This window comes from Eptesicus fuscus, chromosome 2 (genome assembly GCF_027574615.1).
Source record: "Eptesicus fuscus isolate TK198812 chromosome 2, DD_ASM_mEF_20220401, whole genome shotgun sequence".
Lineage (NCBI taxonomy): Eukaryota > Metazoa > Chordata > Mammalia > Chiroptera > Vespertilionidae > Eptesicus > Eptesicus fuscus.
Genome location: NC_072474.1, coordinates 59,368,958 through 59,513,136, shown reverse-complemented (window position 1 = coordinate 59,513,136; position 144,179 = coordinate 59,368,958). Strand labels below are relative to the sequence as shown.

Sequence of the window (144,179 nt, the reverse complement as noted above, 5' to 3'; positions counted from 1 at the left end):
CTCTCATTGATGTTTCTATCTCCCTCTCCCTCTTCCTTACTCTCTGAAATCAATAAAAATGTATTAAAAAAAAAAATCCAAGGCTTCAAGTTCTTTCGCTATATTCAGACACTTTTTACAGGAACACAGACCACAGATATTTTCACACAGACACTAACACACCAGCTTCCAGGACCATCCACTCTTCTCAGCGGGAAGGCCAGGAAATAAGGGGGAAGAAGTGAGGGGGCACAGTTGGCATCAGTAAGCATGGATTTGCAGGAAGCTTTTTGGGGTGATAGAAAGGTTCTAAAATTGGATTGGTAATGGTCACACAACTCTATGAATTTATTACAATTCACTAAATGGTACACTTAACATTTATGGTAAATGAATTTCAATAAAGCAGCTTTTTTAAAAGCCAATAAACATGTTCAATCTAAATATAGAGAAGCATTATTTATTTATTTATTTATTTATTTACTAGAGGCCCAGGGCACGAATTCGTGCATGGATCGGGTCTGGCCAGCCCAGCCCCAATCGGGGTGGATTGGGGCTGGGCCTGTAGGGAGGAGGAGATGGCGGGAGGTTGGCCAGCGGGCCCACCCCTATTGGGGCCCGATCAGGGCTGGGCAGGCTGGGAGAAGGGGCGTGGGCAATTGGTTGGCCAGCCCCACCCCAAAATGAGGTGGGGGGTGCTGATCGGGGGCCAGCAGCCTGGGGGAGGGGCCATGGGTGATTGACTATCCCGCCCTGCCCCTGATGGGGTGGGGGGGCCAATCTGGTGTGGGGCTGGGTGGGGGGAGGGGCTGCAGGAGGTTGACAGGCCAGCCCTGCCCCCATTGGGGTGGGGGGTTCGATCAGGGGTGAGGCAGCCAGGGGGAGTGCTGCAGGAGGTTGGCCAGCTGGCCCCACCCACTATTGGGATGAGGGGGGTGATCAGGGATGGGGCCAGCCAGGGAGAGGGGCTGCGGGCTGATCAGGGTGGTGGGGAAGGAGGCATTTGGTAGGCTGGCCTGCTCTTGATCAGGGTGGGAGAGTCTGATCAGGCGTGGGCCGGCAGGGGGGAGGGGCCACGAGGTTGGCCGGCCAGCCCCACCCCCTGATCAGCTGGTTCACTGGCCACAGTGGGCGTTATAGCGACTGGTCATTATGGTGGTTATGGCTGTTACAGTCACTGGCTTTTTATATATGTAGATAACATTTTAAAAAATATATTTTATTGATTTTTTTTACAGAGAGGAAGGGAGAGGGATAGAGAGTTAGAAACATCGATGAGAGAGAAACATCGATCAGCCGCCTCCTGCACACCTCCCACTGGAGATGTGCCCGAAACCAAGGTACATGCCCTTGACCGGAATCAAACCTGGGACCTTTCAGTCCACAAGCTGACGCTCTATCCACTGAGCCAAACCGGTTAGGGCTATATATAGATAACATTTAAGAAATTGTACAAAAACATATTCTGCCCTTTCATGTGCTATCTACCAAAGTTTGACATATTGGAAGCTTAAGTGTTCACTTGTGCTATTTTCATATGTATCTCAGAATGCATCATCTCTTGACATCTCTGTTTAATCAGGAAATTATAAAATTACCAGCTATACAAAACAGTACACAAACCTGAAACTATTTTCAACTACTTGTTTATGAATAAGATTTTTCTTGATACTCTACAACTAAAACAGATGTAGAGATAAATTTATTTCAGAGGCTTTTCACAACATTTTGTGCTCATTAAAAATACTCTATTTCTTATTGACTATGTTCCTAATAAGTAAATGCTGTAGCATATACATATGAATAAATATATTTTTGTGTATTGGAATTGTGCGTTTATTTTTAATTTTTAAAAAGGTCTCTGTTGCTAAAACAAAAGAAATTTAAACTCTCCTGGACCATAGGTACGTGGGGGGAAAGGTTCTATAGAAAAGTAACGTCACAGGCTGATCTGATCACAAATCCAAACTGGAGAAGGCATGGTGGGTAGTCACTGCCTTGGGGTATATAACTATTTTATTTGCCTTGCAAGCCCTGACCATTGTTTTTGTGCATCTAGGTTAACACACTTTTGAAAATAAGGATAAGCACCCTCAAGAGAGCACATAATCTTGTTAACTATCCTGTTACCTAACTCCCACATTGCTTTCCCCCACCTTCCTGTAATATTCCTATTTTTCTCCCTCCTTCATGTATTCCCTCCTTGATTTAAAATGCATAAAAAACTGCAAAACTGTCATTCTCTGAAGCATTTGAGATCCTGCTTCCTGACAATGGTTGAAAGGTTTGGCCCAGATAAACTCTTATTAAAATTCTCTACAGCTTTGAACATTTTTTAAAATTAAAAACCTAACATTGATTATCATCGTGATATTATAAACGAAGGAACATTTTAATAGCCCCCACCCCAAAGAGTGTAGGAAGAATATTATCTGAGAATAATGAACTCACAACGGTGTCCTTGTGTCTCTTATTTCACTCATTTCCAGCATTAGGAAAGGGGCACTCAGTCTAAACCTCGCTTTTCTTATCTGTAAAACGGAGTAATGCTACAGAAACACGGCACGTAGGCACTGATCTAGCTGATGTGCTTGGAGCAGAGTAGGGGCTGAGGGGCTGTTAGCCACCTCCCCTAGTCTTCCTGGTGAGCTGGTGTTCCCCTCACTCAATTCCTTGCTCTCCTCTGACTCTTCTGGGAGCTGAGAGAAAGCGGGAACAGAAAGAGCCAGGGCATCTAATCTCAAAGGATTTTAGGGGGAGTCGGGGCAGGGGGGTGGGGGCGGGGAATGTGCACAGGTTGTGGCCTAGGTCGGAATGACCAAAAGAGACAAAAATTCACTCCTTCTGGGGAAATGCCAGGACCCTGGGAAAGGAGCCGGTCTCCATCCTGGTCTTTGACAGCTTTGGGCCTTCCTACACGGACAGGTGGTACCAAAAGATCAAGCTCGACTACCTTTTACTAGAAGGGTCATTTGAAGCAAGCGCCCTTTAAAAGAACACCTTATTATTGTTCTCAAAGGCCTCCATGAAGACAAACGGGATTTTTATCCAGACAGCAAAGGTTTAGCTTCAAAAAACATTTAAAAAAAACCGAGGCTTCCGTTTCCTCCTTTGCCCAGCACTTCATAGAAACGGAGCGCTCTTTCCTGTTGGCTGCAATCCAAACGCGACGACCGGGGTTCCCGCCGCTGCGTGGACTGCGAGGGGCCTCATTGGAGAATGGAAGCCTCACAGGGCAAAGCAACAAGATGGAAGGACTGTGGGCTCTTGAAACCTTGGGCCTACCTTTGGATTTCTTGAATGTGAGAGATAATTGTTTACAGTGTAGATGCCACTGCCCTTCAGTGAAATTAAATCCTAATGAATATACCGAGGTCAGGGTGCTGCAGCTGGAGGGAGGGGTTGGCACAAAGGCTCTGAGACAGGAAGCTCTTAGCATCTTACCTGTGTCTGGGGTATGGTAATTGTTGTGGAGCGAAGGCGAGTGAAGGACCACTGGAGCCCAGACCAAATTAAAATTCAGGGAGCCTTTATTAGCCGGCCGGCCAGGCCGAGCGACTAGCCGGGCGACTGCTCTGCCATTCTCCGCGCAGGGAGACCAGAGAGCAGCAGCGACCCTTTGTGTAGGACCGCTTTTAAGCACATTAACCACATCCGGTTTTTGCAGAACAAGTAACCCAAGACAAAACAGTTTTTCCCAAGCAACGTCAGAGTCATCCCAATGACGACCATGCTATTCACAGGGTCATCCTGTTCTTCAGAAGGCTGACAGTGTTCTGTGAAAGAAGGCCTGCGTGCTGGGAAGGGGCCACGAGACCCTATCTCAAGGCCTGGCCTGGTGTCAGCACTGACAACTCTATCTGGGGCATAGTCCACGGCCTCAGTAGTGCTCAAAAATTCCCACTCTCCAACAGTAATGGGAGGGAGAATGGTAGTTGATGGGGTTGCTGGGATGAGGGCTAACAAGGAATGAGATGGTGTAGACAGCTGAGTGGCTCATTAGTACTTTGAGTTGTTATTTGTTTAATTAATTTATTTATTTTGGGATTAAATGAAAGTTCTTAGCACTGTGACTACCAAGGGACGTACACTCACCACTCGGTAACTATTGTTATTATCTAACTGGTAACACAATCTGTACCTTTCCCCCACCTTAATGGTACTTTTGATAGGGGCAGAAATAGAATACTGGGGACCAACTAATGGTAAGAAATATTAATCATGCTCTGTTAATCGTGCTTGTTTTATTCTGATTAAAGAAGGCACATTCTAACCTGGCTGGCAGCACAGCTGCACTCGGGACCTGGAAATGCAGCCCATCCTCCCCATCAGGGAGCCCTATTAGCATGGGAAGATTAACAACCTAGTTCCAGAAACCAGAGCCACCAGCCCTTTGAAGACCCCTAGCCCTTGCATACTCACAGGCTTTTGCAAACCTCCAAACCTGTGAACTGCCCATTTGGCATACCTTTTTGTCTACTTCCCCATGTAATCTTTGTTCTTCTACCCAATATAAGCAGCTGGTTTATGGTGAGGTGCAGAGCAGATTTTTGTAGACAACCTGCTGCTCTCATATAGTGCCGGCAGTACTGGGAATAAACACTCATATATGATTCAACCCTGTCTCTGCTTAATTGGCTCAAGTAGTGAGAGGCAGCACAGACCCACTGATTGTCCAGTTACACTTTGAACTTTTATTTAGATATAAGAAGCCATAGGAGGGTTTTGAGGAGGAAGTGACCTGATTTATATTTTATTTTTTCCAAATTATAAGAGAAAGTTTATTTAGATTGTTGCAGAGGTAGTAGAAGTGAGCCAGCTGGGCTGCGATGGCTCAGGAAACAAGTTGCAGAAGCCGAAGCTGGTGCATATTATATATATATATATATATATATATATATATATATATATATATATATATATATATATATTAGAGGCCCAATGCACAACATTCATGCACAGGCGGGGAGGTCGCTCAGCCAGGCCCAGGACCCCTCAGGAGATGTCTGCCTACCGGCTTAGGCCCACTCCCTGGCAGGCAGACAACCCCTGAAGGGTCCTTAGCGCTGCTGTGGAGGCAGGAGGCTCCTGCCACCACCGCTGCCCTCGCCAGCCATGAGTTCGGCTTCTGGCTGAGCAGCACTCCCCCTGTGGGAGTGCACTAACCATCAGGAGGCAGCTCCTGCATTGAGCGTCTGCCCCTTGGTGGTCAGTGCACATAATAGCAACCAGTCGTTCCACTGCTTGGTCAATTTGCATATTAGGGTTTTATTATATAGGATATATATATTTTTTAATTAGTATATTTTTATTGATTTCAGAGAGGAAACAAGAGTGGGAGAGGGAGATAGAAACATCAATAATGAGAGAGAAGCATTGATCACCTGCCTCCTGCATGCTTCCACTGAGTATTGAGCTCGAAACCCAGGCATGTACCCTGACTGGGAATCAAACCATGACCTCCTGGTTCATAGGTTGGCACTCAACCACTAAGCCACACCAGCAGGGCCCAGTTAAGAATTTATGATCAGATTCCAGAAGTGGCTTTCTGAGGAAGCCTGTGGCTTAGTGTGCTCTTTTTCAGCTTCCACCATGATATTCTGTGGCCAGGGCTGAAAGGTGCAGAAGGTGATGGTCCAGCTCATCAACCTCATCTTCAGATACTTGCAAATTAGACCTCAGGTTCAGGTGTGGCTTTATGAGCAAGTGAATATGTGGATAGAGAGCTGTATCATTAGTTTTGATGAGTATATGAACCTTATATTAGATGATACAGAAGAGACTCATTCTAAAACAAAGTCAAGAAAACAACTAGGTCCAATCATGCTAAAAGGAGATAATATGACTCTGTCTCCATCTAGAAATGACTTAATGAAATGAGAAATTATTGAGAATTTCTAATACAGCTTGTATTTTTTAGGTGTCCTTTGTTGGGAGAATAACTCTTAAACATCCTATATAATAAAAGCCTAATATGCTAAGTGTCTGGTCATCTGGTGGTCTGTTCAACCAATCAAAGCATAATATGCTAATGATATGCTAAGGCTGCTCAACCGCTCACTCCACTCACTCCACTCACTATGATGTGCACTGACCACCAGGGGGCAAATGCTCCAACCAGTAGGTTAGCTTGCTGCTGGGATCCGGCCAATCAGGACTGAGCGAGACAGGCTGGACATGCTCTGGAGTCCTCCTGCGGTCCCTCCCTGGCTGGCCAACTTCCTGCATCCTTCCCTGGCCCCAATCGTGCATCAGTGGGGGCCCTGGGCCTGGCCTGAATCCTCTCACAATCCAGAACCCCTTGGGGGATGTTGGAGATCTGGTTTCAGCCCGATCCCACAGGCCAGGCAGTGGGAACCCACTGGTGCATGAATTTGTGCACCAAGCCTCTAGTTAATTCATATTGGCTTACAATACCCTTATGTTACTACCAGATGACAATAAATGATGTTAAATTGTTTTTTGGTTGTTTTTTTTTTTTAATTTATGATCAGATAACCCCATGAGGTTACTTTTCTTAAACCCCCTTTTCATCCATAGTCACCTCTCTATCAAAACAACAAATGAGCAGTTGAACAAACTGAAAAAAACAAAAAATAATAGCTTCCCTTATAGCTGTCAAAAAAGTAAGGATTTGAGGCAACTGGCTTCCCCTAAAATTGGAGAGACAGTCAGACAGATACAGAATCACAACTTAATGTACCAATTCTATGGTAGAAAAACCTGAATTGTAATTGACAACTTGATAGAGACTCAGAGTGGACAAATCTGTGAGTTAAAAACTTCAAAGAGGTCCCCTCTCTTTGAGTTTTACCTCCTAGAGTTCTACCAGGAAAGATCAGAGAAAAATCCCTTTGGTCTTCCTTCAGGGAAAGTAACCATTTTGAAACAAACCAGAGCACTTTGTTCTTAACAAAGCCTGCCCTAGAAAAATTATTTACTAGATCCTAACCTAATTGAGGTTTTATCAGAGACCAAATGACCTAGGAAAAAGGAAATATCCAACTTCAGATAGCCATCTTGTCTTATCTAAGACTGGGGCGGGGGGAGGGGGGGCGGCAGGAGGGGGGAAGAGCTTGGCAGGGGATGAGAAGCACTTGTGAAGTTTTAACCTAGGAGCACAGGCTCACTAAAGAACTAATCATAGGAATACAGAATGTAGGAATACAAAATGCCACCCCTCTCCCCACACCACCATATAACTAATGACCTATTTACCAGAGTTCCTTTTATCAAGTACATGTCTGGCTTTCAACAAAAAATTAAAAGGTATACAAAAAGGCAAAAACACAGTTTAAAGAGACAGAACAAGCATTAGACAGAACAAGCATTAGAACTAGACACAGATATGGCAGGATTGTTGCAATTATCAACCATGAATTTAAAACAACTATGATTAATGTGCTCAGTGTTCTGGTAGAAAAAGGTGACAAGATGATGGGTAATGTAAATAAAGATGGAAATTCTAATAATCAAAAAGAAATGTTAGAGAATATAATGTTAGAGAAATAAAGAATGTTTTTCATGGGCTTATTAGTAGACTGAACACAAGTGAGAGAAAAAAATCTCTGAGCTTGTGAATAGGTCAATAGAAACTGAAAGAAGAAGAACAACAAACAACTGAAAAAAAGGGAATAATAGCCAAGAAAGATGGTGCAACTACAAAAAGGTATAGTAGATGCATAATGGGAATAGCAAAAGGAGAAGAAAGAAAGGTACAAGAGCAATATTTGAAGTAATAATAACTGAGAATTTCCTCCAAATCAAGGTCAGACACCAAACCACATGTCTTAGCCAGTTTAGACTGCTATAACAAACTACTATAGACTACGTGGCTTAAGAAACAAACATTTATATCTCACAGTTCTGGAGACAGAAAAGTACAAGATCAAGGTGCCAGCAAATTCAGTTCTGGTGAGGGCTTGTGTCCTGGTTTGTAGATGGCTGTCTTCTTGCTGTATCCTCACATGGCAGGGAGTATCCTCATATGGCAAGCTCTCATATCTATATAATAAAAGCCTAAGCAACTGTTACAGTGGAATGACCAGAATAACCAGTCGCTATGATGTGCACTGACCACCAGGGGGCAGATGCTCAATGCAGGATATGCTCCCTGGTGGTCAGTGTGCTCCCACAGGGGAGCGCTGCTCAGCCAGAAGTGGGCTCATGGCTGCTAAGGAGCAGCCAGCCGAGCGGTAAGGAGCAGCCAGCTGAGCGGTAAAGAGCGGCGAGCAGGCGGGCAGTAAGGAGCGAGGAGTCCTGGACTGCAAGAGGGCATAGGCTGGGCTGAGGGACCCCACCACTTCCAGTGCACAAATTTCGTGCACCAGGCCTCTAGTCTTTTTATAACCTAATTGCCTACCAATCTGTTAATACCTGTTAATACCATCACATATTCATTAGCATTTCAACATATAAATTTTGGGGGCACAATTATTCAGTCTATAAAACCATGGGAAACTCAAAAAACACCAAGCCGAGTAATTACCAAATAAACTATACCTAGGCATATATTCAAACTGTATAAAATCTAAAATAAAGAAGCCAGCACTCGTCTGTTTGGCTCAGTGGATAGAGTATAAACCCTCAGACTGAAGGATCCTGGATTTGATTCCAGTCAAGGGCACATATCTCAGTTGCAGGCTTGATCCCCCAACCCCATCAGGGCACATGTGGGAGGCAATCAATTGATGTGTCTCTCTCACATCAATGTTTCTCTCTCTGTCTCTCCTCCTATCTTCCATCCTCTCTAAAAATCAATGGAAAAAATATCCCAGGGTGAGGATTAACAACAACAACAACAAAAAATCATAAATAAATAAATAAATAAATAAATATCACATACACTAAAAAAAATAAAATAAAGAAGCCAAAGGAAAAATAGGATCTAATCTATAGAGGAACAAAGATAAGAATTATATCGAAGTTCCCTGCAGATAACATGCAAGCTGGAAGATACTGTAGTGAAACATTTTAAGTATTAAGAGAAAAAAACCACTAACCTTTAATTCTGTACTGTTCAAAATCACACTTCAAAAGTAAAGAAAAAATAAAGACTTTCTCAGATAAACATACATTAAGAAAATTTCTTGCCACCTTGCCTGCCTTGCAAGAAATGTCAAAGTAGTTTTCCAGAATGAAGGAAATTTTTATAGGTCAGAAATTTCAGTGTTGTGGCAGAATGCACGGGAGAACAATCAGCCAGCACTCTGAGGGAGGAAAGTTTAACCTTTATTTCCCAGATCTGCTAGTCCAGGGGAATTCTGGATCCAAAGCCTGAACTGAACTCCTGGGGAGGCTCTGACCTATATAGCTCCTCCTGTGGCCCCTGAGAGTCCCTGCAGCTCCGCCCAAGTCAGTCTTGGCAGGGCCTTGGGGGCATGCTCCACAGCTCCGCCCAAGTCAGCTGTGGTGGGGCCCTGGGGTTAGGCTCTGCAGCTCTGCCCAAGTCAGTCAGAGTGGGGAAGTGAGACTACAGTTTAACCAGATACTGAACTAGGTTGCAAGCCCCCCACTCCACGCCCGCCATTTTCCTTTTCATCAGGACAACCACTGAGAAAAGTTTTGTTTTTTTTAAAGATATCTTCTTGCTCAGCTGGTGTTGCTCAGTGGTGGAACATCAACCTATGAACCAGGAAGTCAAGGCATTTTCCTGGGTTGCAGGTTCAATCCCTGTAGGGGGCGTGCAGGAGACAGTCAATCAATGATTCTCTCATCATTGATGTTTCTTTCTCTCCCTCTCCCTTCCTCTCTGAAATCAATTAAAAAATGTATTTTTAAAAGAGGTCTTCTTTTTAAAATATAAATAATTTACATGATAGAAGAGAAAATGGGATCATATAAAATGCTCAATTAATCCATCAATGGCAAAAAAAAAAGAATGTAATACAAAAATAAGAACAAAAAATTAGCACAATCAATAGAAAACAATAACAAATATGGTAGATATTAGTTCAAACATATCAATAATCAGTTAAAACATCAATGGTCAGCCCTAACTGGTTTGGCTCAATGGATAGAGCGTCAGCCTGCAGACTGAAAGGTCCCAGGTTCGATTCTGGTCAAGGGCATGTACCTTGATTGTGGGCACATCCCCAGTAGGAGGTGTGCAGGAGGCAGCTGATGTTTCTCTTTCATCGATGTTTCTAACTTTCTATCCCTCTCCCTTCCTCTCTGTAAAAATCAATAAAATATTTTTTTTAAAAAGAAAGCTTTAAAAAAATAAATAAAACATCAATGTTCTAAAAACAATAATTAAAAATAATAGTCAAAGTGAATCAAAACACAAGACCCACTACATGTTCTCTAAAAATAATACCCACTTTAATTATAAAGACACATAGAAATAAAAATAAATAGATAAAGAAAGATATGTCATATAAACACTAATCAACAGAAAGATTGAGTACCTATATTAATTTCAGACAGAGAAGACATCAAAATAAAGAAAATTATCAGGGATAAAGAGGGACATTGCATAATTATTAAAAGGTCAATTATTTATTTATTTATTTATTTATTTATTTATTTATTTATTTATTTATTTATTTTGATTTCGGAGAGGAAGGGAGAGGGAGAGAGAGATAGAAACATCAATGATGAGAGCAAATCATTGATCCACTGCCTCCTGCATGCCCCCTACTGGAGATCGATCCCACAACCCAGGCATGTGCCCTTGACCAGAATCAAACCTGGGACCTTTCAAGTCCACAGGCCAATGCTCTATCCACTGAGCCAAACCGGCTAGGGCTAAGTTAATATTCCACGAAGACACAACAATCTTTAATGTGTATGTACCTAACAAGAGTGCATCAAGACCTAACCAGTTTGGCTCAGTGGCTACAGTGTCAGCCCACAGACTGAAGAGTCCCAAGTTCGATTCCAGTCAAGGGCATGTACCTTGGTTGCGGGCTCGATCCCAGTAAGGTGCATACAGGAGGCAGCTGATCAATGTTTCCCTCTCTCTCGTCGATGTTTCTAACTCTCGATGCCTTTCCCTTCCTCTCTGCAAAATCAATAAAAAAAATATTTTTAAAAAAGAGTGCATCAAAATACATATGACAAAATTTATAGAACTGTGAAAAGAAATAGATGAACCAACAAATAGAATTGAAAACTTTAACTCTCCTTTATCAGCAGTGGAAACATCCTCCAGGTAGAAAATATGTAAGAACATAGTTGAATGTAATAGCACCATCAATCAACTGCATATAATTGGTGTCTATAAACGATTTCTTCCAAAAACAGCAGATTGCACATTCTTCTCAAGCTCACATGGAACCTGCACCAAGATAGACCACATTCTGGGTCATAGAACACATTTAACAAATTTATTTATGCATTTATTTATTTGGGGGGGTTGTGAAGGAGAGCAGAAAAGCAGTCCCACACAACACACAAATTATGCAGTTGCGTTTCCCACACTTGAGAAACTGCAGGGGTCAGCACACCCAGAGTGCAATGGGTGAGCCTCGCCCTGGGAAAACCGCCTTTGTGATCATGGTATCTCCCCTGCCAGGTAAGTACTTTATTATTTTATTTTTCATCCTAACAAATTTAAAAGAATAGAAATCATACAATGTAAGCTCTCACACGATAGTGAATTTAAACTAGAAGTCAATAAAAGAAAGATAACAGGAAAATCCCAACATATTTGGAGACTAAACAACACACTTTTAAAATTTAATTTTTCAAACAGCACACTTTTAAAAAACTGATTTTTTAATTGATTTTAGACAGAGAGGAAGGGGGAGAGAAACATCGATTGACTGCCTCCCACATGCACCCCAACTGGGGATCAAGCCTGCAACCTGGGCAGTTCCCTGACTGGGAATCGAACCAGTGACATTTTAGTGCATGAGCTGACACTCAACCAACTGAACCACACTGGTCAGGGCTCAAACAGCATACTTTAATTTTATTTTTTAACATTCCAAAGTTTCTTTATTCTTCATAGTTTTCTAACAAACAAATGATTAGTTTTCCTGACTAAGATTATTAAAAAAGTTAATCCTTCAATAGTATAAAGACAAATAAAATGTAGCCTCCCAATACCTATTTTTTCACATAGCATTACAAATGCAGAAATATTGACTACTGCTCTTCACAATGATTGCCCAACCCCTTAGAAAGACTGCAGCAGAGGATTCCATTGTCTAAAATACTATGCAGTACAGTAATTAAATGCTTCAGCCCATAAACATACTCCTCATCTATTGTGTTGCTAAGGAAAATGAGCAAAATCTACCATTTGCACTTCTGCTTCAGCAATCTCTTGGCAACCAGTGGGAAGATAGAAAAATTTTTCTAGTTGGGAAAGTACATTTCCGTTTAAATGTTCCTGTGACAAACATTTCCCACCTACTGTCTTGCTCTACATTTTCACCTTTCAATGAAGTCTGACTGTGATGCTTTTTAAGAAATTTTCATTGATTGATTTCAGAGACATAGAGGAAAGGAGGGAGAGAGCGAAACATCAATTTGTTGTCCCACTTATTCATGCATTCATTTGTTGATTCTTTTATGTGCCCTGACCAGGTATGGAACCCACAATCTTAGCCTATTGGGATGACGCTTTAACCAACATAGCTACCTGATCAGGGCTAGAAGCCATTTTTTTTTATGGCATGATTAATTGTTTAAATCAGAAGTGGGGAACCTTTTTTCTGCCAAGCGCCATTTGGATATTTATAACATCACTAGAGGCCCGGTGCACAGATTTGTGCACCAGTGGGGTCCCTCACCCTGGCCTGCAAGGATCGGGCCAAAACCAGCAGTCCAACACCTCCTTCCAATTCTGCCTGCTGCTCCCGCTCATCCCTGCCATGCTGCACCTGCTGAGGGCTCATGCCCAGTCAGTCCTGATTGGGAGAGATTCGAGCCACTGCAGCGGCGCTCGCCAGCCATAAGCCCTGCATCTGGTGCCTGTTGGTCAGCTGAGCGGCGCTTCCACTGTGGGAGCACACTGACCACCAGGGGGCAGCTCCTGCATTGAGCGTCTGCCCCCTGGTGGTCAGTGTGCATCATAGCGACCAGTCGACAGGTCATTCTGTTGTTTGGTCGTTCAGTCGCTTAGGCTTTTATATATATAGATTCTCAGGCCATACAAATTTATCAGTTTAAAAATTAGCATGGTATATTTGGTCAACTCACCCCTAATGCCTTGGCAGGCCAGACTAAATGAATTCATGGGACTTGTGTAGCCCGAGGCCCGGACATTCCCCACCCCTGGTTTAAATAAAGGTTAGTAAGCTCTAATGCCTGTTTATAATTTTATATATTTTATAAAGTGGGTAGAAGTTTATACAGCTCTCTTTCCAGTGTCACAGGTTGACATATCAAAACAAAAATGATCAAGAGTTTGAGTGACAACAGAAAGAGTAAATGCTGTACTTTTCAAAGTATAATCCCTTATTCAACTGTGCAAACCAATACAGTTTCAATATCTACTAAAAATGAGTGTTCTGGACAGGTATAACTCATGAACACCAAAATCAAAGTAAAAGCTGAGAACAGTAACAGCACAATAAGAATATCTCTTCAGCTTGGCTGATGTGGCTCAGTTGTTGAGCATCGACCTATGAACCAGGAGGTTATGGTTTGATTTCCAGTGCCCTGGTTGTGGGCTCGATGCCCAGTATGGGGCAGCCAATCAATGATTCTCTCTCACCATGGATGTTTCTATCTCTCAGTCCCTCCCCCTGCCTCTCTGAAATTAATAAAAATATTTCTTCTTCTTCTTTTTTTATTTAAAGAGTATCTCTTCAGTGCCATCCTTATTTTATTTTTCTCTTTGGCTACCCTAGCATAAGAAGGGTACTCAAAAGCATTGCCTTTCTAACACCGGCTGTGTTGCAGTTAAATTCTTCCATAAAGAGATCACATAGTATGAAGAGCATGGAAGTTTCCGATGAGACTCACAATGCTGTCACCATCTCCAACTCTGAACGTCAGAGCAAGTCTTCCCGTTTTTATCCATTTGTCTCTTGAGAAGTTTTGTTGCTTTCAAACCTTAAGCAATCTAGAAACACTCTGAGGAGTTCATAGGATATACAGAATTGCAACCTAAGTTTTCTACCATCTGGTTTAAGTGGCAGTTTCATAAGCAATAGACTAATGGAATCATTTGAATTTGCTGGCTGGTTTCATTAATTGTAAAGCGACGTACCTGGAGAGGACTTATAAGAACTTTAATATTATAACTTGTGGCCCATTGTTTGGATTTTTTTCAGCTTGAATTCTGAAGCTGCTTATTGAGCTTAACTTTGCCCTTTGGGGATTCAAAACTGCCTGCAGCTTGAGTAGTCCCCCACCCCCACCCCATGCTGATTGTACTACTTGATAAATTGTACTTCTTGCATTGTTTTTTAATAATACTCCCTGCACTATAATTGTGTGATCAAAGACAGCCTTTTTGTTCTACAGGCAGAAACTAACACTAGGACTTGATGAATGCTTAATCATATATAACCCATTGTTCTCATCTCACAACTTCATTTGCTTACCACTGGGTCAGCTAACCCTGGAAAGTCCAGTTACCCCCACCAATCAGAAATGAATGATGTAAATTTATGATTATGTTTATCCTAGCAACCTGTGTCTTATCATCTCCTTGCTACATTTGCCTTAATAAACCCTGCTCTCCTGGCCACAAGGCACAGTGGTTGAGCATTGACCTTATGAACCAGGAGGTCATGGTTCGATTCCCAGTCAGGGCACATCCCCAGGTTGCGGACTCAATCCCCAGTGTGGGTTGTGCAGGAGGCAGTTGGTCAATGATTCTCTCTCATCATTGATGTTTCTATCTCTCTCTCCCTCTCCCTTCCTCTCTGAAATTGATAAATATATATTTTAAAAAATAAATAAACCCTGTTCTATCCCTTTCATTTGGAACATGTTTTCATTTCATAAAGAGGGCTTTTCCCTGATTTACAAATCATATATGAATATATCTCCCTTTTAATTTCCTTTGGAATTTTTGTTAACACTGGTATAAATTTCTAGAAGGGATGCTGCCCAATTCATGAATGACAATAAAAACACACACACATATATATATACATATATCGATTTCAGAGAGGAAGGGAGAGGAAAAGAGAGATAGAAATATCAATGATGAGAGAGAATCATCAATCAACTGCCTCCTACATGCCCCACCCAGGGGACCAAGCCCGCAGCCCAGGCATGTGCCCTGACCAGGAATCAAACACTCACCTTCTGGTCCATAGGTGGACGCTCAACCACTGAGCCACATGGCAGGCCAAACACTTTTTAAAAATGTGTGTAAAGAGTGATGCGAGGGCAACTCTCTTTGTGGAGCATGCCCATGCTTCCCCCACCCCTTCCCCCAGGTGTGTTTCCTTTGCCTCTCTCTTTCTCCTAAGCTCCAAAGGCCCTTCTTTTGCCTCGGTGACTTGCTTCCTGAGTCCACACCCAGCTTTTTCCACTTTCCTACCTCTGTGACTTTCTAAATAAACTTCCTCTTATAGTTTGGGGGAGAAAAAAGTGATGGAAGGTGTGAACGGAAGGAGCCACATGCTAACCTGACAAGCTCAGGGGAGGCCTGTGTGGCCGTCTTGCAAACTCAGAGACCTGAAATAACCACAAAGGATGGTTTGAAAATTAAATATTTAACTACAAACAGGTTATAGTGGGTAGTCATGTCCTAGTCCGATATCTTCCCTGACAAAGATCAACTTAGATCTTCTTTCCTGAGCCCATTTGCCTTTTTGCCTCTAAGATAACATATCTGTGAGATGTCTGTGAGATGTCTGGGTAACTTGTAACTTCCTTTTTACCCCGGACCCCTCAGGGCACAACAAATGGCACCGGGACATTCCTTCATTGTTATTGTTATCAAGTTAATTGTCAACTGTTAATTACGTTAAAGTATCCTGTATCTATCTCTGTAAGAGAAGCTCATGTCCATCATTTTACTTTTCACCCAATCCCAGAGGTTTCCCCGCTTTGCTTTGTCCCACCTCCCTAATCTGTCACCAATGGATTTCATGTAACTCACCTACGTCCCTTTTCTTTGATTTCAATGTATAAATATAGATGTAACCCTGCATTCTCCGGAGCATTATCTCAATTCATTGAGGTTCTGCTTCCCGGCATATGTCGACAATTTGGCTCAAATAAACTCACAAAATTCTTTACAGGTTTCAATGGTTTTTTTTGTTAACAAAGGCCAGGAGGTTCACCAGGATGGTAGCTGTGTTGGTAGGGTTCCGGGTTTTCTTTCTTTGGGGTCTTTATCCCGCTGAGAATATACGCAAACCTTTGAGGGTGAGGTGGGGACACTGATGATCTCCTGCAGTGTCTTGGGGAAGATGAGCTGTTGCAACTACTCAGGTTAGCTTGGCACACATTCCTATGGATTTAGATCTTGAATTAGTCTTAAATCCGAATTCTGTCTTTACCAAGAAATCCTCTCATCTCAATTTCATACTTTAGACTTCAGAGTCTAATATCACCAGTAAATGTCTGCATAACATTTTACTGTTTAAATGAGCAAATTGGTGCTCTAGTTTAATGATCTTTTTGTGAGGATGGTTAGTATGAATTAATTCCTCAGAGCCTAACAAAGCCTCTTGGATGCATTGCAAACAGAGTTTCAATATATCTTGACAATGAAATATCTTAATTAAATTACCAGCAAATTTTATAGAAATCTGGTTTATGGTTTTACATGAAGCCAGAGCAACAAATGTTCTACAGCATTTGTTATAGAACAACAAATGTAGCCTGCTGGACAAATCTGGCTCACAATCCTGTCTTGTATATCTACGAATCCTTTTTACATTTATCAAGCATGGTGGGGGGTTGTTTTGTTTTTTAAAAGGCAGACTGCGAAGTATTATTGAGTCCCATCACAGAAGTTTATTGACCACTGGTCTATAGGAACAAAACATTTCCCTCTGTCCTGCCTGCGCCCACCAAAACAAAATGTAAAAAAAAAAAAAAAATTACACAAAGCCAACAGAGAAGTGAAAGGCTGACCTTCCAACAAAAGGAAGAAGGTCCTCCTTGACTTTAGCAACTCTGAGACCAAATCTGCATAACAGGAAATTCAAAATATTTTGGTAATAATTCAAAATAAAAAAAACTTTAGGACCACACCAAGGCATGTAGTAGAAGTTGAAAAAAATATACTTGGACAGCAACTCTTCTTGAAATTAGTGGAAAATGAACAATTCAATATAAACAACCATGTAATCATAAAATCTTAAAGCTAAAAGAAAATCCTTGGTTTACACATGTAAGATAAAATTCAGAGAATGAAAGGATGTATGGAAACAAAACATAAAATGCAAATTAAGCCCTAGCTGGTTTGGCTCAGTGGATAGAGTGTCAGCCTGTGGATTGAAGGGTCCTGGGTTCGATTCTTGTCAAGGGCACATGCTGGGATTGCAGGCTCGATCCCCAGTAGGGGGCATGCAGGAGGCAGCCGGTCAATGATTCTTTCTTAACACTGACGTTTCTATTCCTCTCACCCTCTCCCTTTCTCTCTGAAACCAATACAAAGTTTTTTAAATGCAAACTAAATATTAATTACTTAAATCTTTATAATTTCTGAGGTAGGTAAAGCAATATTACCAGCATGATCTATAATTTATCACACCAGGACACTAAAAATAAGTTAGGGGCATACAAAATTCTACAACTTTTGAAAATATGTATTGATTACATATCCACTTTATTGTATTGGTGGGCCTATAAAATAGTTTTACTTGAAGCCTATTTCAAAAATAACTTTCCGAATGCAGTGCATGAAACCTGTTTGGATTATTTGTCTATGTGCACATAAAAATAGGTTTCAATGTGAATATAATATTTATTACCATGGATACCAGCCAAACATTTTAATACTACAACGACTTGGAAGAGCTCTCAAGCCAATGACCTTCTATAATCCCACTGCTGTATCGAAAATAAAAGTTCTTTTGACACAATACAGAAAGAGGCATTATAAAACAAACTAGTGGCCCAGTGCACGAAATTCATGCATGGGAGGGGGTGTCCCTCAGCCTGGCCTGCACCCTCTCTAATCTGGGATCCCTCGAAGGATGTCCTACTGCCAATTTACAGGGATTGGGCCTAAACTGGCAGTTGGACATCCTTCTTGCAATCCGGGACTGCTGGCTCCTAACCGCTCACCTGCCTGCCTGCCTGATTGCCCCTAACCACTCTGCATGCTGGCCTGTTCGCCCCCAACTGCCCCCCCACCAGCCTGATCACCCCCAACTGCCCCCCGTGCCAGCGTGCTTGCCCCCCAACTGGCCCCCTGCTGGCCTGCTCACCCAAACTGCCCCCCCCCACTGTCCGCTGTCCTGATCACCCCCAACTAATCCTCACTGATGGCCTGCTCACCCGCAACTGGCCCCCCTGATGGTCTGTTCACCCCCAACTGTCCCCCCACCCCCGCTGGCCTGATCACTCCCAATGGCCCCCCCCCACCACCAGCCTAATCACCCACAACTGCCATCCTATCCTGGCTTAATCACCCACAACTGCCCTCCGATCTTGGCCTCTAACTGCATCTACCTCAGCCCCGCCACCATGCCTTTGTCCAGAAGAATGTCCGGAAGGTCTCCTGGGAGGTCTCCCAGTATAATTAGCATATTACCCTTTTATTAGTATAGACTAGAGGCCCAGTGCGTGATTGAATCATGCACGTGTAGGGTCCCCTACACACTTTCGCTTTTGATCACGGGGGAGCTGGGTGCCTGTCCGCTGGTGCACCAGGCCTTTCAGAAGCCTCCGGCATGGCAGAGGCTTCTGAAAGGCCTGGTGCCTGAGTGGACAGGCACCCAGCTCCCCCACTTTTGCTTTCAACCGCAGGGGAGCTGGGTGCCTGTCCGCTGGTGCACCAGGCCTTTCAGAAGCCTCCAGCGCAGCAGAAGCTTCTGAAAGGCCTGGTGCCTGAGCGGACAGGCACCCAGCTCCCCCACTTTTGATGGTCCGCGGTGGGACATGAGCTCACTGCCCCAGAGGCCCCTTCTGTGCCGCAGCACAGCCATGGCACAGACGCTGAGCTCGAGCCACCGCTGGCGACACGAGCTCAGCGTCCAGCTGGCCCAATCGGCCACCCCGAGGCCCGTCCCCCCACGCCTCCTGGCCAGTCGCGGGCATAGCAAAGGTACGGTCAATTTGCATATTTGTCTATTATTAGGTAGGATAGAGGCCTGGTTCACGGGTGCAAGCCGGCTGGTTTGCCCTGAAGGGTGTCCCAGATCAGGGTGGGGGTTCCCTTGGGGCATGGGGCAGGCTGAGTGAGGGGCCTGTGGTGGTTTGCAGGCTGGCCATGCCCCCATGGGGAGAGGGTCCCCGCTGGGGGGGGGGGGGGGGGGCGTGGCCAGCCTGGGTGAGGGGCTGAGGGCTGTTTTCAAGCTGGCCACAACCCCCAGCAGGGACTCTTACTCCATTGGGGCATGGCCAGCCTGGGTAAGGGGCTGAGGGATGTTTCCAGGCTGGACACACACCCCAGTGGGGACGATCACCCTATAGGGGTGTGGCCAGCCTGGGTAAGGGGCTGAGGGATGTTTTCAGGCTGGCCACGCCCCCCAGTGACCCAGACCCCCAGCCCCTCCTTGAGCAGAGGCCAGGGGGGGTGGGAAGCTTGGCTTCCTCCATCGCCAGGGCAACCCAAGCCTCCCGCTTGCTCCAGCTCCATGGTCGCTGCCATCTTTGTTGGGTTAATTTTCATACTCACTCCTGATTGGCTGGCGGAGGGTTGGTCAATTTGCATGCTTCTCTTTTATTAGTGTAGATAGACAGTTCTGTCACAAAGGAATGCAAAATAAAACAGAAAGTATAGAACTTTTATAAAGTTAATGCCTCAGGTAGGACCCATAGCCCAAGACAGTGATTCTCACAGACTTCAGGGACAGCCATAAAGTTATCACATGTTACCAACTTGTCACCAAGTGGCTGGCTGGTCTCCTGAAGAATAGGGCCAAATAGAGAGCTCAGCACCAGCTCCTGCTGCTGACAGCTCAGACAGTGCCTGCCAGTGACCAGCAGCTGTGAGAGTCCATTTGTTGGATGATGAATACCCTCTATGAGAGGATATATTTAAATTCCTATTAATTTAAAAAGTAGCTACTATTAATATTATTGGCTACTTTGTTTCTTAAGTATATTTTGTATATGAAGTATAGATACCTATTGCTCTCTCTATAGATCATATGTATAATACATTCCTCCTGCATGAGGAACAGTACATACAAAAACATGTGCATAAGCCTGGCTGGCATGGCTCAGTGGTTGAGTGCTGACCTCTGAACCAGGAGGTCAAGGTTCAATTCCCAGTCAGGGAACATGCCCTCGTTTGATCCCCAGTAGGGGGCATGCAGGAGGCAGCCAATCAATGATTCTCTCTCTCATCATTGATGTTTCTGTTTCTCTCTTTCCCTCTCCCTTCCTCTCTGAAATCAACAAACAAACAAAAATAAAATATCAAAAAACTTGTGCGTAACAATGGTACTATGTGACCCTCCTGGCTTCAGAAAGGAAATTGTATGGAAAATGACTCTCAGCAGATTGACTGATGACTTACTAATGGTGGCATTGTAACCTGTTCTAATGGGAGATTTGTCAGCAGCATTTCAGATGGCTGACAACGTGGTGTTGTGGTATAGTTACAGCTCCTGGTTGGGTTGGTTGACAAATGCTTGCTATTTTTAAATAGATTATTTTGGAAGTACGTGAAAGATGGCTTTAAATTCCTTGAAAGAGTTTTCTCACTGCTTTTAGATATGATTTGAAACTGTCTTTTATTTATTGAGAGTTATGGACAAATAAATAAAAACCTGAGTGCTAAACTAAAAAAACAAACAAACAAACAAACAAACAAAACAACCTGTGGGTAAGCCTGGGTTGTGTAAAAAGAAAGAACTGTACCAAGAACAGAAAAAACTGATTAACCCTAATAGTTATATAATAATCGGGTAAAGAGAGAGTATGATAATATGTTACAACATAATGCATTAATCAAATGTCATTTAAAAAAGAAGAAAAATGTTCCTTAAAGTTCAAAGATGAAAATACAATGCTATGTCCCCAGGCAAATATTGCAACAACATGGCAGGGCTCCTGCTTGATGCTAAATGACACTCTAAAATGATTTCCTCTCTGAAATCAATAAAAAGACACTAAAATAATAATAATAATAACCCAGAGAGAAGTGGGAAAGTAGTGATTGGGACAGGGGCACGAGCGAGCGAGGCTTCCGGATGCTGATATGTCTACTCCTTGACCTGGATTGGTGGTTGCATGGCATGTTCCTTTTATGATAATTCACTAAAATGTACTTTTCCCTATATTACCCTTCAATAAAAAAGAAGTTAAAGAACCCTTCCCTGTTATTGGTAGAAGTTAGCATGAAGAGAGGATGTGTAAATAAGTGAGATGTACGTGAGGGAAGATGAAAGCCTGTATAGGGCCAGTTATAACAGTTAGTATATCATAAGTCTAAAATATTCAGGATCTTAGAAGTTACCAACTCCTGGTATGAACAGTTCTTTATGGAGGTGCCCTGGAGAGACTGACATGTCAGGGCTCACAGGGCCCAGGCACCCGTATTTGAGCAAAGTTCCCGGGTGATCTCATGCATGTAAGCACTGAACTGGCCTAGGAAGGCTCGGTCACCGGGGCCTGGCTCTCAGCACCTACAGCCTAAGGCCCAGCCACGATCCCTGAGATAATCTAATTCCACCTCAGAGAAACCTCAGTAAGTTCTACTAACCTTTCAAGGATTATCAAAGCTTTTCTCTTTATAATGGCTTTTTTATCCTATAAATAACACTGGGTTTTTCCAACATAGTTTAGATTTCATATTTCCACTACAGCATCAATACATTTGTTATTTCTTATTTGTTAAATAATGGCAGATCATAGACTCGTATTATATTGAAGCTGGAGGGCAATCAGCATACCCCTTCAGTTCAAAGATGAGGAAACTGCTAACAGATATTAGTGACTTGTCACGAGTCTCTACAGTTCAATTATTTTAGGTCAATTCATTAAACCAGATTTCTCCCACGTGGTTATTGTCTCACCAGATGAACTAATAAACAATATATAATATCATTAGTTTATGACCTGGGTTCTTTCATAATTCAGTTTATTATGATTTCTATGAAGGTTTTTATTGAAAAAAATTCTGGCTGAACAATAATATGATGGCAAATGAAAAGAAGACAACAAAATACGCCATTGAATACTTAAGTCAAGAGGCTCCCTTTTTGTTTTATTTTTTTATTGATTGGTTTGAGAAAGCATCAGTTTGTTGTCCCACATATTTATGCATGCATTGATTGCTTCTTGTATGTGCCCTGACCTTAGACTGAACCCACAGCCTTGGTATATCGGACCACATTCTAAACAACCGAGATACCCAGCCAGCGCTAGGGTGCTCCCTTTGTAGTATGTAGATAAATCATGTAAACTAAAGAGGAATTTAAGTATATTTTTTAAGAAAGAGCAATTTTAGGTAGGCAATTGTCAGGAAGATAACGATCATGCATGCCAAGGCTACGTGATTCTTCCACAGGCCCCAAGGTGAGAGATCGATGCCCTGGTTTACCAAGAATTCTTCTCCAGTACATCTGAAATTCAACAGAAAAGAATATGACTGCATTCTTATCTGTCCAATTTTACTCAACATATTTGCTGTTCCTTAGTTAAAAGAACCCTATATGTTCCTAAGTCTTAAATAAGTATCACTTCATATGTAATAGGTAACAGTCAATGAGTACTTACAACTCTGCTAGCTACCATGGTAAGCAACCTTCATATAACAGTTTAGTTAACCCCTAAAACAACTCAATGGGGTGGGTATTATACTCATTTAAAAGATGAAGAGACTAAGGTTTAAGGAACTTGGCCAAGTCCACAGGCTCACACTTTGAACCAAGCTGCTGTCCTCTCCAGATTCATTTGGCTCCCAATCTAGGAAGCTGCTCTCTTCAAAGGCAGAAATGTTTAAGTAAATTTTCACTTGCTCCTGAAAGGGAAATCCTCCGCTTTAACAGATGACATACAGGCCCTTACAAACACGATCAAGGCTCTTTATAGAACTCATTACCCACAAATCAGCCACACAAAGGAACGCAGGCTAAGAATCCCAAAACTAGGGAAAGAGGTGGGGAAGGGCTCCCTGGAGTAGATCACACTCCATCAGCTCTGGGACAGAGACGGGGGTGAGCCTGGCAGACGCTCAGCTACAGGACATCACCGCAGGCCCAGGTATCAGGTGAGGCCTCAGTGGAAGCTGGAGTAGAGCAGGAAGGAGGAGCCCTGCCAAGGGTTAGATCAGCACCTGGTACTAAAAATAACTGGCACAGCCACCATTCTTGTCTGGCACCATTGCTGTGTGACTCCTGGAATTGAGCAGTTCCGAAAAATGTCACACCCAGATCCAAAGAGGAGGTGGGCAGGATAAAGAAACTTTCTCTTCCTCCCTACAGGTTTCCTGGCAATAGAGTTGACCCCTGAACAACCCGGGGGTTAGGGGTCCTGACTCCCATTCACAGTCAAATATCTACATATAACTCTTGACTCCCCCCAAATTTAACTACCAATAGCCTACTGTTGACCAGAGAAAGCCTTACTGATGACATAACAGTCGATTAACACGTTTTGTATGCTATATGTATTAGATACTATAATCTTATCATACCATAAGCTAGAAAAGAGAAAATGTTAACAAAGAAATAGTACGAGAAAACACATTCACGGGTATTTACTTAAAAATAAAGTCCCCCTATAACTGGACCCACAGAGTTCTAACCTGTGTTATTCAAGAGCCAACTGTTCAAAATAGCAATTTGTGCTGTTATTCAGAATTATTTCTGATCTACTTTTTTTATTGATTGATTCATGATCATATTGAATGATCATGAAACTTAGAATACCAGTATCCTCTTCTTCTCCCATTAATTAATCGAAATCAAGTCCTTAGCAACAATCGAAGAGGAAAGTGTCACTTTCAAAAACATCCTCTAACTTTATTAAAATCTGTATTTCTGCTTTATTGACATTATCAAAAAAATGGTATTTTCTTCTCAGCTTAATGAAAGATGTACAGTCCTTCCATCAGCTGTATGCCAAGTCAGTTTAAAAAACAAACACAAAAACTGTGCAGACTGGGTTTATGATGTCTCCTAGATGCAGGAGGAGAAGACAAGGACCAGAGCGTGGCAGGAAAATGTCCACTCCTTTTCCAGGTCTGCTGCCCTTTCAGCTCTTACTCCTAGCCATGGGCTGGACTCACTAGAAGCCTTAACGTTATGGACCCATATAGGTTACATAATCCAGACAGGGCCGACCCTGTAAGGCCTTGCTAAAATATCAACACAGCTCATCTCAAAAGCAAATGTTCTGAAAATCAAATCTCACACCCACAAGCAAAACAGCAACAGGATCTTTTAAAAGACCCATAAGAAACATTTCTCCAACTTAAACACAATTTTGACCATAGTCGATTCTAGGAGCCGTACCATACTTTCTCATGCAATTGTGGACAGCAACTCACTTTACAGATAAGAAAGCTTAGTCCCAGAGAAGCCAGTGTCCCTGAAAGGACCCATACCAGCTCAGCCCAGTGGCCTTTCTCCATCACACCACACAGCAACAAATGCATCACTTACATTGCAAAGTTACAGGTATTGTTTGATGTTACATTGAGTCCCGGGCAGAAGTTTAGTCCCAAAAATTCATTATGCTGCAAAGCCTATAACACAAGAGGGAGTGGGCGAGGTAAATAGTTTTAAATTCAAAGTTTCCAAAGAATTATCACAAGATCATCCTCCTAGTTTAATATTTATTGTTATTTCTGAAAACAAATTAAGCCTCACATTCACAGTCTTTGTCACACCAGAGTAACTAAAATGATTGCTCCTGGTATTCAGGAGGAATGGGGTGGGATTTTTGGCTTCTAATAAAGAAAAGAAAGTATTCTGCCAGAGACGTCTGGCTGGCTATATTAGTGCATATTCCTTCTTTCCCCCCGCAATGTTGTAAGCCCATAAACACTGTAACAAAAATGATGTCTTGAGCCCTGACTGGTTTGGCTCAGTGGATAGAGCATCGGCCTGCGGACTGAAGGGTCCCAGGTTCGATTCCGGTCAAGGGCATGTATCTTAGTTGTGGGCACATCCCCAGTAGGAGGTATGCAGGAGGCAGCTGATCAATGTTTCTCTCTCATTGATATTTCTAACTTTCTATCCCTCTCCCTTCCTCTCTGTAAAAAATCAATAAAAAATATATTTAAAAAATGATGACTTGATACTCAATGACTGTTGTTAATTTATGGTAACATATTTTATATGGTTCTTGGTGTGTTTTTTTAATCAAAATCAGGTATAATTCTTGGTAATAACAAATTCAATTATATTAAGATACAGATAGTTTTCTTTAGAGTTAATTAGGTTTTAAAGCCAATAGTGGCTGTGAATATTATGTGGTTTTTTGTTTGTTTTTTTTTTCTAATTTCCCTCGTAATACAAAACATGATTCTAGACTCCCATCCTCTCATGTATTTCCTTATTGAACTGAAAACAAGCAACATTCCTTACATCATTTAGTCAGTCTTCCTGCTTCACTATGAGTTAGACCCCACCCTCCCCCTCCCTCACACCCCAGGGTGACTGAGGAAAGCCAGGTGATCATCAAGGTGGCCCAAGGCTTAACAGAAAAGGCTCCATCACTGCGTCTAAAAAGAAAATCCTCGGGAGACCTCCACAGCTCATGTCTGGGACATGAGGTGGTCAGGCTTCATTCTGCTTGTCCCCAGCGTGGGAACAATAGACTAGTCACAGGGACAGAAGAGAACTTACCGCATAGCCATACCGAGGAATGCTCAAGTACTGAAGCCATGAGAGCCAAGGCACAACGGTTCTGAGATTGACCAACAGCCCGGAAAACATCTACAAGAGAAAATCCCAGCAATCAGAACGGGTGGAGTGATGTCCTGAATTCTAAAGCTTACCTCTTTAACCCCCTACAGCCCTGGAGACATTTCTGCTAAGGCCAACGCTTTCTTGAAATTCTTTCCATTCCTCTAAAGACTTACCATGTCCCTCTTGCATGTGTATTTCCTCTCTTAGCTGAGGCTGTTTGTGGTTGTGAAGGAATGACAACGTATCTATGTTTCATTGAACTGGAAGATCCTTAATTGTCGAGGCTTTTACTCTCTCTGTAACAGCACACCACGGAAGGCCCATGGTCCTGACTGCTGTAATGATGCAACCACCATGTTCCCACCGATGGACACACCAGAACGTATCCTGAGCACCTGGCGGGCCTCTATACTTCCCTAACACATAAGCTCTCTGATTCCCAGGATTTGCATTCGATCTCCAAGTGACTTTAGGAATAATTTGGAGTTCAGAATGGATGCTTAAAATTACCCAAAGCCTAGGACTAGTACTGGGTAATGTGAAATGCAGCATAAAACAGAATCAATACCTTCACTTCAAGCTACCAAAACGCAGTATTGCCACGGAGACCCCAGGAAGGACTGCTCCAGCAAGAGATGGCTACATAAGAAGAGTTTTTCATAAGTTCATGAAAAACTTCTAATTGGCACTTCCCATGGGGGGATGGGCATAACGAGAACCATGATGCTGTTGGAAATACATATTCTTCAACTTGATCCAACAAAGTGCTTAATACATAACATTTCTCAGTAAAATACAGTTTTATATGAGGCTTTAAAACTCTATATATAAACCATTAAATACTAATAAACCATAGCATCTAATACTTAAAACAAAACATTTTTATATATTGAAAGATATTTTATTTATTGGATGACATTATAGAAAATTGACCCAAGGTTTATAACTTTCTCAATAATGTTTAGGTTGGTAGTTTTCAATGGCAAGAGTGTGCTGTTTATAAACTTTTAAAGACATCTACTCCTATGCTAGCAGAAAAGACGTGTAGTAAGTAAATAGGCTAAGCATTCCTGTTTACTTCACATATTATGGGTAAATGTGCTAACTGGTTCCCTTCACCTGTTCATTCATCTATGTGCATGCAAAATTAAGGGGCATGTAAGATTAGGATTAAGTCACCGTTTTAAAAAGGTAATCAGAAATATATTGATACAAACAAATGTCAGGAACCCAGAACGGCAGGAATGTAGGGCTGTGTGGACTTCGGAATATTTCATTTTTTTTTAATTCAGAAAATTGTATTTTTGTTAAGACAGGCTTACTCGGGATATTTTGCTATTTTTAAAATGTTCCTTTTCAAAATATAGAAGAAATCAAGATAGACTATCCATGCCACACACTGTTCTATTTCTCACGGAGCTTAGCTTTTCCCTTGGAAAGTATTTGATCCAAATAAACCCTTTCAGTTGCTGGGAAAATAAGCCAGCAGTTCTCTAACACCAGCACAGAAGTCAGGCAATGAACCTGCCATTTCTATGAGGGAATCTTCCAATCAAAATTTTTCTGTTTTGAAGTTCCCAGTCATTAAGGTTTCACTATATGTCACCAAGAAGCATTTTTTAAAAATCTCATTTGTATCAACATGCTAACTAAAGTTATAATAATTATCTTAGAACAGGAGCACACAAAAAAAGATTGTGGAAAAGCTGGTACATTCTCTAATATAAGTTATATTTTAATATATGGCTTCCTTAAAGCTAAGAGTCCCATTGACATAATCCTCTAAGCAGGTTTTCCATAACAGGTAAACTTTTGGGAAGAAATGAGGGGAAAGAAATAATTGCTTCTCAGAGAAGCACAGTTCCTACTCACCATCATAAACACAAAGGAGATGGTCATGAGGAGGGTTGCTATGGATACCACACTCTGACCTGCTGCTATGGCCAGTGCCATAGAACTGGCCGCATAAGCCACCATGATAAGGGAAAACATCATGATGAAGAAGGCCTCCGCCTTCGGTTTCAGTCCTTAGGAAGGAAAGAGGAGGTTAATCCAGCCGCCTAGGTCCCTGTGTGTTTGGGATTGTTTATTGTGTAAATATTTAGAGAAACGAATATCAGATTTTAAAAAATTCATCCTCTATCGAACCATCAATTTCATTGCCCCTCTCAAATATAACTGTATAAAAACATCATACGGTTTTCTTTTTTAATACTACTGCATAAGCACATTTTCATGTAACTCCTAATCTCCCTGTTGTGCAATTATTACCAATTTCTGAGTGCCTGAGGTGGGGGGCTGGAGGCTACACACCTGGCCAGAATCCTACTGCCTTCTCCTAAGAAGGAAACTTGTCAGGAGCACATGCTTTCCCCCCAGACATCACCACATTCCTCACTGTTTGCTGTAACAGTGACAGTGGAGAAACTGGGAGATCAGGACCCCATGACCTCCCAGGAGTGTCACTCTCTGAGGGAGTGCTGCCAGAACCCAGGTCTCTGAGACAAATACCACAGCGCTTGGGATTGAGGATGGGGTTAAATGAAGTTTCACAAAACTACTGCATAAGCTGTAATGGGACACTATTACGGGTCATACAGTCTGACGGTATTGGAGCAGCCATAAGAACACTAGTCAGGAGCTGAGGATCCAGGTTCTCTGCCTAACTGTTTAAGACACACCCCTATTTGTAAAATGAAAGTTTAAACTCTTTCAGTGGATCTTTTCCTTTAGTGTTTTGTAAAAAATACATACATTTCTGTTGTGCGTGTGTGTATACAGTGAAATATATGAAAATTCCAAGCCTGGGAGAAGCCTAAACACAATGCACAAGTGAATCTGTCTATATCTATTAAAAAAGTATTTTTGTTAAAGCAATACACCCCCAAGTCTCATTCTTTCACCATATAGATATAGATATAGATATAGATATAGATATAGATATAGATATAGATATAGATATATAGAGATAGATATATAGATATACTAGAGGCCTGGTGCATGAAATCGTGCAGGGGGGTGGGGGAGGGTAGTGTCCCTCAGCCCAGCCTGCACCCTCTCCAATCTGGAACCTCTCGAGGGATGTTCGACTGCCCGTTTACAGAGATTGGGCCATGGAGGTATGGCCAGCCTGGGTGAGGGGTTGAGGGCTGTTTTCAGGCTGGCCACACCCCCTGGTGCCCCAAGCTCCCAGCCACCATTTTTTTTTCCCAGCACCTCCTTGAGCAGAGGCTAGGGCCAGCTGGAAGCATGTATCTGGGATTTATTTATCTTCTATAACTAAAACTTTGTAGCCTTGAGTGGAGGCCAGGTCCAGCCAGGACAGGCGGGAAGCTTGGCTTACTCTATCACCAGGGGCAACCCAAGCCTCCTGCTTGCTCCAGCTCTGTGGCCACCGCCATCTTCATTGGGTTAATTTGCATATTTGCTCCTGATTGGCTGGTGGGTGTAGAGGAGTGATGGTCAATTTACATGTTTCTCTTTTATTAGTGTGTGTACACACACACACACACACACACACACACACACACACACATATATATATTACCCCAGCTCCAGCTCCTCCAGCACAGTCTCAAATCTTTTATGAATTGTTTCCATGTCTGTATATGACACATACCATCACTGAGTAAAATATAGTTTTATAAATAGGTGTACAAGTCAGTTTAGGAAAAGTCTTGACATATCCTCAGAAAAAAGTTACTTCAGAGGGTACAAAATAGATAGGTGCTTCCTTATATAATGGCGTGGTTTATAGTTTTGGGGAACAAAAACATGCTTGCAAAAAAAAAAAAAGTTAACTTCCTCTCACATCCAAGACTATAGATTCATACTTTCTGTCTTATTGCTTACCTAACAAGAAGTATATTGTACAAGTAAATATGATACTTGGTATCATCCTCATCGGCAGTAAATCAGATAGGAGTTTCCCAAAGAAATAAGATGACACTCTGTAGTATCCACTGATATATTCATGTCTAAAAACAAAAAAGCACACCATGCATCCCACTTTAGTTTAAGAAGGCACAGGCCGGATGATGAAACCATTTGCTGTCCTGATTTCTGCTGCCAGCAGGGGTCTAACAACTACAGCTTCTCACATCCTCCAGGCTAACCCACCACCTTCACCCAGTCAGCATCAGGCACCATCTCAGGGGCACGCCTCCCCCTGAGACATGGTTTCTAAGAGCTCTGTGCAGGGACCCCTCTTCAATTTACAATTCATCCCAGTACTTTCTCTCTACCAAGCCCCTCAGACTTATTGTGTGAAGGTCCTTGTGACTTCTTATTTGCTAAAACAAATGATCCTTTCAGCCTCCATTGCTTGCATTCTCTATACCGTTGTCTTTGTGGCTCTGCCCTAATCTTTAAACTCCCTTTTCCCTTGGTCTCAGGCCCCACATGCTCATGATTTCTCTCCCAGCCCCAGGCTTCTTTTTCTCAATGATCACTGGTAATCCCCAGGGACCAATCTGTGGCCAACTTCTGGACGTGACCAGTTTGACCAACAGCCCTGACAATGGACAGCGCCCTTCCCGGAACAGACACACTCACATGAAGATCTTTTTCTCCACCACGAAGAGCTCCACGGACGATATGCTGCTGAAACACTGGTTGGTGGTCAGGAAGAAGAAAACCCCAGCTCTGCAGGGAGAGAAGGGGAAGGAGCACTGCGTCAATTATGCGTCCTTAGATCATTCCTGCCTGCTGAACTGTTTCCTCGCATGATAAATGTTAAACAACTGCTCAGGTTAAAACACTGAGGGAGGGGAAGAGCGAGTCCCCTCAGGTCTCTCTCCATCCCAGTGTCTCCACAGTGGTGCCCCTGGGACCACATAGAGCACAGTTTGAAATGCATAGCCCTGGGTTGGCATGGACTGAATTGTGCCCTCCTTGTGTTGAACCCTACCCCTCAATGTGATATTTAGAGTTGGCATCTTTGGAAGGTAAGTACGTTTAGATGAGGTCATGAGGGTATGTCCCTCATGACAACATTAGTGCCCTTAGAAAAAAGGGAGATTTTTAGAGCTCTCTCTGTGCCATGCAAGGACGCAGCAGGAAGGCAGCAAGCCAGAAGAGCGTCTTCATCAGAACCCAAACATATTGGCATCCTACTCTCCAGAATTGTAAGAAATACATTTCTGTTGTTTAACCCATCCTGTCTGTGGTTTTTTGTTATGGCAGCCAAGGTGATGATGACCTAGGTCATAAAAATGCTACCACCACTCATTTTAACTAACAAAAATACAAGTATGAACAGAGAAATAGCCAAATAAAGAAAGCCTACAAAGGTTAAAACCTCCATTAACTACTTTGTCAAAGTTGAGTAAAGAAGAAACTAAGAATGAGGAGTCAAAATGAAAGAGTGGAGGGAAACCTCTAGCAATACCTCATTATACACCACACGATCATCAGGAAAATTTTCATATTATTCTGGATAACCCACTATCAACATGGTTTTCAATGTGCTCAAAATGAAAGCAAATCTTGCTTCTAAAGGAAAAATTAATTTGTACATGTATGAAAAATGAAGACTATCAATGCTTCTCTCTGAGTAAAATAATTAAGGTTCAAAAAGGAAAGTATTCATTTCATCTGCACTTTGATAGAACTATAAATTTTATGAAAATATGCCAGCATCTTCAAAACAGTGTTGCACTTCCTAGCACAATCAAATAATTTATTAATATTGAGAATGTGAATGGATACTAAAAGAGATGAAGTGTTGCATTATTGAAATGACACAAAATTAAGAGAGCATTTTTAAAAAATTTAAACCCAAGTGTGCAACCCTAAACACAAAGAGTCCATATACAAAGGAATTGTTTCTTTTTTAAAGGAATTTTTTAACACAAATAAGAATAAGAATCCTATATAATAAAAGCCTAATATGCAAATTGACTGAACAGTGAAATGACCGGTCACTATAATGCACACTGACCACCAGGGGGCAGACGCTCAATGCAGGAGCTGCCCCCAGCCCACAGGCCCCAGGCCAGCCAAGGTGGGTGCCAGTGGGGGCCCCCCGATCGTACTACCAGTCACCCCACAGATCAGCCCTGATCACTGGCCAGGCCTAGGGACCCTACCCTGCATGAATTTCATGCACCAGGCCTCTAGTAACAATAATAATAAACATCGTAGGCAACAAGCTATATTAAAAGTAAATGTTTAAAAAAAGAAAAGTTTTTAAAGAAAAATAAAGTAAATATTGATAAGAAATAAAAATAGTCAGTACATAAGCAGATATGCAACTTTCTAGACAGAAAAAGGCCTAATATCAAAGTATTAGCTAATATCCAAACACAGGATATGGCAACATTCAGCTCAATTTGTTGTCTTACATCTAACAGAACAGTAATGTTCATAAGAAATTGAAACTTGTAGATTAGATATTGAAATTTCTTTTAACTTATAAGGATTTATTTTATAATACTACCTGGTAAGTACTTCTTGTTAAAGAATTTAATGTATTCTAATTCTTTACAAGCTAGTACTCCATATTACAGTTAGAAAAAAACCTCTCTACACCAAACAAATAAAAAAAAACACACACACACACAGAAAGGTAATTAACTCACAGGCAACAAAAGAAAAAAAGATAGATAACTCAACTATGTATATCAAAGAAGACTTTTAACAGAGTGAAAAGACAACCCACAGAATGACAAAATAATATCTGTAAATTTGTATCTGGTAAGGGGTTAATATCCAGAATATATAAAGAACTCTTACTGCCCTAGCCAGTTTGGCTTAATGAATAGAACTTTGACCTGTCGACTGAAGGGTTCTGGGTTTGATTCCAGTCAAGGGCACGTGCCTTGTTTTGGGGCTTGATCCCCAATAGGGGGTGTGTAGAAGGCAGCCGATCAACGATTCTCTCTCATCATTGATGTTTCTATCTCGCTCTCCCTGTCCCTTCCTCTCTGAAATAAATAAAAATACTTTCTTTTTTTTTTTAAAGAACTCTTACAGCTCAACAATTTAAAAAATACAATTTAAAAAATTGGCAAAGAACTTGAGTAGACATTTCTCCAAAGAAAACATACAAAAGGCCAATAACTACATGAAGAGATGCTCAGCATCATTAATCACTAGGGAAATACAAATCCAAACCACAAAGAGATACCAACTCACACCCATTAGGGTGGCTATTATAAAGACAAACAGTAAGTGCTGCCCGTGTTGGGGAGAAACTGCACAGCATTGTGCGGTGCTGGTAGAAATGCAAAATGGTGCAGCTGCTGTAGGAAAACAGGAAGTTTCTAAAAAAAATTAATAGAATTACCAAATGATCCAGTAACTCCATTTCTGAGTTTATATCCAAAAGAACTTAAAGTGAGACTCAAACACATTTATGTGTACACCCATGTGCATAGCAGTATTACTCATAAGAGCTGAAACATGGAAGCAACCCAAGTGTCCATGAACAAATAAATGGGTAAACAAAACATGGGGCTTCCATACAATGGAATATTACTCAGCCTTTAAAAGGAAGAAATGCTACAATATGGATAGCCTTGAAGATATTATGCTTAGGAAAATAAGCCAGTCACAAAGGACAAATACTGTATGATACACTTATATGAGGTACCTACAGTAGTCAAATTCAGAGGCAGAAAGTATAATGGTGGTTTCCAGGGGCTGGGAAAAAGGGCGAGTATGGAGTTATTGTTCAATGAGTACAGAGATTCAGTTTGGAAATATGAAAAACATTCTGGAGTTTATGTTGGTGGTGACTGCACAACAATGTGATTGTAATTAATGCCACTGAACCGCACAGTTAAAACTGAATAGGAGGGTAAATTTTATGTTCTATATTTTTTACAGTATATATCTTACCTAATAATAGACAAACATGTAAATTGACTGTACCTCTGCTATGCCCACAGCCAATCAGGAATGAGTATGCAAATTAACCCAACAAAGATGGCAGGTTAATTTGCATGTGCAGGCATGGAGCAGCCGGGAGGGGCGGGACGCCTGCTATGAGGGGGAATGGGGCAGAGGGAGCTACAGGAGCAGTGCTCTGGCTGGGAGTGAGGACTTGCAGGCTCCTGGGCAGCTGGGAGCGAAGCCAGGGGAAGGAAGGCATATTCTTGCACAAATATTGTGCAACAGGCCTCTAGTATATATATATGAAAATTAATTCTTCCATTCTGCCTGCACTTCACTGACTTATCCTACTCCTCAGTTTGTTCCTATACTTGTCTGAAATTCAAATTTTTAATAAATTTTCATAATCTTAAATAAAGAAACAATGCTTCCTCAAAGTCAAGATCCAAAATTACTTACCTGTTCTGGATTCCAGCAGGGTTATGTTTCAGATCATAGAAAATGGCACCTATAACCAGTCCCAGGAAGATTGTTACAATTATCTTTTCAAAAAGAAAAAAGAGTTTTAATTAATGGTAAAAACTTAGCATACTGTTTATTATTATAATATATAGGATGTCCCAAAAAATGTATATATACACTGAATAATTATAAAGACAATGTTTATTAAAATACATTTCAATTTCAAAATTGAGCTACCAGCTGTTAAAGTGTGTATATATTTCTTTGGGATAGCTGGTATCCTATCTAATAAAGAGGGAATATGCAAATTGACCATCACACCATAACAAGATGGTTGTGCCCACAGCAGAGGCAGGGATTCTGTAACACAAGATGGCTGCACCCACAGCAGAGGCCAAGTTCTCTTAACAAGCTTTAACAAGCAATCAGCAGGGACCTGAGGCTGTGTGGCGCTGGGCCGGGGAAGGGGATCTGAGGCTGCACCCCCTGCCTGGTGGGGCTTGATAGGGGACCTCAGGCCACACTCCCTGCCCCAGCAGGGCTTGACAGGGGTGTGGCCGGCCGGGTCTGGATCTCGTGCGATTTTGAAGCACATATGGGTGGGCAGGAACTTGACTCTGGTTCCCGTGACACACCCCAGACAGGAGGAAGATTTTTCATATACATTTTACTAATTTTGTTTCATCTCTGACACTTCTATTATAAAGGGCAAATAGCAATATTGAAATATTTCCTCTAATTAATTCCCTTTTAATGTGCACGAATTTTGTGCACCGGGTCACTAGTATGGCTATAATCAAATCTCTTCATTTAAGTATTCAAAAACATCATTTAAGTGTTTGCCCAAAGTCCTTGGGAAAATATAAAACAGTGTATGCTATTAGACTGCCTTCTAAATTAAAATTGAAAACAATATATCTATTGTTGGAGAGACTGAAGGAGAAGGAAGGAGACTACTGGAGAAGCTAGATTCCTCTGGGGGCTCCCAGGCACTGCCAGTTCAGGCTGCTGGGCCCAGGAATGCCACAGAGAACAGAGAACAGTGCAAGCATCTAGCAAATTGTTGGGAAAGGAAAAGAAAATTCAAATGGCTCAGAGTTCTGGCCTGAACACTTAACCTTTGTGCTAATGAACATGCATTGTTTTAAGAGGTTTAAGTGAAAACAGAATATTAAGATTTTAATGTTACTTTTAATATTAAAAACAAATTTTAAAGCACACATAACATTTATAACACTGGAATTTTGCATGATAAGGAAATAGGGGGGACCTCACTTTGTTTGTAAGAATACTAAAATGTCTCTTAAAGCCACATCTATATGTGAAAGGTTAAGGATTGTATTATGATATAATTTATTTAAGGTTTAAAAAAATTCTACTTATTGTACTTTTAAATTGTATTAAATATAAAAGTGTAAGAAACGCTAATAGAAGAAAAATAGAATATCCCACCATGTACCTTGGAACCTTCAAAGTTAAAAAAAATATATCTCAGTCCGACAACCTTGCAATGGTATCAGACTTGAAGTAACTTGTCAAGCACACTCTAGACATGGAACAAACCAACTTGGAGAACAGGACCAGGATCTGTGAGGGCTTGTTTGTGAAGACCACAGTCTGGAAAGAATATGATTTGAGATGGCCTTTTAAAATTCCATTGTTGCCCAGCTGGTATGGCTCAGTGGTTGAGGGTCAACCTATGAACTAGAAGGTCATGGCTCCATTCCCAGTCAGGCCACATGCCCGGGTTGTGGGCTCGATCCCTGGTAGGATGTGTGCAGAAGGCAGCCAATCAATGATTCTCTATCGTCATTGATATTTCTACCTCCCTCTCCCTCTCCCTTCCTCTCTGAAATCAATAAAAACATGTGAAAAATTCCATTGTTAATAGGCAATAAGAAATTTGCAAAAAATATATATATTACCCTGGCATATTTTAATTGCCCTCAGAAAACCCTCTACTTCCTATCAACAGATCAACCTCCCAAATGAGTGATGACAACTCTACCAACATGTATGCATGAGCATGTACACAAGTCTATAGTTTCACACAGTACTACTTTAAGAATACGCTGACTTTTCAATTGGACACTCCACATGGTTTGTTTCTTTTACATTGAAACTTGGTATGCTATACTAACAGATTAACAGTATTTTCATTAGGATGTTTTCTAAAGACTTAAAAGTTCTGAAAGTATTTTCAAAGTCAGCTTTCAAACATGTTGACAAAATGATTAATCCTGTAATGCTGTTATGTTTTTACAAGGTGCATCTATGTTATTCTTTCTTGTATTTTAAAAAAACCCAGACAAACACTGTACAACAGAGTAGACAAAGAGACTCTGTCCGTGTATTTGTGTATCTGGCCTCTGGTCTGAACAGAAAAGAAAGCAAAGAATTCCCTAAATATGTGATTGTAGCTTTGTTCAAATGTTACCCATTTCTCAAGGTGAGTTCTAAGGGATGTTTATGGCCATCACTACAAAAATGGATGCATATTCAAATGTTTAATATGCTAACAGAAAAATGGATCTCCAAGGGATATGATAATGTTTTCCTAATTGATTTGATTGGGAAACCTGTAGCACATTCAATGAACATGAAATCTTATTCAGATAATCTATTCAATCAAAGACCTTCCAAATACAGCCTCTGGTTAATGCATTATCAGAGGCAAAGTCTGACTTATGTAAGTGACTACTTCAAACCTAAGTTCAGCTCTAAGACTATAGATACAAGATTTATCAGCAGGAAGCCATAAAACATTCAAACATTTAGAGAAGCAAATGACATACAGGCAAGTTTAAAAACCCAAACCAGCCCTGGCCAGTTTGGCTCAGTGGACAGAGCGTCAGCCTGCGGACTCAGGGGTCCCGGGTTCGAGTCCAGACAAGGGCATGTACCTTGGTTGTGGGCACATCCCCGGTGCGGGGTGTGCAGGAGGCAGCTGATTGATGTTTCTCTCTCATCAATGTTTCTGGATCTCTATCCCTCTCCCTTCCTCTCTGTAAAAATCTAATAAAATATATTTAAAAATAAAAAATAAAATAAAAATAAAAACCCACACCAGTGGTCAGAAAGCTATGGCCCACAGGACAAACAGGGCCCTTCACCTATTTCTTCAGTCCATGAGATAACAATGATTTTTACCTTTTACTTTTAATGGGGGAGAGGAAAGAGAAAGAAAGAGAGAGAGAGAGAAGAGAGAGAGAGAGAGAGAGAGAGAGAGAGAAATTTGTGATATTCAAATACTAATAGATTGTTTGAAATTTATATGAAATTCTTATTTCAGTGTCCATGAATAGTTTAATTGAAGTACAGCCATGATAATTTTCTTTTAAACTTTAAGTCAAATAGGTTTTTAAAAATGGATTTCAGAGAAAGGGAGGGAGAGGAATAGAGGGATAGAAACATCAATGATGAGAATCATTGATTGGCTGCCTCCTGCACACCCCACACTGGGGAACAAACCCAAAACCCGGACATGTACACTGACCAGGAATCAAACCATGACTCCTGGTTCATGGGTCGATGCTCAACCATTGAGTCACACCAGCCAGGCCATGCTCATATTTTTATGTATGATTATGGCTGCTTTCTCCCTAAAATGGTAGTTGACTGCATGACTCAAAGACCACATGGCCTGCAAAGCCTAAAACATTCACTATCTGGTCCTTATAAAAAAGGTTTGCCTACTCCTGCTCTAAGTTAATATTCCAGTATTCACAAATCTGAACAAGAGCTGTACCTCCCCCCCACCAGTCAGATGCTCAGAAATGCAAGGTTCTATGCTTATTTTATGAGATTGCCAGGGCTCTGAACATTGTTAGAATTTCTTTGGTGGAACTGAGTTCACTGAGGAGGCAAATAGGATGAGCATGTGACCTGGAGATAGTAGGCCTGGGGTTTGCAGCCGAAGGGAACCTAGCACCAGAAGATGTGGAATCGTGGTGTAGTAGAAATAGCTCCACACTCCAATCATGCCCTGCCCAGAGCTACCATATACTGGTACTAGAGGCCCAGTGCATGAAATTTGTGCCCGGAGGGGGGTGTCCCCTCAGCCCAGTCTGCACCCTCTCCAATTCGGGACATTCCTCTCACAATCCAGGACCACTGACTCCTAACTGCTCACCTGCCTGCCTACCTAATTGCCCCTAACTGCCCCCCTCTGCCAGCCTGATCACCCCTAACCACCTCTACCTGCCAGCCTGATCGCCCCTCACTGCCCCCCTCTGCTGGCCTGATCACCCCCAACTGCCCCCCCATTGGCCTGGTCGCCCCCAACTACCCCCCTGTTGACCCGGTTGCCCCCAACTGTCCCCCCCACTGTTGGCCTGGTTGCCCCACGCAGTCTGCTTGTTCAGTCATCTGGTTGTCCCTCACTAACCCCCCTGCTGGCCTGGTCACCCCACGTAGCCTGCTGTTCAGTCATTTGGTCGTCCCTCACTAACCCCCCTGCCGGCCTGGTCGCCCCCATGCAGCCTGCTGTTTGGTCGTCCATTCAGTTGTTTCAGTCATGACGGCCCCTGGCTTTTTATATGTTAGGATACTAGTATGACTTGAACAAGACACCTAAAAACCATTTTTAGAGGCAAGAGAAATTGAAATTATTTTCCAAGTTTAAAAAAAAAGTGATTTCTAAATCACAGTAAAGAGTGAACTCCAGGCTCCTGGCACCATCAGGAAGCATCCACCAGAGGTCATGCCCTGCCCCCAGCCCTGAGGGCACCACAAGCAGTAATTGCCTTTGAAATAGGTATGGAGTGAAGGCCAGCCACATGCTCGGTACCACTGGTCTGGTTGCAACCTGGGCCACCTGGGCCTGGCTTCCTCCCCGCAACTGCTGCCCACCCAGAGGCCACGCAGGCCGGCAGGGAAAGCTGCCTGGAAGTGCAGCATTGGAGACTCTGCTCCTGCAGAGCAGGCTGAGCAGCAGGCCTGGGTGGGCAAGCAGGGGCTTTGCCATGAACCCCTGGGGCCTGTTCCAGGACTCCAGAAAGTTCCTTGTCTACTGCTCCTCCACCTGGAGAGTCTCATCCAGTGGAGCTACGGAGCAGTCCTCACCCCTTTATGGCCATGGAACCTCCCTGTCATCACAGGCGCCTTCGTGGGTGCGGGAAGGCATTAGGGCCCAGAGCCATGTTGATCACAGTGGGCATCCACCTGCTGCTGCTCATGTTTGACATCCTGATCTTCATGTTCTGGCTGCGGGTCTTCATGCCACTCTTCTTCCTCTCCCCGGGGCCCTAGCTGCCAGCGAATGGGGCTTTCCACAGACAGGCCACTGGAGCTGAAGGTTCTGTGCTCTACCAACACCCCGCAGTTCATCTCCACCACCCTAAGGCTGGACAATGGGTGGTAGTGTTCATGCCCCTCTGGGTCCTCACGTGGTTCCTCTGCCTGGTCGTCCTCTATTACATCATCCAGTCCCTCTTGTTCCTTCGGTTCCTGGATGTGGTTGTCCTAAAGCAAAAAACCACGTGACCATGGCTATCCGGTGGATCACCATTGTGGTTCCCCTGCTCACTTTTGAGGTTCTGCTGGTTGGTAGATGTGATGGCCACAATGCATTCTCTTATATCGCAATATCCATCCCCTTTGGCTTTCTTTAATAGCTTTCATGGCACTCCATTTAGGCAAAAGGGAGGTAACCATTAGTGATTTGGTGTTCACAGAGATTTGCCAGTTTCTGCTTGAAGTTTTCCCGTTTTTAAGAGAATATGATCTACATCACGAAGATAGTGAAGATGCTGAAGAAATATCAGTTCCAGATGCTCCTAAAATTGCTCCATTGTTTGGGAAGAAGTCCAGGATAGTTATAACTCAAAGTCCTAGAAAATAAGTTCCCCTGCCTCCCAAGTTAAATAGATATGCCAGAGTAGACTCATCTTTGGGAGTGTCCATACGTAGAAGTCATACAGACATGCCCAAAATCCACCTTTCTTTTGCCTCTTTTTCATTCATCCCAATCCTAGAACTGAAAACAAACTCCAAACACGGTCATCTCATGCCTTGGAGATTGATGCCTCTCAGTGATTCATCAGTATGTGCCATAGATTAGGGGGTTATTTAAGTATATGGCAATGTGTGGTGTATGACATGTGAGAAGACTTGCTTTCCAGATTGGTGCTTAGGGAGCTATCTGGGAGCAGTAAGCTAAATTGTATTAGTAGGTCCTCAAATGGAATAATTATACAGCCAGGATTGTTGTTTTTGTTTGTTTGTTTGTTTTTAAGTGGTACTATACCTATCAAAAGTATTGTTACAAAAAATCCTATATAATAAAAGCTTACTATGCAAATTGTCCCCTCAACCAGAGTTTTTCCGGGAGTTCACCAGTCTTATTTCCCTTTTTGATAAAGAATTTTCTCTACAAAGATGACCTCTTATAGCTTGTCTAACTCAATAAAAATTCTGAATTAGGTAGTCCAAAAAAAGCACTTAAAAAATTTCCCTGTATGTAAAAACTTAATTGTGTTTTATTTGTTCTATTGACTGTTTCTATATCCCAAATAGAGAGGGGATAAATAAAAAGAAGGATGAGTAGAAAATAACCATAATCCTAAAAAAGACTGTATCAGAATCTAATGTCCCCAGATGAACATTTCACAACATAATTAGAATATCTGTGAGATTACCTGAGCTATGGAGGCCTGGGGATTACCCAGTAAGTTTTTGAAGGAACGCTTGGAAACCCATTTGACTTGATGACAGAAGGAAGTGGCATAGATTATCTTTGTGAAGGCCGTGCTCTTCTTCTTCTGTTTCTGATCCCCCATGAGTTGATCTAACTCAACTTTCGTTCCTCTGAAGAAGGCGGAATTGACATAAAACTCAGCTAGTTTTTCTATCAGTGGCTTATCTCTCTTGGAAGGCTCTTCAGTCTCTTGGGCTTTGGAATAAAAATGGACAGAGGGAAACATTAACAAAATAACCGAGTTAGCCCATTTTTATGAAACCCCTTTCTTAGATTCTTCCCTAACACCTTAATTCTAAAGCTTTAGCATGAGAATGATTAGACCTGTCGTTGCTTTACACACTAGAAAAATAAGTTAATGGCCTGACTACTTCCATATCCTTATGGATAGAGCAAACCCATGGACCTTCCCATAACTATAATATTTGTAGCCTGATTCTTTTAAAATAAACTTACCATAGGATTCCAGCCGGGTTGCTCAGCTGGTTGGAGCATCACCCCATGCACCAAAAAGGTCAGGGCACATACCTAGGTTTCAGGTTTGATCCCTAGTGGGAGGCAAGAGATTGGTGTTTCTCTCTCTCTCTCTCTCTCTCTCTCTCTCTCTCTCTCTCTCTCTGTCTTTCTCTCTCCTTTCCTCTCTCTGTGAAAATCAATAAACATATCCTCAGGTGAAAATCTAAAAATAAAATAAACATACCATAGGAACTTGTAATTTTTTAAAATTTTAATTAATTTATTTATTTTTATTATTTTTTAATCCTCCTGTACAACAAAATCTGTGCTGACTGGTACTACAGACTGGATGTTTATTTCCCCCCAAAAAATTCATATGCTGAAATCCATTCCCAATGGATGATATTTGAAGCAGGGGGAGCTTTGAGGAGTGATTAGGTCATGAGGGTAGAGCCCTTGTCAATGAGGTTAGTACCTTTATAAAAGGCCCCAAGAGCTCCCTCCCCACTTCCACCATGTGAGGGGGCAATGAGAAGATGATGGCCCACCAGGAAGTGGGGCCTCAACAGATACAACTGGTATCAGAGGGCAGCATTACTTATATAAATTCACAAAGCTACATTTTAATGAGCTACCACAGTGCTGAACTTCAGGCAATTCAATTAGGTAATAATCTGTGACTCTAGACAGATTCACATACCTTCATCATTTTCGACCTCTCTGTTTAATACCACAGCAGTGGAGTCTCCATTAATGACATCCAGGAAGAAGTCGGCAGGATTATTATAGGACTCACACTGGTAACCTACAGAAGAAGGGAACCCAGGTACACAAGCATGATGGTCTTAGGAAACAAAGACTCACTTTCAGGGGGTGAGGGAGGTGAGGCTGGGAGAGACAGAATGTAATGACTTCTCCCTCTCTTCTTTCTCTCTCCTGCCCTCGCTAATTTACTCTTTCTTTTTACATATTCAGTTATACAATATGTCAACAATTCTGTCTCCTGACAAAAATCATACCCCAAACCAACCTTGAAGAACTCTCAAAAAGCCTTACATAATTCATGAGATCTGAAACAGCTATCAATATGCTCTGGTGCTTATCAGTACATATTCAAAAAAATAAATATCAGTCCAAGAAAAATAAAAGTTGAAAAAGAAAAAAAGTTGTAGGTAGCACTAACGCTCCTCAAAGCAAGGTAACGAGCAAAGTCAGGCCAAGATTCTGATCTCTGGCTTCACCTAGGGACTGCCAAAATGCCAGTACCCACTTTAGCAATGGTTGCTTCTCCACCTACTAAATTCAGGTCCAAATTATCATCTCTTATGCTGCTGTAATTCCAGCATAGAGAACAAACCACTCTCAAGAGGATGTGAGCAGCATGGCACACCTGAATGCTTTATCTTCACTTCTTTACCTGATCATCTGAACTCAACTTGGCTTGTAGTCCTCTCTTAGATTCATCTGCCCTACACTCCTCTGATCCAGGTATGTTAAATGAGAGAGATTAAACAAAAAATAAAATTTCAAAGATAGCTACAAAATATTTAAAACTATATTTTGGGTCAAGGAGCATCATCTATAATAATAAAAGCATAATCTATAATAATAAAAGCATAATATGCTAATTAGACTGGACGTCCTTCCGGACAACTTTTTGGACGAAACCAGGGCTGAAAGGAAAGCCCAGGTCCCGGGTGCCTGCCGGGTCCTTGGGTGCCAAAGGGAAGCCAGTGCCAGCAGCTGGGGGAAGGAAGGCCTACTCTTGCACAGATTTCATGCATCGGGCCTCTAGACTATAATAGTACCCAAGTATCTCTAAAATGAAGCAGATGTATGAGTCATAAAAACTTACACATTTTCATCTGAAATAGATAGGGGCAGCCCAGAACTGTCAGAAATGCTGGCCCATTGAAGTCAGACACAGGAGTAGCCATTCCATTAACTGGTAAGTCACTCATATCCACTCAAGGACTAAATCTTGAATCTAAGGTTACTAGAAAATTAAGCAGCATCTCCATGAACCCTCATCAATATCCCAACCAAGGGAGAAAATTGATACAGGTTGATCTGTTATATGGTCAAGAAAACAAATGATTTCAGGGAAAGGAAAGTATTAGGCCTTTCAAAAAATATTCAATTAGACTAATAACTGATTATGAGATCAATATATTTCTTAAACTGTTAGGAAAAGGGCACTAGAACTTGGAAGCAGAGCAGTATAGGCCCAGTATAAATATCCTACACATATACAGGGTATGCGTGCCACTCAACCAGGTCAAGAAAGCAACCTAAATAGCAAGCCAGGGATGCAAAATGAAGACCAATTCTAGCACCAAACTGACCAAAGATGGTCTGGAGTGGTGGAATCCATGTTATCCCTACTCAAAGATCAAGCAGCACTCCGACCACCTCCTCCGCTCTCTTTCAGGATTCTATAATGAAGGGTCTCACTGCATGAAAAGGCAAACATACCAGCTGATGCAAAGTATCCCAAGGCCTCCTGAGCAGGCCCATGGAACATCAGTTTTCCTGAGGCCAATAAGGTGAGGCTGTCAAACAACTTGAAGATGCAATAACGAGGCTGATGAATGGAGAAGATGATGGTTCGGCCCTGTTTAGACATCCTAAGGTAAAAGTGAGAAAATAATAATGAGCCATTCAACATCTGAATCTCGGAGGGAAGGCTGGGGAGGGTGAGTGGGTGGGAGGTAATCAACCTAGGACCTTGTATGCATATATGTTTGGCCCATGGACAAAGACAATGGGGCAGTGAGGGCCTGGGGCAGTGGCGGGGGGGGGGGGGGGGGCGCGGGGGGGGGGGGGGGACTGACTGGGGAGAGGCCAATGTGGGAAAAGGGGGACAAATATAATACATTCAACAATAAAGAATTATTTTTAAAAAACTAAACATCTGAATCTTGTACTTCTTAGCAAAAAAAAAAAAAAAAAAAAAAAAACTTTATTCCTGCCTTTAGTTCATTTGTTCCTGATTCAACTTAATTTTTTCATACTAATTTTTCATCCTGTCTTATCTCTCAGAGACTAAGGGGACCTAGGTTCAATGCTCTTAGGAAAGACTAAGGTTTTTAAAATTGTGTCCCATGAACAATACACAGTGAATTCCAAGATTAATTAGAAATGCAGATTCCTGGACAGTCTTCCTAGACCTATTGGATCTACGGTATCCATATTCTAAAAAGGCACCAACTGCCTGGCTGGTGTAACTCAGTGGTTCACCGTCGACCCATGAACCAGGAGGTCATAGTTTGATTCCCCATCAGGGCACATGCTCAGGTTGTGGGCTTGATACCTAGTAGGGGGCATGCAGAAGGCAGCAGACCCATGATTCTCTCTCATTATTGATGTTTTTATCTCTCCCTTTTCCTCCCTCTCTGAAACCAATAAAGATATTTTTTTAAAATTTAAAGGCACCCAGGTAACTTGTAAGTACACTCAACTTTGAAAACTTATTATGGATTAAATATTAAAATAATGGTTGTAGTCCCATTCTCATTGACCACTGTAGTCTTCAAGTCTTTAGGAATTGGTGTTCATTTTTCTCTCCCAATAACACCATTAACATTACTGCATACTTACTATATCTTTGTTAAATATAAATACTTGTATCTGAATTTTCACAATATTTATACAAGGCAGTCATCAGGCAGTACTGATAGTACCAACAGTATTGTTACCTTCATTTTACAAATAAGGTCTCTAAAGGGTTAAACAACTGGCCCCAGGTGTCACAGTTGATAAGGGGCAGGGCTAGGGTTTGTTGGCCATTGCTAAACTATCTTTACACAGGATTTAATAGAAACAAAGGCTAAAATCACTGTTCTAAAACTGTTATTAGTAAATATATTTTATGAGAAGGATCACTTCAACTGAAGCACTTTATAAGCACCTACTCTATGCTAGCAATGTTGTGCAAGTTCTGCCTCAAGAGGACCAGGCCAGTAAATCGATCATTTGAATACAATGTGGAATAGAAGTAGCTGAGGATCCCTTGTGAGCAAAATAAGAGGCTATAACCCAGCCTGAAGATGACACAAGATAGTGTCAAGGGGGCCAACAGGAATAAACCATGAAGAAAGAAAGTATAGTTAAGGTGAAGGAACATGGAGAACAAGTGTGTGATGAAATGTCTATTTGGGAACCTGCAAGTAGTCTAGTGTCATTGCAGAGTTGAGTCGAGGGGTGAAGAGAAGCTAACAAAAGAGACTGCATTAAAATAAGCTTGTGATGAATCCCTTTACTCAGAAGCTGGAACTTCAATCAGTAGGCATTAAGGAGCCAGTAAAGGACCGGGGGCTCCTCCAAGTGTGGTCTGAGCACCAATGGCATCGGGATCAGTACCTCCCATTAGAAATGGAGACTCTTGGGCTGCACCTCAGAACTGCAGAAGAAGAACATGCATTTTAACAAGACCCCAGGTGGTCAGTGTGCACAGTGGAGCTTGAAAACGTTTGGGTTAGAGCTCCAGCATGGGGAACGATGCTTGTGTGCTCACTAGTCCAAAACATAGTGAAAATATTTACAGTATTATCAATTCTGCATTCCTCTAATGAACACTGTTAACATAGTTACAAATGATAAAAATACCATGGATTTATTCTCTAACTAAACTTGACCCCCAGATCCATTACTTGGCATCTTTACTTATATGTGCAATTGATATCTCACACTTAAGATGTCTAAAATCTCAGACATCTTCCCATCTTCATGTTTCTTCTCATGCTGGCATAGAGCCTTGATTACATGGGCATCAGAGAAAGCAAAGTAATAATAGGAAGGGAATGCCAACCGGTGTGGCTCAGTGGTTGAGCGTTGACCCAGGAACCAAGAGGTTGCTGGTTCAGTTCCAGGTCAAGGCATATGCCTGGGTTCTGGGCTCGATCCCCAGTAGCGGGGAGAGTGCAGGAGGCAGCCGATGGATGACGTTCCTCTCTCATCGATGTTTCTATCTCTCTATCCCTCTCTCTTTACCTCTCTCTTAAAAACATTTTTTTAATGGGCCAGGGAGAGGGAAGGTTTTGGGGGATGGTGGGCACAGTATACTGTGTCCTGAAGAGTTTATTATTTTTCATTTCAAAGAATTCACTGGTATGGAACAGGTAACGTGACATAAGGGAGTGTCTGACATATTCAGACTTGGTGCCTATGTCAGAACACAGCGATGGGTCATCACCACTGCTCATGACAGCGGGAGTGCGGGCACGTGTGTGAAGTGATGCTATGCTGGCATGTGATCTTTGAACCTTTACCAAATCAGTTTTTCTTTTTTAAAAAATAAATCTTTATTGTTCAGATTATTACATTTGTCCCTCTTTTTCCCCCTACAGCTCCCCTCCACCCAATTCCCACCACACCCTATGACCTTACCCCCACCCCCACCCCCGCAATGTCCTCATCCATAGGTGTAAGATTTTTGTCCAATCTCTTCCCGCACCCCCCACACTCCCTTACCCCTGAGAATTGTCAGTCCACTCCCTTTATATGCTCCTGATTCTATTATATTCACCAGTTTATTCTGTTCATCATAATTTTTGTTCACTTGATTTTTAGATTCACTTGTTGATAGATATGTATTGTTGTCACTTTGTTGTTCATAATTTTTATCTTTACCTTTTTCTTCTTCCTCTTCTTAAAGAATACCCTTCAGCATTTCATATAATACTCGTTTGGTGGTGATGAACTCTTTTAGCTTTTTCTTATCTGTGAAGCTCTTTATCTGACCTTCAATTCTAAATGATAGCTTTGCTGGGTAAGAACAATGTTCCCATAGCGCTTACCTCTTCAGGAGCAACAGGACAGCTTTTGCTGTGCTTGAGTCTAGGCCAGTTGTGGGCTCATCCAGAAACAAGATGGATGGATTGGTAATAAGCTCCATTCCAATACTAGTCCTTTTTCTTTCTCCTCCAGACACACCACGAATAAACTGAGTTCCAACCTAACACACAAAAGTTATCATTATTAACAAAAACAACCACAGGCACTGTTTCTCTCATCTCTATCCCTCCCCATATCGTAGGTTGAGCTTCCCACATGTGCCAACCCTATAAGAGGCACTTTGTCTCATATCCTCATTTATTCTGAACTGCAAGTAAGTGAGTATCTGAGAGAAGAGAACTGTTTCTCTTTAAACAAGTAAACTGAGGCTCAGGTCAGAGCTGGTATGTGGCTATGCCAGATATGAAACCCACGCTTTCAATAGTTCTATATATTCCTTTTCAAGGCAAATATTTAGTTTTAAGATCAAAAGTTAGAACTTAAAGACATGGCCCTGACATAGTAAAATCACAATCCAAAAAGGAAGATAAAAATAGGAGAGGAACAGGTGAAAGCATCTATAATTTATTAGTCTTCTTATGCCCCTTTCTTTCTCCCTTACTGAAAAAGTCCTCAAGTGGACTCAAAACTAGGCCTTGGCAGCTAAGAAAGCTCACTTTCTACCATCCACATTAGCACTTATAAAATCACCATAAGGCCTCCCAAATTGACCCTGTCTATACCCTAACACACCACATAATTCCTGACATCCTTTTAGGCAAATTCAGAAGGCAGAATATTCTACAAGTGACTGGCTTAGTCTTTTCAACCAATCAGTGTCACTGTGTGTGGTGGGGGAGCAGAAAGGTTTTGGGGGAGGCGGGAGGTAGGAAACAATTCTTGTAGTAAGAGTCTCCAAAGAAATAATAATCACATGCTACTCATGCCCTTGTTTAGATCCTATAGTGACTGAGCTATAAAAGACATTTTGGAAACAATTGGAAAGCTGTGAATATATATTGACTCTATATAGCTAATCATACCTAATAAAATGGTAATATGCTAATTACCATCACTCTGCTACACCCACGATTGGGCCGGCGGGAGGCGCGGGGGCGGGACTCAGGGTGGCCGATTGGCTGGCGGTAGGAGTGGGGGGCGGAGACTCGTGAGTCCCCGACCCCCGCTCCTCCCGCCGGCTTCAACGGCCAGCGCTGCTTAGGCCGGCACTGCTTAGGCCGAAGACGCTGGTGGCGGAACTCGGGGTGGCCGATTGCATGGCTGCTGGCACCAGTTTTCCGCCAGCAGCAGTTTTCCTCTGGCCACCTGCCTGATTGGAGCGCCTCCCGATCGGAGTTCCTCTCGGGGTGGCCGATCGTGCTGGCGGGAGGCGCTCTGATCAGTGGGTGGCCAGAGGAAAACTGCTGCTGGCGGATAACTGGTGCCAGCAGCCAGGTGAAGGAAAAGTCTATTGCACGAAACTTCGTGCAACGGGCTCCTAGTATTAAAATATTAATGTTGTTAGTTGGTAATGACATTGTAGTAATGTAGACAAGTTCCTTTTTTTAAATAAAAAATGTTTTAGAGGTGAAATGATATTTATAACTTTCTTTAAAATACTTTAGAAAGAAAAACCTGAAGCTATTATTGAATAGCATGTTAAACCTGAAGCTATTATTGAATAGCATGTTAACTAGGAAATCTAGGTGAATGTTACCACTGTATTAATTATGCTACAATCAGGTCATTACTATAGGAATCAGACCATTCTCTTACATTTCTCGTATGTTTAAAATTTTATAACAGGTATAACATTTTTAATGTATTGTTTCAGTCAATTACATAAACATGTTCTGGGAAGTCAACAACTGCCTTCAGCTTATTTTCCCTAGAAATCCATGCAAGGAACTCAGGTGATGATCACTAGAGGTAAAGGCAGGAAAGCACCTCAGTGGAGAGAATCACAGGAAGAGCCCCAACAAAGGGAGCCAAATCACTCATAAAATGAAAATAAGTGGTGCATGGTAGCAGCTCAGACTTAATTCTTCCAAAATACACTTGACCCAGAAGATTGAAAGCATCAGATGAAGCAGCAGCCAGCAGAACACCCCATCTTCCTGACCTCTAAGTAAGGGACAGTGCAGAGGGATGGAACTAGAGCCACAACAACTGAAAAGCTAATCTTCACCCAAAGCTTTGATGTCTTTCAGCAAATCTTCCACGTCTACTCAACTGTAAATCATTCCCTCACTCATCTCATTTCTCCTTCCTGATCCTGCACAACCCACACAGGGAGCTACTTTTGTCTCTCTTGCCCACAGCTGTTACCTATGAAACCCAAGGGAGCCCAGCACATGACAGTGTGTAAGTAACCCTGGCAGAAGGGAGGGACAGAGGAAGAGAGGGGGGAGGGATGGGAGATAACGTGTCCTACGAAAGGCTTTAGGAAAACAAGTTGGCTGCTACACCAATTAGAAATAAACACTAATTTGACTGAAAATAACTTTGGAGGCCCAATTATAGCAAAGTGAAACATATATGTCATTTATGAATTCCAAAAAAAATAGTTATGAATTCCAGAAATATTGCTGGGATTATAGTCATTTATCAATTTTTAGTCATTTATGAATTCCAGAAACATAGCTCCAAAGCAACCAACAAAGTCCCTAGAGGAAGAATAGCTAAAAAAGGAAAGAGAAAACAAAAAAAGAAAAGTTAGCAAAGAGATACCGAATGAGTCAGGACTTACACAGTTAGTGTGGGGGAGGAGCAAGCACTGTCATCAAGGGAAGGGACATGTAGTCTTTGCAAGAACACTTTTACATACCAGCCCACACAGCCATACTTCACCTCCAGGGTTCAATCATTTTTTAATTTTTTTCCTGGTTAAGTTTCACCTTCATATTATGTAACTAGTCATTTTTAGCATTGTTTTAGAAAGCAGACACTTTGACCAAACACATAGGATACTTCTGGGTAAGGGTCCTATTTGCTGGCAGTGACCCCATCGGTTGTTTCCACTTTACCTTGGAATCTGCCACCTTAGCCAGACCTAACTCTTGAATGACCATGTTTATCCGTTCATTCTTTTCATGACTCTTCATAGTTGATGGAAGGCGAAGAGCTGCTGAGAACTGTAAATTTTCTCTCACTGTCAGAGTTCCCATCACAACATCATCCTGAAGGCAAAATGGCATTTTAACAAGACAAATCATGTCTTTTCTAGTAAATTCAGTCTTCAGTATATTCAACTTAATCCACAAAAATAACATAGCCAAGGGAAAGTTCTAGCTAGTGATGAACTTTAATGATACAAATTATACCAATAACTCCATATTCAGATAGCTACAAACCCTGATGGAAGAATTCTCATTCCTCTCTGTACACCCAAAGCGAACACAGGTAATTATGATTACTACTAGCAGACATTTCCAGACTGCTTTATACAAGGCTTTGACAAAACATCTTTCTAAGCTAGGGCAGGGAGAGAGGGGAAGGAAGGGGAAAAAGTAAAACAGTAGCATCTTTTGGGACTATAACTGTATAACTGTTATCGTTTTGTTAGGAGGGTCATATTCTAGATACTCCCTGCCTTTTCATTTAACATTACTGTGCATCTTAAGGGAGATTATGGAAAGCTGGTATAAGGAAAGCTGGTTTTAAGCCCAAGTTATGTGATCAATGGGCAGCACACTGCACTATCAGCCACCGAACTTGCCCACATAAAACCAGAGATATCTAAAATGCAAACCAATGTATACTTACTTGTACCACATAACCTGAGATACATTTGAAATTGGCAGGTCGTGGTGCTCCATTTATCAGAACATCTCCAGATAATCCCAGTGGGTCTTTCCTTGCAGCTAAGATATCTAACAACCTATAAAAGGACATATATGGTATGATTTTTTCTCCAACTCAAGTTATATCTCTCAGCTACTCTGAATTCAAATTCTGTTCAAATTAAAAAATTAACTGATCAAGAAAATCTATGGTTCAACTATAATTACACATATATTTCTTAAATTCTCAGCTTCCTTTTTTTACTCTATGCTACAATAAGGTCTAAAAATGTGAAAACAAAGCACTGTTGGCTGATCCAGCACAGACCTCCCCAACAGCCCTCCAAGCTGCCTGACCTTTGGATTCCAACACAGACAATGTGCTCCTTTCGAGAGACTCACTCCACTTAATGATTTTGCTCCACCTCCCCACTTTCAATTTCATCCCCTTCCTTTTCCTCCCATTAGCTCCCATCATACCTGACACCTGTTTCCAATCACCTCTCAGTCCCTCAGTAAAGCGGACCTAATAAGACACAGCTGGCAAAACTGCGTGTGAGCCACAGGGCCTAGACCCAGACCAGACATGCAGCAAATATTCAATTAATACCTGCCCTCATAAAAGGGATCTGTAAAAGCACATTACAACTGCAAAGGGAAAGCTTCCTGATACTCTGTTATACTCACGAAGACTTGCCTCCACCTGTGGGTCCCAGAATGGCGTTGAGGCCAGGTCTCATGATCCCACTGCAAATGCAGAAACCAAAAAAAAAAAAAAAAATCAACCAGGGTGATTTACTGGTTCACTTTAAAACTAGTTCTACTGCCCTACCAGGTTTTGCTCAGTGGATAGAGCATCGACCGGTGGACTGAAGTGTCCTGGGTTCGATTCTGATCAAGGGCACTTACCTTGGTTGCAGGCTCAATCCCTGGTCCTGGTTGGGGCACGTGTAGGAAGCAACCAATTGATGTGTCTCTCTCACATTGATGTTTCTCCCTCTCTGTCTCTCCCACTCCCTGCCACTCTCTCTAAAAGTCAATGGGAAAATATCCTCAGATGAGGATTTAAAAAAACAAAACTATTTCTACTAATTTAGGGTCTGAATTTAATACACTCAATGAACATTGATGAAATTAGACAGAAAATAAGCACAAAACCACCTTTTCTTTGGGGGGGGGGGGAGGAAATGTCAAATAGAAGTCTAGTATACAAAGGACGTCATCCCTAGTCAGCACCTGAAGGAAAAATGGCTCAGGTGCCTCTAAATTCACTTCAGTTATTCTCTAAACCACTCATATTTTTGGGGAAGGGACACACAAACTTTCAAGGTTCCTTGGAGTAAAAGATTCTGGTAAAACATCTGTTAGCACTTACTTCTCTTAACACGATGTTAAGTACATCACAGGTCTTGAGTAGTGTTTCAGGGCAATTATTTCAAGTTAGCTCATTTGCTACCTAGTCAAGTTCTACACAATTAAGTAGTCAATGGCTTTCTACAATCACCAGTATTAGTGCTTTCGCTACTCAAATCTAATCAGGCGAAAAAAAAACAATATATCTTAAGTGAAATTTAATGGCTAGAAAAAAGCACCTCAGATGTTGAAAAGAAAACCTCACCAGTTCTAAATGCTGACAAAATTCTTAATCCAATTGTTAAAGTGAAACATGTCCTCCAATTACATACTTTTCTTTCTTGTAAAGTTTTAAACAAACAACCTGGAAAATTCTCAGTTTAGAAATGGGAGACTCGCCGGAACCGATTTGGCTCAGTGGATAGAGCCTCGGCCTGCGGACTGAAAGGTCCAAGGTTCGATTCCTGTCAAGGGCATGTACCTTGGTTGCGAGCACATCCCCAGTAGGGGGTGTGCAGGAGGCAGCTGATCGATGTTTCTCTTTCATCGATGTTTCTAACTCTCTATCCCTCTCCCTTCCTCTCTGTAAAAAATCAATAAAATATATTTTAAAAAAAGAAAAGAAATGGGAGACTCCACTTTTTATTGGGGGATGACCTTTAAGGGTATAACAGGTGGTACAGATACTGCATGTTCCAAACAAATTACATAGATGTTTGTGGGTAGAGAATATTCAGATAAAAAGCAGGAAGGTAGAAAAAAATTAAGGCCGAGTTGACTGTGCTGAGATTCAAGAATGCAAATATGCAATTTGAATTTAAGCCTGAAGGTCACCAGTAGAATGGTAAGGAGAATTCACTGGAGTAAGAAGGAAGGAAGGTCCACCACAGTTACACAGGCCTGATGAAATGGAGGTCCGAGGAAGGCCTTTCAAAACCCTGGTGACCAAGCCCAATCTCTGCAGAATTGGTAGGTAAATCAGAATTTACTCCCCAGCCCGGCCGGTGTGGCTCAGCAGTGGAGCATCAACCCAGGAACCAAGAGCTCACCAGTTCAATTCCCGGTCAGGACACATGCCCAGGTTGTGGGCTCAATTCCCAGTAGGGGTGTGTGCAGGAGGCAGCCGATCAAAGATGTTCCTCTTTCAACGATGTTTCTCTCTCTCTATCCCTCCCCATTCCTCTCAAATGAATTTAAAAAAAAACACAAAAACCCTCATGTCCACGCCCAATGTCTGTGGAATTGGTAGGTAAATCATAATTTACTCCCCAGAGAAGCCAGTATCTATCCCAGTGGAAGGTGCAAAGAGGAAGGCTATTTCATGCCCAGACGGTGACCTTCACAGGGCAAATACTACGATATTCAGCTGTTGTGAGTGATAGAAGGCACAGTGCAGCTGTGCTCAGGGCTCCAGTCCGGGAGGACCTCAGCACGGCCTGCCTATAGTGCGGGGACTGTCACGAGGGTAAAATGCCTGGTGGGTGCTAGGGTGAAATTTACCTCCTACTTTGCTCATTAACTGAGGTGCCTCTCACTGAAACATTGGACAGATGCAGTGCGTTAGGCAAAACAGACACAAGCTCTAAAACAGAAAAATACCTTATTCTTTTCGTGGCCTTTGATGTAATAAGACATGCTAATGGTTGGGTGAACTTTCGAGATGCATTTATCTATAGCTCTTCATGTACCTTCTGCATTGATAGCTACCTACAAACTGTTTCTAAAGTGACCAGAGATAAACTTGTTACTCACTAAGGTTTCATTGCCAGAAAGCCTTTCCAGGTTTTAAAAATATCTACTCAAATAAAGACCAAGCGATCCTAAATGATTAACTCAAAAGACAATGTGAGCGTTCTAAGACAAAGAATTTTGCAGAACCCTGAGTTGGGCTTCCTTTGCCACTAAACCCTAGCATTATAGAAAACAATGGACAATCCTAACTGCAAGAGTCCCAGTTTGGAGCAGTTGCTAATTCTCCCTCCATTCACTCAACACAATTATTCAGTGTCTATGTGTGTACAAGACACTCTACTAGGACATGGGTCAGAGCTCAGAATAAAAGTTCTAGCCCTCGTGGATTCTACATTCTAGTCCAGAGATCAGCAAACTACAGAGATCAAAAGCAATGTGTTCTTGGAACAGAGCCACACTCACCCATTTATGTCTATGGCTGCTTTCCTGCTACAGTGACAGAGTTGAGTAGTTACAACACAGATGTGTGGCCCATCACAACGAAAATATTCACTATCAGGCCCTTTACAGAAAAAGTTTGCTGACTTCAGCTCTAGTCCATAATCTACAATTCCCTTGTTGCCCCACCCTACCTTCCCACAAAACCCCTTCCCCACCCTTCTTTATTGATTTATATAGCATTTATGTGCCTGAAAGTCTCCCTCACTATATTGTAAAACCGTGCCAACAAGAACTGTGCCATCTTGGCCTGGTTGGTTTGGTTCAGTGGATAGAGCGTTGGCCTGTGGACTGAAAGGTCCCAGGTTTGATTCTAGTCAAGGGCACATGCCCGGATTGCAGGCTCAATCCCCAGTGGGGGGCATGTAGGAGGCAGCCTATTAATGACTCTCTGTCATCATTGATGTTTCTATCTCTCTCTCCCTTCCTTTTGAAGAGAGAGAGAGAGAGAGGAGGGAGGGAGGGAGGGAAGGAAAAACTGTGTCATCTTCTTTCACCACCACCCCATAGCATGCAGGTCTACTCATTGTAGACCACTGAGTACTGAATAAATGAAATGAAACCTAGCTACAGGATTTCAATCACATCTATTACATTTTAGTGCAGCAGTTGCCAACCTTTCAGACCTCACCAACCACCAGTGGTCCACTAATTAGTGAATAATGGTAAATCCTTTGGTCTCACTTTATGAATAACTAGAGGCCCGGTGCATGAAATTCGTGCATGGAGGGGGATTGTCCCTCAGCCCAGCCTGTACCCTCTCCAATCTGGGACCCCTCGAGGGATGTCCGACTGCCCGTTTAGGTCCAATCCCTGGGATCGGGCCTAAACGGGCAGTTGGACATCCCTCTCACAATCCAGGACTGCTGGCTCCCAACTGCTTGCCTGCCTGCCTTCCTGATTGCCCCTAACCGCTTCTGCCTGCCAGCCTGATCACCCCCTAACCACTCCGCTGCCAGCCTGTTTGCCCCCAACTTCCCTCCTCTGCCGGCCTGGTCACTCCTAACGGCCCTCTCCTGCAGGGTTGATCACCTCCAACTGCCCTCCCTTGCAGTCCTGGTCCCTCTCAACTGCCCTCCCTTGCAGGCCGGGTGCCTCCCAACTACCCTCTCCTACTGGCCATCTTGTGTCCACATGGGGGCAGGATCTTTGACCACATGGGGGCAGCTATATTGTGTGTTGCAGTGATGATCAATCTGCATATTACTCTTTTATTAGATAGGATAGAGGCCTGGTGCTCGGGTGGGGGCCAGCTGGTTTGCCCTGAAGGGTGTCCCTGATCAGGGTGGGGTTCCCTTGGGGCGTGGGGTGGCCTGAGCAAGGGGCCTGTGGTGGTTTGCAGGCCAGCCACGCCCCCTGGCAACCCAAGCAGAGGCCCTGGTATCTGGAATTTATTTTCCTTCTACAATTGAAACTCTGTAGCCTGGAGCGGAGCCAAGCCTGGGGCTCCCTACGTGGCCGGCAGCCATTTCTGTTGGGGTTATAATTGAAACTTTGTAGCCTTAAGCGGAGGCCTGGGCCCAGCCAGGGTGGGCAGAAAGCTTTGCTTCCCCTGTTGCCGGGGGCAATGCTGGCCTGCTCTCTCAAGTTCCATTCTGCTGCCATTTCTGTTTGAATTTGCTTACCTTCTATAATTGAAACTTTGTAGCTTGAGTGGAGGCTTAGGCCTGGCAAGGGCAGGCGGAAAGCTTGGCTTCCTCTGTTACCTAGTAAACCTTGCTCTCTGTGGCTGTAGCCATCTTGGTTGGGTTAATTTGCATACTCGCTCTGATTGGATGGTGGGCGTGGCTTGTGGGTGTGTTGGAGGTATGGTCAATTTGCATATTTGTCTATTATTAGGTAGGATAAGTCAATGCCATTCCCACTGCTTGGAGCATCATCCTTCCCTACCCTGCCACACACACATACACCCACACACACTTCAATTTCTCTCTCCCATGCCCCTGGCCCTCCAATTGAGGGTAGTGGCTTCCATGTCTTCTAACCCACGTATCACAGTAGAACATGTGAAGTTCTCTAGTCATCTGAATCCCCATTAGACTAGAAGGTTGCTGAGATCAGAGGACATACCTCTGTCACTAGGATATTGCATAATGTCAGGCTCCTAATAGACACTGAAAACTAGTTGAATAAATGAGTCTCTACATTTTTATAAATGATAATTACTTATGGGAAAACCAACTGTTTTCAACAAAAACAAATATCAAGAAAAACAAGGCCCTGGTAGGGTAGCTCAATTGGTTAGAGAGAGCATCAATCCAATACACCAAGGTTGTGGATTCAAGTTAGTTATATTTCCTACTTATTACAATATAGCATGTTCAAATAATGCATCAGTCATTTCTATTATACCTTACCTCCCTTCTTTTTTTCTTTTTTTCTAAGAGGCCAAGCACCTTTTTTAACCCTTCTTTGTCTGAAGGTGGTGGAAGTGCTCGGTGGAGGAGCAGCAATGGCCAGCACCTAAGATCACAGGCTGCAAAGGGAGATAGGAGGAAGAGAGAAGACAGCTGGAAAGTAGGGAGATTGCTTATATTAAGAAATAAGAGCCTGATGGTGTGGCTCAGAGATTGTCAACCTATGAACCAGGAGGTCATAGTTCAATTCCTGGTCAAGGCACTTGCCTGAGGTTGTAGGCTCAATTCCCAGTAGGGGGCATCCAGAAGGCAGCTGATTGATGATACTCTTTCATCATTGATAATTCTCTCTCTCTCTCCCTCTCCCTTCCTCTCTGAAATCAATAGAAATATATTTTTTTAAAGAGAGAAATAAGAAAACTGACCAAATCAGTAAGGATATTAGAATAATGAGAGTCAGGTTTTCACTTTTTGAGAAGATGTTTTACAAACATGGAAATGTGGAAATAACCCTGGAGTAGCACATAAGAATTGGAAGTCATGGGTTTTGATCTATATAACCAGATAGATATAAGAAGGTTTAGATGTTTTTATAAGTGTTTATATAAATATATTCCCTAGTTCTGCCCACCAATATGTCCCAGAAGCTATGCCATCCCAATATCAATGAATATTTCAAACACCTAGGTCTTAGTAAGTTAGTAAATGCAAAACTCCACAAAAAGAAACATCAGCTCATACCAGGTCTGAGGCAGGACAAGTAGTGAGTATGGAACTTCTGCTGTGCCAACAAAATATTCAAAAAGAAAAAGGAAAAAAAGAGAGACAGAGATAATGAGGTTTTTTTAAAAAAAAAATACACAAAACAGACCTACTTTGACCAAATCAGGAACAATATGAGTATCAAAATAAATAATGATGATAATGCATTAGTATTGAATGCTACTGGATAAAATGTGAATCCATGACTCTATACTATTATACATAAATGAATAAAGAGATGATGAATGAAGTTTTTTCTTTTTAGTAGAATGCAAACTAATCCATATGAAAGAAACAGATGAAAACAGAAAATCACCGTTTGGTGACTATCATAGTGGTAATCACTGCTGATTCAGGCAAGAGACATAAATGGGGGCTTAAGCTGGTGAAATAAAATTTGGGAATAATGTCAAGGTAACTCCCCTAATAATATTAATTGCATGGGGGAGAATAATGGCATTGTGATGAAGGCGGGCAGATACCAGCATGACCAGGTGATCAAGATGAGAGAGACAAATATATGCTCATCAGCTCTTTTGGAATGTAAGTACTACTTTGAACAGCAGTGGTGCTACCACACACAAGTCAAACTCTGGTGACCTATGAGGCATACAGGGGGGAACACTTAGCAACAGATATACATGTCTAATCACTATGTTGTACACTTAAAACTAATATAATAGTGTTTGTCAACTGTAATTAATAAATTTTAAAAGTTGTGAAAAAAATTGTCACCGTTTTATGAACCCAGGAATGCAAGTAAAGAACTCATCTTTTGCTGGACTGCAAACCCTGAACCATAAAAAAACACTCTGAAGCCTTGAGCAGATGACACTTTTAGCGCCCTGAGTTACTAATTTACTAAAACATATGCAAGATAAATGTCCACTCACCCAGTATGCATTTTAAATCCTTTCAACCTACGCATATTACAAATTCTTTGTTACCTTCCGCTTAGTACAAAATCGAAGTGACCAACATTTTCTTGATAGATATGTTTCACAAAAACCTTTTCAGCTTTAAAAAAGGTCAGTCACCTCTATCTAGGCTTGTAGCAAAAGATAAGACTTTGTGACTACCTACCTCTCCTTATTTTCCTGGTCAGGGTTTTAACCATTACAACAAAGCAACAAGGAAGTAGGCATGACAGTATGTGCTGCTGCGTGAAGAAAGTTCTATCAACTCCACACAGCCCCTACCTCACCACCACCCAACCAACCCCAGGTCCCTGTTCTTTCTTCCCCACCCACATGCAAAACTTTTCTCCCCTTCTTGTCATTCCCTAGCCTCCTGGGAGCAGTTGGCTGCTTCTGACAGAAAAGACCACAATCCCATAGAACGCATCAGGAAAACATGAGAAGCATCTGATTCTATACAGGTTGGAGGCCATACCTGGCCAAAGGGCTCTTTTAACCACTCCTCCAGTCTCAGAGAGCTAGAAAAAGTGCTTGTTTTATCCAGGAATAATTATTTCCCCTACCAAACAAACACACTAACTAAACAAAACATGGTATCCGAGAAACCTAGATGCATTCCCCACTCCACAGAGAGGAAGAATCAGGCTCAATTCTCTGGAAATCAGAAAAACACAAACAATCCTCATGGCTGTCACCTGTGAAAGCATAGAGACATGTGGTCCCAAGTAGGTTCCTTTCTCCTTTCCCTCCTCACTCTCCTGCCCACTCTACCACCACATGACAAATTCATTAATGGAAGAAGAGAATGAAAATCATAGTTTTGTACTGATTTGGACTCTAAATTCTATTATGTTGGACCTCCACTGCAGAACTTAAGCTAAGCTTTCACAGTATATTGTCTTTTCAACTTTCTGAGTCTTGCTTCTAGAATATAAAGGACATAAAGGGCATAAGTACCTAAAGTGTCTGGCTCAAAGTACAGTAACAGGTCTTTTATTTCACGAATGAGTATATTAAAATTCGATATTATAATACTACTAGAGGCCCTGTGCACGAAATTCGTGCACTGGGGGGTTGTCCCATAGCTCAGCCTGAACCCTCTCCAATCTGGGACCCCTCGAGGGATGTCTGACTGCCCACAGGGATCGGGCCTAAACTGGCAGTCAGACATCCCCCTCACAATCTGGGACTGCTGGCTCCCAACTGCTCACCTGCCTGTCTGCCTGATTGCCCCTAACTGCTAGCCTGATCACCCCCTAATCACTCCCCTGCCAGCATGATCGACGCCTAACTGCTCCCCTATTGGCCTGATCGCCCCCAACTGCCCTCCCCTTCTGGCCAGGTCACCCACAACTGCCCTCTCCTTCTGGCCTGAGTACTCACAACTGCCCTCCCCTGCCAGCCATCTTGTGGCTGTGGGTGCCGCCATCTTTGAGGGTGTGGCAGTCTATTAGCATATTCCCTCCTTATTGGCTGTGGGCGCCACCATCTTTGCAATGGTGTGAGGGTCAATAAGCATAGTCCCTCTTTATTAGATAGGATCCCCACAGTTGGGAAGTTGTAAGTCACACAGCCAGGCCTCTTTCCACTAAACCACAAGGCTTATCCAGGAATAGCTAAATGGCACATTAATTATTCAGTTTCTCAAACTAAAGTTGATGCACATGATACAACCACTTTAAAAACAGTTTGGCCATTCTTTTAAAAATTAAGCTTATACCTAACATGTGATCCAACCATTTTACTCCCAGTTGAGCCCAATGAAATGAAATGTACTCCCAACACCCACTGAAATGAAAGTGTGTCTATGTATCTGTACAGACATGTATACAAATAAAATGTCCATAGCACCTGTACTTGCATTAGGCAAAACCAGTGAAGTCCACTGCTGTCAATAAAGCTGTTTAAACAAACGTTCATGCACATACTTGACATTTATCAGTATTTCTTTCTCAACTGTTTTTCGACTAAGTAGAAATCCACTCTGCACTTTTACTCGGTAGCAGATGTTATGGAAACTTAACACGGCTCCCTCAGTAAACATCTTCAGGTCTTTGGGGGTGGTGCTGGGGAGGCCATCGGTGTTTCTTTGTGACATCGGGATGAAAACTTGGTCCTTATTGGAAGACATCTGGAGAGGATCTGCTTTTCTGTAGAGGGAAAAGCAACAGTAAGTTGACAGTCAAATAAACGTACTAGATAACAACACACTTAAAACAAGTCTGTTTTGTGACAAACTTCCAGTTATAAAATTAATAAGTCCTGGGATGTAATGTGTAGCACAGTAAGTATAGTTAACAATACTGTATTATATGTTTGAAAGTGGCTAAGAGATCTTTAACACTCTCAGCACAATAAAAGAAAAACTTGTAACTGGTGATGAATGTTAACAACTTATTGTCGTGATCATTTCACAATATATGTAATTACTGAATCATTATGTTCTATACTGTCAGGAACCAAGAGTCGGTCAAAGGATTAACTCTGACCTTCAGTAAGTTACTGAAACTAGGCCCACTTCCTCTTGCCTGAGGACAAAGCATTTCTTCTGTAGCCGCCCTTCAACTGCCACACCCTTTATCTATAGTTACGACTTTAGCCGATTATCTAGGTCAGCCCCCACCCCTCCTAGGCATCCACCCTTCTAGAAATCACATATAAGGAACGCTGTAAAAATAAAGTTTTGAGGCTTGATCAGAATCCCTTTTGTCTTGCCTCCATTCTTTGCGTCCCTTGTCTGTTTCTCATTCTCTTAGGTGCGCCGCCTCGGTACCCCCGTTAGAAGACCCCGCAGGTCGGGGAAACTATACCTGAAACTGTTATATGTCAATTATATCTCAATTAAAAAAGAGTATCCCAGCCAGTGTGGTTCAGTAGTTGAGCATCAACCTATGAAGGAGGAGGTCAGGGTTTGATTCTGGTCAGGTTGCATGCCCGGGTTTTGGACTCCATCTTCATAGGGGGCATGCAAGAGGAAGCTGATCAATGATTCTCTCTCATCACTGATGTTTCTATCTCTCTCTCCCTCTCCCTTCCTCTCTGTAATCAATGAAAATGTATATTTAAAAAGAGTAAAAAGAATAGAGACTCTAAATCTTTAAAAATAATGTAAAATACCTCATTAATCACTTTTATATTGATTACATGTTTGGTAAAAATATTTTGGATTTATTGAGTTCAAAAAGATATATTAACATTAAAAAATAATACCCAACTCCATTTTAAAACTGCCCTGCAATAAAGAGCTCTATCAGCTCATAAAACTATAATAGAAAAACCTTGGAACCCCTATCATAGAGGTAGACACAACTCTGAATACATAAACTCCAACTGAATATCAATTAAATATCTAATAAGTCCAATAGGAAGAATATGAAAATTACTCAAAACTCGTAAAACAAGGAAGAAATGAGTGGAGTTAAACCTATCTAGCTGGAAAAGAATTTTATGATATGATTCAAGATCAGAGACTACATGATCACCTTCGCCTCCTATTACTGTTTTTGCGATTTGGGTGGTAATTTTGGAGGTTATGACACAGGCATTACAAAAAAAAAAGGCTTAGCCAGGCAGTGAAGGATAAGAGAAAGTTTTCTGAATTTATAGCCCCAGGCTTTATATCACTGCTTATAATGCTTCTTCAATCAGTAAGAAAATAAACTTCAAGATTGTTTGAGATGACATATTTAATTAATGGGTAAACATACTTAAATTCCAGAAAGATTTAGAATTAAGTATAAAAATGATTACGAAAATCAATCCAGCACTGGTCGGGTAGCTCAGTTTGTTAGAGTCTGGTCCTGATACACTGAGGTCATGGGTTCATCCCCAGTCAGGGCACATACTAGAATCAACCAATGAATGAACAAATAAGTGGAACAACAAATCTCTCGATTTCCCTCTCTTTATCCCTCTCCCTCTTTTTCTAAAATCAATTTTTAAAAAGAGGTACATATATACAATGGAATATTACTCAGCAATAAAAAGGAATGAAATCTTGCCATCTGTTACAACATGGATGAATCTAAAGGGTATTATGCTAAGTCTTTCATATTCAATATCAAATGAAACTGGGAGGGACTAATTAAAACCTAGTCATCTCAATTGAACAGTTTTCTATTTTCCACCAAATGTACTCCCAACACCCACCGGCCTTTCCGGCCACTGGCATCCCAAAGGGCTGTCACCACTCACTCAGCAGTTCCAGGGCTGGGATCTCAGGGTCCGTGTGCTCAGAGGCAGAGCACTCACAGTCATTCACAGAACCGCGGAGATGAGTGCCCCAGACCGCCCCTGCACAAGCTAAGGAAGCAGGCCCTACTTCACAAGGGCGTCAAGCATTTGCTTTCCCAGCCTGAAGCTGTTCCAAAACCTCCCGGCTCCTTTCCAGGCTGCCTCCTGCCAGGGACCCCCTCTCTCCGGAGGGCGCTCCTGGACTCCCGCTCCCCTCCTGCGCGCTCGGGACGGGACTCGTCTGTAACCACCGACTCGGGTCAGCCCCGGGCGGGAAAGCCGGGCAGGAGGCGACCTTCCCGGGACCAACGCCCACAGCCCCACCCGCAGCCCGCCCACCGCGCCCGCGCGCTCCCCGCGCGCCCAACACTCACGCGCGCGGCTAACACCTGGGAAGGCGCCGGCCCGCGGTCGCGATCACGGTCACGGTCACGGTCAGGAGCTTTGGGCAGCGGTCGGCGAGCCGGAGGCGAGGAGAAGAGCACAGTCCGAGCGAAGGAGGGTTTCACCTGGCACACCTCCACCTCGGGCTTCGGACGGGAGAGCGCGCCGCCCCTCCCTCGCGCCCCGGGCTCTCGGGGTCCGCGCCCGCGGGAGGGCGGAAGGCGTGGCGCCGCCTGCCCCGCTGGATAAGCTTGAGGTGGAGCCCGCGCCCGGAGTAGCGCAGGTACCGAGTTCCGCGCTGGACCCGCCACTCCCCAACCCCACCCCCACCGTGGGCCCGGGTCACGGACACAGCTGTCCCAGAGCATCCAGAGGCAACCCAAAAACTCTGTGTCGTAGGAAATGGACAGTTGGCCACGAGCCCGCGTGATCCCCGGACGCCACCCCAGCTCGTCCATACCTCGTCTCCCTGCGTGGATCTGGTCACCAACGGGGCCCGCGCCTAAGACCAGGGGACGCGGACGCCTAGGCTTTCTTCACTGTCACGAGCTGAGCATCCAGAGCAAGTGGTGGCCTCTATTGAATGGGCTTCTGAGACATTAGGTTCCTGCGCCCCAGGGCCAATGGAATCAGGAGCTAAATCTATGGGGCAACTAGGGGATGGGTGGAAAGAAAACTTTTTGAATGAAAATATTAGTGGAATCAGTTTAAATGCATTCTTCACAGTCCTGTAAGTACGGAAAAGCTGGAAAGTGATTTGCAGATTCGGGAAAGTGCTAGTTATCAGGCTTTCTGAGTGTGAATGGCCATGCCCAAATTCACCTGTTGCATCAACTCCCGGAAATTAGTACCTGCATCTAGGTAGTTTCTGGTTTGTATTTACAAACAAAAATTATAATACCCATTAAATTGTTTCTTAGACCCGAAGAATTACTGTTAATTCTTTACCCCATACAAGGAAGTTTTAGCCAGGAGTCTTAGATAAGAATATTGATTATACAGTTTTAAAATGATATTAAAAATGCAATACTGTATACTTTTAAAGGACTTAAAAGTATATATCTATTAAGCACCCAAACACTCGGGTGAAATTGGGGTTGTTGGTGGTAGTTTTTGTTGTTGTCGTTATTCAATTTCTGAATCACATGAAAGACCCTTAAAACCCCACATACAAATACATTTGTCATTTTAAGCCAAGATTGGGAAAAATTCTCCAGAGCTGGCTCTTGATAACTGTTTGCAAAATTAAAAAAAACAAAACACCTTCTAAAGATAAAACTTTATTGATATCAGTAAAAATGAAAAAATTTCCAGCAACCTCTAAAGGCAACCAAGAGGGGACTCCTAAAAATGGAGAAAACACACATGAAATTGATGAAAAAGCACATAAAAAACAACAGGATAGTACGTTGAATATAGCATTGTGCAATTATGTAAAATAAAAACAAACCAAAAAACCATACATAGAAAATAGTTGACAATACAAAAAAATGTTTGTTTTCTGGGTAATAACATGACTATTTTTTTCTTCTGCTTTAGTGAAATTTTCTAAATTTGATATAATACAAATATATAACTTTTATATTGGGAAAAATGAGTGCTATTTAAAGGCAAAAATAGATAAAATGTCAGTGTTTACTTTTAGTAAGTGTACAGATGTAAAATAGATAGATGACAATCCTTAGAGTCATATCCTCATCCAACATAGGGCTAAAATCACTAAAACAAACAACAACAAAACTTTCTGCCTTGTTTTTAGTCTAATTTTAAAAATATTTTTATTTGTGATTTCTTCATATTGGAACATTCGGGGTCTAAACTTTTATTGTTTTTAAAATATATTTTTAATGACTTCAAGAGAGAAAGGGAGAGGGAGAAAGAGATAGAAAGATCAATGGTGAGAGAGAATCATTGATCAGCTGCCTCCTGCATGCCCCGCACTGGGGATCGAGCCCACAACCTGGGCATGGGCCCTGACCAGGAATTGAAACTTGACCTCCTGGTTTATAGGTTGACACTCAACCACTAAGCCATACCGTCTGGGCTAAACTTTTCTTTTCAGGCTACCTTCCAATATACACACTGATTCCAACTCTCTTGAGGGTAAAAAAGAAAAACCATCCTATATTCCTATATAATAAAAGCCTAATATGCTAAGTGTCCAAATGTTTGACTGTATGACTGTTCGACCAGTCTCTATGATGTGCACTGACCACCAGGGGGCAGATGCTCTGACCAATAGGTTAGCTTGCTGCTGGGGTCTGGTGAGAAGGGTTGGACATGCCCTGGAGCCCTCCTGTGGCCCCTCCCCAGCCCCAATCATGCACCAGTGGGGTCCCTCAGCCTGGCATGCACCCTCCCCTAATCCAGGACCCCTTGGGTGATGTCAGAGAGCCATTTTGGCCCAATCCCCACAGGCCAGGCTGAGGGTGCCCACCGGTGCACAAATCCGTGCACCGGGCCTCTAGTGTAAATATAATACAAACAGCCCACAGGTACCTACTTCATTCTGAAATGTTACCATCCTCTTTCACTTTCATAAATATACTCTACTCCTTCCTTTGTATGTGGTCACCAGTCTCATCAGTTCTTCATTTACAGTGTTTAAGGAAGCTCTTCTCATGCCCTCTGACCTTCTATTAGCTTAGCCTTTCATTACTTTATATCTGGAATGTTTTCTAACTTTTCTCTACTCACAACACTCTCTCCTCTAATCCAACCTAAACTATCCTACACCTCGTTCCCAGTACAATCTTTATTCTAGAACCGACGAAGTCTTTCTTCACATCCGACTTGTTATGAATTAACAAAATACTGCTATGAGAACAAATTGTTGAAACATCATTTGTCCTTCTTCCCACAGAAAGAATCAGCTCCAAACTCCTGAGCCTGAGCAGCACAGCCACCACAGCCTGGTACCAAGAGGCCTGTCCCCACTCTTCTTTTGTGAGACAGCCGTGCTGCAATGCTAGAGGGCCAACGTGCCTCTCACAGTCATCCCTCTGATTTCCCCACCCTGGCCCTTTGCTCACAGTCTTGCTTCTCAGGCCTTTCCCCACTCTCACATCTTCAAATCTAAGGTATTTTTAAAAATATGTTCTTATTGATTTTTAGAGAGAGGGATGGAGAGATAGAATCATTAATGGGAAGTTTACAGAAGTTAGATATAGGCCTCACCTTTGGATAAGTCAAAATGTGGGGATTTACAGAAGTCAGTATACGTATAACTCTACTCCTAGCAACATAGTAAGGATACCAGCTGGATCATAAAGGAAAGACACAGGCAGAGTCTGCAGTACTCCCTGTGCAGGCTTCCTTAAGACCTCTCTCTCCCACACGGGGTCACGCAGAGCACACTCTTCCCAGCAATGAACACTCAACAACATGTGTGCAATATTTTGCCCCAGGGGAGCCCACTAGAGACTTAGAGCCCAAGCTTCATTTTGGGGGCTGAGTATGTAGACACATTCTGCCTAGAATGTATCAAAATGTCAGACTCCCAGACATCCAGCATAAACCATATTGTCTGCACAAACAATCTAAGCAAACTGAACCACTCTTAACAGTTAGCTGTTGACTGGGGACACCCTGTGACCCCACTTCCCAGATACCAGCTAAGGGCCAATCTTGGGAGCAGGCCTTTCTGAGGATAGCAGTCCCCGATGTGCTGTGTTAACTGTTTTCTGCAAAGTAAGGTACTCCCATTTTCTAACTTAACAAACTAAATCTTACCAATTGCTCAAATAACCCATTTAAAGCAAATAATTAAAATCATAAATATGGTCAATCTTAGTTCTTTTAAATGTCCTATCATTTTCTATAAATGTAGTAAGATTTCAACTTTAAGTCAAAAAACCTAAATCACTTATTTAATCACACATTTGAATTGGACAGGCAAAATTGTTCTCAGAGGCCAAATTCTATTCAATCATATAAATATCCTATATAATAAAAGGCTAATATGCAAATCAACCGAATGGCAGAATGACTGGTCACTATGACATGCACTGACCACCAGGGGGCAGACGCTCAGCACAGGAGCTTCCCCCTGGTGGTCAGTGCACTCCCACAGGGGGAGCAGCACTCAGCCAGAAGCCGGGCTCACGGCTGGCAAGTGCAGCGGCGGTGGTGAGAGCCTCTCCAGCTGCTGTAGGACATCCCCTGAGGGCTCCCAGACTGCAAGAGGGTGCAGGCAAGGCTGAGGTAACCCCCCCCCACCTTTGTGCACTGGGCCTCTAGTATAAAATAACCAAAAGGATAAATTCTTTAATATAAAAATATTAACATGGATTTGATTATCTTAAACACTTCTATGATCAATTCTAAATCTTCTTAGAATGAAAGTTGCTTTAATACTAAAAAAACTAAATGGCTCACTAGCATTGATGGCAGATATGCCAGCAGTTGGCATTAGCGTGATTTGGAAACTGGAGATTTTTACAGAGAATGATTTCTTGCCCTGTCCCTGATCTGTGGTTGATAGGTAACTTCAAGATGAGTTGTTGTGATATCCCTGCATTTATGTTTCATATGAGCTAATTCTGAATGCCAACTGGCATCTATAATTTACCCTAGATTAAGCATTGATAGGATACTACTTTATTTTTTAAAATTTTGGTCTAAATTTAAAGCTTTTTATTTTTTATTTTTATTATTTTTTTTAATAAATCTTTATTGTTCAGATTATTACAATTGTTTCTCCTTTTTTTCCCCCATATCTCCCCATCACCCGGTTCCCTCCCCCCTGTTGTCCTTATCCATAGGTGTATGATTTTTGTCCAGTCTCTTCCCATACCCCCCACACAGACACCCCTTTCCCCCTGAGAATTATCAATCCACTCCCATTCTATGCCTCTGATTCTATTATGTTCACCAGTTTATTCTGTTCCTCAGATTTTTAATTCTCTTGATTTTTAGAATCACTTGTTGATAGATATTTGTTGTTCATAATTTTTATCTTTACTTTTTTCTTCTTTTTCCTCTTTTTAAAGAATACCTTTCAGCATTTCATATAATACTGGTTTGGTGGTGATGAACTCCTTTAGCTTTTTCTTATCTGTGAAGCTCTTTATCTGCCCTTCAATTCTGAATGATAACTTTGCTGGGTAGAGTAGTCTTGGTTGTAGGTTCTTACTATTCATCACTTTGAATATTTCTTGCCATTCCCATCTGGCCTGCATAGTTTCTGTTGAGAAATCAGCTGACAGTCGTATGGGTGCTCCCTTGTAGGTAATTAACTGTTTTTCTCTTGCTGCTTGTAAGATTCTCTCTTTGTCTTTTGTCCTTGGCATTTTAATTATGATGTGTCTTGGTGTGGTCCTCTTTGGATTCCTCTTGTTTGGAGTTCTGTGCGCTTCCTGAATTTGTAAGTCTATTTCTTTCACCAGGTGGGGGAAGTTTTCTGTCATTATTTCTTCAAATAGGTTTTCAGTATCTTGCTCTCTCTCTTCTGGCACCCCAAAGATTCGGATATTGGTACGCTTAAAGCCATCCCGGAGGCTCCTTATGCTATCCTCACACTTTTGGATTCTTCTTTCTTTCCGCCTCTCTGGTTGGGTGTTTTTTTCTTCCTCATATTCCAGCTCTTTGGTTTGACTCTTTGGGTGCAGTGGTCTACTCTGTATATTCTTTATTTCAGACAGTGTATGCATAATTTCTGACTGGTCCTTTTCCATTTTTTTTTGGTATTCTCATTAAGGTCCTTGAAGGTCTCTTCAAGTTTCTCAGCGGTTTTTAGAAGATTCTTGAGTAACCTTATAAATATGGTTCTGAACACTGTGTCGTCCATTAGTTTGCTTTCATCTATCTCTCCTACTTGTGACATACTTCGATGTCTCCACATTTTGGCTGCCTCCCTGTGTTGATGGAGTGGCTTTGTGTGGTCGGTGACCTATAGGGGCCGGTAGCTCAGCTTCCCCAATCACCCTAGGTGGTCGCTCTTGGTACTCCCCTTTGTGGGCTGAGTGGAAAGTCTTGGTGTAGTTAAAAGCCCTAATTGCTGTTGGTACACTGGGAGGAATTGACCTCCGGTCCAATTGGCTGTGAGGGCCTGCTGTGTCTATAACGGAAGAATTGCTGTACTGGAGACACAGTAGGGCTTTGGTGCTCACTGAGTCTGCCTCTTGAATGTGTCCCTTATGAGAGTGGTTGAAATCTGGTGTCGTCCACACGACAGAAAAGTCACTCTCACTCTCCGACCGATGGCTGAGAGTCCCATAGGTGTCTGGGTCCCCCGCGAGTCCCCAGAAACTGGAGTTCAGAGTGGTTGGGATTGTTGGTATCACTGGCGGGAATTGATCTCCAAGCCAGTTGGCTGTGAGGATCAGCAGTGTCTCTGCTGGGAGAGCTTCTGTGCTCAGCTTGGATGGGGCGGAGTCTCAGGGTGGCGCAGACAAGCTTTGGTTTCCCGTCTGCTCCGCCCTAAGAGGGCCGGTTCCTCCGTGCCCAAATTAATGGCTGCGCGCCTCTGAGAGAAGGCTGCTCTCAAGCCTCGTCCGCTGCCAAACAGCCCAGTTTCTCCCCGACCACAGCTGGATTTCAGTGCAGTCGGGCGGCCCTGCTTTTCTCCCAAACAAGAAAGCTAGCCACGCAGTGTCTGCTGCCCTCCCTCTCCTCGCGCTGCGAGCAAGTCTGCCACGTATTCAGCCGCCCGCCCTTTCCGCGCTCATGGATCTCCGCACCTCCACAGCTCCTGAGGCTCAGCGTCCCCCTCTCTGTTTTTCCTCTAGTTGTAGGTTTTCCACTCTGCCAGCTTTCTGGTGGTTCTGGATGGTGTGCGCTCTGTTTTCCAGTTGTAGTTTCAAAATTGTTGTGGTAGGCAGCAGTTAGGTGTTTACCTTATGCCGCCATCTTAGTTTCCTAAATTTAAAGCTTTTTAAACATAATTAAATTCTTTATTCTTTCATATTCCTGCTATCTTTTAGGACTACACATTTTTTAGATACTTATCAGATTGAATATTTGATATTCATTGCTTATGATTTTATCTATGTGGTCACAACTTTCAAAGTTATTTTCCCCGTTTTTCAGCAAAATTGAGTGGAAGGTATAGAGATTTCTCATATATCCTCTGCAATCAACATACCACCAGAGTGGTGCACTTGTTTATCAACTGATGAACCTACACATCATAATCACCCAAAGTTCAGAATTTAAATTAGGATTCACTCTTAGTGTACATTCTACAGATTTTGACAAATGTATAATGATATGGTATCCATTATTGTAATATCATACAAAATAGTTTTCCTGCCTTATAAATCCACTGGCAACCACCAATTATTTTGCTGTCTGCATAGTTTTGTCTTTTTTTCAATGTCATATAGCTAGAATCATACAGTATGTAGCCTTTCCAGACTGACTTCTTCACTTAATAATATGCATTTAAGTTTTCATCACTTGATAGCTCATTTCTTTTTAATGCTGAATAATATGCCATTGTCTAGATGTACCACATTTTATCCATTCACCTACCAAAGGATATCTTGGTTGCTTCCATTTTGGCAATTATAAATAAAGCTTCTATGAACATTCATGTTGAGTTTTTGTAAGGACAAGTTTTCAGCTCCTTTAGGTAAATCTTGATGCTGGGACTTCTCAATGGTGCCCAGCAACTCGTACCTTGTTTCCCTATTCTATTCACTTTTCTATTATCCTATTTCAATATTTCATGATTTCTTCCTCCTCAGTACTCTCTCCCATAGTCATTCTTAGCTTATATATAACCTAATTCCCTACTTTATTAAAAAAATTGAGGCAAGAGGAAGAGACTTCTAGGTTCCCTGCACCATATCTGCCCACCTATGAGCATACTCTGCCTTCCCTCCTATGACTCTGGCCTAGGTGAACTGCCCATGCTCCTGTCTAAGGCCTAAGGCAACATCTCCATTTGCAGTAAATCCCACCCCCTTTCCAACTCAATGAGAACAATTTCCCCCTTTCTCTTCTACATCATCAGATATAGATATAGATAGTATTCTATATATGCTATATAGTATCTATATATCTTATACTTATGTATCTATGGAAGTTTATCTACATCTATATCTGTCCCTCTTTACTGAATCATTCCCAACAGCATACAAGCATGCTGTTGTTTACTGATTTCTTCTCCAACATCTCTCTTCATCTCACATCTTCTGACCACTGCTCTATTGCTCTGCTCTCTTTTACAACAAAACTCTTCAAAAGAACTCTCTATACTTGCATCCCCAGTCCATCTTCTATTCTCCCTCACCCAATCAGAACCAGGAGACATAACACTAAGTTGTTGTTTTAAGCCTCTTAGTTATAGAGTGGTTTGTATGCAGTGAAGGGGAACTGGAACAATACCCCATAGAGAGCCTATCCCCTGACAGGATTACATGACTTTGCCAACCTGCATCTGCAGAAGCCTGGGGAGGAACTGAGGGTGTAGATTCTAAGGGTGTTAAGACAACAGGGTTAAAATATAATAATCAAGCCCAATTAATTGATATGAAAATTTTTCAAACAATATAACCTTACACCTAAGGTAATTAGAAAAAGAACAACAGACAAAGCCCAAAGTGAGTAGAAGGAAGAAAATAAAAAAGATCAGAGTGGAAGTAAATGAAATAGAGTCTTAAAAAAAAACAGTACAAAAGATCAATGAAACCAAGAGCTAGTTCTTTGAGAAGACAAACAAAACTGATAAAATTTTAACCAGGTTCAAGGAAAGAAGAAAGAAAACCCAAATAAAATAAGAAATGAAAGAGTTGACATGACAACAGACACTACAGAAATACAAAGGTGGACCTCAAAAAATAAGATAAAATCTCAAATAAATGCACTGACTTGGGTAAATTCCCCCGGTTTTGGAGTATAACAAAATAAATACACTGACTTGGGTAAATTCCCCCGGGTTTTGGAGTATAACATGTTGGTTGGAATACTGGGGATAGTGCTAACAGTTTGGAAAGGTCGGCTAATGAAAGCCTGGACTTAATGATAGCCCAGAGTTAATGAGGTTGAAATGCCAGCAAGCTTTGGGAAAAGAGAAATAGACTCATAATGTGCAACTTACTCAGTCACCTCCACTCTAGATCCCTTTGGGAAGGTCTAAAAGATGCTCCTTTCATCAAGACATTAGGATATGCATTAGCGAGGCAGGTTCCAGCATCCTTAAAGAGCTCCTTGGCATTACTTATAGTTGGGGCTGGGTAGTTTCTTTGGTGTACATTGCAGGAGGTTTAGCAGCATATCTGGTCTCTGCCCACTAGATGTCAGTAGCACACACACATCCCATCCCTGTAACAGCCAAAATGTTTGCTAAACCATTGCCAAATATTCCCTGGTTTACCAGATTTAGCAAATAAAAATACAGATTAAGTTTGGGTTTCAGATTCAGATGATTGCATGAGGGCATACTTATACTAAAGCATTGTTTGTTGTTTATCTGAAATTAAAATTTAACTGGGTGCCCTGTTGGTTATTTGGCAGCCCTACCTGAGGGGCAAAATCACTCCTGGTTGTGAACCACTGATCAAAGACAGTGCTTCCCAATCTTTTAATGTTCTGGGACTCTCATTAAAACACTAATGCTTGGAACCACGCCCCAGGATTCTGATTTAGTAGAACTGGGGTAATACCTATGAATTCGTATTTTTAATGAGTTCCCAGATGTTGCTAATCTTTCTGGTCCAGGGATTTCTCTTAAAAAGAACAGCGCCAGAGAGATTTGCTCGGTGACTACACCTGAGCAAAGGAAATATCCAATGCTTCTGGGGATTATTAAATACTTCCTGTGAGATTACATTGAACCTCGGTAACACAAAATGCCACAAGGTTAAAAAATTCAGAATAGCTCTTTTTTCGTGGCACCTCAGAGGCTTTCAGCTTCTTCAGGATGAAGCTCAACATCTCTTTCCCAGCCACTGGCTGCCAGAAACTCATTGAAGTGGACGATGAACGCAAACTTCCTACCTTTTATAAGAAGCGTATGGCCACAGAAGTTGCTGCTGACACTCTGGGTGGAGAATGGAAGGATTGGTGTTCAAATCAGTGGTGGGAACGACAAACAAGGTTTCCCCATGAAGCAGGGTGTTTTGACCCATGGCCGTGTCCACCTGCTGCTGAGCAAGGGGCACTCCAGTTATAGACCAAGGAGAACTGGAGAGAGAAAACGCAAATCTGTTTGGGACAGTATTGTGGATGCCAATCTCAGTGTTCTCAACTTGGTCACTGTAAAAAAAAAAAAGGGGGGAGGGGGAGAGAAAGATATTCTTAGTCTCACTGATACCCCGGTGCCTCGATGCCTGGGGCCCAAAAGAGCTAGCAGATTCCACAAACTTTGCAATCTCTCTAAAGCAGATGATGTCCGCCAATATGTTGTGAGAAAGCCTCTCAACAAAGAAGGTCCGAAACCTAGGACTAAAGCATCCAAGATTCAGCGTCTTGTTACTCCACATGTCCTGCAACACAAACGCAGCATATTGCTCTGAAGAAACAATGTACTAAGAAAAATAAGGAAGAGGCCGCAGAATATGCTAAACTTTGGACTAGGAGAATAAAGGAGGCCAAAGAAAAACGCCAGGAACAGATTGCCAAGAGACGTAGACTGTCCTCTCTGAGAGCTGCTACCTCTGAGTCTGAGTCCAGTCAAAAATAAGATTTTATAACTAACAAATAAAGGAGAGCAAATACCAAGAAAATTCAGAATAGGGGCTTATGGAAATCAGCAGATAGATGAAGTCTTGGCTTAAGTTAGTCTAACCACGGATCGCCACATGGGGTGACAGCTATTATGGTAGGAAGCGTCAAATGGAATCCCCTGGAACTGCCCTCCCACTCCTGCCTCTCCTCTACCAAGACAGGAACCCAAAAGTAATACCACATCCCTGAGGGAGTTGCAGGGATTAATGCTGACAACAGAGATTATGAGTCCTCCAGACTCACCCTTTTATTTTATTTTTTTAAATATATTTTATTGATTTTTTTTACAGAGAGGAAGGGAGAGGGATAGAGAGTTAGAAATATCGATGAGAGAGAAACATCCATCAGCTGCCTCCTGCACACCCCCTACTGGGGATGTGCCCGCAACCAAGGTACATGCCCTTGACTGGAATCAAACCTGGGACCTTTCAGTCTGAGGCCGACGTTCCATGCACTGAGCCAAACCAGTTAGGGCCAGACTCACCCTTTTAGCTGGTACAAAAGTCAGATGGATCATTAAAAGTCAGAATGACATTAGATTATTATGATCTTAATCAGGTGGTGATGCCAATCTCGGCAGCAGTTCAAGATGTGGTTATCTTTAGTGGAGACAGTCAACACAGCACCTTGTACCTGATATTCAGCTATTGATCTATCAAATGCTTTCTTTCCCTTTCTAATCAATAAGAAAAGTCAAATAAAATTTGCATTTACATAACAGGAACAACAGTATACAGTTATGCGTCTGTCCTCACTCCTGCCATCATAATATAGTTAAAAGGAACCTTGATGGTCTTGATATCCCAGAGGACACCATGCTGATCCTATATATTAATGTCATTATGCCAATTAAACCTAGTATGCCGAAAAAAATAAGCATCAAAAATACCTTATTTACACATATAGATTCCAAAGGGTGAGAGTTAAACCCTACAAAACTTAGTAGGTCTATTCCATCGGTCGCAGGTACAGCAACTTGAGTCTCATTTTAGAAAGGCACAGCCTTTCTAAAATGAGACTCAAGTTGCTGTACCTTTGCACTTCCCACCACAAAGGGAAAAAACACACCACACTTGGTGGGCCTCTTTGAAATTTGAAGGCAGCCGATGCAATCGTTGAACATGTGCTCTGACTCATTCATTTGATGATATGTGCAGCTGCCATTTTTTAGTGGGGCCAGGTGCAGAACAAGGCCTCCAGGCTTCGAAAGAAGCTGCTCTGCTCCTTAGGCCCTGCGCCACACCGGCAGAGTGAGACATTTCTAAAATGCAATTCTGATTGCACCTCTCAGCTTCAAACTATATTAATGGCTTTCATCACTGTCAGAGTCAAATCCAAACTTTTAGAACAGTAGGGAAGGCCCTATGCGATCAGGCCCTTGCCAGATTCTCAGCATCATTTGCTCTCTCTCCTTTTGGTGGGAAGTGCTAGCTGACAGCTCAGCACATCCGCTCACACACACACCCATAAGAACATGTTTAACTCATGATTAAACCCCTGGGGTAACATCTATATCAAAGAAGAGCATTTGGTATCTGGGTGAATTCTTACTAGTACTGTTGGTGTTTCTAGCATAAAGTGTAATTATGAATTGAGCAAGACTTATAATAACAAGAGCAAACACGTGGAGATAGTCTGTGCGCAGCCTGTTAAGTCATTTCATCCCCACAACTAGCTCGTAAGGTAGGCAGTACCACTGAACCATTTTACAAATTAAGAAACAGGCACAGAAGTGTTAACTTCCCCAGATCAAACAGCTTGCATGAGTGATGGCGTCAGTATTCAAACCCAGGAAGTCTAGCTACATAATCTGTTATTAAGCACACTAAGCCCCCTCTAAACTATAAAGATGCTATTTTAAATTATTGACTGAAGCTGTGTAAGGTGTGGTCTCTGAATGGTAGCACTAAGATCACCCCTGGATGCTTACTAGAAACGCAAATTCTCAGACCTGAGCCCTGACCCACTGAATCAGAATCTATGGAGCTGGGGCCCAGGATCTGCATGCCAGCAAGCGGCCCCGGTGATGTTTAAGTATGATAAAGTTTTGAGAAGCCCTGCCTTTAAACACTTGTTCCTGGGATTAGAGGCCTTAATGGAGGGAAAGCTAAGACAACACATGAATAATTTTGACAAAAGATATAGAAGGCCTGGCTGGTGTGACTCAGTGGTTGAGCATCCACCTATGAACCAGGAGGTCACAGTTCGATTCCCAGTCAGGGCACATGCCTGGGTTGCAGGCTCGATCTCCAGTGGGGGACATTCAGGAGGGAACTGATCAATGATTCTCTCGTCATTGATGTTTCTATCTCTCCCTCTCTCTTTCTCTCTGAAATGAATAAAAATATTTTACAATAAAAGAAATAGAAAAGGGATTCTTTTTAATGCACAAAAGTTTCAAATTATGATATAAAAAGAAGACAAACCCTAGTACAGAACAACATATACTGTTAGAGGTCTTATGAGGATGCTAAAGAAAAGTACAGGATTAACCTGAATTTAGAGCCAACAGGCCTAAGCTTAAATCCTGCCCACCCACTATCCAGCTGTGCGCCTTTCAGAAAATTATTTCACCAGAGCCTCAGTTTCTTCACTGAAAGGTTAAAATAATAACTCCCTGGATTTATACGCCAATACAGTTGTGAAAAATCAAGTGGGACAATGTATGAGGTAATGCTTTCTATGAAAGGACAGCATGGTGACCAAATTTCATTTCTGCTGCAACTCTTTAAAAAGGAATATATGCATTTTTCTCTAATCCTACTCAAGAAACAGGATTTTGAATCTTGCAGTGATGTAAGAGAACTCTACTTTCTCTAGTGTAGGTTGCAGGATATACAGCTGGAATGAGGGTTTGCTCTGGGCTTGAAAAGAGAGGGAGTGGCCTCACCTAAGAGTATGAGCCCAGGTCCTCGAATAACAAATATTGTCATTTTGTTCAAAGTTGTTCCATTATAACGTTGATGAGATGCCATAGGAACTTAACTCTTCTTTATATCAATCAGCTTATGGTAAAAGTGTTTCATTATACGTCGTTTTGCTTGAAGTTGCAGAACTTATCAATGATGTTAAGTGAGGACTTACTATATATGTCTCTGAGCTCATTTGAAGCTTTGCATTTTCTCCCCACAAAAAGTGGTTCATTAAAGCCTGGGATAGCTTAGGCTAATATTCAGCCCTGTATGTTCTTTCTGCCTACCAGAGGTATGCTGTGGTGTGCGTTATTTACAGTAGCTTCTGTTCTGATTGGTCAATGTTCCTGCCACACAAGTTGTTAAACTTTTAAACAACCCTGGTTATATGCCATGGAATGTCATTTGAAGCTGTTTTTTTTCTTTTTTCTTTTTTTTTTAATATATTTTCATTTATTTCAGAGAGGAAGGGAGAGGGAAAGAGAGAATGAAACATTAAGGATGAGAGAGAATCATTGATTAACTGCTTCCTGCACACCCGCCACTGGGGATTGAGCCTGCAACCCACACACGTGCCCTGACTGGGAATCGAACCGATGCTCAACCACTCAGCCAAGCAGGCTGGGCTAAAGCTTTTTTCAAACAGAAGCAATTCCCCTCCATCTGGGATGGTTTCATAGGTTCATACTGGGCCTCACGAGGCCTACTTACACCTCTGACCTTTCGTTCCGTTGCATAATCCTCAACTTTAATGACGAATGTTTTCAGCAACCAAAGGACCTGTATGCATGCATATAAGCCTAACCAATGGACACAGACAACAGGGGGGTGAGGGCATGAGTGGGGGGCTGGGGGAGCAGGCAATGAGGGGATAAGGACACATATCAATAAAGAGATTTTAAAAAAAGAAAAAAATGACACAATTTATAATTTACTTATTGTGTCTCAAGCACATTTCTCCAGCTGAGGAAAACACAAGCTACTACACTGGAAGAACTGCCACGCATGTGTGGGGAAGACTTCTATTTCTGGGTTCCGGGTTTCTTTCATTCATTTTGCTAAGTTGTGATTCCCCCAGCCAACACTCTCCTTTCCCCATTTTTACTCCCATTTCTATGTTCTCCCTTTAACTGGGGACAGAATAAGTACCTTTTTCCTATTTATTCATCCCCCACCCCCACCTTGGTTTGTCTTTGAATTAAAAGCTACTTTCAGCCCTAGCCAGTTTGACTCAGTGATAGAGCATCTGTCCTCAGACTGAAGGGTCCTGGGTTCCATTTCAGTCAAAGGCACATCCCCAGCTCCAGTTAGGGCAGGTGCGGGGGGCAATCAATCCATGTGTCTCTCTCACATCGATGTTTCCCTCTCTCTCTTCTTCCTTCCACTCTCTCTAAAACTCAATGGAAAAAATATCCACAGGTGAGGATTAACAACAGAAAAAGCTACTTTCAGAGTGACATATATTATTTAGGACAGGGAGCTACTCCGCTTAAAGAGGAACACAGGCCTCTCACAAGAAGATAAAACATTATATTCTTTACTCAAATTGATTTTAAACAATGTAATAGATTCATGTGCTTTACAATCTTTACTTCCAAATAGTACAAGGAAGACACCAATTAGTTTTTTAAATTGATTTTAGAGAGAGAGGAAGGGAGAGGGGGAGAAAGGGAGAGAGAAAGAGAGAGAGGAACATTGATGTGAGAGAAACATCGATTGGTTGCACCCCGACCAGGAACCGAACCCTCAACCTGGGCATGTGCCCTGACTAGGAATCGAACTGGCAACCTTTCAGTGCACAGGACAACACTCAACCAATTGAGCCACACCAGCCAGGGCCACGATTTTTAATTGAAGCTAAAATGTTCAAAGTGATCACCAACCACACCAGTGTGAGGCATGCTGTGGACACTTCATCCCCAAATCTTAAAAATTACAAAAAAAAAAAAAAAAAGTCTGGCTCTGCTCCAAGTGGCCTGTGCAATCTAAGGAGCAGCCCGACATCTCCCCTCACTTGGGGTGACTTGGTTTACGACACCAAGGACTGTTTAACAGAAACCCCCACACTTAGAGGTACGCCATCAGAGAAGGCTACCTATACCCGGGGCGGGATGCTGTGGTTTTTTCTCAGGTACTCTGCATAAATCATGGGGTCTGCCAACTCCTTCATTCGGACAGCATTTCTCCAACCCACGTCACCCCCAAAAGCAAAACACCTAGAGGGTGTAAGCCCTTGTTTACTCACAACCTGGTTCCTGGAGCCGCCTGGGACCTCGTCAGAAATGCAGAACCCCAGGCCCACCCACACCCATTGAATTCTAACAAGATCTCCTCCAGGTGATTCATGTATTAACGTATGAGAAGTCCTGATTCAAGTGGCACATTTGTTAAAGCGCATACCAAAAAAGGATCAAGATCGTCTACGCAGGATGAACTTCTGGAAAAACAGAAACAGGCAAACAACTCACCTCAGTGACGTGATGTGATGTCGGTAGGAAAGCAGCCCACACCGCAGCCCACAAGGCAGCCGCGACACCCCTGAAAGCCTCCCTAGGGAGACCTCAGTCAAGATCCATGTCCTTCAAGTCCAGGCGCTGCCCTCTGCCCGCTCTCAGAGGCAAGAGGAAGTCAGAGAGGACACCTGTCAGCCCAGGGTAGGTCCCGCAACCAGAAGGCCGGGGCTGCCCCCAGACCCACTGGCCTTGAGGAAGTGCCCAGGGCGAAAAGGACCGTCCTCCGACCTCCGTGAGTCCCCTTTCTCTCCATCAGCTGGTCACTGTCCGCATTTCCGTCTCAACCACGGGGATCCACACTGGCGAAGAGTCTGCTCGGATCCTTTTCCGGCGTTCCTGGCAAGGGGATGGGAACCAGAAGGACATTCACGTGGCAGGGAGGTATTTTTATATCTTTCTCTTGGTGCAGTGGAATCCTGATGACAGCATCTCCAATGCTAACAACTTGAAGAGGGGTCTAAACCAATTCTAGCAAATAGTTTTGCTCCGTGTCAACTTCCTGTGCTAGGCCAGCTCTGACGTAACTGGGGGTCTCCCTCCATAGGCCCTGCCTTCTAGCAAAAGAAGTGCAGGCGGGAAGACAACACAGACTTGGAAAAGGAAGTGAAAGAAAGCAAAGCAAAGCCAGCGTTAGGTTTCAGTGCAAACGTCCAGGGCAGATTGGAAGAGGAGCGGGAAGTTATATTTAGAACATGCTATCCTTCTCAATGTTCTCATTTTCTGAACCAGGAAGATAAGAGTGAATTGCATAGGCATGTCATATTCTGAAAGCATGATGATGGCAAGTGCAAGAATGACATTTCCTGAGAGTTTTCGCTCCCACTCTTCACCAGCCTTGACAAGTTTTTTTCATCCGAGCCTTCTCAACTATAAAATAAATATAAAATGGTGATAGTAGTACTGCCTTCCTTGTAAAGTTGGCCTGGTACTATGAGAGCCGTGAAATACTGACTACTGAACGGGCCATGCTGTAAGTTCTCTTTATATTTAAGTCACTGTCTCGAATCATCCCTCTATTGTGCACCAAGGAGGCATTCAATAAGTATTTCTTGAAATGAAATGAAAGTTTAAAATATCTTGACATTGCTAAGAAATTCCATCTATTTATTTTTATTCATTTTTTATTGGAGCAAACTATAACATCAAATTGGCCATTTAACCATTTTTAAGTGTTTGATTCAGTGGCATTAATTACATTCACAATGTTATGTAACCATCATCACTGTCTATTTCCAAAACTTTTTTCTCACTTTAAACAGAAACTCTGTAATCGTTAAGAAATAACTCTTCTGAGGTTGTTGTGGGTCTCTTTTTAATGTGAGGATAACTTTTTAATTTAGGGCAGTGGTCAGCAAACTCATTAGTCAACAGAGCCAAATATCAACAGTACAACAATTGAAATTTCTTTTGAGAGCCGAAAACCGACTTCTGCTCATGGGCCATGAAGTTTCTATCGCACTGTATGTGCGCGCTCGCACGTGGTATTTTGTGGAAGAGCCACACTCAAGGGGCCAAAGAGCCACATGTGGCTCGCGAGCCGCAGTTTGCCGACCACTGAATTAGGGGATCCCTCCTCTCTCATGGTAGTAGTTGCACTTTAAGTACCTAGAAGAGAAAGTAACACAAAAAATAGCAAACAAGTTTTTAAAATAAATTTGCATTTTAATCACGGAACACAACAAATCTTTAAAATATGTGTGAGATTATTCTTTATTCCAGCTGGAAAAAGATTTTTTGGCATAAAACTGCTGCTATCTCTGTGAATATACAGGGTGGGGCAAAAGTAGGTTTACAGCTGTGAGTACATGAGACAGTTTATTCTTGTATTATTATTTATTAATTGTTATATTATTTTCCATCTGAGCAACTGTAAACCTACTTTTGCTCCAGCCTGTATATGAGCTTTTAAATGTGTTCTACCTTTTAAGCAGGTTAAATTCATAAGGGTAATTATTTCATGTTGAATAGAGAAGAGGAACTGGCATGTATTGACACCCACGGGTACTAGCAAGGACTCTAATCTCATCTCACTCTTTATCACAAACATGAATAAGTACAACACTATTTATGTGATATTAATGTGATCCTTTGTGACAATTTTCCTAGTTATTGCACAGCTGACCATTTTGTAAAGTAAGCATGGGCAGAGCAGAGGCACGTGTATCTCCCTGGTATTTCATTGGCCAAGGCCTGTGTACATTATGCTACTAGTGCAGTTGTCTGTATGTAAGGAAGGCCTGGGAGGGAACACCCAGACCAGCACAAAATTACAAGCTTCCTAATCGATGGCACATTTAAAAGAAATGCAGACATATACAGAGAGGTGGCAGAACATTTATCCAAAGGTTTATTCTAAACCAAAGAAAGCTAACCTTGCAAACCTAAGTTTAAGGACCATTAAACATATATTAAAAATAAATAACATGATTCTAAGTTTCATCTAGACTCTGTTGAGGGCTGACATCAAGGTTGGGTTCACAAGCCCTAATGACAGTGGTGACAGAATGCCATATTGGTTCAGGTAGTGGGAGAAGAGAGAGCCCAGCAGAGAAGAAAGAGATTGTGGATATTGGATCCTTACTTCCTACTGATATAGATCTATGACTGAGTTGGCTAAAGTGACCGAGTAACCTCTTAGCAAAGCTTGGACTAACTAAGCTCAAGCCCTCATGATTTCCATTTATTCCAGAACAATAAACATTGGATAAGTCCTTGCTTAAGAAGTAACCTTAAGCCTCTTTTCCAATGAGGCAAATTTAAGTTATTCAAATTTTGACAAGATGTATTGCTTTTCTAACAGAAGGTAACACAAGCTTTAATTTTCAAATTTCCTCCCATGTTTTATGTAACATGTAATTTTATGTTATTAAATATAATATTAAGACAATCGTAATTTAATATGAGAAAAAAGAAAAGAAGGAAGAACAGTAGGAAAAAAAGAACAGAAAGAGAAGGTGGCAGGAAGGAAGGAAGGAAGGAAGGAAGGAAGGAAGGAAGGAAGGAAGGAAGAAAGGAAAGAAGGGAGAAAATAAATTAAGACCTAAATGTTTACCAGTAAGGCTAAATAAAACAGCATACACATACAATGGAATATTATGGAACAGTTAAAAAGAATGAAATAGAAATATATGTACTATCTTAACAAAGAAAGATCTCCAAGACGTCCTAATATATAAAAACCCAGGGTCCATAATGACCGACCTAAGGCTCCACTGAACACCCGAAGTCAGTCCTGCAGTCAGTGCTGGATTGCTGTGGCGACCCAGCACTGACTGCCAAGGGGGCTGTGGATCGGGCCCAGAGAGAGGCCCAAAGAGAGAGGCAGGGTCTGATCCACAACCTCCGTGGCAGCTGTTGATCAGCTATTGCCTCTCTCTTTCTCTCTGGGCTTCACCAGCAGCCATGCCTCTGTTTCTCTCTGGGCCTCCACGAGGGCTGCTGATCAGCGCTGCCTCTCTGATCAGGCCCAGAGATAGGCCCAGAGATGCTGACTGGCATAGAAACCAACCAATCAGAACCAAATCTGGGTAAACTGTGATGAGCCAATGGCTGCCTAGGAGGCGGAGCTTTTGACACTGACTGGCATAGAAACCGACCAATCAGAACCAAATTGGCCAGCAAAGGAGGGCAGTTGGGGGTGAGATCAGGCCAGCAGGGGAGGGAAGTTAGGGGTGATCAGGCAGGCAGAGACAGTTAGGGGCAATCAGGCCGGCAGGGTAGAGCAGTTGGGGGCAAGATCAGGCTGGCAGGGGAGGGCAGTTGGAGGTGAGATCAGGCCAGCAGGGGAGGGCTGTAGGGGGTGAGATCAGGCCAGTAGAGGAGGGCTATTGGGGGCTAGATCAGGCCAGCAGGGGAGGGCAGTTGGGGGCGATCAGGCAGGCAGGCAGAGGCAGCTAGGGGTGATCAGGCAGGCAGGCAGGTGAGCAGTTAGGAGCCAGCAGTCCCAGATTGTGAGAGGGATGTCTGACTGCCAGTTTAGACATCCCCCAAGGAGTCCCCGATTGGAGAGGGTGCAGGCTGGGCTGAGGGAAACGCCCCACTCCTCCATGCACAATTTTTGTGCATCAGGCCACTAGTATTAATTGTAAAAAGAAAATTGCTAATTAGAATAGGGCATTTAAAAGTTAAAACATATGCACATAGACACACACACACACATACATAACTGTCACACAACAAACTATGTATTTTTAAATGTACCCATCTAGGAATATAATCACATAGAAAAACTTATGGAAAGACGTGACCCAAGATGGCATCAATTTCTGGGAAGTTTGGGGTTAGGAGGTAGGAATGCTTTGCAGAAAATATACATTTCTATTATTTAAAGATTTCCCAACTTATATTTATGTACTTTCCTATTTCTCTTAGCGTAAAAGCCAAAGCCCTTTATAATCGGTATATCCCACCCCTGCTTCTCTGGTCTCCCTTCCCCCTCACTGATTCTAAGGTTGCCAGTCCTATTCTTCCCCTGGCTTTAACCACTCCCCAGTGCTCTGAGAGAGAGTAACAGAGAGCATTTCTTAGCTTAGCTATTTGAACATGGTACCCCAAATTTGTTTTGTTTTTTAGACTATCTTGGTTTATAAGAGAGTCTTCAGAATTCTCTAGAAAGATTTCATACAAATTTGTGGCAATCTATTTCTATGTTCCAGGTTATGGAAAAATTGCTCCAAAATTTTATGTAAAAAAATTTATGTTCCATGTCTTTAAAAAAAATTTTTTAATCGACTTTGAGAGAGAGAGAAAGAGAGAGAGAGAGAGAGAGAGAGAGAGAGAGACTTTTGTTCCACTATTTGTGCATTCATGGGTTGATTCTTGTATGTGCCCTGACCAGGGATCAAACCTGAAACCTTGGTGTATCAGGACAATGCTCTAACCAACTGAGCTGCCTGGCCAGGGCCTGCTCCATGTTTTTATTATCAAGATTCACAATGATTATTTATAAGCTCCTCAGGCCTTGTTGGTTGGGTTTCTCGTTTTGCCAATATATTATACATTTCTCAGAGCTAAGGGTCACAGGTTAGGCTTTTGTAGTCCAAAAGCATGGTGCTGTTCACATAGCAATTACGCAATCATCGTTATAAACCGAATGATCATACAAACGGAGCCTATACACTTTCTGGAAGAACTTTGAAGTGCCAAATCTGCTTCAATGGCTGCTTCTGCGTTTTAAAAGCCAAGCACCACAACAGAAAATGAGTAACTATGACAAGTTTTCCTTGTTAACTCTTCATGCTTGTTATGCACTGAACTGGTGACACAGAAGCTCTGGGAGAGGGAAGCTCAAGTCAAAGCAAGTATTTTTATTGGGAGGACCAACCTCAGCTCTCTGCATTGCCCAGCAGGTTTGTGTGGCTATTTATTAACGTTTATTCGTGTTTAGAGTCTGAGAGGTCTAGGTATCGTAAAGTTTATGACTGGTGCCTAGATTAATTTGCTCCAATGAGAAGCAAGACTCTCTGATGGACAGCACTGCCTGGTTTTTCTTTTGAAGACCTAGACAACAAATATGGCAAATTTTACATATGTACATAATCATGCATTTGTACGTATGCATACATCTTCTGTGGCAGAGAAGGCAAGAGAAAGTGGCACGACGGAAGGTGAGATTTAAAAATAATAAAAAATTAGAAACCATGAATGTGCCCCACAAGAGAGGAATGTGACATAAACTGCAGTATGTGATACCATAATCACAAAAATCTACCAGTTTATGGTCCATATTGATACATGGCATATGAACTGTCTGAGGAGGAAAAAAACGTTTGTTCTACCCTCTTAGGTATAGTTCCTGGAGACCTGCGAATTAAACTGAGATTAACAGGAGAAAAGGGGGTTATTCATATGGAAGTAGCTAGAAGCTAAGTGGTTAAAGTTTGAAGCATATCTATCTAACTTAGCAGGGAAAAGGAGTGGAAAAAAAGGCTTCTATGGGAAGAACAAATAACTTTAGGAAAGACAAATGGGCTTTTAGGAAAACAAGCAGGAGATAAGAAAGCTTGTGATAATATTTGTGTATAAATATGAGAGTAGTCATTTCCATCTTCTTCCTGGCCATGAAACTCCCCCGGAGATTGATTTATGGTGGGTTTAATCTTGATCTCTTAGTAACCGTAATTTTTACTCTTTCTATAATTCATCTTTTTGGAAAGACATACCCTTAAAATAAGGCTCGGGAATGAAATAACTTTTCTTTATTTTAAGTATGTCATTCATGCATTCCCAAGCTTTTTGAATGTGCCAGACCCTGTGCCACATGTTAAGATTATATATATATATAAAAAAGACCTAGTTCCTGCTTTCAAGGAACTTACAATATAAAGTTGAAGAAAGGGAAGGAAACAGAGGATTATGATATAGGGTAATAAGTGTCAGAATAGAAGTAAGTATGGGATGTTTTAGGAATAAATAGAAGGGAAACTTAATCCAGACTGGAGGAGTCTCAGAACAAACATCCCAGAGGAAATGACATCTGAATTTTGAACTTAACCAGAGAAAGACGAGGGAGATGTGTTCCAGGGAGAGAGAAAAATATACACATACTGGGACAAAGTGTAGGGAGGAAGGTTGGAAGTGGAAGAAGTGCTTGAATGGCAGGAACTAGTCCACAAAGTAATGGCCTTTTATGCAACGCTAAAGAGTTTTAACTTATCTAGGAGCTGAGATTGACAGAATGCAAACGAGAGCATGCAGTGATCGGGTCCATATTGATACATGTGGAGAATCAACAAGGGTGACTCTGAAGGCAGGGAAGTCAGTTGGGAAGGTACCATGTCAGTTGGATCTAAGGAAAGGGCAATAAAGACAGAGCAGAGGAGTCAAATTAGAGACATGAAGAAGGAAAGGGGTCTGAGTGGGAGGCACTGGCCTTCAGCCAGACAGGTGGAGTAGAAGGAATAGATTTGGGTGGGAATTCCATTCCGGATATGTTGAAGTTGAAGTGCCCACAGGACCTGTGAGTGGACATTTCTAGTCCATGCCTAGATACTTGAGTTTGGGGATTAGTAGAGAAAACTGGGCCAAGGGTACAGTTGAAAGTCAACAGTATACAGGTCATAAGAATGCACTGGCTTGAAACAGCCTAAGTGTCCATCAGCAGATGAATGGATTAAAATCTGTGATACATCTACACCATGGAATACTACACTGCTATAAAAAAAAAAAAAGAAAGAACTCTGACCATTTGCAACAGCATGGATGGACCTGGAGAGCATTATGCTAAGTGAAATAAGCCAGTCAGATAAAGGTAAATATCACATGATCTCACTCATTTGTGGACTACAATGAACAACATAAACTGATGAGCAAAAGTAGACAGAGACATAGAAGCATCTAACAGACGGTCAAACCTCAGAGGGGAGGGTGAGTGGGGGGGTGGGGGTAAGTGATCAACCAAAGGACTTGTATGCAGTCAGATAAGCATAAGCAATAGACACAGACACTAGGGGGTGAGGGTATGTGCTGGGGGATGGGAACAGCTGGGGAGAGGTCAATGAGGGAAAAGGGAGATATATGTAATACTTTCAACAATAAAGAATTTAAATTAAAAAATAAAAAAGGAACGCATTGGCTTGCACAAGGAGAATGCACACTGAGAAAAGAGTTGAGGTAGACCTAGGAACACCAACAAACAAAGGTCAAGAAACTGAGAAGCAGCCTATGGATATTTATTTGTTTCTTTGTTTATTTACTTACTTATTTTTAAAGCATTTATTTTTTTATTGATTTTTTTAGAAAGAGAAGAAGGAAGAGGGAGAGAGAGAAAGACAGAGAGAGAGACAGAGAGAGAGAGAGAGAGAGAGAGAGAGAGAGAGAGAGAGAGAGAGAGAGGTGAGAGCCAAACATTGATCTCTTGCTCCTGCACGCCCCGTACCAGGGACTGAGACTGCAACCCAAAACCCAGGCATGTGCTCTGACCGGGAATTGAACAGGCCACCTTTTGCTGCATGGGATGGCATCCAACCAACTGAGCCACACTGGCTAAGGCAGATGATGGATATTTAGAAGGAAAACCATAAAGATATTGAAAGAGGAGACTATTTCAATGAGAGGAGACGATCCAGGAGTGTTGAAGAGAGGTCAAATAAGATTAAAAACTAAAAGCAATCACTGTGTGTTCATTGAGATTATTGTGGACCTTTAGGATGGATGTTTCATCAGTGTGGTGAAGTCAGATGGCAGAATGCAGTGAATTGAGGAGTGAATGAGAGATGGGGAAGTGGGAACCACAAATATAGTCAGGAATGTAGTTTATAAGTTTGGTTAACTTTTGTATTTTGTCTTGTCTTGGACTTGGTCTTAGTGTGCTTTTACTATGTCCTCTCCTGACACGTTTTCCATTTATTCTTTTCTTTTGGGTTTCCAATGAATAGGTGCAGTATTCTCAGGTTCCTTCTGGAGTTTTTCCCCATCTAATTATCTATATATAAAAAAGGCTAATATGCTAAGTGTCCATCTGATGGGTCGCTATGATGCGCACTGACCACCAGGGGGCAGACACTCAACATAGGAGCTGCCATGATGCACACTGGTCATTTACAGAGAAACAGCACAGTGGACCTGGCTTCCCCCAAGTGGGACACAGGTCCCACCACCACCCTGGAGTGATAGCCCACCAGATTGCAGCCAATGCTGCCAAGACCCCATGGCGCAAAATGCGTCCCACAGCCCAGCCCAGCCTGGAAACGGTGGCTGTGTGCGCCAGGTAATGACGTCACGTAGCAATGCCTGGCTTCCTCTCCCTAGGGACTAGCCTCCTTGGAGTTTCTTCAGCCCAGGAACACGACTCGCTTTATAGCCAGGTGCAAACATTTCACACTTTAAACAAATGTCTGTGAAGCGTTTTCCCGTGCCTCGAGTCATGTGATCCTCACAGAAGTCCTGGAGTAGGTAGATAGGAGACTCAGTGGAATCCTATTTTCTTTTCATTAGCTGGAAAATGGAGATTTAGAAAGCTTAGAAACTTGACCCAACAGAAAAGATGTTTCTCTTCTGACTTCATGGCTGGAGCACTCCTGTCAATTCCTCTCTGTTGCAGGAATCCACATGTCTCAGAGTTGTTTTCTGAAAATATACAAACATATTCTCGACCAAAAGTTAATAAAGGAATATTTTCTATAAATTTGACTTACGATCCTTTTTCATTTTTTTGCCCAAACGATTTTCCTTTGGCTTGTTTTGACACCATGTATGTTTTACCTGGGTGACTTGCTGTTAGCATTACAAATGAAAGTTAATTTTCTAAAGTAAAAATTTTCTAGATGTAATTTATTTGCAGGATATTTTTCCTTACATGATATTCTTCTACTATCCCCCCTTTTTTGGTTTAAATATTGGGAGGCTTTTGGAAATTTTATGCTGTAATCTTGATAGCTTTTAAATTTTACTTTTTTGCACTAAAATGTGACTGCTTTAGGTTCATTATATGTTATGCAATTTTACCATGAGATGAACTAACAATAAAAATTTTAGTTAACACTTAGTAACAGCTTTTTTGTCCAGTACAATTGATTTTTCTAGAGTATTTGCTTATTTTGATTGGCCAATTTAAATTAGTCTGAAAACTTGACTACTATTTTACTGTCAAATTTAATACTCTAACAACCATCTTGTTTTACCCTGTAATTATTAGTGGAGAGGATTATTTGCCTTCTTGAGTAGGCCCTGAGCATTCCTGGTGCTAGGCTGGATTTAGATATCATAGACCCCAGTTCCCTGGATCATGGGTGCAAGACATCTCCATCAAGTCTTGTTTCAGTGAGAGGGCATCTGCTGTCGGCCAAGTCTCTGTTACCTGGGTCCCGATTTGAGCTGGGCATGTGAAGCTGAGCAGCCATGGGGGAAGGAGATCTCCTTCAGCAGGGGTGAGGGTTCAGGCCCCTGCAAACTTGGGGGGGTGAAGGTCTATGCCCCATCTCTGTTGACCCCCAAGTTCTCTCCTGATGGACCCTATGCAACTGTGCCTGTCTTAGGTTGTTCCTTCCCTGAGGAATCTTACCTGTCTCTGGCTAACCAGCCATCCTCTGGGGCCAAAAGAACTGTTGGCCCAGAAAGAAACTCACTATAGACTGATTCATTTGCCTCTCAGCATAACTATTATTGCTTGTCTCATTTTCGGTTCCTATAAGTGTATTCCTAGTATCACATGAGCTCACTCATCTAGGGGAAAAGATGAACAACATAGACTGAAGAACAAGAACAGCATTAATCAGACTGTCAGACCTCAGAGGGAAGGTAGGGATGGGTGGGGACAAGGGAGATAGATCAACCAAAGGACTTGTGTACTTGCATATGAGCCTAACCAGTGATCACGGACAACAGGGGGAGGGGGGCATGTGTGTGTGGGGGTTTGGGAAGGGAACGGGGGGGGGGGGGGTTGATGACAAATATGTGATACCTTAATCAATAAAGTAATTTTAAAAAAAGAAGTAAGAAATGGTGGAACTTGAAAATGACTTCAGGTTTTCTCACTGCACAGAATATAATCAAACACTGCTGCAGTTAAATATTTTGCTCTTTGTTCTCCCTGAGTGATCTACAATAATAATCTGCTTCGTGTTGATATTTACTGCTGTGTTGCTGACAATTACCTGAAAGAGAAGTTAGGGTGCTTCACTGGGCTGGAAAAAGTTTAGCTAAATCAGAAAGCAGGTCTACTTAAGCAAGTTTATTCTATATCTATAAAAGGCTAAGTGCACAATACATATAAAGCTCTCACTGGCGCCAATAGCATGCATGTGTTTTGATCTGTCATTGTCGATAGTGAATTTGGTTGACACTTCTATTATAGAGAAAGGGCGAATGGTGATATTAAAATATTTCTTCTAGTTAATTTCCTTTGAATGTGCATGAATTCATGCACCGGGCATTGTGCCCTGACTGGGAATGGAACCGTGACCTCCTGGTTCATAGGCCCCATTAAACATCAGAGAGTTCACACTGGACAAACATCTTGTGAATGCAGTGAATGTGGGAAAGCCTTCAGCCCAAGGTCTTACCTCATAGAAAGTTCACATGGAGCAAAACCACAGACATGCAGGGAATGTGCTATTTTCTTGTTTAGTGTGAAACTGGAGGAGAGCCTTGGTGAGGGAGACATCTTCCTGCAGTTGAAACTCACATCTGAATATACACAGTGGGGAGAATCCCCGCAAGTTCCAGTTAGGTGGTAAGCTTCGGGAGCTCTATTGCACTTTCTAAGCTGCCTGGGGCCCTTGCCAAAATCTCAGCCTTGCCACCTGATAGGTCCCCGTAATTTTTGAATAAGAGTTTGGCACTTTTGTTTTGCATAAAAATATGTAACTAGTCCTGCCTTTGGCCACCTGCCTCCTAAGACGTGACTTAAGTCTCCTGGTCCTTGAAAGAACCTATGCTTGACATGTGACCAAAGGCTGTGACTTCCCTGGTTACGTTGGATGCCTGCAAACATCTTTGCTTCACCTCTCCAGGTGAACACTGCTATCTCCTGGTGTAACTCACTTTCCTGCCCCTGGACAAAGCTCTTCTAGGGAGATAATCTACCACTCCCTTCCCCAAGCCCTGCAAGACCCACCCGGTGTCATCACAGACATATACAGTAGGTTCTTAATAAATGCTTATCATTGATAGACTGACTTACTGGGATTCCATCTAAGTCCTGTGCTATTTAAAGCAGTCATTCTGCATCCATTCGTTCACACTTGCTCCCGAGTTATATTCATTTGGCTTGCACATAATTTAGTTCTCTATCCTAGTTTATTTAGGTGACGTACACTCAGTTGCTACCTCTAATATGTTCATCCACCCAGCAAGTTAGGGTTTCTGAATCATGACTGTATAACCTTTGTATGTCCTCCAGAGATCCTTTGGCAGATGGAAGCTGTGGGTGTTTGACAGCAGTGAGTTGGTTTTCCTTTTGCTAATATATAAAGGAGGTGTGGTAGAGTAGAAGGAACACAGACTGACGTCAAAGGGGTCTGGATTGGCTCTTGCTTTTTATTAGCTGCTCCAAGACCCCATTTCCTCAAGGATACAAATGATAAAAAGGTTTCCCTGGCTTTTCCCGTGGAAGCCACCGGGCTGAGGGGACTGTGGCCTTCTCTCCACACTATGGCATCTGCTCATCCACTGACATCAGTGTGCTCCAGAAAGGGGGAATCATCTGGCAAAAATGTCACTTTGCCTGCAGTGTTCAAGGCTCCCATTCAGCCAGATATTGGGAACTTTGTTCACACCAACTTGCACAAAAACAATAGATAACCGTAGTCTGTCAGTGAAGTGGCAGGTCATCAAACCAGTGCTGAGTCTTGGGGCACTGGCAGAGCTGTGGCTCGAATTCCTAGAGTTCAAGGTGGTGGGACACATCATTCTGGCCAAGGTGCTTTGGAAATATGTGTCGTAGGGGCCACATGTTTGCACCAGACAAAACCTGGCGCCACTGGCACCGCAGAGTGAACACAACACAGAAGCAATATGCCATCTGTTCTACTCCGGCTGCCTCAGCCTTCCCAGCGCTGGTCATGGCTAAAGGTCATCATATTGAGGAAATTCCTGAATTTCCTTTGGTGGTTGAAGATAAAGTTGAAGGCTACAAGAAAATGAAGGATATAGTTTTGCTTCTTAAGAAACTTAAGGCCTGAGAGTTCAGTTGGTTAGAGCATCATCCTAGATATGCCAAGGTTGTGGGTTTGAACTTTGGTCAGAGCACATATAAGAATCAACCAATGAATGTATAAACAACACATTGATGTCTCTCTCTCTCTCTATCAAATCAATAAGTAAAAATTTTTTAAAAAGAAGGTAACGGCCTGAAATGATATAAAAAAGGTCTCTGAATGAGAGTTGGCAAGGGCAACATGAGAAACCATTGTATCCAGTGCAGGGGACTTTGCATCATCTATAAGGAAGACAATGGTATCATCAAAGCCTTCAGAAACATCCCTGGAATTACTCTGCTTAATGTTAAGCAAACTGAACATTTGAAACTTGCTCCTGGTGGATATGTGGGCTGAGTCTGCATTTGAATTGAAGGTGCTTTACTTATGACACCTGGAGTAAAGCTGCCTCCCTCAAGAGTAACTACCACCTTCCCATGCACAAGATGCCCAATACAGACCTGAGCAGAATCTTGAAAAGCCCAGAGACCCAAAGAGCCCACCAAGCACCACACAAGTAGGTTCATCAAAGAGTCCTGAAGAAGAATCCACTGGAAAACCGAAGAATCATTGCCGGGGCTGACCAGCAGACCCTGAGCGACGGATGAATGGATTACTCTGACACACGTTTCTATGAAAGAGAGGGCTAAGGGACTGCCTGGCTAAAGGAACCAGACAGCCCTGTTCGCCTACCTCCTTAGGCTTTTATTGTAGCAACAGTGTGAACCAAAATTAACCTCTAGATACTACCAGCAGGGTAAGTATCCTTGAGAAAACACATGTATCTGTAGTATTTTTAAAACAAGGACATTTTGAAGTCTAAACATAAAGATTCCAGTAAAACATCCGGGAGCTCAGACTTGTTTGGAAAAGTCTGCTGCCTTCGGCAAGAATCCCCTAGAGCAGTGGTCCTCAACCTTTCTAATGCCGCGACCCTTTTATACAGTTCCACATGTTGTGGTGACCCCCAACCATAAGATTATTTTCGTTGCTACTTCAAAACTGTAATTTTGCTACTGTTAATGAATCATAATGCAAATATCTGTGTTTTCTGATGGTCTTAGGCGACCCTGCTAGCGGTTCGCCTAAGACCACTCCTCCTGTAGAGCCTAAGACCACTGCCCTACAGACTTCCAACATTTCGAAGAATCCTCCTTACAGACTTTCCAACCAAGTCCCGTGCTTCCCCACAAATCATGTTGAAGTTAAACCCCTATGCAATGACCATGCACCGGAACCCCATTCTTCTCCAGGCCAAGAACCACAGCTCGGGCTGGATAAAGCAGCAGCAGCGCTAGAAGCCAAAGCAGATGAGAAGGGGTTTCCAGGCAAGAAGCCTGTGGTAGGGACGAAAGGAAAGAAGGCTGTTGGCCTCACGAAGCAGAAGCCTTTGGTGGGAAAAGTGGCTGCAGCTACCAAGAAACCAGCAGCTGAGAAGCCTGCAGAAAGGAAACCCACCACAGAAGAGAAGAAACCTGTGGCATAAACTTAAATGTGCTTATTCCATAAAGGTCAAATCACTTTGGACAGCTAATTTTTAAGAAAAATCTGATCAAAGGCAGTGAGGAACACACAAAATACACACAAACAAAAACCTTCCCTGTTGTGAAAAGTGAGCTAATATATGCAAAAGAGCATAGCCTGAGACCCTTGACACTCATTTTCCCTTCCACATCTTCTAAAGAAGCAAGATTCGAGTCACTCGTGTAGCACTGCTCTCTTAGGTTTTGTTCAGAAAGAGATTCTGAACCGTATTTATATGAACTTACATTTTGCAAAGGCCTGATTATCTAAGGAAGCACAAAAAGAGGTGAGATCATACCTTCACCATTAACCGCTACACTTAGCTTCATATTTTAGATCTAATATCCATTTCTCCACTAAGAAAATTAATGAAAGTATAATTCAATGCATTAACCTGCTCATTCAACAAGCATTAATGATTAATGACTCAGCAAGCATTTTCTCCTCATTGCTAACCAGATAAAGTAGTAAGTACGGAGTCTGAAAAAACAGACAGTCACTGCTGCCATGGAGTTTGCCAAGTTACCTTCCTGGGACACATTCTAGAAGAGACCCTTTACCCATGCACTGCAATCACTACATTTTATTCAGTCAGACAGGACATTAAAAATGGCTTATGGTAAAAGCATAATGCCAAGTTCTGCAGTATCACTGCCAAACACCTGTTTCCAATTTTTAACCTTTTTTTTTTTTTAAAGAACAGTTTATTGATATTCAGAGAGGGAGAGAGAAAGATTGGTGTGAGAGTACAACATTGATCAATCAGCTGCCTCCTGCATACCCCCGACCAGGGATCAAGCCTAAAACCCAGGCATGTTCCCTTGACCAGGAATCAAACCAGCAACCCCCTGGTGCATGGGATGATGCCAAACTGAGCCACACCAGCCAGGGATGTTTCAAAATTTTAATATATGGAGATGCTGCAATGAAATATACCACAGGCAAAATAAGGTAGAAATCATCATGACCATTTTCCTCTGATATGCCAACAAATATTTTGGAAGAAGAAAACGAAAAAGACAAATTTTGTTTTAGATTAAATAAAAGAGATTTGAATAGATAATATACTTTTTTTTCCCAAAGATTCTTCACATTAATTTTGCAAACAGCCAGAATTTGGCTACTAAAAGAAATTTGCAAACATTCATCGACTCTATTAGTGTTCACAGGTTCACATAATAAATGTTGGTAAGTCTGGATGCCAAATAAACACAGTTGAATTTTAAAGTGTTTAATGCATGTATTTTATTAAAATGGTGTCTTGCACTGAGATACGTGATTTATGTCTGTTCAGTTACTCAACAGGTACATTTAAAACAATGCTCAAAGCAACAATTACATCAGCTCACTATAGGAAAGGCTATACACCCAAGTAGTACTTTGGTAAATTATAAAACAAATGTGCACCAGAGCAATTCGGCAGAAATTAAGTTAATTTTGGACACACCAAGCTGCTATATTATGTACTGGAAGCCAGTGGTAGATGAGTCATTCTTGGAGGTGGAAGAACTCCATGACTTCACAGCCCAGAACACTCGATATGACCATCAATGAACCGTTTCCACCATCTAATAACCAATGGGAGCTGCCAGAGAGTCAACTATTCTTCCAGACGCCAAACGCATCAGGCAGGTCATCACAATCCGGCCTTTTATTTCTGATTAAATCATCCAGATAAGTGAATCTAACAATAAACTGTAACCCAACCAAAAATGTACGTCACTTTTCAGACGTGGGTATGTGAACAATTGAAGTGCTAAAGGAAAATACATGTTGAATTGTTTGTTGCTAAACTTTAACCATTCCTTCCCCCACCCTGCCTTGAAGCATTTTCTTACTGTCATATGACCATGAAATAAAATCTTTGTCCATTCTTAGAAAGGAAACTAAATGTCCTGGCTGATATTTAAGACTTAGCATAGGTCTACTCATTCCCTGCCGAGATTCTAAAAAAAAAAAAAAAAAAGATAAATCGAACTCCTCTTTGAAAAAATAATTTCTATTTGGATTATGTGCTAGTAATTCTTCAAAGTAAGTAATTTTTTTAAAGGTTGGAACTCAAGAAAAGTTCATATCATAGAGTACAGAGATTCAAAACTGATCCCTCCAAAACTTTTTTTTTTTTCAGAAAAAAAAAATGCATCTGACTCTGAAGTACTTAAATAGAAAGATCTGTAACAAACAAACAGCTGATGGAAAGCAGGACAGCATTTACTTTGAATGTGTAAGGTACTTAACTTGTGAAAAATCACAATTTCAAGATAATTTTGCCAAATAAATGTTGGCAAATAAAGTTTGGCATCACATTTTAGAAAGATGATTTATATACTACATATAAATGAAAGGCAAACTTAAATACAAATTATTTAAGCTTAATTACATTAATATAATTTACACCATACCTAAACCCACGTGGTAATAGCCACATGGCAAATTTAGTTATAACAAAAAAAAAAAAAAAACTATAGAAGTCCTTTTATTTACTTCCATTTGCACAATTCCCAATAGTAGACCAATCCATGTATGCTTATCTTTTATGAATTATAATAATCTGCAAATTGTCCTTCAACACTGTGGCTTGAAAAACAAACACAGTATATTTCATGCCTTAGTCCAAGTTAACCGGTTTGGATTTTTACAAGCTTTTGAGGTGAAGCAGAGCACAGCCTGAACAACCCTACAAATTTCTCTTTGTCAAACCTGGAATCCACCTCAATGCACTGGTGACTCAGACCTTTGAACTTGCTAACATCACTCCCACCTTCAGTTTTTAAAGTAAAAGAAAAATGGTAATGTGAAGAATTCAAAACAAAAATGAAACTTACATCTCTAACTATCATTTTGTGCTTTAGAGTTTTTATTTCCTTGTTAGTTTGGAAATGCTCCATATTCCGAAATGTAGGTTCCATATTTATGTTCCATGGATCCGACTCAAAAAGAACAAGAAAGTTTTCCAGCTCCCCTCATCTACCTTGGAGTCCTCACTTCTCAGACAACAAATAGGAGACTATATCCTTTCCTGTGATATTTTTCTTTCTTTCACCAAACTTCCTTTGAAAAAAAAATTGAGATACTTCTTTACTATTTGTTTTCTTCCCCCCGCCCCCCCGAAAAGGACAACTCCTAATTAACATAAGCTGGAAAACTCAAGATTTATTTTCTTCCATTTCCAAAAAGGTGAGAGAATGTGAACAATATATGTTGGGCCTTCTTCCTTCTACTAAGCCTTCAGATAAAACTTAAAGAAAGAAAAAAGGTCAACCCCAAAAACTGAGTGTTGAAGATATATACTACACCAAATTTATCTTTTTGGTTTTTCTTTTGTTTCTACAGCAAAACTCCATGTCATTCTTAGCACCCAGTATTTTCCTACATCCTATTTTATAGGCAAATTACCATGTAACAACATAGCTTCAACATACTGGTTCTGTCCCTGGTTTTCCACATAATCACCCACCATGAAATATCTCCTACAGCCATTTTTAATGTCACCTCACCTGCTAATAACCATTGATTCTCCACTATTAAAACTGCCCTCAGTTTGTCAAGAGTCCCTAGATATAAACATCAATAATTTAAAGCTGTTGAAAGAGCTACACAGGATTGTTCCCTTTAAATTTTATGTCACTGCAAAATATACATATGTATATACACTCATACATATAACAAATTTACACTGTCTACAGAAATAAACTGCAGATATAAAACACACATTTAGAGATTCACATTTTAACAGCAAACTTACATGCAAATATAAGGAAGTATAGTTTTATACTCCTACTAGAGGCCCGGTGCACAAATTCGTGCACAGGTAGGGTTCCTTGGCCTGGCCGGCGATTGAGGCCTATCGGGGGGCCGGCCTTCCAGGGGGAGGGAACCTGGGAGGGTGGCCAGCTGGCCCCCATATCGGAGCCTATCAGGGTGCTGGCTGTCAGGGGGGAAGGACCACAGGAGATTGGCCAGCCAGATGGGGTAATGGGCCATGGGAGGTTGGCTGTGGGAGCGCATTGACCACCAGGGGGCCTCTCCTGTGTTGAGTGTCTGCCCCCTGGTGGTCAGTGGGTGTCACAGCAACTGGTCAACCAGTCATTCCGGTCGTTCCAGTCATTAGGTTATAATAGTCGCTTAGGCTTTTATATATATAGGTATTACAAAGCAAGCTGAAATATAGAATGCTTTAATGTTTTAGATTTATCATTTCTTATGAGTCTTAGAAATAAGCAAAAAGCTATGTATATACATACACGCACACACACACGCACACACACATATATATATAGCAGTATCAGTCAATATGGTATTATTACTGACAAATTATTCAAATTGCTTAGTCTATACAAAAAGTGACATAAACATACTATATACAAAAAGAGTTAGAGACAACAAATGAAACTTTATACAAGATACTTGATACCATTGGTATTTAACTTCAAATATCTTTGACCAGAGGACTCAGCCTGTGCATTCTGTTCTGATATGAAAGAATAGTCATATCTCTATAGTATTCTTAGCTACAAAATAGGAATGAATTGGGGGATAAGGATAACCTTGTGACAGTTGAAAAATATAAGTGCACTGTTTAGAAATATGTATATAATTTAGCATGTCATATTATCTGAATTAATTTCTTTCACATTGTTACATTGACCAGTTAAGTGGTCCAGAATACAAAATATAGTAACAGAGAACTCAGTTTTCACACTAATTCCTTGGTACAGTTATTAAAAATTAAAACATCTGCTGACAATACATTGAGGAATTGTGAAAAATACTGACTACTATTAAAGAATTTGAAGACGAGAACCTGTTCAAATGGATAAACAAAAGTGATCAAAAGAAACTCATAGCTGCCTAAGAGTTTTTAAAATTAGAAATTTAACACTCAGCAAGTATATCAAACCACTTTTCATGTGCTCACTCAGCTTAGAGACTCACAGTAACTGAATTACACATATGTTTATATCGAGTATGTACAGTTGAACATAAATATGACGGCTGTTCCTGACATGGTTGATGGTTCTGTAAATGGTTACTAAGTTTACACAAGCTTGTGTACTGATCTAGGGAGTCACAGGGTTACTCTGGTACAGTGGGCGTTTTTATCTAATCAGCTTCTTTATGTACTTAGTGAAAAACTGTTGCACAGAAACTGAAAGTCCCAGCCAGCACTCAGGCCCATCGTCCACTGGAGGCAAAGCCTCGGCTGAAGGAGAAGTTGATTTCGGAGTTCTTGTATTTCCCCCAAGCACCAAACGGCACCACGATGATAGTACTGTTGTCTTCGGCACCATACAGCATTGCCTGCAGGGTTTGACAGGAAGGAAGAGAAAAACACTGGAAATCAGAGTCTGTACTTCTTCCTCTGGCAAGTCAACTGATTTAACACAGTTACTAACCCGATTATGTCACAGTGTTTGTGATTCTTTCACCGGGTGTCAATGCCCAGTTTATTAGATTGCACATAGAATAACAGATGACCCAAAACAACCATATTGACTATATTCCACTGCAGCAATTTTGGCAACAGAAACACCAGTGGACTAAGGTATAAGATATGCAGCTACTGAAGAAGAAAATATCTGTCAAGTATTTAGCATAGGAACTAATACAAGGTATAGATTCACAAGGTGTTAGTCCTTACCTAGCAATTCTGCTTCCAGGAATTTAGCCTAAAGAAATAATAACCTAAGGAAGTGGACATGTATAAAGTTATAACTACAAGAAAGTTTATGACCCCTACAAAATGAAAAAGTGGCATAAACTAAATTTCATAGAGTAGGAGAACTATAAATCAATTTCAGGAATGAATTCAAATGGCAAATGAGATAGTCAGCATGGTAAGAAGTACTTGGGATTATTTAACAGCAAATGTATTTCAAAAGACCTCACAGCCTCAGGCTGGAACTGTGAAGGAAAGGGTTGATCAAAATATCTGATGAAAAAGCTTCAGAAAGTAAAAAAGTTTTACAAACAAATTGAAAGACAGGAAAAAAATGCACTATCAAAGTACTACTATAATTAATATATAGCAAGTTCTTACAATAATCATGAAAAAGGCAAGCATACATCTATAATAATAAAAGTGTAATATGCTAATTAGACCGGGGCTGCGAGGGAAGCCCAGGGTCCCGGGTGCCAGAGGGAAGCCGGTGCTGGCAGCAGGGGGAAGGAAGGCTTGCTCTTGCACAGATTTCGTGCATCGGGCCTCTAGTATAAGATAATAGAAAAAGCAAGCTGTACACAGATGAGAAATACAAGCTATAAAACATACTAGAAAAGTGTAAATTGGAATATCTCTGAAGGGCAATTGGTAAAGATTAAAAGCTTTAGAATATTGTGCATTCTTTACCTAGCAATTTTTCTTATAAGACTTTAACCTAAGAATACAATACCTGAAGAAAATAGATATGCACAAATAGACATAAGAAGTTTATTATAGTGTTATTATAGTGTCCCCCCTACAATGGGGGAAAGTGAATATAAACTAAATTTGCTGATTAGGGGAATTGTTAAAGGACTTGTGGTACACAAATACAGTGGAATGCCGTGCAGTCATTGTAAATAGCATTGTCCTCATGAATTAGGACACATTATATCAAGATAGGAAGTTGAAAATTAGGAAAGAAGTGATCATCAATGAAACTGGGCCCGCTTTCTTAATTTCATGATCACACATAGTAAGCAAGTGAATAATTCATGCTTACCCATTTATTTTTGAGCAAATAATGCTTTTTAAGTAATGTCTTATTGTCTTAATTACAAATATTAATACTTAAAATGTGCGCCATGCTGCTCTCTCTGTCCCATCGCTTCACTAATGAACTCGCTTTCACTTTAAACTCTAAAAAAAAGGTTTGGACCAAATTTGACTCCAGACTTGAAAATGTAAAAAATCAGGAAATGCCAAAATAGCTGTTGAATTAAACTGTGCCTCTAATGATGGGTGATGGCTCTAACTTAAAAAGCTATCCAAAAAGAGTATGACACAACACGTGGAAATTTTTTGTTTTCTCTACTGATATTATCCAGCTTCCAAATTTTAGCTCTGACCAACACAGTGACATACAACACAACCTTTTTGTATTTGTTTTTTTCACACCCATCCTCAGAAACCAGAAGTTGGCATGCTATAGTGTTCCTGTATTGGGTAATTACTTGGAGAGTCTAATTTAATGGTCAAGGGATTAGACTTGGGAAACTGGCTGTCCAAATTGCTTAGTCTATGCAAATTGCTTCGTCTATAGCAGTGATTCTCAACCTTTCTAATGCCACAACCCTTTAACCCTTTGCACTCGCTTGCTTTTTTCTCGATTCCTTTATTCTAATGCTAACAGTGTCGAGTCACACTCAACATCCGAGTGCAAAAGTTTAATACAGTTCCTCATGTTGTGGTGACCCCAACCACAAAATTATTTTCGTTGCTACTTCATAACTGTAATTTTGCTACTGTTAATGAATCATAATGTAAATATCTGTGTTTTCTGATGGTCTTAGGCAACCCTGCTAGCGGTTCTCAACCTGTGGGTCGTGTCCCACAGGTTGAAAACCGCTGCTGTAGAGCCTAAGACCATCAGAAAACACAGATATTTACATTATGATTCATTAACAGTAGCAAAATTACAGTTATGAAGTAGCAACAAAAATAATTTTATGGTTGGGGGTCACCACAACATGAGGAACTCTATTAAAGGGTCACGGCATTAGAAAGGTTGAGAACCACTGGTCTATAGTTTGAAGCCCAACAGACAACAAATATTCTGCAGCTTAATTGTTTTGTGACCTTGACTAAATCAATTTAACCTCTGTGCCTCAGTTTCCCTCATCCATTAGAAAGAGATAATGCTAGTTCCAACCTTACAGGGTCATTGTGATAATTAATGAGTTAAACACATATCAACAGAAGAGTATCTGACACATAGTAAGCAATATTAGTATTTACTACTAGAGGCCAGTGCACGAAAATCATGCACTGGGGGGTGGGGGGGTCCCCTCAGCTCAGCCTGCACCCTCTCCAATCCAGGACCCCTTGGAGAATTGGGCCTAAATTGGCAGTCGGACATCCCTCTCATAATCCTGAACCAGGCTGGCTCCTAATCGCTCACCTGCCTGCTGGCCTGGTCGCCCCTAACTGCCCCCCGCTGCTGACCAGGTTGCCCCCAACTGCCCCCTCCATGCTGGCCTGGTCGCTTCTAACTGCCCCCACCCCCCCCCGCACTGGCCTGGTCACCCCATACTGCCCCCTGCTGTCCTGGTTGCCCCAACTGCCCCCCTCTGCCGGCCTGGTCACCCCTAACTGCCCCCCCTGCCAGCCTGGTCACCCCCAACTGTCCCCCTCTGCCAGCCTGGTCTCCCCTAACTGCCCTCCCCTGCCGGCCTAGTCGCCCATCACTGCCCCCCCCCCCCGCCAGCCTAATCTCCCCCAACTGCCCCCCTCTGCCAGCCTGGTCACCCTTAACTGACCCCCTGGCCAGCCTGGTTGCCCCTCAGAGCCGCCCTCCCCCCCTGCTGGCCTGGTTGTCCAACGCAGCCTAACCCCCTTGCCAGCCTGGTCATAGGCAGCCATCTTATGAGGGCGTGAGGGTTAATTTGCATATTGCCTCTTTATTATATAGGATTATAATTTACTATGTGCTTTTACTATTCTTTCAAGATGTGTACAAAGCCAAAAATAAACATAGCACATTTTCTTGGCACATTAATTTTACTTAACTATTTGGGAGAATTGTAAAAAATGTTATTTGTGTTTGTATTTCTTTTAAATATATTTTTATTGATTTCAGAGAAGAAGGAAGAGGAAGAAAGAGATAGAAACATCAATGATGAGAGAGAATCATTGATCAGCTGCCTCCTGCACACTCCCTACTAAGGATCGAGCCCACAACCCGGGCACGTGCCCTTGACTGGAATCCAACCCGGGACCCTTCAGTCCACAGGCCAACACTCCACCACTGAGCCAAAGGGCTAGGGCGTAAACATGTTATTGGAAATATTACAGAGTCAAGTGTAAAATTCACTGTACACTGGAGCTGAAACACAAGATTCAAAGAAATCAATCTGTGGTGGCCCCTCCAGGCTGTACCAAAACCTGCACCTGGGTTTGTCCTTCTCTCCCGCCCCCTCCCGCCCCTCCCCAGGGGGACTTTTCTAGCAGAAGCTCAGCTGTATCACCTGTTCAGTCACTGCCTGGGCCGCTTCAGTGGGATCATGGCACTGATTGACAAAGTCACAAATCTCTTGACTATTCACCATGAAGTTAATTCCATCCGTAGTGAGGACCAAGAAGCTGTCATGGGCATGATGTAGCTGCAATAAAACCAAATTCATAGGATTATAAACTACACTTGGCCTTGGAATGATCATGATTAGAAGCTTTGTTTGCTGAGTGGTCATCTGTGTTTACAGCTTGTAGGCAAACAGAGTGAAAATGGAAGGCTTGTATTTAGGGCAAAAGTAGCAACATTTAGCATCAACCACCAAGGACAAACCTAACATTTACTTAGTAACACCACAAAGGAAGCAGCCAGCTGGCGGGGTGCCAGGAGCTGCAAGCTGTAGTGGTGGAAAGCACCGTCTCTGGAGCCAGGCTTCCGAGTTTGAAAGCTGCCTCTATTTTTCTGCTGAGCAAGCAGAGGTCAGCTGGGCTCCATATGCTCTAGATTTGTTTTCTCTATAAAATGGGGCGGTAGTAGCTATTTTGAACAGAGCCTGGCATATAGCAAACACTATAGAAGTATTTGTCAGAGAAAATCAGTATAAGTGGGCTATCTATAATGCATGAAATCATTCTGCTCATTAACGAACGTTCGCTACCATTATTGGCAGCCTCCGCTACACTGTGCCAGGTACTAGCGTGCGACCGGGGTTGCAGAGAAGGAAGTGTTGGGACGTGTCGGGTAATGTGGACGTTAATTAGTAGCAAAGGATGTCACAGAAATCGAGGTAAAGCGATTCTTCAGCGTGGTGGAAAAGGAAAGTCAGGTTAGCTTCCAAGTGGCGGTGATGCTAAATGACCAATCGGGTGCCGGTGAGGAAGAGCAGGGGTGCCACAATCTGCGATAATTCCACAGTGGGGTGAAACCGAAACCAAACACACCATCATGCAGTGGCCTGGAAGGTGGTACCTTATGTTCTCTGAAAAGTTTCCCTATCCTTCCCTTAACTACTCCTTTTTTTTTTTTTTTTAAATATATTTTATTGATTTTTTACAGAGAGGAAGGGAGAGAGATAGAGAACCAGAAACACCGATGAGAGAGAGAAATATCGATCAGCCGCCTCCTGCACACCCCCCACTGGGGATGTGCCCGCAACCAAGGTACATGCCCTTGACCGGAATCGAACCTGGGACCTCTCAGTCCGCAGGCTGATGCTCTATCCACTGAGCCAAACCGGTTTCGGCAACTACCCCCTTTTAAGAGTTACTGGCTTCACTTAAGGCTTCCGAGAAAGCTTGTAGCTGGAGACACCTGCTTCCATCCCTTGCATGTGCAGCAAGTGTTTGCACGCCCGTTCTTACCTTAATCCTCTTTGTTTCTGGCTCTGCTATCACACCACTGCTTTTAAGATCCAAATCTCCGAGACTCCTCGTCATCGCAAGTCTGCCATTCACATGAGGCTGTCCCAAACTATTCCACGCTACAAAACCGCCACATTTCTTGATCCTGACCAAGAAAAAGTTAAGACCAGAAAACAAGGCACGGTTAAGTTTAAGCATGAAGTCAGTTTAAAATGCAAGGTTTGGTATCTAGGAAGTAGACATAAAAAGCATCCTCATCAGTTGGAGGTGGTACCTTTCTTTTTCATCTTTTCTTTCCGGAGTATGGTCAATGGTCAGCTTGATGGATTTTCCTTTTCTACACAGAATAGCCCGGCTATCCCCAACACTGGCTACAACCAGTTCAATACCGTCTCTCAACAGGGCTACTGTTGCAGTAGTCCCAGAGGTCATAACGGTTGCTGTAAACATTATGAAAAAGAGTGCAAGTTATTGACAGTCAAATGATCCGGTATGAAATTTTCATTACAAAATAAAACACAGGCATGTTAAACTAATGCTGAAAGGTATCACTTTAATTTAACTAGGGCTATGCAAGTGAAACGCAAATGAACTATGTAAGTAAGAGCATGCAGAGAAAGGAGTATTTGATTCAGTGACAAGGCTCCATGCAAACAGAACAAGTGGCTGTCCTGATTGGGAAATAATGCACCACTGTCCCCAGATGGCCTCTACTTATAACAAGTAGAGCTGAGATGAACTTACAATAATATTATGACACCTTTGTGTGTACATCAGGTGTCAGAATTAAAAGCATTACAATTTAATTAGATTGGCTAATAAGTTAGGATGGCTTAGGTCTATTGAGCCCATTCAGGCAAGCCGACTTTTCTATAATCTATGGACTCAGAGGTTTTCTCTTTCATTTCTTACTCCTATCCTGTGGAAGTAATATCAGTTAACAGGCTAAGCAAAATATGCCAAGGGCATATCATTTGCTCTCCAAGAGCTATATTTTATATTCTTACCTTCTACAACTATTTCAATTTTACAATTGTTTAGCAAAAAAAAAAAAAAAAAATCCTAAAATGGTTGAAGACATAGCCTTTTCTGTTTATCTTTGTGGTACCAGCCATGAAACAAAGCTATGGCCATCATTTTATTAGGAGAAAATTGAGGGGAAGGATGAAATTCATTCTGGTTTCCCATAAGCTGGGTGTAGTTAACAATCCAGAAGGATCTAACACAATCCGTCTTTGTCCAAATGCAGGACAGCACTGCCAAGGGCTCCTCCCGTGGTTATGCCCTGAGCGCAGAGCATTCCAAGAATATTAATTTTCTGTGACCAATAACGAAATCTAATGTTACACGGCTTGAGGTCACCACTATTTCCTCCATCCCAACCTAACTGCATTTTTTTCATCTTCCTTTGACTTTTTTCTAACAGTGTCTACCCTCAGTTTATTACCACTTGTTAAAAAAAAAAAAAAATTTAAGGTGCATTGAGCCTTGCCAAAGAGAGAATACTGTGACATTATGGGCTAAAAAGTAAAACAAACTGGAAGAAATGAAATAAAATAAAAACATTTAAAGCAGGTATTGTCTTTTGTAATGTGGTTAATTCTTTAGAGCACCTACATAAAATATTCAGGTGATAATCCAAAGATGATTTTTACTTCAAAGGTAGATTTAGGAAAAATGAAGTGCTACTGATTTCACTAATTGAAGCTCAATCTTGACAATTTTTTTTAAAGAGACAATTTTAAAATTTTCACCAGTGATGCATTTTGGAAAGATATATATTCCAATCAGTATATTAAAATGCCTGCTTTAATCAGAAAAGTAAAATGGAAAAAGATGAATAAAGCCTACTTTAACCTTTTATATCCATGCTGAATTAACTGAAAAATAGCATTTATAGTTCTACTATCTTCCCATGTGTCTGTTGATTTTGGAACTGTTGTGTCAAAGCAACAATATCTTGGCAATGCTAAATTGTATTCGTCACTGTATGACATAAAACCAGTGATGTTTGTATTACAAATGTTAATTAGAGTTTTCCAAAACACTAGAAAATAGAATCATGAGAGTTTAATCACTGTAATATTTTCAAATTATTGGAAGAGCCTGGCAAGAGAACAGCAGAGGTGTTTTGTTTTTTTTTACTCAGATGCTACCTGTCCAGGGAGATTAGTATACCTCTCCTTTGTTTAAACCAGGCGTCCTCAAACTACGGCCCGCGGGCCACATGCAGGTGTTTTGCCATTTTGTTTTTTTACTTTAAAATAAGATATGTGCAGTGTGCATAGGAATTTGTTTATAGTTTTTTTTAAACTATAGTCCGGCCCTCCAACGGTCTGAGGGACAGTGAACTGGCCCCCTGTTTAAAAAGTTTGAGGACCCCTGGTTTAAACTATCAGCAGCAGCTTTTTAAAAAGCGCCTTTTAATTGGCTGCATCAAAATAATTAAAATTTCATAAATGGCAATTTCAAGTTTAGCTGTTCAGGATTATAATTCATGGCTCTGCCACCTGGGAATTTCAAAGAGCTTATGTTTTCACCAACCCAACTTCACAGTTCCAAAATCCAAGGATTTAAGGGAAAGTTTTCAAAACTAACTGCTGACTCTGGTTTGCTAAGCATCTAAGAATATAAATATTAAATCAACATTTACTTTATTTAACATTTAATATAGAAGTAAAAATTCTCACTTTTTGCCCTAACAACAAAACTATAAAACTAAGACATCTTTCAATAAGTTCTTAACACTCACTGGACATTTCCTACTGCAAGTCATCTCAACTAATGGGGCAAAGAGGATGTGGGAACCTTCCAGTAGTCCAGGCTAGGAACCGCTGGACTCCTTCGCCTGGGACAAAATTAAGCTGGTCTCTCTTTCCACTGAAGCCCAGCATATAGTGTCCGCGGGCTCCAGGTCTAGAGCTGCTGACCAGGCACAGTTCTCTGCCACAAATAACACGCACAGAGGCAAATAGGAAATTCACCCAGGAATTGTGCTCAGACATTACAAACCTGCAACACAGGGGAGGGCAGAGAAAGAGCTGCAAAATAAGGGGAAGGGTTTTTATTTTGGTGAACACTTCACTTGCAAATGACATAATATTCCAGGAGATGCCAAATCAAAGATTCCAAAACTCAGTTTGCACATGTTGATGGTATTTTGTAGTCAAGTCTATTTTCTCATCACAGGGTTACACTGTTTCGTTTTGTGGCTTCCCAAGGTAGGAAAAGCCATATGCAAATGCTCGTGTACCAAAACACACAAATGGTGTCGCATACACACACCTGCATTCACTCTCACACAACACACACTCACTCAGCCTGGAAGAGGAAAGCAGTAGCTTTATTGAGTTGAAAAAAATGCACTGCATGTTCGTTTTGTAGCAATATCAGAACTGTCTCAAAATCAGAAAGGAAAATTCAAAGTCTAGCACTGAGTACAGTATTTGTTGTATCTGACAAACAGTACATAGTTAGAGAAGATGTGAACCACAATATACCACCAAGTTACTGAGATTGAAATGTATACGTAGCAAGGAGGGATCAAAGCACCTCCTATACCAGATACAAAGAGAAACACATTTGTTAATGGAGCTCAATGCAGGGATTTAGTATCTAGAAGCCCTTTTTTTTTTCCTTCAGTAGGATGATTGTTTAAATAAAGGCTAGTGGAGCTCTTGAGCTTTATATAATTCATAAAGTGGGTGTTTCTGCAGCTCTCTCTTTCTCCCAGTGTTGCAGGTCAACATATCAAAACAAAAATGATCAAGATTTTGAATGGCAACAGAAAGAGTAAAAGCTGTACTGTTCAAGGCATAACCCCCATCCCCCCTGGTAATTATGCAACTGTGTAAACAGCACTATGTATAGACCAATACAGTTTCAATATTTATTTAAAATGGGTGTTCCGGACATGTGTGACTCATGAACACCAAAATCAAAGTAAGAGCTGAGATCAGTAACAGCACAGTTAGAATATCTCTTCAGTGCCATCCTTATTTTATTTTTCTCTTTGGCTACCCTAGCATAAGAAGGGTACTCAAAAGCATTGCCTTTCTAACACCGGCTGTGTTGCAGTTAAATTCTTCCATAAAGAGATCACATAGTATGAAGAGCATGGAAGTTTCCGATGAGACTCACAATGCTGTCACCATCTCCAACTCTGAACGTCAGAGCAAGTCTTCCCGTTTTTATCCATTTGTCTCTTGAGAAGTTTTGTTGCTTTCAAACCTTAAGCAATCTAGAAACACTCTGAGGAGTTCATAGGATATACAGAATTACAACCTAAGTTTTCTACTATCTGGTTTAAGTGGCAGTTTCATAAGCAATAGACTAATAGGATCATTTGAATTTATTTGCTGGTTAATTATTAAAATATACATGACTGGTGTAAATGGAACATAAAATTTTCAAAGATGATGAAATTAATTATGTGTAAATAAGGGTAAATTAAAAATTCATCAACAAATCAATAAAAATAGCAAACAATTTCTTAGGGGCTAGAGTCTTGCCATTTCATCATAAGTGGCATTCTGATTTTATTCTCAAACTACCCCCGGTTTAAACTGAAATAGTATATATTTTAAGTGCTAATGGGATCATTTGAAGTACTAGTACTTTATGCAGATGTGACAGTTTTGGACTAGAGTCTTTTTTTTTTTTTAATCAACTGGTTGCCTCCCATATGTGCAACTTAGGTATGTGCCTGACTGGGAATCGAACCCGAGACCTTTTGGTCCACAGGACAATGCTCCAACCAACTGAGCCAGGGCTGGATTAAAGTCTTGATGAGAATGTTTTATTTTTACTCTATTTTCACTTTCTCTTAAGAAAGCTAATATAGTACGATTGAGGGGCACTCCTCTCATTTATACCTGAAATTCCAATATTAGTAATTCATTCCTATGATTAAACCAATCTTTTTTCAGGTTTCCCCTACTTAAAATTCAAATCTACCTAGGAGTGAAAACTCATTGAAACATATACATTATACTAATAATTTTGTTAAATTAGCTATAGAATAATCAAGGAATAAATTATAATGACTTTGGTGAGGGCGAGTAGGCAGTGGGGATCAGTTAGATCCAATTGAGTACCTTCCAGATTCTATGCAGGGTCCTGAACAATGGAAAGTCAACCCGGAATAAGCATGGTCCCCACCTGCAAGCTACTCACAGGAAGCATTAAAGGAGAAAATGGGGCTGATGCTAAAAGAAAAGGTGAAAGAAACTGGAGAGGGCAAACTGCAATTACTTCACAATTTTATGTAACTAATACTGGTCCTACCCATATTTATGTCAAAAAGAATACTGTCGCCCAGCCAGCATGGTTGAGCATCGACCTATGAACCAGGAGGTCACGGTTCCATTCCTGGTCAGAACACATGCCTGGGTTGCGGACTCGATCCCTCCCCAATAGGAGGTATGCAGGAGGTAGCCAATCAATGATTCTCTCTCATTGGTGTTTCTATCTATTTCTCCCTCTCTCTTCCTTTCTGAAATCAAAAATATATTTTTTTAAATAATATTGCCCACTCTTATAATATTGACACTGCTTCAGTTCTTACTTAAAACTTAAAAAATAAATAAATAAATTAATTAATTTAAATAATAGCTTTGAAATCTGAAATGGCCTAAGGGTTTTCTTAATCCAAAAATTGAAAAGTTAAACAACATAAAGCATTCTATTTTTAGTGGCTTTAATACATTTGATAAAATAGGCCCCAAATGTCTACTGGCAATTTTTGCCATTTTTTAAAGCCTTGGCAACTTATTAAGAATTTTAAAGTTGTTCTCAAAATACTTACTAAAAAATACAGACTAATTGATCTATAAAAATACAAAATAAGATTTAAAACAACAATGCCATAATAGACCTTATTTCTTTTAATAACAGACTAAGCATTATTCTGACTTGCTCCATTATACTTGCAAACAAATGGCCATTAAATGAAAAATAAATTTTAGAATATTGTTAAAGTTTTTTTAAAATTGATTTTAGAGAGATGAAGGGAGAGAAACATGGATTTGTTGTTCCATTTATTTATGCATTCATCAGTTGATTCTTGTACGTGTCTTGCCCAGGGATCAAACTTGCAACCTTGGCATATCAGGAGATGCTCTAACCAACTGAACAACCCGGCTAGGGCTGAAAACTCTGATCATTAACTCAAAGCATGTGACAGAGGAGCTAAATTAAATACATACATTTTAATTTCATTATTAGAAATGGATTGCATTTTTTATAATTAATTTCTTTGAACAACCTCTATTTATATGAGAATGGCATCGTTAGTGAGTTTCTTTTAAGGTCAGCAAGTTAAGTAAATTCTCTCCCTAAATTCTGAATTTCCTTTAGTTATAATTTATTTTTTAATGAATTACTGGGGCCTGACCGGCATGGCTCAATGGTTGAGTACTGACTTATTAACCAGGAAGTGTGGGTTCGATTCCAGGTCAGGGCACATACCCCAGTTGCAGTTTCGATCCCCAACTGGGGGCATGCAGGAGGCAGCCTATCGATGATTCTCATCATTAATATTTCTATCTCTCTCTCTCTCTTCCTTCCTCTCTGAAATCAATAAAAATATATTTAAAAAAAAATAAATGACTGGGGTCTCTTACTTAATACTGAATCTATTATTGTTTTAAGCATCTTTGTTGATTAGATCATTTACAAAAGGGCTGGCTACACCCATGAAAGATTTATGTTTTGGATTGCTGTCCACATTCACATGTTGAACTTGAACATTCTCTTCTGAAAACTTTGCCCAGTAAGTTCTGCCTGTTTATAGAACAACTAGGGCACACCATCTGCACCATAGCTGGTAAACATCGTGGTATTAGATACAGCCAATCTGGTTATGAAAGAAATAAGCATACTAATATGGATACCAATTTTCAGAGTTATAAAAATTAAGTGATCAAAAAGTGTTTTAATGTCCTCTTTTCCTTCATATATTTTACACATTAAGAATAGTCTTATGCCTAAAATTTACCCTCTCTTGACCCCTATTTTTCATAAGATGAGGGACCAGCTGGAAGGAAGAAAAGTCCAAAGGAATAAAGGGAGAACTTAGCCTGAATGAATCCCTGAACAAAGATGAACTCTAATGCTTTTCTGAGGCTTATGACAATGAAAAGTTTCTCAAAAATGAGGGGGGAGAGCCCTGGCCAGGTAGGTCAGTTGGTTAGAGCATCATCCATCCAGATACACCAAGGTTGAGGGTTTGATCCCCAAAGAAGCAACCAATGAATGCATAAATAAGTGGAACAACAAATCAATGTTTCTCTCTCCCGCTCATATCAATTTTTTTTTTAAAAAAGCAGGAAATCCTCTTAATGAGTCATCCTAAAGACATTTGCTCTAATCCTCATCATTAAATACGCCCAGGAGAGAGGCCACAGTGGGTGCCAGGAAAACCCCAGCAACTGCCCTTTGTCTCTCCCTGAGTTTCAGTTTCTTATCTTGGAACTGGGGGGAATTGCCATTTCCAGGCTCTCCCACAGAAAATTGTGAAAATCACATTTCTGTGGTGCACTTTAAACAAAAGGATGAACCAAACATAAATTAATATTATTGCATGATCCATTTTCATTCTATATGCATACATTTATATGGTTGTTGCAGAAGTTTTCGAGATTAACTTTATAAGCAAAAACTATGGGAGCCGGCTAACTAGAAAACATTAACTACGTTTTCTGAAACGGTTTTGATAAATTTAGTCAAAATCAGAAACATTTACGTACTTCCAGTATTTAAGTACAAGCAACACACAAAATTTTAAATTCGCCTTGTGTTTAACACAAAAACAAAATATCACTAGTTACAACAGGAAAGCTTCAAGATCAAGTTTTTTTAAGAAGGAGGAGAAAAAATATCTTCATTCCAATTATACAAAGTAGTATGTGCTAGTTATTGTCCTTTCCTGTCTAGGACCAATGAGCTATTTTCTCCTTGCCTGACCAATAACTGTCCTGAATAGATGAGATTACTGTGTAGTGTATTTTAATTATTTGTTCATCAGATTCATCTAAACAAAAATAGTCCCTCTCATAGTATGGATATCTTGTCCATAAGGTGTGCAAACAGATAAAAGTTTTAAAAAATATTTTAAAGTTGAAATTCAATATCAGAACCATTTGGAAGCTTCAATTTCCGAAAAATTCTCTAATATACATATTTCATTTAAAACTGAGGTACTATCATGAGTTTGGATTCCAAACAGCATTTAAAGTGGTTCTTTATATAAAATCATTTTCCACATAAAAAGTTTTACAAATAAAGTTCCATTAAAATTCCCACCCCTAAAGAGCTTAAATTGTTTCCATTTTATCCAGATATCCCCCAGGATGGTAAGGAATGTGATTGTTTTACTTACCATCAGCAGACAGATGGGCATGACTCGCAAAGGCTTTATCTATTTCTAGAAAAGCCAAGGTCAACACGGTTTCCAAGTTCTTCTCCTTAGGAAGTAAGTCCCTTTGTGGAGAGGGAAAAAAAGAGCCCCCAAAAATCATTTTACAATAGTTGTCTCCTCTTCCTCTCATCTCCTCTCCTTCAGGTCATTCTAGCTAGCAGTCACTCCCTACAATGGACCTCCATGGCTTGCCTCTCAGGTGCTCCTTAAGTGTCTCCTAGGTGAGAGGCATAGTGATAAAGCCTCTAAGGACACTAAAATAAAAGTCCAAGCTCCCATATTAAAAGATTAACCATTACTGCACCTACAATTACTAGTACGAACCGTACATAATACTTGATAATGATAATAAACAACTGTTAATGGATTTACTAGTCTATGCTTCTTCTTATTTTAGAGTATACTCTCTCTATGTATCAAAAATAAGTTTGCTGTAAAATAGTAACCATGTTACACCAGTAACAGCCTCATACATCTCATATTAAGCCTCATACATCTCATACTACCCTGAAAGGTCAAGTTCTTTCTTAATAAATTAAGTCACTGAGTTCTTCTGCAGAATAAGGCAAAATATGCTTAAATCAACTAATGAATAGTATGAACAACTATACACAGGAAGACAAGAAATAGTCATAGCCACAACTCTGTCACATGTTCCCCCCCCCCCCTTTTAATGCTAGCAATAGTGTGGTCCTCAAAAATACATTATATTAATTGCATTAAATAAACTATGTAAAGGGCTCCAAAACACCCACATTAAATGCATTTCCCCATACTAATGCCAACTATCTAGAGCTGTTTTCAACAAGTGTTCAAAGCTATTCATGCCACTTGAGAATATAATTACTATTTATTGAAGCACTAGGTGCCATGTAGTAGTAAAATGCTTCCAATTGGTTCTTATATGTTAATCCACTTGAAATAATCACAAATCAAGTACCATGAATTCTGGCTGTTAAAAGAAACAATAGGCTCGCCGAAACCGGTTTGGCTCAGTGGATAGAGCGTCGGTCTGCGGACTGGAAGGTCCCAGGTTCGATTCCGGTCAAGGGCATGTACATTGGTTGCGGGCACATCCCCAGGTGGGGGGTGTGCAGGAGGCAGCTGGTCGATGTCTCTCTCTCATCGATGTTTCTAGCTTTCTATCCCTCTCCCTTCCTCTCTGTGAAAAATCAATAAAATATATTTAAAAAAAAAAAAAGAAACAATAGGCTCAAAATGGAGTCACTTGTGCTAAGCCCACATCACCAAAACAAGGCTTAATACCTATGTCAATTGCAGTTCCAACCTTTCCCAGGAATAATAATCTTAACTGGTCAGTCTGGAATTTTCTGGTTAGCACAAATGAGGTAACCTGCCATATAGGCTCGTTCCATTAGTCAGAGGAAGAAGTAATCTGCTCTTTCCTTATCCCTTTTCCCCTCTGCCTACAAAAGCCTTCCATTTGGTCGAGCTCCTGGGAGCACCTTTCCTATTTGCTAGATGGGATGCTAGATTCAGGAATCGTTCAATAAAGCCAATTATATATTTTAAATGTGCTCTGTTGAATTTTTGTTATTTAACATGGTCAATGCTATCACCAAGGAAGTTGTTAAAACATATATTTCTGAAAGGGTAATAGTCATCAGTAATAAATGGTATGCTTAAGCTAGTTCTTGTTCATGAAACAATTATAAAACCACTCAAATAACTACATTAAGACTGAACATCTTAGCCAAAAGGTTAAAGTTTAAACATAAAGGCAAACTGCAAATTCAAGAGTAAAAAATCACTATACGTACATGATGCATTTCTCCATGTGGGTGTGACAGAAATCAGCAGCTGCAGGCCCACCATGTCCATCATAAACCGCAAAATACAGGACCTCGTCGGTCAGCTCAGCAAAGTCAAATCGATCTTCATTCTCTTTCCGTTTGCCAATCTGTGAGGCACAGCCCACCTTTTCCAAGCTGATTTTGGGTATTGGCTTGCCATACTTAATGCTGGGTGGTAGCAGAATTGGCTCATCAATGCGGTTATCCCAGATCCCAAAATTATCCCAGGTGGCTGGACGCCCACTACCATCTGGGTCAAACCGAGAACACCTGGGCTCTGAAGTGGAGCTGTGGCACGTGGGTGTCACCCGCCGGTCATCCTGCAGCAGGCGGGAGCTTAGCAGCACTCTCCTTCTCACCTGGCTCCCACCACTTCGAACCAAAGTAATTAAAGCAGCTGTTGACATAACTCAAATCCAAAGGACTCAGTAGTCAAGGAAAGGTCAATGAACAATAATGGAATGTCTTCAAGAAAAATGATGCAACTAAATGAAAAGAAAGCGAGAGAGAGAGAGACTCCATCAGCAATTTTGAACGTAACTGATATATTATTAGAGATTACCAGAAATGAAGGCATTAAAGAATGTGGCACCTAACAGCCAACTTCTAAAAATAGCAGACCAAAAATGACCCACTATTTACCCCATTCAGAGTTTAACTTCTATAAAAATTTGACAATGTGCACATATCATATAGAATCAAGCTTTAACCTACAATCACCTTGGGGTCTAGTTAAAATGCACTGACTCAGTCTGTGTGCGTGGGGACCCAAGCTTCTGCATTTCTAACCAGCTCCCTGGGGATGCCTGCCGGGTCCAGCAGGCCGACACTTTAAGTAGCAGGAATATAGGATACAGGTATCAATAAATATTCTTCCCTTTATTAACTCCATTGCTCTGAAGAAAAGGGACGAGTATTACTAACACAGTTTCTTACAAACTTTGAGATAGAAATAAGAGAAGAAAAAATAACTGGTTAATAGAATGTTTATGATAGTTCTGTACCCAAAGAGTGTCCCAGTCTCAGCAAAGACACTCTTAGGATCTAAGCTTTGTTATGTTTCAAGATTTCTCCATTTACTAAACTTTACATATGTACATTGGTTCATGCAAACACTCCCAGAGGCACAGGATAAGCCAGTTCTTATGTTTCCCTGGGGAAGGTGTGTGATCTCGGGATTGAGGCGCATACATTTGTGACCAGCAACCCTGATTTATGAGCAACTGATCTGTGCATTTACATTAACAGTTGCAGCTCTCCCCTCACACAGCCCCAGGAGCCCACCCCCACTCATGCCTGCAACTACAGCAGGAGACAGCACCAGGGACTGAACAACATTTCTTTGAGATGATTATTCTGCACCCCACTTCTGGACTCTGTCCCAAAGCTAATCCTAAAACTCCCTCCGGGTATGGTCTGGGGGAATTCATATAGCAGGAAGAGCTGTTTCTGGCAGTTTCCCATACAAAACAAGTTCTAAGCAGAAATCCATCTCCACAGTACTTTGTTCTGCTATTTTATTAATTGAAAACATATCATGAAGTTAAGATTTAATCATAGCAATGGAGGGTATACAGATGTTATATTATTCTCAATTGTATGTTTGAATAATTTCACAATAAAAAATGAGTTTGAAAAAATAAATTTCCCCAAAAGGCACAAACATACACAATAAAAACAAGCCCAGTTGAGTGAATCTATAAGAAAATGTGTTTACAGATTTCAAAAAATCATTTTCAAATAAATTTTTGGAAATCAGTGTAGCTATGTATAGGAAGGGCCATTACTCCTTTCAGTGAGTAAAGCAGTAAAAGGAAAGAAAGAGGTTCCAAAGAACACCCTTAGATATTTAAGCAATGAAAGACATGAGCTCTAGGTCATAGTATTTAGAATAAAGACAACCGCGCCCCCCCCCCCCCAACAATGAATCCTGTATAATAAAAGAGTAATATGCAAATCGACCAAACTGCGGAATGACCAGTCACTATGATGCACACTGACTACCAGGGGCAGACGCTCAACACAGGAGCTGCCCCGGGTGGTCAGTGTGCTCCCACAGGGGAACGCTGCTCAGCCACAAGCCAGGCTGATGGCTGGCAAGCACAGCAGTGGTGGCAGGAGCCTCTCCTGCCTCCCAGCAGAACTAAGGATGTCCGACTGAACATCAGTAGGACATCCCCCAAGGGCTCCCGGACTGCTAAAGGGTACAGGCTGGGCTGAGGGACCCCTTCAGTGTACAAATGCCGTGCACCGGGCCTCTAGTGTTATCATAAAAGACTTAGAAGGCCATTCCTTCTTGGCCTTTTAGCTGATATCCTATCTAATAAAAGAGTAATATGCAAATTGACTATCACTCCAACACACAAGATGGCTGCCCCCATGTGGACACAAGATGGCCACCACAAGACGGCCTGCAAGGGAGGGCAGTTGTGGGTGATCAGACCAGCAGGGGAGGACAGTGGGAGGGACCAGGCCTGCGAGGGAGGGCAGTTGGGGGCAATCAGGCCAGCAGAGGAGGGCAGTTAGGGGTGACCAGGCCAGCCGAGGAGGGAAGTTGGGGGCGACCGGGCCTGTAGGGAAGGGCAGTTGGGGGGGGACCCAGGCCTGCAGGGGAGGGCAGTTGGTGGTGACCAGGCCTGCAGGGGAGGGCAGTTAGACACAATCAGGCTGGCAGGGGAGCAGTTAGGCATCAATCAGGCTGGCAGGGGAGTGGTTAGGGGGTGATCAGGCTGGCAGGCAGAAGCGGTTAGGGGCAATCAGGAAGGCAGGCAGGCAAGCAGTTGGGAGCCAGCAGTCCTGGATTGTGAGAGGGATGTCCGACTGCCCGTTTAGGCCCGATCTTACCAGGATCTGGCCTAAACAGGCAGTTGGACATCCTTCGAGGGGTCCCAGATTGGAGAGGATGCAGGCTGGGCTGAGGGACACACACTCCCCCGTGCACAAATTTCGTGCACCAGGCCTCTAGTCATGTATAAAAGACTGAAATTCACTTCTTTTATGACAATGTTTTGAGGTGGTAGAGACAACATCTCTGGTTATCAAGTATCTAAGAGAAGTAACAAATTCCATTACAAAAGAAGAGGTATTTATTCCTTCACTTCTCATTGAAGGTTATATTTTATTCAGCTACAATAACTGTCAAATAAAGGTGATGACTTGTGGAGAAATGTCAAACTATAACACAATCTAGCAAGTAAGAGAACTAAGTACTACTTATTGGTAGAGATAATTCACAAAGCACCTTTATTACATCTAGAAAAAAGTAAAAACTTTAAGTGCGTTGATGAGCAAACTCATTCATTTTGAAGAGTGCACCAAATATTAGCAAAGTACTCTTTTGGTTTCAGTCTGAAAGCATGTATGCTATATTCAGCCTTAGGCCATTTTGCAGTCTTATGCACCTACTTCAAACAAGAATTCTAAAATTACAAACAATATTGAATAAAGTTATTCTGCAGTTTTTATGGGATACTCTTGTCCCCCCTTTCTCAATCTTCCAAATATAAAAAAATTAAAATAAAACAGCTGCATTCTCAGCAGGGAACAAATATCCACTGAAAACATTATTAAAGAATAAAATGAAATGCAAGTTGGGGCCTGGCTGGGACTCGGTGGTTATAGCGTTTACCCATGCACAGAAGGGTCTCGGGTTGGGTTACCCATCAAGAGAACATACCTGGATTACAGGTTTGATCTCCACCCCAGAGGCACCTGTGGGAGGCAACCAATTTCTCTCTCTCTCTCTACTCTCTCTAAAAATCAATGGAAAAAATATGCTTGGGTGAGGATTAGCAAAAACAAAAACAAAACAAAAACAAAAAACAAATTTGGTTGTTTCTTTATGCCCACATGTATTAAAATCAATCATCATATTGGCCTCCTTCCTCATTTATTATCTGCACAAGCATCTCAGAAAGTAAGCAGAATAGTCATAGAGAAGCATTTGGCATAGATGAAATGTCAGGCAAATATATAGCTAGTTTACATAACTAGGTCAGCATCAATTATGCAAACAGGAAACTCTGTCTAAGTGGTTCCATCTTCTTTCCCATAAGCAATAACTAAGTCATACTAATCTCCCACATATTTCCAAGGAAATAATTCAAAGAGGACCTGTGTTCCCAAGCTAAGTAACAACTTTGAACTAACCCTGAACATCAAGAAGTTTCCTCCATTGCTTCAAACTAGGAATCAGCCAACAGCTCTCCAGCTGCCCAAGGAAATGTCTATGTACCAATTATCAGGCAAGAGAGTAGAACTTATGATGTAAAAAACCTTTTAAAAAGCAGTGTTTCCTTTTTTTTTTTTTTTAGATCAGTGCTCTTTATAATGAAAAGAAAGGAGAGCAAACTGACAAACACTTAAGAAATATTTTTATTATCAGTTCAGCAATTATAAATCAGCATGTATTTATTATTCTGCTAACTAAAAAAGTTATTCAGGAATCATTTATGCCAATCTTTCAATTGAAAATCAAGGCTAGCTTATTTCTATAAACCATTTTAACATTTATATTCAATCTTTGAAAGTAAAAGTCATCCAAAAGGCTCAAAGGGCAGAAGTAATTCTGCTTGAAAGCCATTTGAAGACACAAAAATGTCACAGCATTATATGGACTAAGAGCACAAGAAAACATAATTATACACATCATATTCTACTAGCAAAAATAAAATGTAAAAGCTATGCTAAGCAAGAAAATAAAGGTAAATAACTTGATTGGACCCAGCTACATAACAGATGTTATTTATACAAGCAACATAAACTTCATTGATCGTCATATACCAAAAAGGGAGGAAAAAATCAATCTTCCACTTAGACCAAACTGTTTTCCAAATTCCTTTTTATTTCCCAATCAGAATGAATATGTATAGCTCACAGATTTACTTTAATATCGTGATTTTTTTTTTAATTCACACACATACACACACACACACACACACACACACACACACAACCCTATATATTCTACATATTGTCAATAAATAAACTGAAAGTACTTTCCTTTTTTTATCATTTTCAAATTGATTTGTGTGACCAGGCCCACTCCATCTTCCTCTTCCTCAATGCTTTAACTAGCTAATCTGATCATCTGTCACAGAACTCTGCCTAGTGAAAAGTCCCCTAGTTTAACACTTCTGACTGGGGCTGGGAGGAGGTGGATGGAGGGGATTCTCAGCAAAGGCATAAAAAGTAAGCAAGAGGCATAGAAATTCTACATAAAATCGCTGGTGAAAGCCCACATCCTGAAAGTAGGAAATCTCATGTGAAAAGCATCAGGCATGACAAAAAACACATTTAGTTTGTAGTAAACTTCTGAAGTACATACTGTACTTGATTTAAAAACAAAAGGGGGTGTGAAGAAAAGCCACACATACTGCTGCTGCAAGATAGCTGTGCCAATTCTACGCTTCATTTTACAAACCCTCAGTGGCTTAAACACCTCAGGGCTGTCCAGGTTTATTTCTGGAGAAGGAAGGCACTTTCTCTGGCAGGAGAGTGCACTGGGGCTTTGTGTTAAACTGCTCTTGACTGCTAGAAGCAGGTCAAAAGGGCAGTTTATGTTGTCCTTTTAAATCCATGCCAAAATTAGTCAGGAGGTCTAAGAATGAGTACTCCTCAAACCTGCTTAGATTTATCCTTCCAGCAAAAATATTTCTAACGATTCATAGCTGCCCATTATAAAGTGGTGGTACTCAAGGCATATTTACATCAGTAACTTCCATAATGGAAACACCAGGTAATTTTAATATTCTTAAGCCAAATGTTTTTATCAACTTTTTAAAAACCAACAATGCATCCCAATAAATTCAAATGGTATGGACCCCTCCAGAATGTATTTCAGAAAATTTGGAGTCTACTATCTCTTCATCAGTACCCCGGCTAGGAGGAAGGAAAAGAAAACTGACTAGTTTACACAAGGGAAAAAAACAACAGAAACTCATATGATTCCCCTTAGGTGTGATGGGAGCCTGTGTTTAGATGTGAGAATAAAGAAAAGAACGGGGGAGCAGTGAAAAGTACTCATTATTCTAACTCCACTGATATCGCTTAAAACATTTTAGTTAATGTGGCTACAACTCACAGACTATTTCAAACCTGCACCTTTATACTCCATTGGAGAGTTTTCCTTCACATCCTATCCTACATCCCTAGAACCTCTCCCCTCTCCTCTCCTTTCCTCTTCTCTAAGAGCCCAGTTAAGGGAAGTGCCTGTGTTAGTGGTCAACAATGAGTGATTTCACGTTGCAAAAAAAAAAAAAAACCATTAGTAAGATCTCACTACCCAATACTTTATATTCCTAAATACTTTATCACAGAGGTGCATCTGTCCTTTTCCTAGAATACAACGAAACCTATGAAGTACAATTGCATCTTATTCATATTGTAATTGTTGCAAAAGGATGTTTATGATAAGTAAATTATGGCACATCCTTTTAAACAGATTAAAATGTCAAAATTTACTATTTCAACCTTTTGTTAAAATTTTTTATAAAGTATATATTTTACTTGCATAATAACCATATTCTCTTGTAGGTGTTTATTACTTCCAAGTAATCATTAGGAATCTCTGTTGTCATAATGTGTTATATTTCAATATAATTAGGGCCTTTGAAAGATACAGGATTAAAAAAAAAAAAAGAATACAACGAAACCATTGCTGTTTTTCAGGACAATGAGGACCTGTCATTTTAGTAGTCGCTTATTCTGAAAACCACAGGTTAACCTCCTTCTTTCCACCGCACTGACGGAGGGTAAAAAGGACTACTAGGGCCGTGTTGCATCTCTCCAGCCTAAAGCTTTCCACAGAAAGGCCAGTGGAGCTTCAGAAACTCCAAATTTCCACCGTCGTCTCGGTCTTTATCGCCGCCTGTGAAATCTCTCATCTGCAGAACGCGGCAGCTAAAACAGACATCACCAAGCACACAAGGCCTTGAGATTACCGTGCAAAGCAAAACCCACGTCTTCCCATCGTCACCAACAAAGGCTCCGCATCCTTCTCTGTCCCGAGCCCCTGCAAAGCTCGCCCTCGCCCGCTTCCGGACCAGGAGCTCGGCCCGCCGGCCGTGACAGGTGAGAGCCCGGTGTGATTCTCGGCAGAAAGCGCACCCTCCCGCCCGCGCCGCCGGGCAGGTGGCTGGGTTTCCCCCCAGCACCTTCCGCCGCCGCCCAACCACCCTCCCCACCTGCAGAGCCCGGGTGTCGCCCACGTCTCCCCCCACCCCCCCGGCCGCAGCTGCAGGAACAGCGCGGCGCTGATCCCTGCAGCACCCTCGCGACCGGGGTTCGCGTGGAGCGACTCGGGGCCTCGTTATAGGGACGTGCGTGCGGGCTGCCCTCGCCTCCCTCCTACCGGCCCTCCGGCGGGCCCCTCCTCCCTCCGACTCGGCCCACCGCACTTGCGGTCAAAGTCAAGGCAAGAGCCCGGGGTCTCGACTGGACACGGCCGCTGCCCGCGGTGCAGCCGGGTGGGCCCTGCGGCTCCCGACCTCGAAAGGAAAGAAAGCCGCGCAGAAAACGCAGACACTGACCGTGGGGCTGGGACCGAGGGGAGTGGGGAACCGAAGCCGGTATTTCTCCTTACCTCCCTGGGGGACGCTGCCCCGTTAACTCTCCAGTCCGCGGTCCGGGAGCGGTGGGAGGGGACCCCGCCTATAAAAATATATATAAAAGGCTCACAAATAAGGGAAGTGCACTCTCTAAGCTCTTACCTCGTGATGGTTTAAGTGCCTGGAAAATGTTTCATTAGCTAACGAGGTCGGGGGAGGGGCTTTCTTGGTTGGTAAACAAAATTGCCTTCTCCGATGTCCCTGATCTTTGGAACGAGCCGAACAGCCACTGGCTCTTCTGCTGAAAATTCTCGAGAATGTGTTACCCGCTGGGGGCCAGCTGGAGAGGAGGGGCGTCCGCTCGCCTTGACTGACGCAGCTCCGGCCAATCCGCGCTTGGAGAGGCGGTGCGCCTGACACCCGGAACACCAATCACAGACTCCGATGGGAACGAGCCTCCCCACCACTGCAATTTCACTCGGCGGCCCCGGGGAAGCAGTGCGCTGTAGAGCGACGTCGACTGGAGCCAATAGCAGCTCGCGGTGACCTCCCACGCAGCAAGGCCTTGGCGCACCGGCCAATGAGGAGGCGCCTCGGTGGTGGGTGGGGTCGGGATACGGTACCAAGTGAGAGTCGACCACCGGGAGCAGTGAGGGTGTCGCTAGGAGGGAAAGGGGCGTTGGTTGTGACAACTAGGAAGCCGAAAACGGAATGCTGACTCTTTGCCTGGGCAAGGGCGCTTGAAAGGCATCTGGTTCATTGTTATTATTTGAAAAATTCACAGTGCAGCGTCCTCCGTAAGAGGAGTCATCATGTGATCCCTTGGGAATGTCTCATTCATTCGACAGGTATTTGTTTATCTAGGATTGTCCGTCTGCCAGGGACTGTGCTAAGCACTGGAGATACAATCACAATCGCGGCTCAACTAGACATGATAGCCACCTTAGAAACAAACAGGTAAACAAGCAAATAAAATAACGAACAGGTAAACAAGCAAATAAAATAACAAATGTCAAGGAAGGAAATGGACAAGGTGTGGATATAGAGAATAAGAGGAGGTGGACATTAGATAGGGAGGGTTGTGATAAGAGAATTTTATAAGGTAACATTTAAATGGAGACTGGAAGAATAAGAAAGAATCAGTCCTGACACCAAGAAAGTGATGATTGTTCTGGGCAGAGGGAACAGCAGAGCAAAGGTCCTGAGGTGGAACAGCTTGGCATTTTGGAAGAACAGAAAGAAGGCCAGTGTGTCTCCAGTATAGAGTTAGGGGAGAGCAGTAAGACATGAGATGGAAGAGGCAGACAGAAATCTTTAATGGGACTCTATTGAGGCATTTAAGGAAATGAGTAAAAGGATGTGGTTAAGATTTTAAATCACTTTGGTTAATGGGTTGAGAACAGGTACAACAGGCTCTTGGGACGACTGGGTAGGAGACTATATCAGATGAGATGCCAGGTAGGAAATGACCTGGCTTAAACTATGGCAATATCTCTGGAGGTAGAGAAAAACAGAGAGATTCAAGATTTTAAAGATAAATTATTAGCTTGTTTTGACATTCTGGGATCTTGATTCTGAGACCACTGTTTTGAATCTGTTTGGAGAGTGATTCTCACACTGATGGCTCACAAATTCTAGTAATGATATGAGGATTATTACATTGTGTTGAAATTCATATTTCATGAGTTTTCTGAAATTTTCTTTCTGTTTTTAACTTTTTATTGAAGTATTTTTATGTATGTGTACATATGCAGAAAAGTACACATATCTCAAGTGTATATAGCTCAATGAATTTTCACAATCTGAACACACCTGTATATCCATCACCCAGATCAAGCAACAGAACATTATTAACAGCCTGGGACCCCATCATACTGACTTTCAGTCATTGCCTATCCTGACTTTCAACAACATAGAATAGTTTTGCCTGTCTTTGTTCTTGGTATATATTTAGAGAACCATAAAGTATGCATTCTTTTGTGTTTGATTTCTTTACTCAACTTTTTATTTATAAGATTCTTCCATTCATTCATTTCATTCCATTCTGTAAATATACCACAATTTATGAATTCATTCTTCTGTTGGTGGTTAGGATAGTTTCCAGTTTGAAGTTATTAGAGATAGTGCTACTTTGGACATTCTAGTCATGTCTTTTGGCGATAGCCTTTCTTTTGATGGAGCATTTTGATATCTGGGTTTTTAATGCAATTAAGTTTTTTTTAATCTCATGCAGCAAGGCCTTGGCGTGAGATTAAACAATCCTTTTTTAAAATATATTTTCATTAATAATGTAGTACCATGCATTGCAATATCTTAAACATTTGGATCAAAGTCTGGTACAGATAATGAAGGACTTTACTCTCATAAATATGAAAACTTTTGGCAACAACAAGGAACTGTTAACATGGGAATTTAAAACATTTTTTTATTATATTTGGCATTTTGACCTTTTTAAGCACTTGCAATGCTCAGAGTTTGAGAACATCATGACTTTGCTACATCTTTGTTGTTGTTGTTGTTGTTGTTGTTGTTGTTCTTAATCCACACCCAAGGATATTTTTTTTTTTTTTTTTCTTTCTTTTTTTTTTTTTTTTTTTAGAGAGAGTGGAAGGGAGAGAAACAGAGAGAGAAAACATCAATGTGATGAGAGACACATCAATTGGTTACCTCCTGCATGAACCTTGACCAGGGCCAGGGATTGAGCCTACAACTGAGATATGTACTCCGGACCAGAATCGAACCTGGGACCCTTCAGTCCACAGGTCAGTACTCTCTCCACTGAGCCAAACCGGTTAGGGTGCTACATCTTTAAAAAAAATTTTTTTTATTTAGTTCAGGGAGAGGAAGGGAGAGGGATAGAAGGATAGAAACATCAATGATGAGAAAGAATCATTGATCAGCTGCCCCCCTACTGGAGATACAGCCCACAACCCAGGCATGTGCCCTGAACGGGAATTGAACCGTGACCTCCTGGTTCATGGGTCTACAATCAACAATTGAGGTACACAGGCTGAGCTGCTACATCTTTTTACTATAATAGACTGTAATCCACAGTCATATGATAAGTAAGGTCCTAAGAATATGCGTATGTTTGATGCTAAAACAGTTTTTGAAATGACATGTGAAAACCACATCATTCCACATCCTACCAGAGTTGATTACAAAAGAAGTAAACTTCTTTTGAATTATATACTTCTGCTCTTTGAATCTCTGAAGCAAGGCTAGATACAGTACAAATGTACATCTACTCAGCATGAAAGATCACAATATACTATCCAAAAGAAACAAGTAAACACAATACTCCATGCCTTTATTAACTTGAGCTGTTTATTTCATTTTATACTTTAAAGAATTAAACTATTTGGTAATAGTGACTATCAGAAAATTATACCCAAAATAGGCCATAAAGCTTTGGGTAGGTGCATGACATAGGGCTTTATAAAATATAAAGTAGGGACATTTGAGTCTTAATAAGCCACTGAGATTTAGGCTAATGAACTACCAAAATGAAATTGTTTAAATTAGCATATTAAACATTTTAAGAGTTTATTTGAGCAAAAATCGATTGGAATTGGGCAGCACTAAGCCAGAGGCAGTTAGGAGCACTGCACCAACAGGAGCCAGAAGCAAGATTTTATAAAGATGCAAAAGCAAAACAAGGAAGTTATTTGATTGGCTATGGCCTAAGCTATAGTAAGTTATTTGATTGGCTATGGCCTAAGCAGTTACCTTTGAAGAACAGAGTGAAAACATAAAATGGAGTCACTGTAGTCAAGCTGCTAAATGACTAAAATCAAGTAGCTTGAGGCATGAGGAAATGATTATATTCTTGTTTTAACTAGCCTGGAAACAAACTTTTGAATTTTCTAGTCCTGTGTTAATGCTTAGATATATAACAATTCTTCTTTTTTTAATATATTTTTATTGATTTCAGAGAGGAAGGGAGAGGGAGAAAGAGATAGAAACACCAATGATGAGAGAGAATCATTGATCAGCTGCCTCCTGCATGCCGGGCCTATGGGATCGAGCCGGCAACCCAGTCATGTGCCCTTGACCAGAATCAAACTTGGCACCCTTTAGTCTGCAGGCGGACGCTCTATCCGCTGAACCAAACCAGCCAGGGCATAACAGTTCATTGTGTATTAATACCTGGACATATACCAGACCTCCAGATAATCCCCTTGAAGGACTCATTTATCCAGACCACCTTACATCCATTATCCAGACCACTGAGCATCTGACTGATAACCATCCCGAACCAATCCTAAGGCTAAGAATGCAGGACTGATTCTTCTCAAGAAAGTACTTTTTACTATAAGGACTTAGCTTTTCTTTCTTCTTCATCTTATTTGGGAAAATCTAGTTGGCCCTTTGTGATTGGCTGTCCTTAGGTTTCCATTACTCCCACTTGAGGCAGTAAGCTTCGGTTTGTTTAAGTGAGCTACTAAGGCATTAAAGTCACCTCAGTCTATTGTTGAATATAAGCTAACACTACTCACTTTCCTAATTAGTTACTAATACTCGTGGGAGCCAAGAAGCCAAGAATTCATGTTGTGGAGGAATCATAAATATAAACTCAATCTGGATACTTAGAAAATGAAAAGATTTCCCAAAGCTATCATATTTTGTAGAAATATTACTTTTACCAAATAAAACAGAAGGAACAGTTGTCTACTGACAGTTATGTTCACATGGCTCTAGTCAGCAGGAATGTTATGAGTCCCTGATGCCCATGCAAATCATCAAAACATGGTTTCATTGAGAAGAGAGCGATTAGAAAACTATTGATATAAAATAAGTCATTTTCTTATGGGAAGGCATCATGATTTATATAAAATAAGTCATTTTCTTATGGGAAGGCATCATGCATTCTAGCTTGTTTATTTTCCTTTCACCTTCACTTTAAGTCAGAGGAAATGAATATGGTTTATTCTGTCACTTAGTGAATATAAATTCTATAAAGGTGTGTACCAAGCATACTATAATATTTCAGATGGAAAATTATTATAGGGCATTGATGTAACTATGCACAGAATAGCAATTAAAGGCCTGGATTTTGTTTTGTTTTGTCCTCTCCTTAAAAATAAAATAATAATAATAATAATAATAATAAATTGATAATTTTATTAATATTCACTAATGAATAATCAATTATTTTGAGATAACTTTTATCACCCGAGAAGCTCTTATCTGCATAACAAGACAAACTTTGCCTGGCCCAGTAGCTCAGTGGGTTAGAGCATCATCCTGATATGCTAAAGTTGTGGATTCCATCCCTGGTCAGGGCACATACAAGAATCAACCAATGAATGCATAAACAAGTCTCTCTCTCTCTCTCTCTCTCTCTCTCTCTCTCTCTTTCTTTCTCTCTTTCTCTCTTCATCCCCTTCCTCTCTCTCTAAAATCAATAAATAAGTTAATTAAAAAAAAACACACACACACACACACACACACACACAAGACAACCCTAATCTACCATATAGTTCTTCCCTTCGTCTTCCCATAACTAGTCTTCCCCACCCAGAAGCCCCAAATTCTTATTCCTTCGTTTCGTCTAAGATAATATATTAACCTCAACCATCTGGCCTCCTGGAGTTTTATTATTATTATTACTAGAGGCCCGATGCACGAAGATTTGTGCAAGAACGGGCCTTCCTTCCCCTGGCTGCCGGCACCACCTTCGCTCCAGCCTGAGCCACCTTTTCACTCCGGCCCCAGAGCCACCTTTCTGCCTTCCCACACTGCCTAGAGGCCCAGAGCAGCTGGGGCAGTTCGGAACAGCCCCCACCAGCCAGCACCTGCGTATGCAAATTAACCCTTCATCTTTGTTGGGTTAATTTGCATACTCATTCCTGATTGGCTGGTGGGTGTCATGAAGGTACAGTCAATTTGCCTCTTACACTTTTATTAGTGTAGATTATTTTGTAAAATTTCCATGCATACTTAACATAATTAGAATTTTTTTTATTTTCTCTCTTAACCCTTTGCACTCGCTTGCTTTTTTCTCGATTCCTTTATTCTACTCGGGATTTAATTTTTAAAATACCCCAGATTTTACAAAGCATGGCAGTAGAATAAAAAACTGGAGTTTCTTTTCATACAAACTTATTTATTTGGATTTTTTTATATTTCAAATTATTGATACATTCAATACAATTCTACATACGAGCTGCTACCAATGCTAACCATGTCGAGTCACACTCGACATCCGAGTGCAAAAGGTTAAATTTGATTTTTATCAGTTTAATCTCCAGGGTCCCAGCCAGATGACCCAGGAGGATGGCAGGAAAACATTTTTTCTTCTCCCATATTAGAATCAGCAATTTTCCAGGTAAATATCTGTGAGCTACATTTGGCCTCATGCCTAAAACATAGGCCAGAGATACTAAGATGTATTTTTCCACAGTTCAGGCTTATTCTAGTCAGAATATCTAGTCCAGATGTCCCTTCTCTGCATCACCAGAATAATTGCCAAAACACAATCCCAAAGAATTGCTAAATCTTGTCCTTGGACCCAATGAAAACTTACAGCAATGATTTTATCTTAGAGTATAACTGTTGTTTTGTTCCTGATGCCATTGTAATTAGCTAATTATTAATAACAGAAAAGGAGCAAAGGGAAGGCCAGATATTATAGCCATGTTCCCTGCAAGACATTGGGGGAAGGAGACTGGGCAAAGAAAAGATAGGTGCATGCCCAGTAAAGCTGGGATGACCACAGAAGGTGCTTGTGGCCAGTCACACCTGGGAACCAAAGTTCATTGGCCAGAATAGGATATATAATCCCCTGAACAAAGTTTGCTCATTTGGTTTTTTTTGGCACCCATGGCTCATGGCTCACACTTGGCTTCCTGGCATTCTCCCATGTGGCCCACGGCCATTCGGTTGAAACCCCCCCACCCCCCCCACACACACACACACACACACAATGGACTGCTGGACTACAACTGGTCTGGTGCTGTACTGGACCTGTCTCTAACATGGAAAAGAAACTCTGGACACGGGCTTTGCTTCTACCTTTACTAAAACCCGTTACCCTTCTATTGCTGGACTAGGGGAACCGGGACTTTAGAAACACAGGGATTTAATTCCACAGAAATAAAAATCACCCACTTTCCCATGCAAGTCTGAGAAAATTCCTTTTCTCATGATATTGTAAGAAGTCCACCCCCAGTAGCACCCCGTAGGGAAGAGACCCCTCCTCCACATTTTGTCCAATATCATTGCCATGAGTAATCCACTTTCCCAAATATGGAATAAATGGCTTCATCCAATACCAGTGGTACAGAGATTTGAATTATCTTCCTATTTCCATCACTGACTTTTTCTATTTGACCTTATTCAAGTATTTAATATCATTATGCGTCGTTCTCACATAGGGTTTTATGAGGAAAATTATATTTTATATAAGCATATTACAGGAAAAGTTTTAAACAAAATTGCATTTTCTTACTTAAATAACAAAAGCTCAAAACCAAGGAGATGAAACATGATAAACATTAATACCATTTGCCAAATATTCCCTGCTCTTCACCACCCAGGCAGTTTCTGGCCCCCTTGTGGGTGGTGCTGTGCGGAGGCAGGGCACCTGTGAGGGCTTGGGGGTCAGTGACTTGTGAGTGGAGCTGACAGGGTTTCTGAGTTGGAGCATTCACTATTCCCCTGCAAGACCTTCCAAGGGTCACTTCTGCCATTGCAGCCAACATTGTTCCAGATCATGGCTGCTTCTTCAATATGGGTCTCTGAGTGACCATGAAGAGCAGAATCCTGCTGCAATCCCTGATGGCCATAGAGTACGAGCGAGAAGCAAATCTTTGTTGTTTTAAGTCACTGATATTGTTACTGCATCTTGAGCTAACGTAACCTAGCCTATCAAAACTGATACAGAGAGCAGCTCCAACTTAAAATTGTTCAGTTAAGTTTTTCTTGGGACAATTTTAGTGAAAGAGAACTTTTCATTCCATTTTTTCAATAACTTTTCATGAAATTCCTCCTGTATAACAGGTACTATGTAGGTAGGCTTTGTGTTTACAGCACTGATTTATCTGGTTTCTGCTTGCATGCAAATTCAGAGGGAGCAGATATGATATGATAAATGCTATACCTGGAAGAGTATAACATTCTCTAAGTATTATCCTAGGAGTCTAGGAGCCTCTTCCCTTTTCTATCCCTGTCTGTCTCTCTTCTAAGTTAGGGATTTTTCAGTCACTGAATATACAAGGCTACCTGGAAAGAATGAGAGAAAAAAAAAAGTTTCTAACTCTTGAGAAGTGTCTTGTAATTATGGAAAATGTACCTTGCTTAAGCCTGGAACCTGGACTCCAACATTGCTTTTGGCCAATGTGTGGCCTCAGACAAGTAGTTAACTTCGCTGTGCCCTGTAAAATAGCACTACATATCACCTTCCCTGGCTGACTATGTAATTGCTGCAAGAATTAAATTAGGCAGAGAATGTAAGTGTCCCATGAAAATAAACAGTATCATTATTCTTTAAAGATTTTACAGTGCATTGGTGGAACCTATAAATAGCCAGTTTGAAAAAAAATAATAAAAACTCTTGATCCACTTTTAAGCAATATGTGAACACATTAAAATTAACATTGTAGAATACTCCAGGGGAAAACCAAGATGGCGGCATAAGGTAAACACCTAACTATTGCCTACCACAACAATTTTGAAACTACAACTGGAAAACAGAGCGCACACCGTCCAGAACCACCGGAAAGCTGGCAGAGTGGAAAACCTACAACTAGAGAAAAACAGAGAGGAGGACGCTGAGCCTCAGGAGCTGTGGAGGTGCGGAGATCCGTGAGCGCGGAAAGGGCGGGCGGCTGAATACGCGGCAGGCTTGCTCGCAGCGCGCGGAGAGGGAGGGCAGCAGACGCTGCATGGCTAGCTTTCTCGTTTGGGAGAAAAGCAGGGCCGCCCGACTGCACTGAGGTCCAGCTGCGGTCGGGGAGAAACTGGGCTGTTTGGCAGCGGACGAGGCTTGAGAGCGGCCTTCTCTCAGAGGCGCGCAGCCATTGATTAGGGCACAGAGAAACCGGCCCTCTAAGGGCGGCGCGGACGGAAACCAAGTTTGTCTGCACCATTCTGAGACTCCGCCCCATCCAAGCTGGGCACAGCCCTCCCAGTGACTGGATTTCTCGTTCGGGAGAAAAACAAAGCCCCAGCTGGGGAGAAACTGGTCTGTTTGGCAGCGGGAGAGGCTCGAAAGCTGCCTTCTCTCAGAGGCGCGCAGCCATTAATTCGGGCACGGAGAAACCGCCCCTCTCAGGGCGGAGCAGACGGGAAACCAAAGCTTGTCTGCGCCACCCTGAGACTCCACCCCATCCAAGCTGAGCACAGAAGCTCTCCCAGCAGAGACACTGCTGATCCTCACAGCCAACTGGCTTGGAGATCAACTCCCACCAGTGATACCAACAATCCCAACCACTCTGAACTCCAGTTTCTGGGGACACGCGGGGGACCCAGACGCCTACGGGAGGGACTCTCAGCCGGTCGGAGAGTGAGAGTGACTTTTCTGTTGGTGTGGACGACACCAGATTTCAACCACTCTCATAAGGGACACATTCAAGAGGCAGACTCAGTGAACACCAAAGCCCTACTGTGTCTCCAGCACAGCAATTCTTCCGTTATATACACAGCAGGCCCTCACAGCCAATTGGACCGGAGGTCAATTCCTCCCAGTGTACCAACAGCAATCAGGGCTTTTAACTACACCAAGACTTTCCACTCAGCCCACAAAGGGGAGTACCAAGAGCGACCACCTAGGGTGATTGGGGAAGCTGAGCTACCGGCCCCTATAGGTCACCGACCACACAAAGCCACTCCATCAACACAGGGAGGCAGCCAAAATGTGGAGACATCGAAGTATGTCACAAGTAGGAGAAATAGATGAAAGCAAACTAATGGACGACACAGTGTTCAGAACCATATTTATAAGGTTACTCAAGAATCTTCTAAAAACCGCTGAGAAACTTAAAGAGACCTTCAAGGACCTTAATGAGAATACCAAACAAATGGAAAAGGACCAGTCAGAAATTATGCATACACTGTCTGAAATAAAGAATATACAGAGTAGACCACCGCACCTGAAGAGTCAAACCAAAGAGCAGGAATATGAGGAAGAAAAAAACACCCAACCAGAGAGGCAGAAAGAAAGAAGAATCCAAAAGTGTGAGGATAGCATAAGGAGCCTCCGGGATGGCTTTAAGCGTACCAATATCCGAGTTTTTGGGGTGCCAGAAGAGAGAGAGCAAGATACTGAAAACCTATTGGAAGAAATAATGACAGAAAACTTCCCCGACCTGGTGAAAGAAATGGACTTACAAGTTCAGGAAGTGCACAGAACTCCAAACAGGAGGAATCCAAAGAGGACCACACCAAGACACATCATAATTAAAATGCCAAGGGCAAAAGACAAAGAGAGAATCTTACAAGCAGCAAGAGAAAAACAGTTAATTACCTACAAGGGAGCATCCATACGACTGTCAGCTGATTTCTCAACAGAAACTATGCAGGCCAGACGGGAATGGCAAGAAATATTCAAAGTGATGAACAGCAAGAACCTACAACCAAGACTACTCTACCCAGCAAAGTTATCATTCAGAATTGAAGGGCAGATAAAGAGCTTCACAGATAAGAAAAAGCTAAAGGAGTTCATCATCACCAAACCAGTATTACATGAAATGCTGAAAGGTATTCTTTAAAAAGAGGAAAAAGAAGAAAAAAGTAAAGATAAAAATTATGAACAACAAATATCTATCAACAAGTGATTCTAAAAATCAAGTGAATTAAAAATCTGAGGAACAGAATAAACTGGTGAACATAATAGAATCAGAGGCATAGAATGGGAGTGGATTGATAATTCTCAGGGGGAAAGGGGTGTCTGTGTGGGGGGTATGGGAAGAGACTGGACAAAAATCATACACCTATGGATAAGGACAACGGGGGGGAGGGAACCGGGTGATGGGGAGATATGGGGGGGAAAAAAGGAGAAACAATTGTAATAATCTGAACAATAAAGATTTATTTAAAAAAATTAATAATAAAAAAATAAAATAAAATTAACATTGTACCCTTTCAGCTGTGGGAAATGGTAGAGAATGACATGGTGAAAATTATACCTTCAAGAATCAATCTAGGAGGATAAGGACACATATGTAATACCTTAATCAATAAATTAAAAGGCTAGGTTAAGTTAGCTCAAGATGCAGTAACAAACAATATCAGTGACTTGAAACAATCTAAAACTGTGTTTATTGCCAAGTAATATCAGCCAATGTACTGCTAGCTGCAGCAAGAATAAGCCAAAAATTCCCCTGACAGCTTCATAAAGAATATGCAGTGCTTTTCTTGTCAGCAGAATGAAGTGAATATACAAATAACTAGTTTTATACAAGTGGATAAACACCAGAAAAATGCATTCAGTGTGAACAACTGCCATTGTCTTTGAAATCTATAATTTCATAAACTGTTGGAAATTATGTCTAATTTTCAAAACTCATTCCCTTTATTCTGAGTCTCATGTAAATGAAAGTTCAGAATATCATGGTAACATGTAAGAGATGACGAATGGCACTGAATTTGTCACTGTCAGGCGGCTAAAAGCATGAGTGGTTGGCATGTACAGACACACCTTCCTATTCTGTACACAGTGTGGGCGTAGGTGCTGAATTGCTTTTCTATTGGTCAGTTTCTCTTCCAATGGCAGAAAAGAGAGTATTCTTTTTTTTAGTTCATTAACATACTCTGGGAAAGTACCCAACTGGGTTTCTCCCTCCCTCCAGCCCCCGGGCAGTGTTAAATATAGACTTTAAAAAACAGGGTTAGCATTTACCTATTAAAAATTACTTTGGCTTTGGGTGATCTGGATTTTACATACAAAATTACTCCAGGAAAAGTTTTTAAAATTTAAGTAAACTAATAGCACATAATAGTTACGCTATGAAAATTAAGCGAAACGAGAGGTAGGTTTTGTTGCCGATCCTTTAATATGAAGAAAACAGAATTCACAGTCCTCCTCCAGGATTGAACCAGGAAAGATTTCCCCAGGTCACGAAGGGCAGCAAAAGTGGTGTTCCCCATCCCCACCCCGCCTTTGTGTATGTCATTGGGGAGAGGCCAGAAGCTGGAACCCGGGAGGAGGGCAGAGCTATCACAAAGTCAAAAGGGAAGGGAGAGAAATGTCAGCCTGCCCACACGAGGGACCGCCACATGGCCTGAGCTGTGAGCCAGTGGAAACAATAAGGAAACAGATGCATGGGGCTCTTCGGTAATGAACTGTGGACAGCTGCACACTGCAAGGCTGCATGATGTTTTCTACCTGTTCTCTCTTTCCTGGTTTCTCCCTCCTCCTAGCTAATTCCATACCCATGGATACTTTTTTTTTTCATCCTGCAGCATTGTTTCACAAAGCATTGCAGCTCCCCATTTCCAACAGTGAAAAAAAAAATCCTAACCTTCTAAGGCTGGCAGTCAAACTTTCCACAGGCTGCTCCTGTCCTTTACCAACCTTATAACCACTACTTCCCCAAACATACCCTCATTCCAGCCACCCTCTAGCCACCCTCATCATTTCCTGAACCTGCCCTGAGCCTTCTTGCTTCCTTGCCTCTTTTCAAAACAAACCTTAATGTTTCTCCTCTCAGTTGTCTTAAATCTTCAGATTTAAAGACAGATTGGGAGGATTAAAATGAAATCGATTGCTTGTGCTCTTATTAAAGAAGCAGGATAGAATATCACTTCGTGCTACAAATAAAAATAATAATTGTTAACTGTATTAGGGTTCTCCAGAGAGGGTGTGTGCATGTGGGGAGACAGAGAGAAGGAGAGATAAGTATGTAAGGGACTGGCTCACAAATGTGGAAGCTGGCAAATCCAAATCTGAAGGGAGGGAACAGGGGAACAGGCCATGCGTATTTTAGGAGGAAAAGCATTCTGAGAGGAAAGGGCAAGCACAAAGGCCCTGCAGCAGAGTAGCAGGCTAGAGGTCAGGGGAGAGATGATGTTGTAGCTCAGGTCCCAAGGCAGTGTGGGGGCAGAATACCTTCTTTCTTGGGGGATGTCAGTCTTTTTCTCTGAAGGCCTTTAACTGGTTGAATGAAGCCCACCCACATTATGGAGGTAATGTGCTTTACTCAAAATGTACTGATTTAAATGTTGATCTTATCTAAAAATACCTTCACAGAGACATCTGGACTGATGTTTGACCAAATATCTGGGTAGCTTGGCTTAGACAAATTAACATGAAATTAACCATCACCCTAACCTGTACAAATGCTTATTCTGGTGGCCGGATACCATTATAAATGCTTTACATATGTTAACTGAATTAATCTTTGTAAAAAAATTTTAATTGATGAGAGAGAGAGAGAGAGAGAGAGAGAGAGAGAGATTGGTTGTTCCTCTTATTTATGCACCCCATTGGTTGACTCTTGTATGTGCCCTGACTGGGATGGAACCTGCAACCTTGGCATATCAGGAGGATGCTCTAACCAACTGAGTTACACGGCCAGGGCTAACTCAGTTCATCTTAACAACCCTATAAGATAGGGTTATTATGATCATCCCCATTTTGCAGATGAATCCTTGCAACATGGCTCCAGAATATATGTTCTTAACTACTGTACTACTTACCCCTCAAGAAAAAAAAAAGTGAAAACTAAACTCATCAATACTTTACATGTAAAATATCTGCCCCCATAAATCTCTTAGTTTGTCTACCATTCACATCTGTTAGATGTCAACTTTTTTTTTTTTTTGGTTAATACTCACCTGAGGATATTTTTTCTATTAATTTTTAGAGAGAGTGGAAGGGAGAGGGAGAGACAGAGAGAAACATCTATGTGAGGGAGAGACATCGATTGGTTACCTCCTGCACACATCCCAACTAGGGCCGGGGAACCTGCAACCAAGGTACGTGCCCTTGACTGAAATTGAATCCAGGACCCTTCATTCCTCGGGCCAACACTCTACCCACTGAGCCAAACCAGCTAGGGCTAGATGTCAACTTTTACAGAAACCTTACATATGTCCATCCAATGGCTCTTCGATGTAGGCAGTATTATCCCTCTTTTACAGATGATAAAATTTTGAGGCTCAGTGAGGTTCATGGCCTGCCCCAGGCCACAGAGTTATTAGTGTAACAGAAGGGATTTAAACCCAGGACTGGTCTTCAAAGCATATCTCCTTAACCATACTACCTCTCTGTTCATAGTTTATCAATATTAAGATGTTCCTACTCATGCCTGTTTTGAAGACTTGGAATTACTTGAACAAAAATTGGTTCTCTGTTTTGATGTGTTCCACAAGTGAAATAAATTTCTGACTACTTCATGCACCAGGACAGAACATAGGTTGCAGCTAAAGTAAATGGAAAGAAATAAAAGGTCATGTTTTACTGGGTAGAGATTAGATAGTATCATCCATTGGGGGCCTGCTGTGTTTAGAGGAAATGCGAGGAGAGAACACATCACTCTGAAAGATTAAAATGAGAGAAAGTGGGCAGTAAGAGTAGAATATAGATTGAACCTGAGAAGTAAATTTGCCTCAGACTACTAGAAAGAGCTTCGATTAGGTTCGGGAAAACATAAAACAGAAATTGCCCATTCTGCAGCGTTAGCTGGCTACATTGAAATTAGGTGAATTTACTTTCTGTCTGTTTTTAAGCGGCTGATATAGAAGTTTTATTTCAGAAGGAGGCTTGATTTCCCAATGGGGCCCGTGGGACGGCAGAACATACAGTGCTACATGTTTACTGTAGATAAGAATCGTAGAGCAGGGTCTGACAACAGGGAACCTTGCATGTCTTCCTTCTTAACTCACTGACTGAACTTACAGCTTAGGAGAGGAAAGGTGCAGGAGTCTTTTTGTCTGTTCAGAAGTTAATATGATCAAAGAATTTTAGAACTAAGAGGTATCTACTTGTGGAGGTTCAGAACAAGCCACCCCAGAGGTATCTCAGTGGTATGCAGATTACTTGGAGCTAAAGGCAATTTTAGCTTCAAGCTCAAGAGAAACTTCTGACTCTCCCTTTAACTACCTAGAAGAACTTGAATTAGGAACATTGCCCATACAAAGAAATTATCAGATAACTTCGTTTGACCTATCTATAGGGCAGGACAAACTTTGATTTACTAAATGTCTGTTTTTCTTAACATTCTGCAATTACCCTTTGAAACTACCATCTCATCTGTAGCTCAGAATGTCTTACCTAATCATGTTCCCTTTCTATCTCTGAATCTCTCATGCATGTGGGAGGATCTCTGACTCGCTCATGTATGTGGGGTTCCCATACATATGTATGTATTAAATTTGGTTATTTTCTCATGTTAATCTGTCTTATGTCTACTTGGTTATTAGACCTGCCAGAAGAACCTTGAGGGTAAAGGTAAGTTTGTTCCTCTCCCACAGTTGAACTCATTTCCTCCTCTTCCCCTACATTTTTCAGAAAATCAAATGCAAACTCTGAGAGGTGAAGAGACTTGCCCAAAACCACAGAATCTGATTATAAGCCAAATTTCTAGCATTGCAGGCAAGCTCTAATTCTACTTCTTCATTCAATATGCAATCATAACTCCTAAAAACAGGCAATAAAGCTAGAGATTCTATCATGGACATGAATTTGTAGCCAAGCTTTGCAAAATTTCTTCGGCACTTCCTATAAGGAAGACACCAAGGCTGTAGGTAGGATTGACTCTAGGCAACATTGCGAAGTAGGTAAAGTGTGAATTCAGTGGCCTCATACTTGCCTCTTCTGAGAGGCTGTGTGATATAGTGGTGGATGGAGAACACGACTCTAGAGACACCCAACCACTTATAATCTGTGACCTTGGGCCAGTTTCCCAACCTTCCTATGCCCAATTCCCTCACATGGAGATGGAGATGGTAGTATTTTGAAATCATGCTTTAGGGGAGGGTTAAATAAACTAACATGTGCAAAGTATCTTGAGTGGTTCTTAGCTTTAGACAACCTCATAAATGTTAGACATTTTTATTAGTTCATGTCTTTGCCTTGAATACTACCTTGTTCTGGGCTTGCTTGTCTCTGACATTATTGCCTGCTCACAAAAATGTCTCTTTTTTCTCCTCTTTTAAAACTCTTTCTCCTTATTTGTTCAATAAGTGTCTGTTTACTCATTCAAATAATATTATATATATGGAGAGAGAGAGAGTAGCTTTCCATGTCAATATAGATAGATTAATAAAAAATCACTATTCTTATGTGAGGGTTCAGAACAAGCCACCCTCAGAGGTATCTCAGTGGTATGCAGATTACTTTGAGCTAAAGGCAATTTTAGCTTCAAGTTCAAGAGAAACTTCGAGCTAAAGGGGGTATATGAGAAATCTCTATACCTTCTACTCAGTTTTGTGGTAGGTACACCAAACTCTGCTCTACAAAAATAGTCTATTTAAAATATATATTTAAAGTTGATTTAGCAGTATGATTGAATAATTTAAAATACATGTTTATAGAATTGAATCTAGGATTATACTGTTAGATTATATTGGCAAGATATGATTTTCATATTTAAATGGTGTACTCAATTTTTTTAAAAAGGATCTTTTTAAAATATACATTTTTTAATATATATTTTTATTTATTTCAGAGAGGAAGGGAGAGTGAGAGAGAGAAACATCAATGATGAGAGAGAATCATTATATATTTGTATGAGAATCATACTTTTAACTTTTTGAAAATTCTACTTTGACAATATCCTCATGGAGCTTACAGTCTGGTTACATACTTTCCCTCTTTGTTTTCTTTTTATAGTTTGAAGTTCAAACTAGTGGACTTAGATAAAATAATATTTCCTAATCATTTTTCTCCCTCCCAAGGCCTTTTTGGATAGTAAATTGAAGGAAACCAAAATATGTCACCCCAAAATATGCCTTTTGATATAAAAAATTATTTTGAACTGAATGAAAGTGATTAAAAAGCAGCAAGTAGCCCAGCCCACATGGCTCAGTAGTTGAGCATCGACCTATGAACCAGGAGGTCAAGGTTCAATTCCCGGTCAGGGCACATGCACGGGTTGTGGGCTCAATCTCCAGATGGGGTGTGCAGGAGGCAGCCAATCAATGATTCTCTCATCATTGATGTTTCTATCTCTAGCTCCCTCTCCCTTCCTCTCTGAAATCAATAAAAATATATTAAAAAACAAACAAACATATAGTCCCTATCTCTCATGGAATTTATAGTAATTCTCTCTCCATGAACAGTAACAACAATAACTAATACATCAAGAGTATTTTCTATATGCCATCCACTCTTCTAAGCAATTTACATTTACTAACTAATCTTAACACAACTATAAAGGTATTATTTTTACCATTTCGTAGATGAGGAAACTGAGGCACAGAGCGAGTGAGAAATGCGCCCAAACTCACACAGCTACAGTGGTGGGATTTGTATACTATTTGCCTCTCCTTTACTGTACTTACTTTCTACCAATGTAGATGTCACCTGAGGTGTTACATTAATCCATTCATTTATTACTTTATTCACTCACCACTCTGCTATTAAACATCTTTGATGTGCCAGACATGTGGGTTAACAAAGAATTACATGTTTAAGGATCTGTCATTGAGTAAATTACAGTTGATTGAGAAAGTCAGATCCTTAAACATATAATTCCAGCACAACATGTTAAGTACAAAGGAGGAGCTATGTACCAATTAAAATGGAAACAGAGAGGAGGAAATGACTAGCTTTGCCTGGGGTTGCTGAGAAAGATTTTACAGAAGAGGAAATTTTTTATTAGTGTCTTTAAAGCTAAATAGCCACTCATTAGTTAAAGAATAATAGGCAGATCAATCCAGAGAAAGGAGAGAACACATGGAAAGGGCTGGAGTCATGCCAGTGCAAGGTATGGACTGGCTATGATGATGTAGGTGGATGGGAAAGAGAAGGATTTAAGGATAAGAGGTTGAGCTGGAAATAGAGTGGCTGTTTAGGCTGAAGATTTTAGGGAATCTGGCACCGTTTGGAAGAATATCAGGGCTAAAAGATCCTAAGGACAAGGAAGAACCAGTTGGTGGCTATTACAGTCATCTAAGCAAGAAAGTCAATGAATCAACTAAAGCATTGAGAGAAATGAATGGATTTGAGACATATTGAGGAGGATAAAGCAACAGAACTTAGTGATTGCTTAAGGCTGGGCGAAAGGAGTGATTAGGTGACAGGGCGAATAGTGATGACAACTAAAGAAGTATCTCAAATTCTACAAGATTATTTCTGAGCCACAATCTGCTCAAGTTACATTCAAACAGCATCAGTTGGATTATGAAGGCCCAGAAAAATAATAGCTAAATCACAGATAGATAGCTATGTAGCTCTGAGAACATAGTCAGGCATTTTTTTCGATTATGGAGCAGAATTAATTCCATTAATCCTCACAACTCCTGTAAAGCAGGCATGACCATTTCAGCATTTTTACAGATGAGAAAAATCAATGAACAGAGAGGTACACTGACTTGCCTAAAGCCACCCAGTCAGTAAATGGAGGAGTCAGATCTCAAATTGGCAGTCTGTTTTCGAACTGCTTTGTTAGAGTATTTAGGAATAAGGGTGGAGTGCTGTGCTGGGGATGGGGTTGGGGGTGCAATACATTACAAGGCAAACTTTCCTATAGACCCCCTTTAAACAGCTCTCTCTCTTCCCAAAATTTACACTCACTGTGGCTACTGATCTCTTTCTCCTCTGCTGTAGGGGGCTACTGCTGCTACACTGCTCTTTTTTTTTTTTTTTTCTCCCCTTTTTATTTATTTACTTATTTTATATACATATATATTTTTTTAAATATATATTTCCGAGAGGGAGAGATAGAAACATCAATGATGAAAGAGAATCATTGATCAGCTGCCTCCTGCACGCCTCCCACTGGGGATTGAGTCTGAACCCCGGGCATATGCCCTGACCAGAATCAAACTGTGACCTCCTGGCTCATAGGTCAATGCTCAACCACTGAGCCATGCCAGCCAGGCAGTATTTTTTTTTCTAATTGTTGACAGTATTACAGATGTCCCCATTTCCGCCACCCTTTGCCCCCCTCTATCCAGCCCCTACCCCACTCCAGGTCTTCACCACACTATTGTCTGTGTCCATGGGCTATGCATGTAAGTATATAAATTCTTCAATTAATCTCTTCCAATCCCCCTCCCTGCCCCTCTGAGATTTGTCAGTCTGTTCCTTGCCTCTGTGCCTCTGGACCTATTTTGTTGGTCAGTAGAATACTATGCTAAGTGAAATACCAGTAAGCCAGTCAGAGAAAGGCAGTTATCACCGTGACCTCACTTATCTGTGGAATCTACTAGTAATGTACACTGATCTTGAGAGCTTCCTCCTTCTGCCTGGCAGTTGATGTTTGTTTCACTTTGTTCTGAGAATGTGACACTCTTGGCCTCGAAACCCTCCTGGAGGAAGTGAAATCCTTTCCAGAGCTGACTGTTTTTTTTCTGGAGAGACTCAAACCCTGCTTTTCATTTCAGAGGAAGGTGGGAAGAGAAGAAGTCTGGGAATGTGAAGCGGCTAAGATATTGGATTGGACTTGGGGCCTGTTTTGTTTATGGTGTCTCAAGGATATTCAAGTGGAGATGAGAAAAGGAACCACAAGGAAAGAAAGTCAGAAGTTTGAAGTTCTTCTTTTGAAAATACTTACCAAGTGTTTGGTTTCAGACATAATAGTTGAACAGCATCTTCCTGGTCATTACTTCTAGTTTTTGCAAGCAACCCTGTGCATAACTAAATATTTTTTCTAAATAACTTTGAAAAAGAAATTAAACCAAGTATGCATCAATGGCCAAGGTTGTGAGGCCTTTTTTTTTACATACAGGTTTTTTTCTGAAGGTAGTTTATAATTCAAATTCTGAAATTTGCCATTTGCTCATGAGTAAAGACCCACATAGGAACATGTATCATAATATATGTATGAAAAATTTGACGAATACATGTATAAAAAAGTTGTCATTTTATTTTTTAAATTTTCCTAATTATGAAAAAAATGCATGTTGGCCATAGAGAATATAAAATACAGAAGCCAAAAAGTTCATCTTACTATTAAATGCAAGTATCGTGAGCATTTTAAATGTATTCTCTTTCCAGCTTTCTTCTTTTTCTTTCTTTTTGATTACTGCATTTCTTTTGTTTTATAATTATAACTAATAGCCCAGTGAATGAATTCGTGTACATTGAAAGAAAATATATTAAAATTCCTGAGGTGGCGTCACAGCTGGAAGGGCGTCTGCTGAGTGTGTGTGTGTGGCGGGGGAGAGAGGGAGGGGGGAGGGGGGAGGGGGAGAGGGGGCCAAGAAAACTCACGCTGGAGTCTTCTGGCTTGCAGTGCTGGCTCTGGTGCAGGGACTAATGCAGGCAGTCCCAGCTGGTGGCCGGCAGGGCAGGACTGGGCGAAAGGGGCAGGGCATGCCCTGGAGCCAACCTCCCCCAGTCCCTCTCCAGCCACCAGCCGCACCTGGGGCTGCACTGCAGCTCGAAGGACATCTGTGGAGTGAGCAGGGTCCCTCCAGCAGGTGGGGTCCCTCAGCCTGGCCTGTGGGGATTTGGACAAAACTGGCTCTTCAACATCCCCTGAGGGGTCCCAGAATGCAAGAGGGCACTCTGTAAAGTTGCTGTCGTACAGGGCGTGGAATGCAAATGCAAGTGTGCAATAAACCAGATTCAGGGTCAACAGTGCCCCAGCAACAACATAACCCACAGCTGAAGGTGGAATTGTGCAGCTCCACTAGGAATCAGGCTCCCTTCTCTCTGGTTCTGGGATGCATCACCCAAGAACCTCCGCTGCCAAGTCATCACAGCTCCGAAGCTCCTGCATTGAGTGTCTGCCCCGTGGTTGTCAGTCGGCATCATAGGTACCAGCCGGTGGGACACTCAAATGGTCGCACAGTTGCTTAGCCTTTTATATATATAGATGGTTTCTGGTGTTCCATTTCAAATGTAGTTATTTCTTCCACATGGTGCATAACTTCTCACCTTAAAAAATTATATAAGTAATATATTCCATTGTAAAAAGATTTTTTTAAAGTCATGCAATAACAAGTATCTAGAGTAAGGTGACCAGACATCCCGCTTTTAGCGGGACAGTCCCGATTTTTAACTATTTGTCCCACGTCCCACGGCGTTTTAAAAAAGTCCCGATTTTTGGAAAGAATGCACGACAAGCTAGGGAACGGCGGGAGAACGGGAAGGGAATATACGGTTTTCAGCGGCCATGTGGCTATTTAGCCAGGATATGAGTTTTATATTATTTTTGTTAATTTTATAATGTTAAACTTTAATAATAACAAATAATTGTTGAGAACTGATTATCAAGAACTGCTTATCAAAGTTCGCATTGTTGATCAGTTGTTAGAATTCGACCACCATTGTTTGGAATTAATGAACAATGGCATTTTTTGGGATTGGCAACGACGAAAACATTTTGTAACTCTCTCTCAGATGATACACATCGTACTGCGTGCTAGTAAGCTAGTTAAACAAGTGATGTCATTACAAATCAGATATTCAGATAATTTAGGTAAGTAATTTATTTATTTATTTCATAAATACGTAAATTTTCTTGAATTTAGCAGACAGTACTCGTATTATTTATATTTTATAGTGGTGGCAAAAAGTCTAGCGCCGGCTTTGAAAGTGACACTTACAACTTACGTTATGGCAAATTCAGAGGAAAAATAATACAAGTTAGTATTGTTATTATTTAGAAAGAAATATAGGATTAAAATAATTTTTAAAATATAGTTACTTTATAACAATCAAATTAACTTAATTTATAAACTAACAATAAAATATGTTCATGTAATTATGTACCTACTTACTGTGTTTTTAAGCAATATGTATATAATAATTTATAATATAATTTTAAATTATTTTTTTTAAGATTTTTAACATAATGAGTAAGAAAAGAGGATGCAAATTCAACGATGATCTAAGAAGTGAATTTCCTTTTATTAAAAAAACCAAAAACGATTACAATATAGACCAAATTTTTCATCAAGAACCCCCCCCCCCAGGCCGAAACCGGTTTGGCTCAGTGGATAGAGCGTCGGCCTGCAGACTCAAGGGTCCCAGGTTCGATTCCGGTCAAGGGCATGTACCTTGGTTGCGGGCACATCCCCAGTAGGGGGTGTGCAAGAGGCAGCTGATCGATGTTTCTCTCTCATCGATGTTTCGAACTCTCTATCCCTCTCTCTTCCTCTCTGTAAAAAATCAATAAAATATATTTAAAAAAAAAAGAACTCCCTCTTCCCCCCCCCCCGCCCCCCCCCACCCACCCCGGTCAATGGTGTCCCACTTTACCAATGTTAAAATCTGGTCACCTTAATCTAGAGGCAAAAGTATGTTACCTCTCTTTTCCCTGGTCCATTCCTCACAGTCCCTTAAGCAACAGCTTGATTAAATCCACAAGTTTTTCCAAAAGTAAAACAATTCTTGGGGTTATTTATTCCCTCTCATAACTGTAATCTAAATAAAAATACAGATAGTTTCTCTAAAATATTTTAGTGTTTTTAAATTTGTTTTTATT

The 144,179-nt window shown here is 41.5% G+C and overlaps 2 protein-coding genes, 1 non-coding gene and 4 pseudogenes across 5 annotated transcripts; 4 read left to right on the top strand and 3 right to left on the bottom strand.

Moving 5' to 3' along the window:
• The first annotated feature begins 5,571 nt into the window (after window positions 1-5,571).
• On the top strand, window positions 5,572-5,859 carry LOC114229832 (small nuclear ribonucleoprotein E-like; annotated as a pseudogene).
• Window positions 5,860-11,341: 5,482 nt separating this feature from the next.
• Window positions 11,342-11,505, bottom strand: LOC129147357 (U1 spliceosomal RNA). The gene has a single exon (XR_008554737.1). It is a non-coding gene; the product is annotated as a U1 spliceosomal RNA (small nuclear RNA).
• Window positions 11,506-22,210: 10,705 nt separating this feature from the next.
• On the bottom strand, window positions 22,211-62,624 carry LOC103287977 (broad substrate specificity ATP-binding cassette transporter ABCG2-like). The gene is made up of 16 exons (XM_054727539.1): window positions 62,620-62,624; window positions 60,399-60,620; window positions 51,579-51,638; window positions 50,875-50,989; window positions 50,136-50,288; window positions 47,133-47,290; window positions 43,810-43,961; window positions 42,035-42,139; window positions 40,820-41,073; window positions 34,179-34,261; window positions 30,438-30,527; window positions 29,736-29,860; window positions 27,756-27,910; window positions 25,821-25,910; window positions 24,633-24,715; window positions 22,211-22,589 (listed from the first exon to the last, which is right to left on the bottom strand). Exons 2-16 carry the CDS (start codon window positions 60,599-60,601, stop codon window positions 22,442-22,444), a joined length of 1,974 nt encoding a protein of 657 aa, XP_054583514.1. The 5' UTR covers window positions 60,602-60,620; window positions 62,620-62,624; the 3' UTR covers window positions 22,211-22,441.
• On the top strand, window positions 38,162-40,023 carry LOC103287955 (transmembrane protein 185B-like; annotated as a pseudogene).
• A 10,314-nt stretch (window positions 62,625-72,938) lies between the features above and the next one.
• On the top strand, window positions 72,939-73,714 carry LOC114232262 (40S ribosomal protein S6-like; annotated as a pseudogene).
• A 7,031-nt stretch (window positions 73,715-80,745) lies between these two features.
• PPM1K (protein phosphatase, Mg2+/Mn2+ dependent 1K) lies at window positions 80,746-121,967 on the bottom strand. Of its 3 annotated transcripts, XM_054727520.1 has the most exons (8): window positions 121,798-121,967; window positions 114,056-114,573; window positions 112,236-112,336; window positions 104,130-104,295; window positions 103,856-104,000; window positions 102,511-102,645; window positions 98,467-98,643; window positions 80,746-80,788 (listed from the first exon to the last, which is right to left on the bottom strand). In XM_054727520.1, the coding sequence occupies exons 2-7, from the start codon at window positions 114,493-114,495 to the stop codon at window positions 98,512-98,514; spliced, it is 1,119 nt and encodes a 372-aa protein (XP_054583495.1). In that variant the 5' UTR covers window positions 114,496-114,573; window positions 121,798-121,967; the 3' UTR covers window positions 80,746-80,788; window positions 98,467-98,511. The 3 variants fall into 3 exon arrangements, with proteins under 3 accessions (XP_054583495.1, XP_028004065.2, XP_028004067.2); XM_028148264.2 differs by lacking the exon at window positions 80,746-80,788 and having other exon boundaries at window positions 94,232-98,643; XM_028148266.2 differs by lacking the exons at window positions 80,746-80,788; window positions 121,798-121,967 and adding an exon at window positions 121,671-121,729 and having other exon boundaries at window positions 94,232-98,643.
• On the top strand, window positions 91,241-93,304 carry LOC103287976 (60S ribosomal protein L4-like; annotated as a pseudogene).
• Window positions 121,968-144,179: the final 22,212 nt, after the last annotated feature.

Bases quoted from the DNA above. Each gene is read 5' to 3' on its own strand.
- LOC103287977 (XM_054727539.1), bottom strand. From the start codon at position 60,601: ATGTCTTCCAATAAGGACCAAGTTTTCATCCCGATGTCACAAAGAAAC. The intron at 43,962-47,132 runs GTAAGCGCTATG...CTTTTACCTTAG, and splicing joins GTCCTGTTGCTCCTGAAGAG to GATGTCTAAACAGGGCCGAA. The intron at 22,590-24,632 runs GTAAGTGATGCA...GTTGAATTTCAG, and splicing joins AATACCTGTAACTTTGCAAT to ATGTACTGGAGAAGAATTCT.
- PPM1K (XM_054727520.1), bottom strand. From the start codon at position 114,495: ATGTCAACAGCTGCTTTAATTACTTTGGTTCGAAGTGGTGGGAGCCAG. The intron at 104,001-104,129 runs GTACCACCTCCA...TTTCTTGGTCAG, and splicing joins AGAAAAGATGAAAAAGAAAG to GATCAAGAAATGTGGCGGTT. The intron at 102,646-103,855 runs GTAAGAACGGGC...GTTTTATTGCAG, and splicing joins CAGAAACAAAGAGGATTAAG to CTACATCATGCCCATGACAG.